Here is a 143347-nt window from a genome sequence, read left to right on the forward strand (position 1 = left end):
ATGGGGTTAAGTGGCTTGCCCAAGGCCACACAGCTAGGTAATTATTAAGTGTCTGAGACTGGATTGGAACCCAGGTACTCCTGACTCCAGGGCTGGTGCTTTATCCACTGCACCACCTAGCCACCCCCACATGCATATTTTTAAGTTACATAATTTTCATCCACCCTCCCTTCCCACCCCCCCCTTCCCTCAGCATCACACAGTTTAGTAAACATTGTACATATACATTTGTGTTTAACATATTTATATATTAGTCATTTTGTGTATGAATAATTAGGGAACTAATAATTAGGGACTAATTAAATAACTAAATAATTAGGGATAAGGGAAAAGAAAGCAAACCATGGGATAGGAAGGAAAACCATAAGAGAAATTTTTGTAAAAAGTAAACATAGGGACAGTTAGGTGGCACAGTGGATAGACTACTGACCCTGGAGTCAGGAGGACCTAAGTTCAATTTCATCCTCAGACACTTAATAATTGCCTAGCTATGTGACCTTGGGGAAGTCAATTAACCTCATTGCCTTAAATTAAAAAAAAGTGATCACAGTGTTCATTCAGACTCTGTGGGTTCTCTCTCTCTCTCTCTCTCTCTCTCTCTCTCTGGATATGGATAGATAATAGTTTTATTCTCTTCCTTGACCAAGTCCCTAATTGGTCAGGATGTTAAATTTTAGCTCCCATTCCTAACCTAGGGAAACATTGAATACTCAGGAAATGACAGGTAGCAGAAGGAAGGAGGAAAAGCCTTTGGCCTGGACGCTGCTAGTTGTCTTTCATTCTCAAAGAAGGCTGTGACATCAGGGCTGTGAGACCAGGGCAAACACATGAACTGAATTTGAGTGAGGGGGGCTACGCTAAGTCACCAGCCTTATTTTCTCCTCCAGAGTAATCTGGGTACATTAGCCAGATATGAATCAGGATGCCTGGACATCCCCTGGAGGAGAGGCAATCAGGGTTAAATGACTTGGCCAAGGTCACACAGTTAGTAAGTATTAATTGTCTGAGGCCAGATTCAAACTCCTGTCCTGATGCCAAGGTCAGTGCTCTAGCCCCCGGGTCACCTAGCTGCCCTACAAGGCATGGATAATACATAGCTGAATAATTGAACAATGAAGAATAGGGAGTGAGCTGAACAATTCATTTAAAAAATTTTATTTTTAGTTACAGATTCTTTCCCTCTCTCTGCCTTTTCCCCTATCAATTGAAAAGGCAAGAAATATTATACATAGGAAGTCAGGCAAATAGATTTCCATATTAGTCATGTTCTGAAAGGAAAACAGGAAAAAAAGTAGAAAAGCCACTTTGCTTCTATTTGCACTGAGAGATCATTGATACTCTCTTTTTTCATCATGGCTCCTCTGGGGTTGTTTGGGTTGGAGCACCTAAATCTTTCACAGATGATTATCTTACAGTATTGGTGGGCACAGTTCATTTGAATAGGAATTAATGAGTGCCCACTTTGAGTGAGGTACAAAAGGTGCTTCTGGTATCTGGCATGGTCCTCCCCTCCTCAAACCTTGCCAAACACTGTTGATAAAATAAAAGTTTTCAGATTTCCTTCTTTATCAGTTAATAAGAGTGTTTTCTAGCTGTGTTCCTGGTCGGGCGTCCTTTGGTGGGAGGCTGAGGCTCAGCAATCATGAGTTCTGTCTCTCCTGCATGACTTCAGGAAGGCCTTGGAGCAGAGGACCATGGAAAGCTGGCAACCTTTGACTTTTTCTTGAGTCTTGAGCTTCCCCCCCGCTTTGCACTTCCAAGCAGACTGCTTTGGTTCCTCCTTGGGAAAGTCCAGGGCTCCCTGCCAAGGCCTAGTAAGACTTAAACGGCCTGTTGGCCCAGAAGCCATAAAGTGGGGCCCCTCCCCGTCCTCCTGGCTGGGGTCTGATAGTGGAGAAAAGATAAGGTTCCCAAGGTTCCTTCTCAGCAGTTCTGTGGCCACACCACTGTCTTTTGCCAGCTAAATAAAGGGCACTTATCTGTGAGCCCCAAGGTGTTTTGACTTGGGCCCAGCCCCGCCTGCCAGAGCCCAGGCCTCTGGTTGCCAGGCTGGCTCCTCCAGTGCCCGGCTGGGGTTGGCTTCTCTTCTCTGTTGCCTGAGCAGCAGGTCCTCAGCTCTCTGCACCGGGCTTCCTCCATTCATGCAGGTTGTAGCTGGGGTCAGAGCTGAACCCAGGTCCTCCTGGCTGCAGGTCCAGAGCCCTGCCCCCTGGGCTAGTTGGACACCTGTAGTGTAGGCAGGTAAACATTTTGGTTTGTAGGCAGTGCTGGCTGTGGGGGTGAAGGGTGGGGATCAGTGGGAAGCTGCCCTTTGGAGGGGAAAGAAGTGATCTGGCAAGGAGGTGAAGGGAGCATTCTGGGAGAGCAGGGGGGTTTGGATTGGATTCTCCTAGTCTCAGCTACCTGGGTCCAGGTGGCTCAGCGGCCAGCTCCACATGGTTTCTGTTGGCCCACCCAGTTTTGTCTTTCTCCCTTTGAGGTGAGGCATCTCTCTTATGCTGGGAGGGCCTGCAGAGGAAGGGCCTGGTCTTCCCTCTTTCCCTTGTCTTGGTGGCAGAGCTCAGTGGGAGGGTCTCCCAAAGTCAGAAGCCCCAATAACAGGAGAACTGGGGGGCAAATGTGTGCATCCCCATCGCATCTCTCGGACAGCATCTCTGATAGCGTGCCCCCAGGAATGGAGTGAGGTCACTGAATGGCATTACCACGGTGCCTTTCACATTCACAACTCCCCGGTGACCACCGCAATGATCCTGGCATTCCAATCCAGCAGTCTCCCCCTCCGGTCCCGATTCACCCCGGGATTTGGCTTCCCTCTGAGCCTGGAACTGGGGGGCCTGTGGCGGTGTGGACAGAGCATGGGCCGGGGCAGGAGGGCCCGAGGTCAGGCCTTGGCCAGGTCCCTGCCCCTCACTGCCTTGCCAAAAGGAGGGGTTGTGTTGGCATGGACGGGGCAGTCAGAGCTGGCGGGGCTGGAGGGCCTTCAGGGTGTCGGGTGAAGCCAAAGTGGGGTGCGTCCAAGCTGCCATCTCATCCCACGTCCTGCTGCCAGGCGGAGCAGGGCTGGCTCCGGGGACACCCCCAGTCCGAGCCCCCCCAGTCCGGGCCCCCCCAGTCCGGGCCCCCCACCCCACCCCCAGTCCGAGCCCCCCCAGTCCGGGCCCCCCACCCCACCCCCAGTCCGAGCCCCCCCAGTCAGGGCCCCCCACCCCACCCCCAGTCCGAGCCCCCCCAGTCAGGGCCCCGCCAGTCCGAGCCCCCCCAGTCCGGGCCCCCCACCCCACCCCCAGTCCGAGCCCCCCCAGTCCGAGCCCCCCCAGTCCGAGCCCCCCCAGTCCGGGCTCCCCACCCCCACCCCCAGTCGTGGCCCGCGGACAGGCCCTGCCCAGGCCGGGCTCGGGGCTGCCCCGGGCGCCTTCGGAGCGGGCCGGGCTGGGGGCTTTGTCCGGGGGGCGGCCCCGCGGGGGGCTCAAGGCGGGGCCCACGGGCTGCGCCTGCCCCCTGTGTCCGGGGCCCGGGGGGGACAGGCCGCTCCCCGCAAGTGTTGGGGCCCCGGGGGCCTCCTGGCGGCGGGGGTCCGGCTCCGCGGGCCTCAGGTTCCTCAGCTGTCAAACGGGGAGCGGAAGAGCTTCTGCCCCGAGGCCAGGCGGGGGCGGGGCCTGCAGCGAGGGGCGGGGCCTGCGGAGAGGGGGCGGGGCTGCGCCCTGAGGCGCCCCGAGGCCCCCGGAAGCGCTGGGGACCCGGGGGGGGGGGGGGGACGGGCCCGGGGCGGGGCGGGGCTTCCTGAAACAGGATGCTAGGACCCAGAGGCGGCCGCGGCCCCGGAGGCGGGGCGGGACGCGACCAATGGGCGGCGAGGGCGTGCATCGGAGGCAGGGTTTCAGCCAATGGGAGGCGAGGGCGTGCATCGGAGGCGGGGTCGAGGCCAATGGGCGGCGAGGCTTGCGCCGGGGGCGGGGCCGCGGCCAATGGGAGGCGAGGGCGTGCATCGGAGGCGGGGCCGCGGCCAATGGGCGGCGAGGCTTGCGCCGGGGGCGGGGCCGGCGGCGCTATAGGGCGGCCGTGACGTGGCCGCGGCCGCTGTGTCGTCGCCGCCGCCGGGCTCGCTCTCGTGTCCGCTCCGCCTCCGCCGCCGCCGCCGCCCGGTAGGTCCCGCGGCCCTGCTGCGCCCTCCGTCGGGCCGCCCGGGCCCCCTGGGCCTCGCGGAGAGGGGCGCCCGGCCCGGCCCCGCACTCGCAGCCGCCCCAGGCCGGGCCGCCGAGGCCCAGAGTCGGGCCCGGGCCGGGCTCCTCCCCGCGGGCCCGGGGGCGCCTTCCAGAAGCTCCGAGCTGGTCCGGGCCCAGGCCGCCCCGGGGGCAGGGGCCGCCCCCTCCGTGCCCGGCGCCGCGGCCGCAGCCCCCCGCGCCCCCCAGACCCGCCTCTGACCCGGCGCCCCGGGCCAGCCGGGCCCGGAGACTCTCGGGGCCGGGCCGGGCCCCGCGGAGGCCCCGGGGGCCTGGAGGGATGCCGGGCCCGGAGGGAGGCGCCCCGCAGGGCCAGGGGCGGGCACAGCTCAGCTTGGCACGCGGGGGGCCGCGGGGGGTCCCGGGGCACGGAAGGGCCTGGAGCCCGTCCGGAGCCGAAGCCCGAGGGCCTGGCAGCGGGGGCCTCAGTTGTTGGGCACAAGCCTGGCAGCGCCATCACCACGAGACAGGGGCGGGTGGCGTGCTTCTGGGCAGAGAACGGACCCCCAGCCCAGAGACGGGGCCGAGCCCTCCCCAGGAAAGCTTTCTGCTTCGGCCTGTTAGGCAAAGGCAGAAGAAATTAGCCTGGCATTTTTTTTACCTCTGACGATGTTTGTAAGGGTGCCAGGGGTGACTCTGCTTTAATGAACAAAGTATTGTGTTGGGGCAGGAGCCCGAGAGCTCGGCAAAGGAGGAGACCCGGGAGGGCAGGGTGCCAACCTTCAAGACTGGTTATACCAGGCCCATCTGAGAGCACAGCCCTTGGTTGGGTACACGGCATATCTCCCCCATCCTGGGTCAGGGCTCTCAGAGTTGATCCACTGAGGCCTGGAGGAAGGTCAGAATGAACCCAGTGAACTTGCAAAATAACCAGGAGAAGGGATTAGAATCAGAGCCGGCCTTTCTGCCCCTCCTTTGGGAATGTGAGCTGTTTGAAACCCTGACTCTTCTCTCCTGGCTTTTTGCTACCAGGACCAGAGAAGGCTGCCTGCTAATTCCTCACTGGGCCGTTCTCATGCTTTTAATCCACTAGTATAAATAACTTTGACCTAAGGGCCTGCCTGTAAGCCTATTAAGAGAGTTGATGCAAGGATAGCTCTTGTTTGTGGGTATGGCTTTCCAGGGTACCCAGCAGCCCCGTGGGGCAGGAGGTGAAGGTGAGGTCATTTAGAGCCAGAAAAGATCTTTGAAAAGGTCTGGTTCTACTCCCTGCTTTTAACAGAAGGAATCAGAGGCCCAGAAAGCCACAGAGTGGGAACTTGGACCCAGTTCCCTGATTCATCCAGGTAATTTGCATTTATTAAGAATTGTGACGAGGCACGGACTGGGTGAACCAAGAAAGGCAAAAACTCCTCTTCCCTGCCCCCAAGGAGCTGCCATTCCAACAGCAACTTTGCACTTCTGGGTTTGTTGAACTTTCATAGCTTCTCATAGAGCGGCTTCCTTCATTGCCCTCTGAAGGTCCCAAGGACCCCAAGGACCTCCTCAGCTGCACAGCAGTAATTAGACTTCTGTAACAAACTCCTCCTTATATGGCGGTAGGCCAGTGGTCATTCGTGTCTTCTTTTCTCCAGGTTCTGATTCTCCTGATTACAAAATGTTTTCCAAACTTGCAAAGTTGCCATCCTTTGCTCTGTTTGGTCGGGGCATTCACTCTTCGGTGACTTTGGCTACATCGATCGCTGCCAAAAAAACCATCCAGGGCCCTCCGACCTCGGAGCAGATCTATGAACGAGAAGCTAAGTATGGTGCCCACAACTACCATCCTTTACCTGTAGCCCTGGAAAGAGGAAAAGGTACCTTTCAGATTAACCCTGGTCTCAGCTCTATGGCCTCCCTTGGGGTGGGACAGCTTTTGGAGTGAGAATGGAGTGGGGGGGGGGGGTTGGAGGGAGAGATGCTGAAAATCAGCGAGTAGGTGCTGCTGGTGTGGGGGAAGATGACCTAGGTCACTTTGCTCTCTGGACTCTTGGCCGCAGGGTAAAACCCAGGTTTTGTTCACCCTATAATCTAGGCGATCCTTCTGACTTTCTACGTCAAAGTAGGCTGTTAGCTAGGAGCTTGGTTACATGGGCATTGCTAGTGAATAAACAATTGACCTGTTGTGTTGTATTTATCAAATGGCTTCAGCTAGTTCTGGGGTTCAGGTTAGTGCTTTCTCTGGAATCCTTCATGGCCATGAAGCCCTGGGGGCCTGCCAGACAGCCTCCAGCTCCCTGTTTGGCCTTGGGGTGGACCTTCTGCACCTCCCTGGAGAGAGCCAGAGGGCATCATTATTAGGCCATGCCTCAGCACATTTACTTTTTCAGATAAAGATACCAGCATTCTTTTCTGGAATATGTCTGTGGTATGAAAAGAGATGTGTTTTTGTTTGCAGAGTAGTGTGTGTGTATGGGCTAGTAACACTGTTCTGTCCATGATCTTGGTGCCTTGTCATCTTAGTAACACTAGATCTGAAGGTGTCTTAGTCATTAATGAGCCACCTGGCTCTAGATCTTCCTTGTTGGTTTGTGTGGCTGAGTTTGACAGATTCCTCCCATGTGTTTTAGGCTCCAGGCTACCTAAAACTGAAGGCATTGTCTCCTGTGACCAGTGGTGGTGGGGCCACTTTCTGGTAGCCTTGTAAAGTCATCTTCCTCTTCCAGGTATCTATGTATGGGATGTGGAAGGCAGAAAATATTTTGACTTCCTGAGTGCCTACAGTGCTGTGAACCAAGGACATTGCCACCCCAAAATTGTGGATGCCCTGAAAACTCAAGCGGACAAATTGACCTTGACTTCTAGAGCTTTCTATAACAACGTCCTGGGTGAATATGAAGAGTATATTACAAAGCTGTTCAACTACAACAAAGTTCTGCCCATGAATACAGGTAAAATGTTTGACTGGGCAGGATCTGCTTTGTAAAATACTCAAGGACATGGAGCACAGTTTTATGAAGAGAGTTAGTTTTCATTTTGGGCCGGATTGATGGGAACTTAATGGAAATTTTTTTTTTTAAACCTGTGGAAAGGTGTGGAAGCTGGAGAAACTGCCTGTAAATTAGCTCGGAAATGGGCCTACACTGTGAAAGGCGTTCCAAAATACAAAGCCAAGATTGTTTTTGCAGGTATGTAAAGCTTGGGCTTTGTTTCTTTGGTTGGAAACAGTGATTTTCAAAACTCTGAAGCATCTTCCTCAAAAATGACATGTTTGGTAAATTCTCTGACTCTGGTGAGTTATGGCCCTTCCTCAATGCTGTCTGAGCATCTCATTTACAACCATAAAAGAGATCCCAACTATATTTTTATAAATTCTTTCATTTCAAGAGAGAAAATTTCCTAAACTGTCTACTTGAAATGGGTGACTGAATAATTTGTATTAGAAGCTCATTCTAATTTTATTTGAGCCATAACTTTGCAAGAAATCATTTATTGGCTATATTGTTGCCTAGCCTTCATCAATTTTCAAATGACCCTGGCTTTCCAGTAGCAGCAAGAAGCCAGTGGATTGAGTCGATAGGTGAGTGAGGCCCTTTCCATCATCTTGAGCTTAGGGTGAAAGGGGTTCAGTGGAAGTCTGTCCTGTTATCTCCAGGATAGTAGTGTGTGTCTAACAACCCTTTGGTTTGGGGTTTCCCCATGTGTTTATTCAGGTTTTTGAAAGGCTCAGAGTCTTCCTAGAGAGATGACTTTCCTTGTTTTGGTGGCAAGTATTAGATGCTGCCATCCACAAGAGCAGATTTTGTTTTTGTTTGGAAAGGTCAGTGATTAATTATAAGACTTGACTTTTGAGATAACTTATCAATGATTTATCAGTGTTCAAATATCAGGTGGTTGTTTTTTCAAACTCTCTTACTATGAAGCCAAAATCGATTCTGATGGTAAATTCTCTTGTGATTATTTTAGGGTTTGTAGACTTAGTTGTCTATATAAAAGTTCAGAGTGGGCCTGTCCTCCCAGTCAGTATCACTTTTTGAATAGCATTTTTTTTTTTTGGTTTTTGCAAGGCGATGGGGTTAAATCACTTACCCAAGGTCACACAACTAGGTAATTGTTAATGCTAATGGCTAAATTTGAACTGGAGTCCTCCTGACTCCTATGCCACCTAGCTGAAAATGGAATCGCATTTTCAATCAAGGAAAATTCTCTTACTGGAGCTTGAATTTATCTGTTTTTTAACTTGATTTAATTGTAATGATTTTTGATTTAAAGAAAAGACCCCAAATGACCCTGTGCTGATTTTTTTTATTCCTCCAGACTCCATCTAGCCTTTTCAATACCAATAAAAGGAGCAAAGCTGTTTTTCCTGATGAGTCAGTTGGCCTGAGGCAAGAGGATGTTTTGCCAGCTGCTGGCCTTTGTTGGCTCAGTAGGAGCATTGCTGTGGAATGAAGAGTAGTGAAGGCCAGGCCATAGAGGGGCAGGCTTGCAGTCTAATTGAGTACAAGGCTTCTCAAATTCATTTTTAAAGTAGATTTTTTGAAATGAAAACAAAAATCAAGATTTGTGAATTTGAGGGAACATTGTGAACTTCTGGATCTGAGAAATGTGGTTTTTGAGAGATTTAAAAAATCAAGCATAATAACCTGATCCAGAGCCTCGGGGGCCTTAGTCTGGGCATCTTGGATGAGCTTCTCTTAGAGCCAAGGTGGCTTGTCTGGTAAAAAGGCTTTTTGTTACAGCTGACAAGAACGTGCGGAAAGTCGAAGCCGAAGGCGTTTTGGAGTTGAGTCAGTCCTGATCTGTGGTTAGCTTGACTGGCTTAAAAAAGATGTAGAAACAGGAGGAATCATCGAATCCTTTAGTCCTCTTTCCAGCCTAGACAGAAGATGGAGGGGTGGCGGGCTGCCTTCTCAAAAATAGCAGACTAGGTTTTGAGTAAATGAAAGCTTTCTGAAGAGTGATTTTTTCCCCTGATCACCTGCCCCCATGATCAGATGCTTTATTATAAGGACTGGGGATATCCAGAGGCCTCAGACTTTGGAGAAACCCATAGTGTTTTGGTAGAGAGAGAAGGATAACATGGACAAAAAGGAACGATGATCTAGCAGAATGGGTTCAACACTAACCCTTAGCAGTAAGTCATGCCCAGGAGGCCTGTGGCGAACTAGAACTGTCATTATTTGATTTAGAATCTAATGGTCTTTTGCTCCTAAGTTCCTTAGTCATTAGGATTTAATTTTGGATTTATTTTTCCCTGAATCTTTTAGGATTTGGGGGGGAGGGGAAAACTATCTTGTTAAATGTTTGAATTTGGTTGCAGAGATCAGGTTTGTTTTTCTTCTTTGCAGCTGGGAACTTCTGGGGTCGAACAATATCGGCTATTTCTAGTTCCACTGATCCAACGAGTTATGATGGCTTTGGGCCATTTGTGCCGGGCTTTGAGATCATTCCATACAATGACCTGCCTGCCCTTGAGGTACTTGTGTAGGTGCTGCTCCTCCCGGGTCCCCAGCCTTTATAATCTGAGGTGCTCAGGTCTTTGGTGGGAGAAACAGGGACGGGGCTTTTAGGTTGGGCCAGTTCCTCAGCCTTTTTTGGATGAGGCCAGAGTTTGGGCTTTGAGTTCCCGCATTCTAGGTTCTACAGTTAACCTTTTTTACCAAGCTCCTTGTAGGAGCTTGTGGGCCGGGAGCTTTAGGATGGGGTGAATTATGTGAATCATGGACAGCCCTTGTACCCCAGAATCTGATTCCTTCATTCCTTCACAGCCAAGTTTTCTGAGGTGCCCAGAACTTGGAGCATTAGGGAGCCCTTTTGACCAGATCTCAGAGAGGAAGAGGAAAGTTTCTCTGAAATCCTTAGGGAAACTGGGAGAGCATTGGATCTACAAACTGTTTCTCAGGAAGACAGACCTGGCACCATTTATGTTAGTGTTTAGTGGAGAGAGACAGGGCAGTGATCTCTTGTTCTCTCCCTGCCTTGGGCTAGCGAGCCCTCCAGGATCCCAACGTGGCTGCTTTCATGGTGGAGCCCATTCAGGGGGAAGCTGGTGTCATCGTCCCTCATCCAGGCTACCTCACTGGAGTCAGAGATCTCTGCACCAAGTTCCAGGTGAGGACTAGGAACTGACTGCGGACTACAAGCAGTGGGCTGGGGGGGCCCCTTTGACTGGGCCAGACTATCATCTGGCTGGGCCTTTAGGTTTGGGACCAAACCACTGAGGAAGGAGGTTGACTCCAGGAGTCCTTAGGAAGAAGGCCCCTGGGGATGCTCCGAAGGCATCCTCCTGTCCTCTGATTCTTCAGTGGGCTCTGGAGTAACCAGCCAGTGCTGCAGTGAGTGGAGGCTGCTGGGATCTCATGGCTGCTCCAGGGTCTGGTTTAAAACGAAGCATGGGCTCCAACCAGAGTCTCCTTTGATGGTTCATTCCCTTATCTCTTTCCTTGACTTCTTTTACGGACTCCTCAGAAGGAGAAATGATTTATCCCAGAACCATTCAAATGCTAGTGCTCTGTTGACCAAAGGGACTTTATTTGAGATGTAAAAAGCAGAGCCCTTCCCATCCCAACCCACCACCCAGCAAATTAATTCTGCGTTTTGAACTCTTGTCATGAAGTTGGGATCCAGGTTTAGGAGGTCATGGTTGGTCTTCTGATTGCTTTCAGGTAAAACATAATTTGACTTTTCATGGAAGAACAACTGGGAGGAGGGCATGGCCCATGATTGGTTAGACAAGAATCTGAGTCGTCCTTGTGTTCTGGTGGCCAGAATAGCTCACTAGGTCTTGGGCTGCCCTAAGAGGAGAGACCTGGATTCTGGGAAGAAATGGGGGCCCAACTCTGTGGCCTTTGACCCTGGTCAAGCACGTGGTTGTGGTGGGTTGCGTTTGGCTTGAGGCACCAAGGAAATTCATTTCAGAAAGTTCATTGATAGTGCTGGCAGAAAATAGGGAATCTTGGGGCAGCTAAGTGGTGTAGTGGGTGGAATGCCAGCCCTGGAGTTAATCTGACCTCAGACACTTACAGTAATTACCTAGCTGTGTGACCTTGGGCAAGTCACTTAACCCTGTTAAATGAATTTTTAAAAAGTTATGAAGAAAAGAAAATAGGGAATCTTTTAACTACTATAGCCATTTGATCAAAGCTATCAAGTAATCAACAGAATTCTCTTTGCAGATACTTTTAAAGCTTTGTTTAATGAGGAATTCCTCTTGGCTCCTTCTTCTGCAGCTGTGGCTCCTTAGGATCACAAGATTCTTGGCATCTAGATATTTGATACCAGGGCACTGACCATGTGCCGGTGGGCTGAGGGCCTGAATGGTCTTCAGAAGCTGCATTGTAGACTTGCTTCTGGTTGCTAAGAGGGCTCAGGTTTCAGTGGGCAAAGGGACTAGCAGAGCAGCCTGGTGGGTGGGGTCAGGTGTGCTTTACTGGGGTATGGGCTGCATTCCTTGGGGCAAGGTGAGATCACCCATTAATTGGGGAATGACTCTCAAACCCTAGTGTATTAGGACAAGCCAAGTCAACAAACATTTAAGCATGTATTAAATGCCAAATGTAGAACAGCTGCAAAGTGGGTGACTTTCTGGGCCTTCCATCTCCTCAACCCCCAGGTCTTTCCCTGATGTCTGACCTCACCTTCTCCCTAATTTTGTACTTTGGAAGTTGGCTTTTTGGACCTAAAAGTAAGACCTGCCATTGACCCTTCTTATAGCCACCTTCCCCATTTGACTCCACTGGTCTAGACTGGTAAGGTGTGATTGAAAACCGTCTCTGCATTTGTTAGCTACCCCACTTCTGTCTGGGGTCCAGGCCATGGCCAGGCATGCTAGGGAGCACTGGTGGCTGGCCCATCTGCAGCTCTCCCAGGGAAACCTCATTCTATAACCCTTGCTAAACTGGACGTGGTTGGGGACCTCAGGCTCCATATTGAACTCAGTTTGTTTTCCTTTTAGGTTCTCTTCATAGCTGATGAAATACAGACGGGATTAGCCAGGACTGGAAGGTGGCTGGCCGTTGATTATGAAAACGTCAGGCCTGACATCATCCTCCTCGGAAAGGCCCTCTCTGGAGGCTTGTACCCTGTAAGCTTCATCCTCCCTGCCACTCTCATTAAAATTGCACAAACTGATGAACCAAGGACAGAGTTCTTGGTTCAGCCAGTGTCTGGTGCAGCTGCATCCGGGACAGGCTGGCAGTGGTGTCCTTTGGAGTTGGGTTTAGACATTGTGCTTGGAAAATTCCTGGGAGCTTTGCTTTCATGGAGGCTCAGTAGTGTGCGGAAGATGACACCAATGAGTTGCAGCAGTTCTTCTGTGGGCTTCAGTGTCTTGGAAGGTGATTCCCAGGCTCTGAAACATGGCAGACAGACTCTTCCTCCTCCTCCGTCTCCTCTGCAATTAGAAGAATTCCAAAGATGCTGGAAGGCAGCTCCTTGAGCCCCTCTTGTGATGTCTGTCTGCCAGTTACTGTCCAAAGGACCTAGAGTGTTCTAGACTATTTGGTCCCCTTCATCTTTGAGCTGTCTGTACCTGGAACGCGGTGTTTGAAGACACTTGGATCATTTGCCCTCTCTCCTTCTAGGTCTCGGCTGTATTATGTGATGATGAAGTTATGTTGACCATTAAGCCAGGAGAGCATGGGTCAACATATGGAGGCAATCCTCTGGCCTGCCGAGTGGCCATAGCATCCCTGGAGGTATGAGTCTTCCTCTCCCCCAGGGGTTTCTTTTCCTCCTCGGACTTAAAAGACCAGGGAGGTTTTCTGAAGTTGGAGCAGCTCCCACTTAATATCAGAATGTTTGTAAAGAAGTTGAGGTTATCAGAAGTAGAGCATGTGCAAAGGCCAAGAGACTTACATTTGTAAGTGATGAGACAGAAAAGGTCCCCACGCTTGGCTTGGAAGAGGGCCTCAGCCCAGGTCTAGAGCTTGGTTCTTGGGGCAGTGCCCTTGGTGTTCTTTAAGGCCATAAGAGGGTTTAGCTGGGCAACTCACGTCCAAGACTGCCACGCCAATACCAGGCTTTTTCAAGCCAGAGGCTCTGCTTTGTTCTTTATGGGACCACAGCGTTCTGGACCATAGGAGGGGGCTGTTGTAGCTGGGTAGGTGGGGGTATGTGAGAAAAGTGCTCATTTGGGAATAAACCCGAGGTACCAGGCCAGGCAGTAATGAGACAGCACTGCCCCTTAACACTCATAGTTTAGCAGCAAAAAGATGTTTTGTTGTGGTTGTTCAGTCCCTTCCATCGTGTCCTACTCTTTTTTACCCCTTTTGGGGTTTTTCTTGGCAAAGACACTGGAATGGTTTACCATTTCCTCCTCCAGTTCATTTTACAGATGAAGAAACTGAGGGAAGCAAGGTTAAATGACTTGCCCAGGTTCACACAGCTAATAAGTAAGTGTCTGAGGCTGGATTTGAAGCCGATTTGAACTCAGGAAGATGAGTCTTCCTGACTGCAGACCAGGTGCTCTATCCACTGCACATCTAGTTGCCGCCCCCCAATAAATCAATCACTAGATGCACAAGAGCTACAAACAGAGGGTGTGGAAGGAGAGAGCATCATGGCCTTCGGTGGAGGGAGCTCTCAAGAACCTCTTGGGTCTTTAGGCTGTCGGGGGTGGGGGGCTAAGGAAAGCATTTAAGGAAGAGGTAGAAAGATACAGATTTGGGGAAAGCATGGTGTGGTGGGAGGTCCAAGAATCTGGAAGAAGAGGTGGTGAAGTGAAAGGCTGGTGATTGTGAGGCATCTCAGGAAAGATGGCAGAGTTCAGCATGGCTAGAGGTGGAGGTGAGGCCAATGAGTAGCAGAGGTGAGATCCTTGGAGGCAGGGAGCTCCCCTTTCCTTCCTCTCTGCCCATCTTCCCAGTCCCTCTTTTTATCTCAGCCTCTTTTTTTCTGTCTTGTCTTCTTCCACATTTCTGCTTTAAAAAAGGACTAGCCCTAATTTATGAATGTGTTTTAAAGGTTTTGGAAGAGGAGGACCTGGCTAACAATGCAGAGGTAATGGGAAACATCCTAAGGAGAGAACTGATGAAGTTGCCTTCTGACATTGTAACAGCTGTAAGAGGAAAAGGATTATTGAACGCTATTGTGATCAGAGAAACAAAAGGTATGGAGGACATTTGTTATGGAAGCGTTTGTGATTTTCTTTTTTCAGGAAGAACTAAGATTTAGAGACTATTTACATGATTATTTAACAAATTATTTCTTAAGTTCAGCTGTATTTGAAATGATCATATCTTAGCTAATCCATCCACTGACCTTGGAAGAGTGTTAGCTCTTATTTTAAAATTTTTACATAAAAATCTTTAGATTTTTTTTTTCTCATTGAAGGTTGATGAGTTAGTAAGAGGAAGCTTTTGTTTCTAATTTCTAATTATGTTTGCTTATCTTGTTTTGTTCATTTTTGTGACACAACTTGAGAGAGCCTAGGGCTTTATGTATTTAATAATTTGGGGTGAGTTCTAATAATTGGCATTTTCAGGAAAAACTTCTACTGTTGCCTTTTTTTTTTTTGGCAGGGCTGTAGGGTTAAGTGGCTTGCCCAAGGTCACACAGCTAGGTAATTATTAAGTATCTGAGGTCAAATTTGAACTCAGGTACTCCTGACTCCAGGACTGGTGCGCCACCTAGCTAGCTGCCCCACTGCTGCCTTTTTCAAAAGCTGCTGCCATCTTGTTTTTGATAGCTCTCTTAAAATCAATTAGACCTTTGTCCTTCTTTCTTATTGGACAAGTTTTTAAAGAAGTTTTCAACAGTAAGAAACATCTCAACCATGTGAAAGAGAATGTTTAATGCTAGAACTTGCTCTGAGGTGTGGTCCCCTAAAGAATGCAAGTTTGGCGTCTCAGCCACCTGAGCCTGGCAAACCCAGTTTTCCAATATTGTTCAATCAATCCTGGCTCTTGTGGCTGGTTTCCTGTGGCCTTTTGGGTGCATCTGTCATACCTCATAGGGTGGATTCTGCCAGGCTCTGAGGTGCCAGCGAACTGCCCCAGTTATATATTGTAGGTCAGGTTGGGCTTCACCCTGGAGATGGAGCAGGATTGAGGTCAGATCTTGATCTTGGAGAGGAATTGGATGGGGGGGGGACTTTGCTCACAGATGCCATAAACTTGCTCTGATAGCAGTGTTTGAGTTTCTATTTTATCTTTAGATTATGATGCTTGGAAAGTGTGTCTGAGACTTCGGGACAATGGACTTCTGGCCAAACCCACCCACGGGGATATCATTCGGCTGGCACCACCCCTCGTGATCAAGGAAGACGAAGTCCGAGAGTCCGTGGAAATCATCAACAAGACCATTTTGTCTTTCTGAGGGTTTTGTTTTCCATTGTATCGGGTAGCTGGCTCAAGGTGGATGGTCTCTTTCTACTCTTTCTGCTCTTAGGGCAAATATGATCCACTCCTGCATGTCTTAAAGGACTTATTTTATTTTTTAGAATAGAGCAAAAATTGAATCATCTACAGTTTGCCTGGTAAACTGAGAGATTCTGTTCGCTTCACTGTATTGTCTTCTTTCTCGGCTGAGTGGCTGACTTGTATCTATCTATCTGTGTGTTGTCATTTTTTAAATTCTTGGAAGTATTGGCCACTGAGGCTGAAACATACCTAGAGTGTGGTTGGGTTTTTGTAACTGGGCCTTTTTATGAAAAGGCATCAAAAACTTTTGTATTTGAAACATTTAACTCGGGGGGGGGGGGATTACGTGGAAGATTTGCTTAACTTTGAGGAGAATCAGGGAAGGCCAGTAGCACGCCTCTGGGAAGCGGTGGAATATCGGGTCATGAGGATGTCAGAAACTGGCTCTCGAATGCTGGAGTGTGTGTTCTTGGGATGCCTGCCGTTCCTGTTTCTTTGTTTTTGAGTTAAACTCTTTTTAAAGCAGGGTTGAGGAGGGCCTGCTCTAATCCACCATTTGAAAACTGTCACCTTTTCTGTAGCTTCAACATTTTGTTTATACTAAAAATAAAGTATTTAAGCTGTCTATGCCTTTTTATGCCTGGGCATTGCTGTCACCTGATGGCCTGGGGGGCAGAGGGAAGGCAGTGGGGGGAAGATTGTCTTTGTCCAGTCCTCTGGACAAGATCCTGTGCCCAGGGGATTGAGTATTTTGGAATAGACAGGAAGGAGGGTGTGAGAGTGTGTGCTTGTGTTTGCCCAATATGACCACAAAGCGATGTATGCACCACAGACTGTGGGAACTTTGGGGCAATCCTGGTTTGTTAGGACCACAAGTTCTTTGGGGAATAGAAGACCACCCTCCAGGGCAGGCATGGTTCTAGAGGAGGCCTTTGTCTGGGCCAGATGAGAGGGCTTGTCCCACCATCAGGCTGTGGACAGTTAACTGTCCTCCTTCCCTTCTGGCTTGCTCCAGGACTCCCTGGGCTCGGTGTCATCTCCTTAAGACTGGGGGTCATAGTTTTATCCTCCCAGTGCCCGTCACAGTGTGGGGAGCTTGGGAGCAGTGATAAACGCTTAGTTTCTTTTCCTTTCTTCTAACCTAGGCCTGGTCAGTAACTTTTCACTCCTCTTTTGAGAGTGCTTAGAGATCCTGGGAGGGAGGAGCTGGGCCTCAACCAAGCAGAGGGAGAGAAAGGAAGGCGGAAAAGGCAAATTAATGGGGTGACTCATGTTCTTGGGATTAATGACAAACTGTCTCTACCTCAGACCAAAGCCACCATTGTGTATGGAACCCTTGAAGGTGGGCCAAGTGCTTGATGTATTCTAGTATTTGTTCCTTGCACAGCCCTGTGAGCTTGGTGCTACTTTTACCAAATTCAGAGGAACAAATGAGCTCAGATCGAGGGACTTGCTGGGGGTGGGGGCAGTTCAGAAATAACTGCTACAGGAATTGAACCTGGATCTTTTTTGGCTTCTCCACCCAGGGAACTTCCTAAGGGACAGTGTGTTCTTTACTCAAATAAAATAAGTTTGAGGTGTTTGGGGAGAAAAGAGATTTCTGCATCACAGAGGCCTAGTAGTAAAGGTGTAAAAATGATGAAGGAAGGGCCCTTATCTGGAGGCAAGCCGTCCGCAGGTGAGAGACAAGCTTTGGGCATCCGATCTGCTATGGAAAGATGAGGGGACAAGGACAATTGCATGCCAGCTTGGGTTAGCTGGCACATGGTTGAGGTAGCTGTGCTTTTGGGGGGGGGCTCACTTCCAGGTAGACTGTTGGGGAGGCTGGGTGGTTGGTCCTCAGATGCCTTCAGACTGGGCTTTATGAATTAAAGACCTTCCCTGTGTGGCACAGTTCACCACCTTCCAAAGCCAGGGCCCTTCCATCAGAGAGGCCTTTAGGGGGTGCAGCTCTGGAGTGGGAAGTCCTTTTAAGAAGTGAATATTCTGATACCTCCCTGGGACACCCTTTCCCTCCATGGGCAAAGGGGAACTGACATGTCCATGTAAAACAGCCTTTCTAGGGGAAGGTTGGGGGGTGTCTCCCTCTGCAGGACTCTTCTCCTTAAGCCCCATCCCCTTGAAAGAGGAGGACCCTGCCTGGTTATTAAGGAGATGGGGTCCCATCAAATTCGACATCTCCCATTATCTCTGTTCTAGTCTCTGAGGAACAAGGTGGTCTTGTTAAGACCAATGGGTTGGGCTCCTAAGTGGTGCGGTGAATAGAGCACCAGCCCTGGAGTCAGGAGGGCCTGAGTTCAAATCTGGCCTCAGACACTTAATAATGACCTAGCTGTGTGGCCTTGGGCAAGTCACTTAACCCCATTACCTTGCAAAAACCTAATAAAATCAATGGGTAGCTTGTGCCCCGATCCCATCTCTTCCTTTCTTCCCTACAGCCTTGACTCATTCTCTTTCCTCCTGCCCCCTCCACTTTAGATCTTCATTCTCTTAAGTTCTTTTTCTTTTTAGGTTCTAAGTGACTTGCCCAAGGCCACACAGCTAGGTCATTTAATAATGTCTGAGGCCGGATTTGAGCTCAGGTCCTCCTGACTCCAGGGCCGGTGCTCTCTTCACTGCGGCACCTAGCTGCCCCCTTAGATCTTTGTTTTCTCAACATCTGGCTCCTTTCTGACTTCTGACAAGGATACTAAAGTCTTCCCCACCCTTTAAAACCCCCCAACAGCTCCCCCCACCATCTGGTCACGCTTTGGTTGCCTCCATTTTGCAGTTTTCTAAAGTCATTGCCTCCATCTTAGCTCCCTCTCAACCACTTGCAATCTGAAGCAACTTCACCATTTTACTGCAGCTGCTCTTGAAAGTTCTGGACGTTCTCAAGCACCCTTGGCCAATTATTCTTTCTCTGTGAGTCTCATCATCTCCTCCTGGATGCTTTGGCTTTTTTCTCTTGGCTTCTATGATCATTGGGTCATCCCCTCTGTTTCCCCAGTTTCCTTTGCCAGATCATTAAATGACTCCAATGCCCATTGAGTGAGTGTCTCCCAAGGCTCTGTTTCGGGCCATCATCCCCTCCCCCTCTCCTCCTCTTCTCTCCTGATCTCATTTGCTCCCAGGAATTCATTTATTTTCTCTGAGCAGATGACTCCCAAATCTACATTTCCCAGGTGACTGCCCTTTGGTACTTTATGATCTTCAGAAGCTCACCACCCTATCCTTCTAGTACCCCACACTGCAGGGCCCCTTCCCTCCCTCTGATAGGAGAGGGTGGAGGATGGACGTCCCATATTTTCCTTTACCCTCCCCTGCTTTTCAGTTTTTTTAGGTATTAGAATGATAAAATAAGCTCCCTGAGGGCAGGCACTGTCTTTAGTTTCTCCAGTGCTTCTCTCTCCACTGACTGAAATCCCTTCTGAAGTCCAGACCCTCACAATGTCCATCAGACTCCAGTCCCCCTTGTCCAAAGCAGAACTGCATTGCCTAGAGCCAAAGCTGAAGGCGCCATCATCCCTTTGGTTCTAGTTGACGACCTTGAGGTCTCTTGGGCTCTTTCTTCACCTTCTAGATTCAGTCAGTTCTGGAGTTTTTCTCACACCTGTCCCTTCTTTTACCTTCACACTGGCACTGCCCTAGTCATGCCCACAGCCTCACCACTTGCCTGGATCATTTCCTGAGCCTTCTAATCTGTCTTCTGCATTCCAGATTCATCCCCCCTCCCCCGTTGTCCATACAGCTGCCAATGGATATTCCTGAAGCCCAGATGTGGTCAGGTGACTATTAAATGCCTGTCAATGGTTTAGGATAAGACAGTTTTTAATAAGATAATAGACATAGGGCAGCTAGGTGGCACAGTGGATAGATCACTGGCCCAGGAGTCAGGAGTACCTGAGTTCAAATCCAGTCTCAGACACTTAATAATGACCTAGCTGTGTGGCCTTGGGCAAGCCACTTAACCCCATTGCCTTGCAAAAAGAAAAAGACAATAGACAGCTTCTTTCATGTAGGGGGTCATCGTAACCTCTCTGTTAACTACATTGGCTCTAGACATCTCCCCCTGCCCTGCACCTGTACCATACCCTCTGCTGCCCTTCTTCCCTTTCTAGTTTGGTAAATAGAATCAAAGTTATATTGCTATCTCGTGTTCTACCAAACCTTCCCAGGCCTCAGTTTCCTCATTTGTCAGATGAATGTGACTGTGCCTCTAGGAGCTCCCTCCCCAGCGTGAGTTGGGAGTTCCGATGGGCTCTTGCAGCAAGGTCTTCTGCAAGATCTAAAGCCCTTTGGGAATGCTGATTAGCCCCGGACCCTTCAGCTCTGCTGCAGGCCCAGGGCTCCTCAGCCTGAAGGCTGGACTAAAGCATCCCTCAGATCATTGATGCCCATTGAGCCACCTGGGCAGCATGGGGTTGACTCTGATTGCCCCTGAAATCCCTGCTCTGCTGCCCTCTGCTGCTCACCCCGGGATTCTTGGCCTAGCTGCTGTGCCAAAGCAGCCAAAGCAGGACTTCTTCTAAGTCCCTTTCCTAGCTGGTGAATCTGCTAGGATCCTTTTCCTCATAAGGCGTTTAAGTGTATAAAATAAAATATATAAGATTTCATAGGAAACCAAGGGTTAGTGAAATAAAGATGGTTTGGGGGCAGCTAGGTGGTGCAGTGAATACAGCACTGGCCCTGGAGTCAGGAGGACTTGAGTTCAAATCTGTCATCAGTCACATTGCCTAGCTGTGTGACCTTGGGCAAGCCACTTTACCCCATTGCCTTAAATAAATAAAATAAAAAGAAAAAAAAAGAAAGATGGTTCTTGTCCTTCATTATCAAAGAAGACCAAAAGGACATCACTATGTTAGAGTCAAGTTACAGTGTGTCCAGCGGTGGCCAAATCAGACCAATATGAGCTTAGAACCCTCTACCACAAGTCGGCACACATGTGAACACCTAGGGTGGGCACTCTGAACTTATGGATGTCACTGCCCTTCTCATAAAGTGCAGCCCCCTCTCTGATGAGGGCACCCATGCTGGGCGGTCCTGTGCCAGTGTCTCCTTTACTGTACAATCAATTCTAAAACTCTTAAGAGAGACCTTCAGGGTGTCCCAGTACCACTTCTTCTGACCCCCTTCTGAGCACTTGCCCTGGGTGGGTTCCCCATAGATAGTCTTTTTGGCAAGTGTACATCTGGCATTCCAACAATGTGCCCAGCCTATCATAGTTGCCCTCTCTGTAGTAATGGTGGGATGTTAGGCAATTTAGCTGGAGAAAGGACCTCAGTGTCTGGGATCTCCTCCTGCCAGGGGATCTTCAGAATCCTCCTAAGCCAATTTAAAGGGAAGTGACTCAGTTTCCTGATATGATGCTGGTAGACTGTCTGTCCAGGTTTCACAGGTGGGTAGCAATGAGGCCAGCACGGTGTGGCCAGTGAGCAGCAGCTAGCTTGTAAGTGGACAAAGCTGGACACAAATAGCTATTCCTGACTCGAGGTCTGACATTCAGCCCACAGCCCCACTCTGCCTCTTGAGAAGAACCTTCTTTTCTTCTTTGACTAGGTTCTCTAGTAACTTGGAATCAAGAAGAGCTGAGTTCAAATCCTCTGCCAGAAGCTTATAAGCTCCTTTAGCCTCAGTTTCCTCATTTGGAAAAAGGGTTTAATAACACCTATTTTGAGAGTCAAATGAACTCCTGTCCCAAGGTTTTAGAATGCCAGCTTGCCACCACTGTTGCTATGGGACCCTGGCTAGCCAGCTCCTTCATGGAGAAGATGGACACAGGACCCTGACACCTGAAAGAGGGTTTGAGAATTGTGGGGCCAGGTCATGAAATAAATAGGAAAGTTGGCTACCCCAAAACATGCTCCAACATGGCTTCCATGGACTTGATGCTAAGAAGGCTGAAGCCAGCTTCCCAGAAGTACTTGCTAGGAAGCAGCTCATGGTCAAAGAGAAACAATAGATCCACATGGGCTATAGGAACTTTGAGGATTATTTCCAGGGTCAGGATTGCCAGGTGAATTTCCATTCACCATTTATTTTTTAGGTTTTTGCAGGGCAATGAGGTTAAGTGACTTGCCCAGGGCCACACAGCTAGGTCATTATTAAGTGTCTGAGGTCAGATTTGAACCCAGGTACTCCTGGCTCCAGGGCCAGTGCTCTATCCACTGTGCCACTTAGCCTCCCCCACCATTCACCTTTTTTATAAGGTGTGAAAATCAATCTCTGGAATGTGAAAAATTGAAGTCCAGACTACAAGAATGAGCAGATGACGAGGGACACACAAGGTCTCCCTCCTTGCAGGACTGGCGACTGCCGAGGTTCTTGGGCAAGTTGAATGAAGGTGAATCATGGACCAGGAAGTGCTATGAGAAGACCCTGGCATCCTGCTCCATCACTCCACCACTCCACTCTGCCCCTCTCCTTCCTCTCCCAAGGCAGAGGGAGATGGGTGCTTGGGAACCATCAGCAATAGTGCCACTTCTATGCGCATTGGGGGGAACAAACCCCAACCTGAAGGACAGTAGGCCAGGACTGCTTGCAAAGACAAAGGGGGGGGGTGATTGGAATCCATTGGACGAATCCCAGAAGTCTAAGAACACTCAGTTGGGGTGAAGAGGGCAACTAGGTAGCTCAGTGGATAGAGTACCAGCCCTGGAGTTGGGAGGACCTGAGTTCAAATTCAGTCTGTGTGACCTTGGGCAAGTCACTTAACCCCACTGTCTTGTAAAAACTAAAACATAAACAAAAAATACTAACAATTGGGGTGAAGAACTGGGGCCTAGAAGGACCAGAGAGATCCGAACCCAATGTTTCATTCTGGTGCTCTTTGAGCCTTTGCTCAAATCTTGGTTTACCTGCCTCTGTCCACAGTTTCTTGTATGATCTGATGTATTTTATATTACGCATTTATGCATCTTATTCAGAACAGATGCCCATCAGCTTCATTAAAGTGCCCAAGAGGTCTAGGGATACAGAAAGTCAAGACAGGCCTTATCCTTGGCTGTTCCCTCTGTTATGATTAGGATGAAGTAGGTGGGACTGGCCTTCCTCCAGCCACGTCCACCCTTCCTTCTCTGTTTTCTTCATGTCAGTCTTTCTTCTCTCATGACATCTCCTTTGCTCTCCATGTTTCCTTATATAGCCCATTCCAAATGGGGTGACTGGGAGCCCCCTTACTCTGGGTCCTACATCCCCCTATGTGTGTCCCTGCTCCTGAGTGAAAGCAGGTCAAGCTGGTGGTGAGGGTTCAGACACATTTTAGGACCCCTCTGGTCAGACAGTTTGGAGTCTATCCCATTCGGGGCAATAGATAAAACCACTTGCGGTCCTTGAACAAAATTGAGCCCAGCTCAGAAGACTCCGAGCTGGGAGAGTCTTCCTTGGGGAAGTCACTTACCCTGGGCTCAGACTCCACATTTTAAAAGTGGTAATTTTGCCCAAGATGACTGTGAAGTCCCTGCCGGTCCCTCCTTTATTGATCCCACTTTACCAATAAGATGACTGAAGTTCAGAGAGGGAGAAAGTGAATCACCTAGGGTCACAGATGAATGATTACAGCTGGGGTCCACGCTCAAACTTGCTGAATCTGCTCCCCACCAAACATGGGGTCTTCTCTCTAGGACCTTGCTGGGGCAAAAAATAAAAGAAAGCATGCCAAACCAAAAGTCAAAAGAGACGTTCTATCTTGGGGGTGGGGGGAAGGAAGGACTGTTATAAATAAAGCTTCCTGCTTTGTGTCCGTGTCTCTCCAAAGATGTTTGAGAGGACAGCTAGTTCTCTGTATCACTTGCCCCTGACTACCATCATGGCAGGAAGTCCTTGAAGTGGCTCAGGGTCAGTGGTGGGCATCTGGGCCCTAGATCATCCCTCAGGTCTCTTCTGTCTCTATATCCTGAACCCCACCCCATTCCAAGCTACCCAATGGTAGTGAAGACTCTCCCAAGAGGCATGCCGGCTCAGCTCAAGGACACTGGCCAATCTTGGTCCAAGGTGTTGAAACCAATGGAGAAGGGGTGGGCTGAGGGAGATAGGATGGGGGTGGACCTTCATGAACTTCTTTTTCTTACAAGGGAGGCAGTGATGTGGCTGAAATGACTAGGGCAAAAAGCAGGAGGGATCCAGAAAACTGGTTGTTTTTTAAATTATGTTTTTTTCTAATCAATGAAGCTAGAGGGCGATGTTGGACCTCAGGATGCTGACCTTCAGTCTCTGGGTATGAGAGCAGAAACCCAAGGCCTTGAAGGCTAGACATGCCAGGCTGGGGTGCCAGGCCTGTACTTCCACCTTTTGTTTGAACATCACAGTCATTTCTGGGTCTAATCTCACCCATGAGCCCCATTTGAAGCCTTCCTTGTGACAAAGAAAGACCAGTGGAGCAAAAGAAGTCAATTAAGTGACTTCTGATAGAGTAATGTAATATCCCTTCTTGTCTCCCACCTGTTTAAACACCTATACCCAGGGAAAGACATTTTTAATTATGCCTCTGCTTAGTTCAAGTACTGATGGGGTTAAATGAGAGGAAGAAGCCAATTAGGTAAAGGCCCACTCCCCTGTTTCTGATTCTTTTCATCTCCTTTTTCAGTCAACTTTCTTCTTTGTGTTTTTCTTTATTTTCATTTTTCTCTTTCTCCTCTCCCTCCATTTCCTTTTCTCCTTTTTGCTTTACTTCCTTCTCTTTTTCCTTCTCCTTCCCTTTTGGATCAGACTTGTGATTTCCTTGGTACAGAGGGTACTTTTTTGACTCTCAAAGACCATCTCCCATGTCACTGAGGGATTGTGAGGGACTTTAGTTTGGAGAATACCCATAATGAGGTAAAGTGGGATTCGTCCATAATGAGGAAATCACAGGCTCCTGAATTGTTACCCAGTGATGGTTGCTTAGGGGACGACCTGCCTGTGTTGTTTCCTCCTCTTAATGAAGTTTTCCTCTGAAGAATTGGGAACTATGTGCTCGAAGCCGGGGAGTTGGTTTCACTATAATGGATGTCTGATTGTCTCAGGTTCCTGGATGGGGGTTGGAAATCAAAAGAGTGAAAGAATCCTCCACATTGAACCCAGAAGGCCTTCTGGGAATCTCGTGTGTCATGAGAACAAGGCTGCCCTTTTGTCTCTTCCTTTACTCACTTTCTTCTTTCTCTCCTTTCCCTTTGTCTCCCTTTCCTTTACCTTTCTCTGCTCCCTTCTCTTCTTAAAAAAATTTTTTTTTATCCAAATAACTTTCTTTATATTAGCCAGTCCACAGTCATTTATTCAGCACTTCCTATTGCCAGGCCCTGGGTTAAGTGTTGTGGCTACAAAGAAAGCTAAAAAGAAAATGAAAGAAGAAAAGGAAAGAAAGGAGGAAGGAAGGAAAAAGGTAAGAATGGAAGGAGGGAGGAAGGACAGTAAGACTATGGTTAGGACTCATTTCCCATGGAGATGAGAGAGAGATGGGGGAGCTAGAATTAAGAATTAGATCATTCCTTCTTCCAAGATGGGGATACCTTGGGAAACGACTGGTGCCCAAGCTGTTTCTGCTTATTTCTGGCATCACTCTGGGTTTTTTTTTTTTTTTTTTTTTTTTTAGGTTTTTGCAAGGCAATGAGGCTAAGTGACCTGCCTAAGGCTACACAGGTAGGTCATTATTAAGTGTCTGAGGTCACATTTGAACTCAGGTCCTCCTGACTCCAGGGTGGGGGCTTTATCTACTGCACCACCTAGCGGCCCCCCTTGTCCTTCCTGGAGCTGCTGTGGAGGGTTAGAGCACCAGAATAGAATCAGGGGAGACCAGAGTACAAAACCCTTCTGGAGACTCAGTATTTCCCAGATAGTTCTATACACTCTCCTCATCTGTAAAATGGGGATAATACCTGTAGAACTCACCTCAAAAGGCTGTTGAGGCTCCAATGAGACAACAAAGCATTACATAAATGACAACTATTATTGCTATTCTTGGGAGGTGACATGGTTGGAAAAGGTGTATAAGAAGCTGCTTAGATTTCTGGCTCCACATATGCTAGCCATCAGATTAGTTCATGGGTTGCCAAAACATTTATCTTCTGTAACTGGGAGGGGTGACTGGGACTTTGTCCATTTTGGAAAGGACACGCTTCTTTCCAGAAAGTTCTCCACTTTGCCAGCCCTTTGCCACCCACTCTGCTCCGGGGTCCTGCCTTCCTCTACTCTGTCCTCCAATGTTCACCTGCTCCTCTCCTTGGCTAAGAGTCTCTCTCCCAACCCAAGTCCAAGTTCCTGGCTGTGACTGCCAAGTGGAGATCTTAACTTCTAGCTTTTAGAAAGGCAGAGCTGGACTTTATCTTACCTGAATCTCTGAACACCTCAGAGGTATTTTACAGATAAGGGAACTCAGGTCACAGCTAAGGAGTGCCAGAAGCAAGATTTGAACTCAGGTCTTCTTCTAGGGCAGCCTTTCCCTCTGCTGCCCTTTGGTGTGATGGAATACAGGAAATTTTGATCGCAGGACCCATGCAACAGTCAAGCCTTGTCCCACTGGGGTCTCAGGGGCACATCAGTCTGGGGTCATTTGGACCCAGGATGTCATTGCTGGGGGCAGAGGCAGGTGCAGGCACCAGTCTGGGGTCATTTGGACCCAGGATTTCATTGCTGGGGGCAGAGGCAGGTGCAGGCACCGGTCTGGGGTCATTTGGACCCAGGATGTCATTGCTGGGGGCAGAGGCAGGTGCAGGCACCGGTCTGGGGTCATTTGGACCCAGGATGTCATTGCTGGGGGCGGAGGCAGGTGCAGGCATTCTGCTCCTCTGGAGACCTGACTTGCAGCCGTGACTTTCCTAGTTGGGGCCTAAGGCCAAGGCCTCCAGATAGGATTTAGGGTCTTCCTCAAGTGACCTGTCGCAAAGGGCCGGCCAAGCGGCCACACGCAGAGACGCCGCGCCTTTGGCCCCCGCCTCAAGGTCGGCTCTGCTGCCGCTGCTCTGCCATTTTAGGAGCCCAGGGAGTAGCACCCCGGCTTCGGAGGATGACAGAAAGGGAAAGCAATGGGGTCGGAGGGGCTGGGGAAGACCGGGGCACTGATGCCCACTCGGGAGGCTATCACGGCCCCAAAGGGCACTGGACCTGGGCCACCGAGCGGATCCCCCCTTTGGCCGCCGATACCAGTTCCAGGCCCATGTCCGGAAGAAAGGACGCCCCCCGGGGAGTCCCCCTCGGCCCGGACCCTTCACGGCGGCTCCCCTGCGGCCACGGCCTGGAAGCCGGGGGGCTGCCCTGGGGGCCGGCGAAGCTCGCTCCGGGGAGGGAATGTGGGGAGACCGGGGTCCTGAAGGAGCCCGGCACGGCCCGGCGCTGGGGGGCTGATGCTGAGCGCCGGGCCAGAACCGGGCCGGAACCGGGCCAGAACCGGGAGAGCGCCGGGCCAGAACCGGGAGAGCGCCGGGCCAGAACCGGGAGAGCGCCGGGCCAGAACCGGGAGAGCGCCGGGCCAGAACCGGGCCGGAACCGGGAGAGCGCCGGGCCAGAACCGGGGCAGAACCGGGAGAGCGCCGGGCCAGAACCGGGCCGGAACCGGGAGAGCGCCGGGGCAAAGGGGGCCGCGCACAGCCGGGAGCTCCTGTAAAAGCACGAGGGGCTTCGGGCCCGAGGACCCCCGCCCGTCCGTGCTCGGCGTCCGGGGCTCGCTCCTGCAAGGCCAGGCTCCCAGCGCTGTCCCGCGCGCTCAGCCCCCGATCCCGCGCGCGCCCCGTCCCAGGCCCCCCCGTGGGGGCCCCCAGCCCCGCCCCGGGCTGACGGAGCACGCCGGGGCGGCCCCTCCCCGGCGCCGGCGCTCCCGATTGGCGGCCGCGGGGCCCCCGCGGGGTCCCCGGGGCCGGGGCCGCCTCCGGGTCCCTCCCTCCCGGTGGCTCGCGGGCCCGACCCCCGCAGCCCGGCCACTCGTCCCGGGCGCGCTGCAGGTGAGTGGGCCGGCGGGGGCGCCCCGGGATCTCGGGGTTCAGAGCTCGGGCCGGCGGGGGCGCCCCGGGATCTCGGGGTTCAGAGCTCGGGCCGGCGGGGGCGCCCCGGGATCTCGGGGTTCAGAGCTCGGGCCGGCGGGACCGCCGTGAAGGCAGGCGGCTGCGCTCTCCGGGGCCGGGGCCGAGGCGTCCCCGCGGGGCGGCGTGTGTGTGTGTGTGTGTGTGTGTGTGTGTGTGTGTGTGTGTGTGTGTGTGTGTGTGTGTGTGTGTGTGTGCGTGTGTCTGTGTGTCTGTGTGTGTGTCTGTGTGCGTGTCTGTGTGTCTGTGTGCGCGTGTCTCTGTGTCTGTGCGCGTGTCTCTGTGTCTGTGCGCGTGTGCGCGTGTCTGTGTGTGCGTGCGTGTCTGTGCGTGTGTCCGGCGCTGTCCCCCCGCGTGCGGACGTGGGCCGGGGCCAGGGCCGCCCCTCGGGCTTTCTCCTCGGCCTCGGCCCCGCTTTCCCTTCTTCCAGGACTCGAAGCTTGCCCAGCGCGCAGAAGCCCGGGCCCGGACTGCAGCGGGCTCTCCGCAGCCCATGTGCCAGGCCTGGGCCGGGCCCCGGAGCCCTGTGGGGGGCTTCCCCGGGGCCAGCGAGAAGGTCGGGGTGGGGGAGGGGAGGAGGAAGGGAGCCCGCTCTGGGCAGGGGCCAGGGCAGGGCCAGGCCCAGTCTGCTGCCCCTCGGGGCCCAGGTAGCCCCAGGGCCTGGTCCAGTTTGAGCGGCCACGGCCGGGCCCGGCAGTCCACGAGCCTTGCTTCAACCTGAACAAGCCAAAGCCCAGGCCCTGCTAGCGAGGAGGGTTTACCCGTAGGAAAGAGCCGCAATCCGGGCAGCTGTTGGAGAAATGCTTGGTCACTGGTGGAGAGAGAGGGGGTGACCCCGGAATGTCTTCCGGTTCCATTGCTGCAGCCCCTGAGATGCGGGAGCTATGGTGGTTACAATGGGAAGAGAAGCCAAGGAGTCAGCCGGGGCCTGGGTTCAGATCCTCCATCTGCCTGTTTCCCAGCCTCCCCAAACTTCCACTTCTTCATCTATAAAATAAAGGGGGTCGGGCCCCTCTGATCCACCCCTGGGCTCTTCCTGTGCCACTGTCTCTCAATGAGGATGATGACCCAGAAGGGAATTTAGCATCAAACGGGGAAACTGAGGCCCCGAGAAATGGTAATTCACTGAAGGTCAAGGTCACCCAGATGAGAGGGAGGTGGCAAAGGCAAGATTTGAAAGTAGTTGTGTCTTCAAAACTTCGCAGCAACCCCAGAGGTGTCAGCTTTAATGTTGAGCCATTGAAAGCCATCATCATTTGGAGTTAGGGGAGGGGGGAGGTCAAGAGGCTGGAGACCCCCGCTCACTCTTCCTCCCCATTCCCTTACCTGCACAGCCAGTGTGGCATTGCACTTTTTGTGGGGGGAAAACCCAGGGGATCAGAGGGGAATGGACGGTGGAGCAAAGGCAAGTGGGGAAGAGAAGGTTCAAATCTGAGAGAGAGAGACAGAGAGAAAGGAGAAGACAGACTGAGAGATAGAGAGAGACAGAGACAGAGAAGGAAGGTTGAAGGAGGAAGGAAAGAAAGACAGGAAGGAGGAGAGACAGATAGGAGGAGGGAGGGGCAGGAGGAAGGGGAAGAGAGAGAGAGAAACAGATACAGAGATAGAAGGAAGGAGGGTTGAAGGGAGAGAAAGAAAAAGATAGGAAGGAGGAGAGAGGCGGGCCTAAAGAGGGAGGAATGAAGGAGAAGAGAGAGGGAGGAGGAAAGAGACAGAGACAGAAGAAGGGAGAGATGAAAGGGAAGAGAAAGAGAGGAGAGAGAGAGAGACAGAAGGAAGGAGGGATGAAGAGGGAAAAAGAGAAAGATCAGGAGCAAGAGCAAGCAAGAGAGAGAGAGAGAGAGAGCCAGAAACTAAAAGACCCAGAGTAGAGCACCTTAGGGAGAGATAGACGGACCTTTGGGGGAATAGGTTAACCCCAATTGTTCTTAAATTTCCCTCTTCGGTGATTGTTGACAAAGGCTTCACTGGAGGGAAGTGAAACCAGGGCAAAGGCTGTGGGAGATGGGGGTGGTGGAAGGTTGGGTCACTTGATGAAATATTAGTTGGCCTGGGAAAGGTTCCTTCCCTCTTCCCTCTTCCCTCTTCCCTCTTCCCTCTTCCCTCTTCTTCATCTCAGGCAATTTTTTTTTCATTTTTTTTGCTTAGCCATAAGCACAGAATAAATTTTTCTTTTGAATCAACTGCCATAAAAATGACTTTTGGCATTTTTTTAAACAAGAGAATCATAATCCAATTGAAACCAGCAGGCAGTTATTAAACTCCTGCTGTATGCAGGGAGTACAATACCAGGAGCTGAGGGGGAAGACATAGGCCTTGCTCATCTGGAGCTCAGTCTTGTCGCAGGGGCCATCTTAAGCAAAATAAGTCAATAGATCTGCAGAATCTGAGAGTATCTGGTGCTTCCCACTCCCAGTCCTCCATCTCTGCATTTACAAGCGAGAGACATTTTCTCAACTCTCCTCTAGATAGGGTTGATCTTTGTGATGACAATGTTCCCTTGTTAACCGACAGATAATTATTCTGTGCAGAATGCGGAAGTGGCTCTTTGGTGTGGTGGCCTCTGTGGTCCTTGGTTTGGTGAATTCAGAGGAGACGAAATATGTGAACCCCGAAGCATACATGAATATTGTGAGTTTGGTTCCTTGAAGAAGACGTGGGAGACCCTTGGGAGAAAAGTCTGTGGTGGCCTTCTCTGGTCTGTTCATGTCTCCTTGAGAAGTTGCCTCATACTTGCTTCTTCTGCCTCTCAATCTTTCTTTTGCCCCAACTGTTAAGATGCTGTTTCTATCCCAATCTGCTTCATTTTTATTTTGTCTCCCCTTTTTCTCCCTTCTTTCCTTCCTTTCTCTCCTCTCTCTTCCCTCTTCTTTTCTCTCCTCTCTCTCCTTCAGCTCTCTATCCTGTCTTCTTTCTCCTCTCCTCCTTCCTCTCTTCTTCATTTCTTCTTTCTCTCTCTCTCTCCTTTCTTTCTTCATCCTCTTTCTTTTCTCTCTTCATTTCTCTTCCTCTTCTCTTCCCTCTGCTCCCTCTCCTTCTCTTCTCCTTCTTTCTCCTTCCCTCTCCCTCTCGGGTGTCTTGCTCTTTTTTCAACCCTTTCTTTCCTTTTTCCCCATCTCCCTTCTCTTTTCTTGTTTTCTCCCTGAATTCTGCAGGAATAATCAGATAAATTCATTCAGGGTGAAATGATTCCTTTCCTCATCCCTACCTCCTTGGTCAGAAAATATATCTGTGTCTGCAACCCCCAGGTCATTCTCAACCTCACTGAATACAGGAATGGAGAGGTTTTCTTCCAAGTCAATTTAAAATTTTTTTTTTTAATTTAAGGCAATGGGGTAAGTGACTTGCCCAAGTTCACGCAGTCAGGCAATTATTAAATGTCTGAGGTCAAATTTGAATTCAGGTCCTCTTGACTCCAGGACCAGGGCTCTATCCACTGCACCGCCTAGCTGCCCCCCTTCTAAATCAGTTTTGACTTTGCCTAGTTCATGATCACCATCAGGCTAAGCTTGGCCCAATCACCCACGTTATTCAGCTCTAGGATGAGTAAAAGTGGCATGCCCAATATTTTTGGCCAAACACCTGAGATCTTATCTGTCACATTCACAGATTATAAGGCCCCAGGGCTAGAGATAGAAGAAACCAAGGCCATCTAGTTTGACCTCATTTTATAGCTGAGGAAACTGAGCCTCAGGGAGAGTCCTCTGGCCAAATTCACAAAGGTCTTGAACCCAGGGAGACAGAATCTAGAGTAGATTCTCTTCCCAATGGACTACACTGCCTCCTCTTTTTCAGTATTCTAAATGGCATTTGCAAACCATTCTAGTAAAGAGAGTGAGCAATCTCCTTGGGGGAATCTTATTTTATGAGGCAGGTTCATAAGGTCATTAGACTGATAATCCAGTGTCATTTATGGGGGAATCTCAAAAGGAGGAACTCTGGAATAAGTATCTATCCTTCCCAGGTGACAACTTGGAAGTAGGCAGCACATGTAGAGTTGAATGAATTCTATGACTTTCGGATCTCGTCAATGTGGATACTCCTTTTGCTGGTAACAGACTTTGCCATCTAGGTCTTGCTAAAAATACTAACTTTTTAAAATACTAATTTTTAACAAAGGGATTGAAAGGCCTTCTTTTCATTTTGAGTAGGATGCTCCATGCTCCGAGTACTTGGACCGTATCACTTTATTGTCCCATTATGAGTTTTATTTGGGATTTGGCCCATCCTTTGGAAAGAAAATGCATCCGAACCTTTCCCCCTGCCCCTCCCCCTCCAGCCAACTTTTATAGACTCATTTCCCATTGTTTTTCTTGGCGCCCTCCAAGTTCCAGCCAGATGGCCTTGTCCATTGCTTCTGGCCATTGTTTCCCTCATCAGCCTTCCATCTCCCACTTTTGGGCCTTTGTCCTGGCACACTCAGAGCAGGAAGACCACTTCCTCCTCACCTCCACTTCTTGGAACCATTTCAGGTCAGGTGTTGTCTGTCTTGCTCATGTTAGTTTCCCCTCTCAATTTATCAAGGTTTTCATTTTCTTTCATTCCTGTATGGTATCCCACCAGGGGAATGCAAGCCCCTCGAAGGCAGGGCCTACTTTTCATTTTTGACTTTAATTCCTCACCGCCTGCACACAGTAAGTGCTTAACAAATGCTCTTTTGATTGAATTTGAGTGAAAGATCATGATAAGTGACAGAAGCTTGTCATTTTGACATTGGGATTGGGTCAGCTGCTGCCTGATGGGCCATTTTTATGAGTCAGATCTACCATTCTTGGCCGCTGGTTTTGGTTTCTCTTCTTCAGTTCTACTTTTCATCTTCTGTCCTACTCCCTGCTCTTTCTCGAGACTTTTGTATAGAATAGTTTGGGTTGAATTTTGTTCTTCCTGTTCCCCTTTTTAAAATTTCTAATTGAAGAAACCATGGGTTATGAAAAGCAGAAATAATCCATGGGGTTGTTGGGGTGGTGGTGATGTGGGTGGGGGGATAGGGGTGCTATAAGTCACATGAGTAATTGGGGAGATTCTCCTCCTCAGTGCCGGCAAATAATTCACAATATAGTTGTAAGGAAACTGGAGCAGAGGTCACTCAAAGAGGGAAAAAGGAGTAGGTCTCTGGTCTCTTTCTCCTTGACTTCAGTCCCTTTCCTACCCTCAGCTTTTGAGTAAATCCATGGGATTAAGTTAACAACCTAATGGAGTCCTGAGAGGAGGAGGAGGAGGTTCTGGACCTCAGAAGGACATTAGATTTGGCAATTTTGAATCAGGAGGATTTGCCTGTAGAAGAGGAGAAAGAAGTCCTGGGATGTTCAGCTCCATAGGAGTCAGTCAATCCATAAACATTTATTGAACCCTTACTATGGGTCAGACTTATACTTAGCAGTGAAGATAGAAAGAAAGGCAAAAAAAAAAATGTCTGGACCAGGAAGCTCCCATTCTAATGGAGGAGCCTGCGTATACTAAAGAGGTTGACACATGATATTTCCAGAGTAGATGGAAGGTAGCAGAGATGGTGCTAGCGGTGGGCAGGACCAAGAAAGGCTGCCATGATGAAAGCTGGGGAAGCTAAGACAAGAAGGTGAGGAGGGAGACCATGGGGACGAGTAGGGCTCCAAAGTCCTTGTTGATAAGGAGAGACAATTTTCTGCTCCTTGGCTGGGAAGATAAAGACCCAAGGGATGAGAAAGGCTCCAAGTTGGGGATCACTTGAAAAAATTCTTTTTAATTATGAACCCATCTGTTGCCAGCACAAACAAACATTCCAGCATGCAAAACCAAAACAAAACAATGAGTTATGAGACTGAAGGTCAATGTCTATTCCATAGCAAACTGCCTGTATTCAGTGTGACAAAGTTGGATCCAAATGGCTCTTGATTTTTCAATGCTCCTTTCTGAACTTTTTTCCCTTTTCTTCTGTGTTTTTTTCCATATTTAGTCCTACCCATCAACCCCCCGCCCCGAGCCCTCCTTTATGACAGATAGAGTCAAACAAATCAAATCAACATATTGGCCATATCGGAAGGTGAATGGAGAACCCACCTTTCTTTTAAAATCTTTTTTTTTTAAATTTATTTTAAGGCAGTGGAGTTAAGTGACTTGCCCAAGGTCACACAGTTACGTAATTATTAAGAGTCAGGTCCTCCTGACTCCAGGGCTGGTGCCCTATCCACTGTACCACCTAACTGCCCCTGGGAACCCACCTTTAAGGCAGATGGAGAGTTGGTTTAAGTCTCTGGGCACTAGACTCTGGTCTTTGCGATTGGAAGAAGCCTTTTTTGGATGTCCTTTGGTCTGCTCCCTGTGAAGAATACCCAGAAGACTGAACCTCCTTTAATAATTTGAAAAATATTGCCACCTGCCAAGTCTGATGAAGGTTATTGATTTTTCCCCTCTTCTCCCCCCCATCTCACTAATCCCTTGACTGTCTTTCCTCAAGATCTCTCTCTGAATTACCATTTGATTTTTCTTTTTACAGAGTGAAATTATCTCCTTCTGGGGCTTTCCCAGTGAGGAACACAATGTAGTGACGGATGATGGCTACATCCTAAGTCTTAACCGGATTCCACATGGCAGGAAGAGCCAGTGGTTCAGAGGTACAGAGATTTCTATGGGAAGTTGCCTTGTAATGACTGTGTGGATATTATGCCTAGCACTTGGGAACTTTGCAATGTTTATTTGGGGGGATGATGGCTAAGTTCCTAAGGATATATAATCTTGTATGTGCATCTTGGATGGGGTGTATTGTAAAGCTCTCCTCTCTCCGGTAAGATAGAATCTGTACCACAGCAGATGATTTCATTTGCCTGGTATCTCAATGAGAATGGTGCTTCAGTAGGTGATTAATAAATAAATCAGCAAGTCAAGACCTCGTGATGTCATTGGTCTTTTTTGAAAACATAGGACAAGCATAATGATAATAATAATAATGTTTATCCATTTTTGAAGAAGACCATGACTTAGTGTGGGGGATGCTGTGCTAAGTCACCGACCTCACTTTCTCCTCCGGAGTCATCTGGATCCAGTGGCTAGATATGACTAGAGACAGCCCTGAATGTGGGGCAGTCAGGGTGAAGTGACTTGCCCAGGGTCACTCATCTAATAAGTGGCAAATATCTGAAGCTGGATTTGAACTTCTGTCCTCCTGAATCCAAGGCCAGTCAGTGCTCTACCACTGCACCACCTAGCTGCCTTAGCACTTGTATGTAAACATATCTTGGCTCTTTGATTCTCACAACATCCCTGTGAAGCAGGTACTGTTGTTGTTACCATTTGGCTGATCAGGACACGGAGACTTGGGTCCTTCAGGTGCCTCTGGATCTTGATTTAGGGGATAGGCTTTAGCTAGTGTTTGCTAGACAACCAGCCCACTGAGATTGCAAGATGGACTGTTTCTGCTTCAGGTGCTGCTCAGTGGCTGGGCCTGGGAAGGGGATATCTTGTCTACCCAGGGCCTCCTGGGCTAGGACTGAGGCCAGTTCTCTGCCTGGGAATCAGATGTGAATCTGGGTTAGGAGTGAAATGAGAGGTTGCTGATGGTTCAAAGACCAGCCTAGGCCCCATCTGACTGGTTCCAGATAAGGCACTGGAATCTGTGGGGAGAAAAACAGATATTCCAAGGTGGAAGGTTCTCAGGGACTCTATCTGGCCCATTTTGTACCTGTGTGAGCAACCCTCTGCTCCCTTCCCCAGCCAGTAGTCATCTAGAATTTGCTTGGAGACCTTATGGGAGCCGGGAACTTCCAAGGTAGCTCATTATGTTTTGGGAAAGCTAGGGGAAGCGACTTGTCCAAACTGCCAGTAAGAGGACTGGGATTCAAACACCAGTCCTCTGGAGATGGAGTTAGTGTCATTTTTGCTAATCTAGGCTTCTTCTCTAGCTATGGAATCTCGATCATTCAGCCTCCTGGAAAATTCATGCATTCATTCTTCAGAATACGTGTCACTCGTCTCTCCAGTGTTATTTCCAGTAGTGTTTCATGAATCTTTAACCACGACAGAATGTGGGTTATTCCTAACCCCGCCTCATTGTTCATTGTTCTTCCCAATCTTCTGGGGCCAAGCCTGCCTCTCAAATCCTCTCTGAGCCTTCTCTGCCCCAGGCTCAATGGACTCAGCTTCTGGAGAGGCCTTAGAAGTCTTCTAAGATAAATCCTCCTCTTTCACAAAAGAAGTAAGGAAGGGCCAGAGAGATTTAATGATTTATCAGATCTCTGCAGGCAAGAAATGAAGTGTTATTTGTCTTGATTGGGGGGGGGGGGGTTTCCCATTCTATCACACTGCTTTATTTTTGTATTTTTTTGGCGGGGAGGTCAAGAATGAAATTACCTAGAGGGAAACATCATTTAATTTATTTTCAAATCTAGAATAGGGCAGCGTGGAACCAGGAGTACCCGAGTTCAAACTCTTGTTTTTAATTGATAGTTTGTTTTTCTAGGTACAGGTTATGAAAGTTTTTCAACATTCATCCATGTGCATGTGCATGTTTTGAAGTAACAAGTTCCTTCCCCCTTTTCCTCAGTGGCAAGCAGTCAGGTTAATATTGTGCATACACATCTGTGTTAAATGTGTTTACAGATTAGTCATTTTGGGTATGAGGAGTTAGGATTAAGGGAAAGAAGCACATGAGAAGTTTTTTTAAAAAGAATGTAGCAGTCGTCAGATTCTGAAGGTTTTTTGTTTTGTTTTGTGTTGTTTTTCCTCCTCTCCATGGGGCTAGCCTTGTCCACAGCCCGTCTAATAGGATTGTCCTAGCTCTCTGAACTGCATCCATCAACTTGAGTTCCAATTCTTTCTAACTCGCTGTGTGACCCTGGGCAAATCACTTAACTCTTTTTGCTTCAGTTTTCTCATGTATAAAATGAGCTAGAGAAGGAAATGGCAAAACACTGAGAAAACACCAAAGGGGTCACAAAGAGGCAGACAGGATTGAAAATGGCTGAACTACAACAACAATTAAGTCAGGAATAGCAAATCCACCTTTATTAGATTTTGTTTCCTTTTCAAATCAGCCCAGGATATATTTTGGTCCCTGTTTTTTTCATATAAATGGCATAGTGGAAGAAAGAGCCGTCTTTGGAGTGGCTGAGCTATGACTCTAACTACATAGGTAACATTATGAATGCTTTTCTCCTTTCTGGGTCTCAGTTTCTTTATCTGTAAAATGTATGAATTGAACTTCTTGGCTTCTGAGTTTCTTTTCCTCAACTCTAGAGCAATGATTCTACTGATAAACCCAAAGTAATTTTTATTGGTATTACCTTAAATATATCAGCTTGCTTGGGAAGTATTGTCATTTTACTACCTTAGCTCCATTTGAAACATTACTTCCCTCCCTGTTATTTAGGTCTTTGTTATTTTCCAAATATTTGATGATTTTCGTTATCAGCACGGTTCATTTTTAAGGGGGTGTTTTCTTGATTTTGTTGTTTATGTTGCTAAAAGCTTTTGATAAGCTCATTCTATAGTCCCAAACTCATTTGAACTCACTCAGTCTCAGTTAAGTTTTTGTTCAGACTAATCTTCTAAATAAACAATTTCATTCAGTAAATACTCTGATTTCTGTAAATAATGATAATCTTGCTTTCTTCCTTTGTTAATGTTAATCCCTCTCATTTTTTTTCCTGAACCAGCATTTTTAGTATTACTTGAGTAGATGGCCAGTCTTTTGAGGAACAATGCAAAGTTCTCATAATTTTTATCACGTTGAGGAGAAGTCCATTTGTTCTCATTCTTTTTAAATCACCAAGTATTTTATCAAAAGCTTTTTCTGTATCTATTGTTATGATCTTGTGATTTTTTTTTTTTAGGTTTTTGCAAGGCAATGAGGTTAAGTGGCTTGCCCAAGGCCACACAGGTAATTATTAAGTGTCTGAAGCCAGGTTTGAACTCAGGTACTCCTGACTCCAGGGCCGGTGCTCTATCCACTGGGCCACCTAGCTGTCCCTGATCTTGTGATTTTTAATGTGCTTTTAATTAGTATGATATCCTATTTTTTTGGATATTGAATGATACTGTTCCCTTACTGAAGTGAATTATAGATAATTATGATGAATTATTTTTTAAAATGTTCCATTACAGATAGTTATTTTTACTATTTTTTACAGCTATGTCCATTAAGGAAACTGACCTAAAATTTTGTTTTTTAGTGTTGCCATCAGGATTTAGAATAGAAACCCTATTCTAAAAAGAGCTGGAAAACACTTAACGATTGCTCAAAGACTTTGGGAAAATTCCCAGGGCAGACGGATTTTTACAAAAGTAGAAGTTTGTTTGCTAGTCTGTCCTCATGAGTGGAAGAAGAGATTGAAATCTCTTAAACCTAGGATTTCAGAGAGAAGCACAGACAGGAACTGATACTCATTCACAGTGGAGATCATCCCCTTGGGATAGTGGAATTGATTTTTAACTAGCTTTTCTCTGGATTACGCAAGCTTAGTCCTTAGATGTACCTTTTCCCCTTTTTTAAACTATTATTTCCATTCCTTCATAGTTCAATACACTGAAGCTTCACTGTGATTTCTTTGTTGAAAGCATCATCTCTCTTCACACACAGGGTTGGATTGTGGCACTTTTGTGCTTTTGAATCCTCAAAGGCCCGTAATGTCTCCTGACCCACCTTTTATTTTATTTTATTTTTATTTTTATTTTTTGCAGGGCAATGGGTTAAGTGGCTTGCCCAAGGCCGCACAGCTAGGTCATTATTAAGTGTCTGAGGCCGGATTTGAACTCAGGTCCTTCGGACTCCAGGGCTGGTGCTCTATCCACTGTACCACCTTTTAAAAAGATGGACTTGTGCACCTAGCTAAGCAAGCCTTTCAATCACCATCAAAGCCATTGATCATTTAATAGTCTCCTAAGAGCATGTCCTAGGGAAGACAAGGAAAATGAAAATCCAACCCTGAGTCTTATGAAGGAGTTTGCTGCTGAGGATGTAGATTTCACAAGAGAAATGACTTTGCCATGTAGACTCTGCCAATTAAATGACCCAAACCAACGTTTTCTAATTTGGGGGCTTTGCTTCTTTTAGACAGAGGTTCAGTTTGACCTCTGGCTCCTAAGGGGGGCTTTTTCCCTATTCCTCCAACCTGCTAGGGCTTCCCACACCCAATTACCTTGTATTGCCTTGATATAGTATTTGTACAAAATAATATCTATTTCTCTATGTTCACATTATCATTCTCCTGTCTTCCTCTCCCACTTCCTCTCACCCTTATTCCCTTGGTAGAAGGTAGACTCCTTGAAAGGAGGGAATTTTTATTTTTGGTCTTTTCAGTATCAGTGCCTTTTACTAACAAACATTAATACATGTTTGTTGAATGAATGAAATAATGAATGAATGGATGGATGGATGAATGAGGAGACATGACTATGTGATAACCTTTCAGTTTCCCAATCTGCAAAATGAGAATAATAATGCTTGTACTGTGGATCTCATAGGGAATGCAATGTGGAAACCTTAAAGCATGATAAGATTGTGTGTAATTGTTATCATTGTGATTGTTATACTTGTGTGACCTTCTGTGGCAAGCACTCCCCTCCTCTTATTCTCAGTTTCTTCATCAGTAAATTGAAAGCTTGGATCTTTTTAGGTTAGATCTTTTTCACCCTTTTTGGCTAAAAAAATATTTCCTTGACTTCTTTTGGTTGATATCTTGCTTTTTTTTTCTGTTGTGTTTCTTTTTTTTACACTTAAATAGTATTTTTTTTTCCTCCAATTACATATAAAGTTAATTTTCATTGTTTTTTCATTTTTTTTGGTGGGGTAATGGGGTTAAGTGTAAGCATTTATTTTTGCAAGACTTTGAGTTCCAGATTTTTCTCCTTTCCTTCCTCTTCCCCAAGACAGTAAGCATTCTTTCCTGGTTATACTTTTACAAATATGTTAAATATATTTCCACCTTAGTCATGTTGTAAAAGAAACTTGTTTGTTTTTAATGGACTAATTTATGATCTATTAATTTCCTCCAGTTTTATCCCCCAAGGCCTTAGGAATGTCAGTAGGCTTGATTTCTGGGCTGACTCATTTAGTTTACTCAGTTTTGGTTTGTTTTAGGTTTTTGCAAGGCAAATGGGGTTAAGTGGCTTGCCCAAGGCCACACAGCTAGGTCATTATGAAGTGTCTGAGATCGGATTTGAATCCGCTGGGCCACCTAGCCGCCCCAGTTCACTCAGTTTCAGTCAATTTGCCCCAGCCCCAACTAGTTGATAAATGCATCAACTAGTTGGTCAACTAATGTTGAGCAAGCTTCAGATCAAATTTGCAGCAGACAGCAAACTCAGCAATGGGACTTGGGTCTCCCAGGCTGACTTAGGGACATCCCTCCTCCTTTGGTTCCCTTGGCCATGTCTTAAGTTCTGTCTCCTCATTTGTGGGGCTACCAAAGGTTGCAAGGAGAGCTATACCGAGGAGGCAGAGGGAGACAGTGGAAAGAAGTCAAATTTGGAAGCTCTGCTACTCACTATATGTGTGACCTTTAGTCTCAGTTTTCCCTTGTGCAAATTGAAGGAGTTGAACTGGATGATCTCTGGGCCCTTCTAGCTTAAGTCATCTGAGTGTGGGGGAAGGAATAAGTAACTGCCTACTCTATGCCAAACACCATGTCAGGTATAGCTAATGATCCTTACAACAAGCGTGTCAGGTAGGTGCTATTATTATCATCATCATTTTAAAGGGGAGGTAATTGAGGCAGACAGAGGTGGAATGGCATGCCCAGGATCACAGAACTAGTAGGTAACTAGTAAGTAGTCAGGTCTTCCTGACTCCAGGTTCAGCACTCTTTATCTAGCTGCATTGTGGTAAATCAACTTTATGTCTCACAACTGTGCTGCTAGTAAAATCTTGGGCAAGGGTAAGACAATTTTTGGGCAGATGGGCAGAATTACCAAGAAGGCAGAATCTCAGTCTTCAGAGTTGGCTTCAGCTGGACTTGAACTCAAATCCTCTCTGCACCAACCCCAAGAAAGCATCATCTCATCTAGGCTCTGTCCAAGGTCCTACCCATTGCACCTTGAGATCTCACCAGCAGGTTTTCCATATCTGAAGCCAAAGTTGGGCTCTCAGACCTGGATTCACTTCTCCTATCTCTGCCTTCTGGGGTCCTCTGAATAAGATTGGCCCCTCTTTGCTTTTGAAGGCTGCTACTTCAAATTGAACTCCTTCGAACTCTGTTTTATAAGTCCTAGATTGCATTTGAGAGATTGAATATTTAAAGCCAGATATAAATTTTACCCAGTTCTCTAGCCTGTGAAGACATTTTTGGATTGTATCATCTGGTCCCCAGACTCTCCTTGTGGTCCTGGGTCATCTGCACATTTGATAAGGATGGGCCTCTGTGCTTTTATCTAATTCTAAGTCATGCTATGTAGTATAGGGTCAAAGCAGAAGTCCTGGGCACCATAATGAGATTCCTTTATGAGATTTTTTACAATCTGTTTTGTGATTTCACTGCCATGAGGAGAATCTGCTGAGGAAATCCATTCTACCACTGCAGATCATCACCTGCTCTGAATTGAAAATGTGAGGGAAGGGCTGGGCTGGAGGATCACACAGACAATTTCTGTGTGATCCTTGAACCCAGGCTTGTTCCTTGTCTCCCAGTCTCCTGTCTCTTCAAGGTGATCCTGATCACTTAATGGTTATTCTTGGCATCCGATCATTTAACCAGTTTCAAATTTACCTAATTGTGTGATCCATGTTACTCTGTGTTTTCTGCAAGAATATCATGAAATACTTCATCAAAAATTTTTACTGGAATCTATCTATATATATATATATATATTATATATATATATATATATACATATATATTATTTATGCAGCAGTCTCCTGATTCATCTGTCTAGAAGCTCAGTCAAAAATAGATATGAGGTAGGGCTGGCATAACTGATCAGAACTGTGATCACTGCTTCCTTTTCTAAATGTAAATCAACCATCCCTATACTAATAATACACTTTAAGATTTTGCCAACCTTTAAATTACATTTTATTTCCTTTTTGAAAACTAGGATGTTTCCCTTTTTCCAAACCCTGGGCTCCTCTCCTTTTTTTAGCTTGATCTTTCTGCGACTGTTGACAGTGGCTCAATATTTTGTTCTTGCAGTTCTCAAGAAATTGTTCATCTCAGTCATGGGACAGTTGGGTGCTCTCTTCCTTTTCTCTTATTTTGGATGTCAGCTCCCTATTGGTCATTTATTTTGTTCTGTTCATCCTAGTTCAAAGATCATTTTCCTTGGCAAAGAAAATAGAAGCCAAAGGAGAACTGAAAAGTTCTGCTTCTCTTTTTAGCTTTTGATGACTCCTCCCTCGCCTTCCTCTCAGCAGTGACTTTTTTTTAATTAAGAAGTTATTTCAAACATTCCTTAAAATTTTTTTTTCAAATATTTTTTTCCTCTCTTCTCATACCAATTGAGAAGGCAGGCAATATCATGTTGATTTATGATATTTGCTATAAATTTCCACACAAGCCATCTTGCAAAATAAAACACACAAAAAATAAAGTGGAAAGGTATCCTCAATCTGCACTTAGATTCATCAATTTATCAGTTCTTTCTTTGGATAACATTTCTCATCATGGGTCTTTTGAGTTGTCTTGGATCACTGCCCTGATCAGAGTTAGTAAATCTTTCACAGTTTGTCACTGTTACAATATTTCTGTTATTGTTTACAATTCTACTTGTTGGCTCACTTCCTTTTGCATCAGTTGTATAAGACTTCCTAGGTTTTTCTGAAATCCTACTGGTCATTTCTTATGGCACAGTAGTATTCCATTACAATCATATGCCACAACTTGATCAGCCATCAGGGTATCTCCTTATTTTCCAGTTCTTTCCTATCACAAAAATATTTTTGTTTAAGTAGGCTGTTTTACACTTTCTTTGATCTCTTTGGGGTACAGACCTAGTAGTGAGTATGCACAGTTGTAATCCTTTGGGTTTAGCTCCAAATTGTTCTCCAGAATGGCTGGATCAGTTCACATCTTCATCAATAGTACATTAGTGTTTCTTTATCATTTCGCCCACCCCCCAGCATTTGTTATTTTACTTTTCTGTCATGGTAGCCAATTTGATAGGTATGAGTTGGAATCTCAGAGTTTTAATTTTCATTTCTGTAATCAATAGGGATTTAGAGCATTTTTTCCGTGTGATTATTGTTACATGTTTTTCTGAAAACTGCCTACTCTTATCCTTTGACCATTTGTCAATTGAGGAATGACTTGTATTCTTATAAATTTGGTTCAGTTCCCTGTCTTTTTGAGAAATGAGACCTTTATCAGAGAAAATGACTGTCATATATTTTCCTTAGTTTCTTGTTTTTCTTCTAATTTTGGCTATTTGTTTTTGAAAAACCTTTTTAAATTTAATATAATAAAAATTATCCATTTTACTTCCCATGATTCTCTTTATCTTTTGCTTTGTGAGGGGTAAAGTGATGACTTTTCAGAAACATGGTGCTAAATTAGTCATAGGCCTCAGTTTCTATTTCTCAAGAATCAGGTGAGAACCTGGATCTCTGGCTAGAAAAATTATGTCACCCTAATCATATAAGATGTAAACAAAGACAGACTCTCCTGGGAAAACTTAGGTACATTCCCTTTCTCTTCAGGCCATCAAGTTTGACCAATTGTTGTAAGGGTCAGCAGAAGAGAAGAGGGGGAATGGGTTGTGGGTTTTGTGGATTTTTAACCCTGCTTCAGCTTCTGTAATTGGGCTTTTCCTGCCCTCTCTCTCATAGAGAGTTAGGAACTGCCCTGCTTCTTCCAAGAACCGAATTAAATGTTAACTCTTTGCTGCCACTTTGAGAGGCCTTTGAGGAGTCATTTTGGGTGAGGGTCTCAATACCCCTTACATTTATGGGGGCTCCAGGGATAGTGGTCTTAGGGAGAGACGACCCCTGACTCAGGCCAAGGGCAGGCTCTTGTTGAGAGTTTTACTGCAACAGTCTTTGGTGCTGGTCGTGGAGTCTCCCTCTCCCTGAGACAAACTACCCGAAGCAGAGTACCTCAGTGGAAGCCAAGACCAGGAACGGATCCGAGAAATTTCCCTGAAGGAAGCCTGGCCCGCCGGTGCAGTTGCAGTCAGGCAACTTATCTGGTGAGTCATAAGGGTAGTTGGCTCATGGGAGCACCAAGCGCTCTGGGGTGACTGCTGGTGGGCAGGCGACCCCCACTGTGAGCCCAGTAGAGGCTAGGACGATTCGTTGAAGGCACAGACTGGGAGGTGCCAGCAAGGGACCTGATGCTAAATTAGGGGGAAAAAGAGCAATCTGAAGTGAAAGCTGCAGCAGGAGATTAGGAAATACCAAAGGACAGTCCATTAGGCAGCGGGCTGTGAGATTGGGACCAGTCACCAAAATATCAAAGTAAGGATAAAAGAAAAGCTAATTAAATATTGTTGTTTCATATGAGTTGATAAAATTTGGGTAGTAGAGGAATTTGGCCCAAATATGGCTCCGCCAAGGTTGGGTGTATCAGAGGTTGACCTGGGGAGAGCTCATGCATATTATGAATATGTTATTCTAGAATAGGACCCTCACCACCCCCAAGGATTATGAGTGGGAGGGTCACCCCCTGGGGAAGACAAGTTTCCTATGTGGGATCCCCATTGGGACAATAAGAGCCCTATATGCTGGATTTAAGGGAATTAATAATAATTGGAATTAAGAATGCGGCCCCAAAGACCCAAAATTTAAAGAAAGCCTTTGAGATCAAACAAACTAAAGATGAGTCCCCATCAGCATTTTTAGAGAGACTAAAGGCAGGGATCCAGAAATATTCAGGGATAGATCCCTATAGTCCAGAAGGGGAAAATATGCTGAAAATTCATTTTGTAACCAATGCCTGGCCAGACATAACTAGGAAGTTACAGAAGATAGATTTATGAAATGAAGAGTCCCTTGGAACCCTCTTGAAGGAAGCTACTCAAGTTTTTATTAGAAGGGATGATGAACAACAGAAATGGACTCTCGTATATTAAAATATGAAACATTTCCCTTAGAAAGTGATGATTTGATACTAACTCAGGATCATAACCAGAGTCCAGCCAAGCTTCTGTCTGCTTCCTGGAGGATTCTCAGCAATTAGTACACAGTTGTTTGGAAGCTGTGAGTTTTCAGACTAAAGTGAGAGAGGACTTACAGGAATCACCCATTCCAGGTGGGGAAAGATTGATTTGTAGATGGATCTTCGAGGGTGGTGGAAGGAAAAAGGATGAATGGATATGCTATAATAGATGGGAATAAAAATACAGTTGTTCAAGCCGGAGACCTTCCAAAAGGCTGGTCTGCTCAGACTTGTGAACTCTATACACTGAACCAGGCATTAAAAGGATTGGAAAACAAAGGAGGGACTTTCTATACTGATTCCAAATATGCTTGGGGAGTGGTACACATATTTGGGAAAATATGGGAGGAGAGAGGAATGATAAATAGTAAATGGAAAGATTTGGCCCACAATGCCCTAATAAGAAAAGTTTTAAATAATTTGCTTAAACCCCTGTTATTGCAGTAGTACATGTCAAAGGACATCAATCAGGGAACTCATTTGAAGCTAGGGGTAACCACCTTGCTGATGAGATGGCTCAGAGAGCTGGGGAAGGAAAGCTCGGAGGACTAAAAGGTATGTTATCACTAATACCACAGATTCCTTCATGCACCTCTCCACCATCCTTTACCGATAAGAAAAAGCAGAAAATGTTGGACTTGGGGGCTAAGGAGTCCAATGAGGGACACTGGCATTTGCCCAATGGACAGTAAGTGCCGAACAAAGCAAGTATGAGGCAAGTCTTGCTGAAGACCAAGCCCAAATGCTGATGCTAAGGAGAGAAGTTTGGACTCCTGTGAGCCGAGATAGTGGAGATGAAGAAATTGAACAGCATTGTGAGGAGTTATTACCAATATTCAAGCAGAACAGGGGATAGAATGGGTGAAAAGTCAGCAGAGAATATAATAAATAAGAGGAGGGATTGTGAGGAGTAAAGTGCTGACTTTCCAGAAACATGGTGCTAAATTAGTCTCAGCCACAGGCCTCAGTTTCTATTTCTCAAGAATCAGGTGACTGTGAGAACCCCGATCTCTGGCTATTAAAAAATTATGTCACCCTAACCATATAAGATGTAAACAAAGACAGACCTTCCTGGGAAAGCTTAGGTACACTCCCCTTCTCTTCGGACCATCAAGTTTGACCAGTTGTTGTAAGGGTCAGCAGAAAAGAGGAGGGGGAATGGGTTGTGGGTTTTGTGGTTTTTTTTTAACCCTGCTTCAGCTTCTGTAATTGGGCTTTTCCTGCTCTCTCTCTCATAGAGAGTTTGGAACTGCCCTGCTTCTTGAAAGAGCCAAATTAAATGTTAACTCTTTGCTGCCACTTTGAGAGGCCTCCTAGTAGTCATTTTGGGTGAGGGTCTCAATACCCTCAACAGTTTGGTCATAAACTCTTCTCTTTTCTATAGGTCTGATAGGTATATTCTTCCTTGTCCCCTAATTTTATTATGATAATGTTGGTTATGTCTAAATAATCTATTCATTTTGAGCCTTAACTTGGTTTTTGTTGTGACATGTTAGTACATGCTTTGTTTTGCCAAACTGCTTTTCAGTTTTCTCAGGAGTTTTTGGCAAATAGTGAGTTCTTGCTCCCCCAAACTGTATTACCATGATCATTTACTGTTGTATATGGTAAACCTAATTTATTCCATTGATTCGCCTCTCTATTTCTTAGCTAGTCCTAAATTTTTTCATGATTACTGCTTTGTAACAGAGTCTGAAATCTGGGGCATTTGGGGAATATGGAATGTTTAGGCTTGAGTAGCACCTCTAATATGAAGGCTTGTTGAGCCCTTTTCAGGGCTATTTCTCCATCGTTGGTGACCATCTCATTGACTCAACTCTCACCTTTGGCTCCAAAATCTGTAGCATGATCGATGACCACACCCTGGTAAAACCATCTCGACAGACTGGCTAAACCAGGTTAAAAGTAATTGATAGACATCAAACCCTTTAGTGAGATGGGGGGTGGTGTTGACCCCAAGTATGTGAAGACTTTCTTTGGTGGAATGAATGGAGAACAATTTACTCCAGTTGTCATGAAGGCAGCTGTGGTGTTCTTAGATTTTGGCCAGACGTTGAAGACATCAACATCATCCACTGATTTTCGAGTCATTCTCAATAGTTCTGACTTTTGTCCTGTCACTGAACTTTGGTTTTGAAAGAAAGAGTGAGGCTGAAGACTTTGTACAACATTGCCTCGCTTAAATCTCATTCATTTATAAGCCGAGATGAAAATAAGAACTTTTTGAAATCTGGAATTGCTAGACTGCCTTATTTTCCCCCTCCCCCCTCCATTGATTCACTTTATATTCTTGCCCACTTGTTCTTCCAGATGAATTTTATTAGTTTTTCCTAATTTTATGAAATAATAGGTGGTACAATGGAGACAGCACAGATCTTGGAGTCAGGAGTACGGGAGTTTGAATCTGACCCCAGACACTTGACACTTCCTAGCTGTGAGACCTGGAGCAATTCATTTAACCCTGATTGCCTCACATTCAGGACCATCTCCAGTCATCCTGATTCTTGTCTGGATTGAGATAATTCTGGAGGAGAAAATGAGATTGGTGACTTCTTAGCATAGCTCCCCTCACTCAAATCCAATTTACATGCTTATCTTGGCATCACCTTCCTGGTCTTCTACAAGAACAAAGGAAAAAACATCACCGTCACTGAATAAATAAATTAACTTAGGCAGAATTGTCATTTTTAGTAAAGTGGCTTGACATGAGCAATTAATATTTCTTGGTTGCTTATATCTGTCTTTATTTGTGTGCAAAGCATTTTGTAATTGTGTTCATGTTGTACCTGTGTTCGTTTTGGCAGATAGACTCCCAGGTATTTTATATTGCCAACAGTTATTTTATATAGAATTCCTCTTTCTAACTCCTTCTGCTGGGCTTTGTTACTAATATGGAGAAATGCTGATGATTTATTTGGGTTTGTTATATAATCTGCGACTTTGCTAAAGTTGTTCATTATTTCAGCTAGTTTTTTTTAATTGATTCTCTAGGGTTCTCTAAGCAGAGTATATCATATACAAAGAGTTACATTTTTCTTTTCTCAATGCCTATTTTTAATCTTCTAATTTCTTGTTCTTATTGCTAGAGCTACCATTTCTAGTACAGTTTTGAAAAATAGTGATGATAATGGACATCCTTGCTTCACCCCTGATCTTATTGGGAAGGTTTCTATATGATGCCCATTATAGATAAAGTTTGCTCTTGGTTTTAGATACATCCCACTCATCATGTTTGGGAAAACTCCCTTTTATACATATTTGTTAGGGTTTTTTTTTTTACACTAATGGATATGGTATTTTGCCAAGAGCTTTTCTGCATCTATGTAATCATGAGATTTTTTTGTTGTGGGTTATTTGTTCCCAATAAAGTCAATTATGCCAGTAGCTTTCCTAATATTGAACTAGTCCTGCATTTCTGGTATAAATCCTACCTGGTAATAGCATATGGTCTTCATGATATTTTGCTGTAATCTCCTCACTTGTATTTTATTTAAAAATTTTGCATTGATATTCATTAGGACAATTGGGCTTTAGGTTATTTCTCTGCTTTTAGTCTCCCTGAATGTTGCTTTTTGCCTTGATTCTCTTTTTTTGAACTTTGTAAAGCTGCAGTCTTGTTACCAAAAAAATAAAGAATGCTGTGGGCTTGTCATTGTCATTTGAGGATCAGACTAGCTAAGTCTGGAGGGGTGCATCAGAGGTCAGTGGCAGGAACCAAGAGCAAAATCACCATACCTAATGTACAGAGTGCTGGCCTTGGCATCTTAAGAGACCTGGGTTTGAATCTTATCTTAGACATTGAGGAGCTGTGTGACCCTGTGCAAGTTATGTCTTTTCTCTGAGCCTCAGTTTCCCTATCCGTAGGACCATAGACTTAGAGGTAGAAGAGATCTGAGAATCTACCAAGTCACCCTTATAGGGTTGTGGGGAGGAAGATCCTTTGTGATTCATCAAATGTTTTAGTAATGTGAAGAACAATAGTTAGGTGGAGGGAATGCCCGACCAGTAAACCCTGGATCTTTGCCATTTTAAATTAAGAAGGGCCTTCCTACAGCCTGGCCCCGAGGGGCCTCTGTGCTTCTGTGTTCTTCAGTCCCGCTTTGTAGACAGATCTGCTGCCCCAGTAACCCATGAGTAGCATAAGGTTTCTCTGAGGGACTTGAAAGATCATTGGAAATCCAAAACAATTCTGAAGGACTCATCTTTGAAAATTCTATCCTCCTCCAGAAAAACTACTGGTGGAGGGTCCTCCACTGGCCAATCATGCCCCAGAGGGGCAGCATCCCTCCTCTTCATGACTCTTCCCAAGCTCAACTCTGTGTAACCCCAGGCATTCTGTCCTCCAGGTCCCCGGCCAGTGGTTTTTCTACAGCATGGTCTGCTCGCAGATGCCAGTGATTGGGTCACGAATCCGGATAACAGCAGCCTGGGCTTCATCCTGGCCGATGCCGGTTATGACGTGTGGATGGGGAACAGCCGAGGAAACACCTGGTCTCGCAAACACATGACCCTTTCTGTTTCCCAGGAGGAGTTCTGGGCTTTCAGGTAGGTAAGGGGGAACCAGGGAGGGCCAATTCTGTGGGCTGGCCATGGAGGGTTCCTCCCCGAAGGAATTCTCTAGGAATGCACATCTTTTACTTCACGCAGACTGATGGCAATAGCTGAGGGTTCTCTGTTGAGGCAGTCTAGGAGATAGCATGTGTGAATTGCATAGGGTAGCTATGGGTTTGAATCCTGCTAAAACATTACCAGCTGTGTGACCTTGGGCATATGATGCCACCTCTGGGCCTTGATTTCCCCAGCTGTAAAGTAAGGATGTTAATACCTGTTGAACCTACCCTATAAGTTCAACATATACCATATAGGTTCAGTGGGGGGGTCTCCACTGAAAGAATGCTTACAAAGCATATGTGTCCAGTAGACATTTAATAGGTGTGTGACCTTGGGGAAGTCACTTGATGGTTGCCACATTTCCTCATTTGTAAAATGGGAACATTCCCTTCTCAGGGTTGTTGTGAGAATCCAATGAGAAAACAATGTAAAATGCTTAGCACAATATTAGATATTATTATTATTATTATTAAATTGTTTTGTAAGCTTCCAAGTTACTGTCACTATCATTATCTTTATTAGTATTTGTAATAGTGGTGGTGATGATGGTGATAGCCCTAGGGAATGATTAATAAATGAATAATGTGAATTGACTGCTTCCCATAAGTGAAAGAGCCTGGGCTTCACCTCTGGCTTCTCTGAGCCAGGTGATCCTACTTCCATGTCCCTTTCCCTCTCTGGGCTTCAGTTTTCTTCTCTGAACAATGTGGGAGTTGGACTCGATGACTGTCGGGATCCTTCCAGCTCTGGCTCCCACTCTCTCCTCCTTGAGGGGCAGGGACTGGCTGGAATTCCCTTGGGGTTGTTTTTGCTTTACTTTGTAGCTTTGACGAAATGGCAAAACACGACCTGCCTGCCGTGATCGACTATATCCTGAACAAGACTGGGCAAGAGCAATTGTACTATGTTGGCCATTCCCAAGGCACCACCATAGGTAGGTCCTGAAGAGTGATGCTTCTGAGTTCTCCATGGTGATCTCTGTGTTGAGTGATCCTGCCTGACAACAGCCTTCTCTGATTGTGCTGTGTATGTGTGTGTTCAGGTGTGCAGATGAGCGTGTTGTGTAAAGAAAAGTTTATGCTAGACTGTTTTTTTTTGTTTATGCAAGGTAATAGGGTTAAATGACTCACCCAAGGTCACACAGCTAGGTAATTATTAAATATCTGGGGCAATATTTGAACTCAGGTCCTCCTGACTCCAGGGCTGGGGCTCTATCCACTGTGCCACCTAGCTGCTCCACTAGACAGTGTTAATGGTCAAGACAAGGGCGGTCGGGTCTTGGGGCATTCATGTCCAATTATGAGATCCTTTCATCTCATAGAAGGGTTGAAGAATGGATTAGATAATTCCTTGGTGCTCTTCCAAGTGCCCCATTCAGATTTTTCTCTTTGAGTATAATGATCAATGTTTAAAATTAGTGCTCTTTAATGTATATTTGCTTGTTTGATTTTCATAACACTCCCATTTTACAGATGAGGAAAGTGATGAGGATAAATTCTTTGCCCAGTAACTTGACCTTAGAGAGATAATAAAGCTCTGGGCAGGGCTATTTCTCTCTCCAGGATGGGGTGGGAAAAGGGTGCTTTCCTTGGAGTCTGGCCAGACTTGGGCAGGGGGCATGGTTGTATCCTAGGCTTAGAGTCCTTGAACATTGACTTATGGGCAGATTTCCCCAAGCCCTGTGGCAGAATCTCTGTCCTGGGAAGGAAGGTCTGAGTGGGTGCCAGTAGACCCCATCCATGTTTGGGCTGCCTTTCTCTAAACTCAGTCAGGGGAAGATTGAACAGCCTCGACTCAGGCTTTGGGGCTGGAGTGGCCCAGAGAGTCCTGGGTTCCTTCCAGCTGATCTTGAGGCAACTTTGAGAACATGCACTTGACATGTCCTTCAGTGTCTGTTGAGTAGGAATCCACCCCTTGGGTCAATAGCAGGCATGGGGCCCGGCTTCGAGAGCTCTGCCCGACCTGGGATCTGGAAGTGCTCTTGTAGGACGACCATACTGAAGGGGGTCAGTGCAGCCTGTTCTCTGGGGAGGGTCACTGGGCAGAGACCTGAAATTCTGTTTTGTGTCCTCCTCTCCCCCAGCCTTCATCGCCTTCTCCACCTTGCCCCAGCTGGCCAAGAAGATCAAGATGTTTTTTGCCTTGGCTCCCGTGGCAACCATCAAGTTCAGTAGCAGCCCCATGACCAAACTGGCGAATTTGCCAGATGTGTTCTTTCAGGTAGGGAGCCTGGATAGAAAGAAAACTCGCGATGGGGACCTCCCGGGTCAGGAGGCCCAGCCCCCCCCCCCCCCAATTATACAGAGAAACAAACAGGCTCAGAGAGGGGAAATGCCTTAGGATCATAGGGACCTCAGAATACAAAGTTTTGTTTTGTTATTATATTGTGGTATGTCCTTTCTCAAGTGACAGGGTAGCTTCAGGGCCCTGATCTCCACGTTAGAGTTAAGAAATGGTCTGTGTTCTCTTGCCCCTAGTTCTGAGGGTAATGGGGGCTGATGTTCCTATCTGTATTCTGTGGAGCTATAAGAGAGACCTCTAGTCCAATGATGATGTTCAACTGTGTCTAATTCTTTGTGGCCCCTTTGGGGTTTTCTAGGCTATTTGTCATTTCCTTCTCCAGCTCATTTGACAGATGAGCAAACTGAGGTAAACAAGGTGAAGTGATTGCACAGCTAGAAAGCATCCGAGGCTGGATTTGAACCCAGGTCTTCCTGACTCCAGATTTGGTACCCTATCCACTGCCCCACCTGGCTGCCCTATTCTAATCGAACTCAGAGGCACTGTGGCTGATCTGAGCTCTGGGCCTCTCTTGGCTCTCCAGGTCCCTGGGCACCTCTGAGGTTTCTCCTTTCCACTGGGCAGCCACAAACTGTCTCCAGTCCAAGTTTTTAGTCTGCCCTTGCCCGGTCTGCTGAGGCCTACTAATCCTTTTTCAGGAGGTGTTGGCAATGACATTAAATCAGATTCAGGTGATAACTGGGCAGCCCAAAGCGGGGGATAGATGGAATACAAGCCCCAGAATGACAATAGGCAGGGCTTATGGGGCAGAATCCCCTTCTCTATGGTATCCCCCCCCAAAAGACCATTCAACCTCTGCCTAAAGGACCCCTCCAGGGAAGGGAGCTCTGAGGCCACCCCACCTCCCTCACTTTTGCAAAGCCCTAATCATTAACCTGAATCATGGTATCTCCCAGGCCTGGCTCCAGACTCCATTCTCTGAGGCCAATTCCTCTCATTCATGAGAGTCCATCACATCTGGCAGAAGGTTTCAGGTCTTCCTACCACTCCTTGGCCTCGTCTCAGATGGAAAAATCAATAAATATAGTTGATCTTGCATAATCCTGGGAACAACTCTTTGAGGAGGGACCTAAGATCGTCCTTATTTTTCAGGAAGCACAAAGCTACTATTTGTCTAAGGTGAAATTCAAACCCAGGTCATGCAGCAAGGACTCTGTCTCTACATATGGGCCCTTGTCATGCTGTGTCCCTCTGATTGTCCTCTTTGAAGATGGCCCAAACATAGTCAAAATCTTTATTTTCCTTGGGTGTTGTTTATTCTCTTTTTTTTCATCGAGTTAATGGTGGCTGCTTAGTATGATGAAGGGAAGACCAAAACAAAAAGAATTGATAGGAAAAGATATGTTTTCTAGAAGGTAAAGTCAACTTAGCCTGCTTCTCAGGGCAGAAGGAGGACCCAGGAGTGGACATTAGAGAGACAGGCTTGGGCTTATTCCATGAAAGAACTTTCTAAGAACCAGCAAGTGCAACCAGCATGGGACACATGGGGTTTTGTCCCAAGGTGCTAATATTCAGAGTGGAAACAGCATGACTTGAAAAGCCAAGGTCACTAACCAGCTGTGGAATCCTGGGGAACCTTGATTATTTCTTTCCAGCTGAAAATCTCTGACCCTTTCTTCAGGGGTCAGCAAGCCACACCTTTGGGGGCTTTGTGTGATAAATAGCTCTACGTCAACCCAATCCAATTGGCTTTGCCCCTTCCTAGTTATGGCTCTGATTTTTCTATGGGTGGTGGCGATGTCTGTCCGTCGGTCTCTAAGAAGACCTTGGCATCAGGGAGGTGTTGCCATGACAAACAAGTGAACTGGATTTGAGTGATGGGGGGGGGGGGCTGGGCTAAATCACCAATCCTACTTTCTCTTCTGGAGACATCTGGGTCCAGGGGCTGGATATGAAGCAGGATGACGAGATGTCCCTGGATATGAGGTTGGTGCAGTGGATAGAGTGGCAGCTCTGAGGACAGGAGGATCTGAGTTCGAACCTGGCCTCAGACACATCATACTTTCTAGCTGAATGAGCTTGAGCAAGTCCCTCATCTCTGGGGAAGATTCCCTCACCGCCATCAAAATGCCCTTTGCCATCAAAAAATGGCAGGGTGGTACTTGAAGGCCTCTGGGAGTCCTTGCCTGCTGCAGGTCTGTGAAGACTGCCCTGCGGACCCCTTGAAATGGGCCACCTGGATTTTTGTTTCTGTGCAGGACCTGTTTGGAATGAAGGAATTTCTCCCCCAAAATAGTATTTTGAAGTGGCTGGGGACCCACGTATGCAGTCATGTGATTCTGAAGGAACTCTGTGGGAACCTCCTCTTTGTCCTCTGTGGCTTCAATGAACGGAACCTGAATATGGTATTGACTGAGTGTTTTCCAGCTCCTTCCCGTCCTCCTCTCTTTGGGTCTCTTCCTTCCTTCTTCCTCTCCTCTTTCCCCTTCCTCCTTCTCTTTCTGCTTCTCCTCCTCTCTTTTCCCTTCCTTTCCTTTTCTCCTTTCCTTCCCTCCTTCCCCTCTGCTCTTCATTCCTCACTGTATACCTCCTTTTTTTTGGGGGGGGGGGACAAAACTGGCCTCAGTCCTTGAATTCTGAAGTCCTTGGTTCCCCTCAGAAGTAAAACAACTGATAATTAGGTTGAAGGCAAATCAGTAATTACCCTTGCCCTGTTCTCTCAGCTCTTCCCATTGCTGTCAGCCTGGGAGTAGGGGAAAGGGAAGGGCGTGGGTCCATTTAACTGGATGATTCTTGGGTGCTGCCTTGGGGATGGTTCTTTCAGCCTTTCACATGATGGCAAGTCTGGCATGTTAGCACAGAGTAAATGTGGCTGGAGGAGTGGGGTGGCCTGAAGACAGGAGAACCAGTCATGGAACCTGGCCCCCAACCTCAGATCTGCCCCTTAGGATTCTATGCCAGGCCTGGAAGGAATCTCAGATATCATCAAGTTCATCCTCATTTTACAGATGAGGAGACAGGCCCAGCAAGGACCAACATGCCCAAGATGATTCAGAGTGGAGCAAACAGTTTACCTCCTGTCTCCTTTGCTCCCCATTATCACATCCTCCTCTTTGGGCAGGTCCCTTTCTTGGAGGGCCTGTTTCCTCATTACAAAATGAAAGATTTTTGGGGTCAGGAGATTCTGGGAAGTGCTGATGTACCCAAGTCTGAGAGTTTTCTTCGGTGACTGCCACCCTTTCCAAGCAGGGCCCCCGTGGCTTGGGGAGTCGGCCCTCCCCTAGGACTCTGGTCTCATTCTTTCCTTTCCTTGTATTGCAGTCTCGAGTGGACATATACAGCACCCACAATCCTGCTGGAACGTCTGTGCAGGACATGTTACACTGGAGTCAGGTAGGGGCAGGTTGGGGGGGTGGCTCGTTGCCTCGAAGGTGGGGGAGGTGGCACGTTCCATGGACACAGTCTTGGGACTGGAGTCAGAAAATAACTTCAGTGGCCGAGTCACTTCCTGTCTCTGTGCCTCAGTTTCCTCCTCTGTAGGGTGAAGGGCTTGGAGGAGGACCTGACTGGCACTAGACTCTCTACCCTCCCATCCTGGATTCCCAGGAACTGTCGCTTCCCACTGTCTTTTCCTGTTTCTAGTAACTTCAGCATCATTCTTCTTGTGAAGTGGTGAGCCACCTGTCTCCTCTTGGCTCCACGCTGCTCATAAATAATAGAGGTGATTCCAGGTCAGCCAGCAAGGAGCCTCTGCTGATTCTACATTGAAGATCAAACAGTAGCTCTTGGGGAGAGAGGGGGCTGAGAGTTGGGGGCCTGGGTCTGCATTTTACCTCTGCTTTCTTGATTCCTTATATGTGACTTGGACAAGGGGATGAAACTCTCAGGGCCTCTAGACTCAGGCATCTCCTGGGCCCCCTTCCTCTTGTCCTGTGATTCATTGGTAATCCTTTGGTCTGTAGGTAGTATGGTATCTTCAGAATGGGCTTTTAATAAATGTTTGGGAGATGAAGGACGGGAAATATGGATCTGAACTCAGATTCAGATCATGTTTCTGCTATTTGTGCAATCTTGGACCTCAGTTTCCCCATTTATAAAGAAGAAATTGGACTAGAAGGGGCCTCTCCCACCAGCTCTGGAGCTATGAGCATGGTGGGAGTAATTGAATGGACCCAGTAGTAGTGCCTGGTGTTCTTCAAAGAATCACATATGTAATTTCTTATGTACTCACCGTAGTCCTGGGGAAGGTGAATTCCTTGAGCATAGGGACTGGTTTTGCTTCTTTTTATTTGCATTCCTCATATCTTGGTCTGTGCCTTCACACTGTAGGTGGTCGATAAGTGCCTGTTGGATTGGATTGGAGGGGCAGTGAAGTCTAGTGGTAAGAGTGGTGGACTTGCCTTTGGAAAACTCGGGTTGAATCCCAGCTCTACAGCTTCCTCCTATGTGGGTGACCATGGCCAGGCCCCTCTTGAAAAGTAGGAATGAGAATAATAATCATAATAATAAAATGGGCCCTTGCTACTTCCTCCCTTGCCATATCATGTGGGGAAGGAGCTTTGCCAAGGTTAGTCTGTATGGTACCCTCTGTCACTGAGCTAACAGTGAAACCAAGGAAGTGCCCTGGTCATTGGGGGTTCCAGTCTTTATCCAGTGTTTCTAGGAGTAACTGCTGGGTTCAATAACTTGTTTCTAGTAGATGGGATCTAGGGATGGGACCAATCCTCAGTTCTACTACACACACAGTCCCTATGTTCCTGATTTTCCAGAACCCTCTAACATTGAACATTTTGGGCTTCAGTGGAGTATAGATTTTCCCGATGACTGGATTCTCCCAGAATTCTCTTTTTTATGGATTCTGGCATCAGATTGAGGGTGAGTCTGAAGCTGGCATCATGAGAAATGTTTGGCGAGGAGTTACATTTAAAAAAAATTTTGGCAAATAGTATTTTTTCCCCCAATTACATGGAAAGATAATTTTCAAATATTCATTCTTTTTAATTTTTAAAAATATCTTTTTATTTTATTTTTTCCAATTACATGCAAAGATTGTTTTCACCATTCATCTTTTTGTAAGCTTTTAAGTTCCATGTTTTTCCTATCACCCTCCCTTCTCTCTCTCTTCCCATGGCAGGAAGTAATCTGATATAGGTTGTAAAAATACAGTGATGTTTAACATATTTCCATATTAGTCATTTTGTGAAAGACAAATCAGAACTAAAGGGGGGGGGACCATAAAACACATTTTAAAAAGTGAAAATAGTATTCTTTGCTCTGCATTCAGACTGCTCAGTTTTTTCTCTGGATGTGGAAGACATTTTCCATCAGTATCAGTCTTTTAGAATTGTCCTTGATCTCTGAACTCCTGAGAGGAGCAAAGTCTGTCAATAGTTGATCATCTCACAATGTTGCTTTAACATATACAGTGTTTTGGTTCTGCTCACTTCACTCAGCATCAGTTCATGCAAGTCTTTTCATGCTTCTCTAAAGTTTGCCTGTTCATGATTTCTTACAGAACAATAGTAATCCATCATCTTCACAGAACATAATTTGTTCAGCCATTCCCCAATGGATGGGCATCCCCTCAATTTCCAATTCTTTGCCACTACAAAAATAGTTGCTATAAATATTTTTGTACATATGGATCTCTCCCTCTTTTATGATCTCTTTGGGATTCAGACCTAATAGTGGTATTTCTGAATCAGAGGATACGCACAGTTTTATTGCCCTTTGGGTATGGTTCCAAATTGCACTCCCACAACAGTGCATTAATTCCCAATTTTCCCATATCCCCATCAATATGGACCATTTCCCTTTTATGTCATTTTAGTCAATCTGATAGTTGTGAAGTGGTACCTCAGAGTTGTTTTAATTTTCAGCATTCATTCTTTTTTTTTTTTGACAAGACAATGGAGTTAAGTGACTTGCCCAAAGTCACATAGGTAATTATTAAGTGTCTGAGGCCGGATTTGAACTCAGGTCCTCCTGACTTCAGTGCTGGTGCTCTATCCACTGCACCACCTAAGTGCCCCACATTCATTCTTTATAAGATTTTGTTTCAAATTTTTTCTTTCCTTCCTTCCCTCCCTCCCTCCCATTCCTCCTTCTCCCCAAGACAGCAAGTAATGTGATATAGGTGATACATCTGCCATCACGCTCCTGTTCATCATTTCTTAGAGCTCAGTAGTACTCCATAGCATTCATATACCGTAGCTTGTTCAGCCAGTCCTCGATTGGTGGGCATTCCCTCAATTTCCAATCCTTTGTCACCACAAAAAGAGCTGCTGTAAATATTTTTGTACATGTGAGTCTTTCCCTCTTTTAAAGTGATTTCTTTGGTATACAGACCTAGTAGTGTTATTGTTGAATCAAAGGGTATGCACAGTTTGATTGCCCTTTGGATATAGCTGCCCTTCTCTCCAGAACAGTTGGATCAGTTCAAAACTCTACCAACAATGCATTAATGTCCCAATTTTTCCCTATCCCCTCCAGTATTAATCATTTTCCTTTTCTGTCATATTATTCAATCTGATAGTTGGAATGGAGTTGTTTTAATTTGCATTTCTCTATTCAATAGTAATTTGAAGCATTTTTTCATATGACCATAAATAGCTTTAATTTCTTCATCTGAAAACTGCCTGTTTATATCCCTTGATCATTTAGTAATTGGGGAATGACTTGTATTCTTATTAATTTGACTCAGTTCTCTATATATTTTAGAAATGAAGCCTTTATTAGAAACATTGGCCATAAAATTTGTTGTTTTGTTGGTTTTGTTTGTGCAAAATCTTTTCAATTTAATGTAATCAGAATTATCCATTTTGCATTTCATAATATTCTCTACTTCATGGTTGGTAATACATGCTTCCTTTCTAGGAGTTAAATTTCAGCTAGTCCCTGTCCCACATCTGCTGCCCATAGCATAAACTAGAAGGAATGAGAATGAGAGCCAGATAGCTTGGGTCACTGGAAACCCCACCCTTGGGTGGACCCAGGCAGTCAAGAACAGCTCTATTCATGAGTTATTGAGACTCTTCTGTGATTGATTTTCCTGTGTCTGTTTGGGAATGTGACCACAGTCTTGTCTGTGTCCAGTCATGGACATGGCCAGTTTGTTTGGACTCTGCCAGTCCCCTTAGGGGGTTTAATTTCTGCAGAGTTGAGTGGGGTGATCACTTTTGTTTTTCCTAAGTATATCAGTGAAAAGCTCCTATCCATCCAGCACCCAGACCGCTGGGTATGGTATTGTCATTTGACTTACTGAGGGCCTTGCCATCTCTCCCATGTCTCAGCCTGATGACTTCCAGGCCTCTGTGACCATTTTCCTATTGACTTTTCTTTTCTTTTTTTTTTTTTTTTTTTGTTGTTGTTGCAAGGCAATGGGGTTAAGAGACTTAAAGTCACACAGCTAGGTAATTATTAAGTGTCTGAGGCTGAATTTGAACTCAGGTCCTCCTGACTTCAGGACCAGTGCTCTATCCACTGTGCCACCCAGCTGCCCTTACTGACTTTTATTAAATATATTATGTGGCCTTGGGGATCTGGGCCTGTCTGCTGTTAAATTTTATATCCCTATCCTTGGCACCTAGGGAGCAGCCTAGTTTGCAGAGCACTGGGCTTGGGGTAAAGAAGAAATGAGTTCAGATCCAGCCTCAGAAACTTCCTATGTAACCCTGGCTAAATTTCTTAAGTGCTTTGCTACATTTTCCTCAACTGTAAAACGAGAATAATAACAGCCTCCTTGTAGGGTTCTTGGCAATATCAAGCGAGATAATGTTTGTAATGTGCTTAATAGTGACTGGTTTACAAAAGGTGTTAAATAAATGCTTATTTTTGTAAAGTGTTTTCCAGCAGCTGGCATACAGTAGGCACTAAGTAAATGCATAGTTTCATACCCTTTAAATTAATGCATTTTCTTTATGCCACTTACAAGCATTTATCAGGTGTTTACATAACAAGCACTGTGCTAAACCCTCCAGGAGCTTACAGTCTAATGAAGGAGATAATATGGAAAAACAGAGGTTTGTACCAAATGCAGACAGAGGCTAAGGAGTGTTGCCCTCTCCATTCAGCTCTTTAGGATTTCTGGGAAATTGTGCATTTGCTCAGTCAGCAAGCATTTAGGAGGCCAGGTTTGTGCCAAACACTAATGGGGGCCCTGCCCTCAGGGAGCTTCCATTCTGTTCACAGAGAAGGAAAACCAAGATGTGGAAGGTAAATCCTTCTAGAATATTTGGGCCAGGGAGGACTCTTAAGTCTAAGGGGACTAGGAGAGGCTTCTTGGAGGAGCCACTGATTGAACTGAGCCCTCCATTGGATGGAGGGATGGGAAGAGGTGGTCTGGAAGGGAAAGGAATGGGGATGGGAGAGGGGAGGCTGTGCCTGAGCAAGTGAGAAGTCCAGCTTGGTTATACTGGAGAGTTCATGCAAAAGAACAGTGACCCAGGAAACCCAACTGGGAAGGGCGGCTTGCTCTCCCTGAGGAGGGCAGTGATGGTGGCAGACCTTCACCTGAAGGAAATGATCATTGTGGCAGCTTGGGGGAGAGTGGATTGAATAGGGTTCGAGAAACTTGGAGCCAGGGGAGCCCATTCATTATGCAGCTGTTAACATAGCTCAAGTAAGAGGCACATGGACCAACATGAAAGAACCTAGAAGATGGTGACCAGAAGCCAGTCTAGCTATCATGGGCAGTTTCTGGAAATTTGTTCTTGTGGTTGTTGAATTCTTTCCTTCTACATTGTGGCTGAGATCAGGGAATTTCCTGGATTACAGGTTGCCCTGCTGGAGGGCACCTTCTGAGGGATGACCGGTGGTCATGGTCTTTCGTCATCAGTGATATGTTGCAACCTGACCTTGGATAGAAGTGGCATCTGGGGAATGCTGAAGAGTCACATTCAACTTTGCTGGTTTTTTCTCAAATTATAGTGACTTACAGTATTAGTGAGCTAGCCAGTGCAAATACAGCCTCTGACAGGGCAATAGAGGTGGATTCCCAGAAGCTGGACCCCAAAGCGATCCCTGGGGCCTCCAGCGTGATTTTGGGCTGACACTACCCAGGGTTAAGGTTAGATGGTGTCCCTGATGCAGTCTTTGCTGAGCTCCTGGGGCTTAGGGTGTTCTAGACTACTGCTCATTTGGAAAACACAAATGGATGTGGGTCATAGTGAGTTATGATAATATACTGTTTGACTAGAGAAAAATACACAGGCCTCATTGCAAATAGGAAAAGAAGTGGGATTTTTAATTCTGAAGAGAACCATTAAAAAGTAACAATAAATGCTGACTTTAGGTCCCTAGAGAACAGATAATGAAGTACATTTTCTTTTGCTTGGTGGAAAGGTGGGGGACCAGGGGTACAGAATGTTGCCTGTACTGGTGATATGTTGCTGTTACTCATTGTTACAAAGGAAGGTTTTCTATGGGGAGTGAATGAGGAAATGGAAGAAGAGAAAGAAATGTTGTAGTGAGGTCAATGAGAATTAATTAAATGGCTACTTATGCCAGAGGCCGGGCTCGGCAATGTGAGCAAACAAGACAATCAGCTCCTGCCCTCAAGCAGCTTACATTCTAAGGGGAGAAGACAAACACCTAAAGGAGAGATGCACATCAGGAAGGAGAGAAGGAAGTATCCAACAGAGGAGACGATGGGGAGGAAAATCTGGAGGGAAGCGCAGTGAGGAACAGAGGCACGGCAGCAGCTGACCTGGCTATTCCTGAAAATGGAGGCTCCAGGAGGAACTGGCCAACTGGCGAAAGCCGGACAGGTCTTTCTTGGGAAGAAGGCCGCTGGGGAATGGTGGGGACAGTTCATTGGATCAGACATCTAGAAGTGGGAGGAACCTCAGAGGCCAGCAGGTTCAGCTCCTTGAGGACAGACCTTCTTTTACATTTGCCTTTACTTCTAGGACCTGGTCTTTATTAAATACTTGGTTTTTTAAAATTTTTTTTGGTTTTTGTTTTTGCAAGGCAGTGGGGTTAAGTGACTTGCCCAAGGCCACACAGCTAGGTCATTATTAAGTGTCTGAGGTCATATTTGAACTCAGATCCTCCTGACTCCAGGGCTGGTGCTCTATTCACTGCACCACCTAGCTGCCCTTATTAAATACTTGTTGATGGATTGTTGAAATGTATTCTGTTGCTGTATTAGCTTCTAATGCATCAGTGACTTCTTTCTAACCTTTTATCTTAAATTCTGATTGTTTAGGTTTTCAGATCTGGAATGCTTGAAGCCTATGACTGGGGAAGCCGAGATAAGAATTTCTTTCACTATAATCAGGTAAGGGTCCTGGAGCTGATATGATCCTGGGGGTTTCTTGGTGGGTGTGGAGAATGGGTTGTAATCTGGTACACTAGTAGGAAGTGATGGGATGCAGTTGGCAGCTTTTTTGCTTTGCTCATCACATCGAAGGTTAGAGGTGCCCGTTGAGGCTCCCCTTCCTTTCTGTCCTCCCCACTCCAACAGACCATGGTGAGCATCTTTGAATTTCAATGCCATCTGTCCATGGTGGGCTTGCATTCTTCCAGCTCCTCCATCAGTTTTGACCAAACTAAATTGAAAACATGTGATTCTTGGTTTAATGTAACTTGAAAAAAATTGATGACTTAAAAATGGTTTTTCCTTCTCTACCCTTCCCCATCCCTCCCTAGACTAAGCCTCCTCTCTATCAAATTAAGGACATGCTGGTCCCAACAGCCCTTTGGAGTGGGAGCCACGACTGGCTGGCAGACACCAAGGATGTAGGCCTCTTACTAACTCAGATCACCAATCTCGTGTACCATAAAAATATTCCAGAGTGGGAACATTTGGATTTCATCTGGGGTCTCGATGCCCCAGAGAAACTCTATAATGAGATCCTGGACTTGATGAAGAAGTATGACTGAAGCCTCGCAGAGGAGTCGCAGCTCAGACCATTGGTGGTGGGCCATGGCAATCATTGTATTGTTTTTATCTTATCGATTTACACTTTCCCAAAGCTTTTTCTACATTGAGGTCAGAGGCTCCATTATCTGGTTCATTCTGACTCTACTCTCCCACACACTCATGGTCTTGTCTACATGGCTTTTCAATTGGCCTGGAGATAGCAAGTCAGTGTCTCAGGAAAGATAGCCCTGCTCAGAAGCCTTCTAGAATTTGAGATCTAGAAGGGGTATTGGAGCTCATGAGGAAGCTGAGGCTCAGAGGTGAAGCCATTAACCTAGATAGAGTTCTTTTGGCAATTTTAACACTTCACAAATTGGGGTGAAGGTTCCCTCCCCAGTTCCCCAGTCCCAGGCTTCTATGTTGTTTATTGGAAAAGTTTACAGATGGGTTTCAGGGCACACGCTGCTAGAGTTTAGAGCCTTTACACTCTCATATTTCTGGATGAGGACCCCTCTGACATTGTCAACAAGGCCCCTAAGGCACTGGAGAAACTTAGGGGTCCAAAAGCTACATTTGATTTTCCCTTACATTGGTGGTTGTGCCACTGGGACATGACATTCCTCTTGGAAACCCTTTGATCTCGATTCTGCCCTCTAAGCCAAATCTAAGTCAAGCCTTCCAGAACTTAGAGACAGCTACCATCTTCTCACCACCCTCCTAATCCCCAAGTCCCCCACTCCCAAGTCTTCTCTTAATCAAGCTAAAAATCCCCAACTCTTTCAAGAGAGAGTCAGTGCAGCCTATTGGGCAGAGTGCTTTACTTCAAGACCTTACCACCTGGGGCTGAATCCCAGTTTTTATTCTTATTAGTTGTGTGACCCTGGGCAGATCATTTAACCTCTCTCTCCATAAGTCAGTAGACTTCTGACCTTCATTGGCTTTGTGACCCTAGGCAAGTCACTTAACAGCAGAATCTCAGTTTACTTACCTATAAAATTTTCACTCTAAATCTGTGGTCCTGTTTGGTCACCAACTTTCGCCACCTTTTAAACAAGAAAATGGATGAAATGGCAGTTACCTTCCCCCCAAAGTGAGTGCCCCTCGTGGTTACAGACATTTCTGATATCATGGTTGGCAGATGTCAGTTATACTTCCTAGACTTGGACAAGTGTCTCATTCACCTCAAATGGCCTTGGACTAACTTAAAAGTTATTTTTTTGAGTAGCTTGAAGACTAAAATAACTGGATTGCTTGTGCCTAATACCCTAGAAGTGTGAGGCTTGGGACTCTGCTGGTTTAGGGGCCCCGCATGCTGTGAAGAAGGTGCCTACTTTTCAATACTTTGTTGAAATCCTGAGCAACATTCATCCCCTCTTTGTTCCTCTTCCCTTTCTCCCCAAGAAAGGATTTCCCCTCCCCCCATGACCCCCCTCCCCACCTTGTCCTGGAACTCAGTACAGCTTGGAAGCAGCCACTGCTGGCTTTCGCTTTCTTTGTCCTTTCAAAATGACCATGGGAATTGCCAACTTAAACTCAGGGAGTCCTAGCCTTTGAATCTTTTCATTTTAGCTGTATCAATGATTTTTATTACTTTTGATTTACCCACATTTGTGTGTATGTATGATATGAATAACCAGAACATGGGGACTTTGATACTTCTAATAATTTCCTCCTTGAATTAAAGACTTGACTACAATTTAGAATACTAGGTTATAATGCAAATTGGGAGGACCCCCACATGTGTAAAGGTTATTTTGATAATGGCAGGTTTAAAGTTGGAAAAAAATGTATCCAATAAAATCGAATGACTTACAAAGTAGTACAGAAGTTGTCTTTTTTTGGGGGGGGGGAGCGTTGGATATTTATAAAACTGTCTTCTCTATTGCTTCTGTACTCTATTAAGAAAAAAGGGATAGTGTTCATGTCCAGCATTGGGGGTACCCACATGTGGGAAGCAGATGTTCTCGTAAAGAAAGAGCTAGAGGTTTCAGTGGACTGCAAGCTCAGCATGAATGACCTGGGTGAGAGAGTCAGAATCTTAGACCACATTAAATATCTGATTTGGAGTCAGGAAGATACCTTTAAATATCCCATATTAACTAAGTGACCTTGGGAAAATCCCTCAAACTTTTTGGGTATCAAAACTGATAGTTTTTGCAAGGCAGTGGGGTTAAGTGGCTTGCCCAAGGCCACACAGCTAGGTCATTATGAAGTGTCTGAGGTCGAGGTTTCAGTTTCTTCATCTATAACTGAAGGGTGTTAGATTACAGGCCATTGGAGATCCCTTCTGGATCCATGAAAACGATAATAGTATACATTAGGTGCCTACTCTTTGTGAGGTTCTGGACTAAGCACTTTAGAAAGATCTTGGTTGACCTTCATAGTCACTTTTATTATTGTTCTCTTAGCTCTAGACTTTAGAGAAGGAAGAGTTGAGAGGCCAGATTTGGCCTAACCTGGGGTCCTAGGACCAGCTTCCTGGGGTGACCCTGGAGGGCGGGAGCCTGGGGAGAGGAGACCTGGGGAAAGGCCCCGTGTCCTCTCATCCATCATCTGCATGTGTGACTGCCTTGTAACTCTCTCCCCTCTAGGCTTGAGTTCCAAAGGGGGGACCCAGTACTGGAAGAAGGGCTTGAAGGTCGGGGTTTGAGGTGCACTAGTTGTCGCAACTCAACCTGACCCCATGTTCGAATGGTGACAGAAGATGGTGACCCCTCAAGGGTTTTTTTAGTTTTTATTCTAAACTTTCCATTTCTATACACATAGCAGAAAACCCTAAGAGGATTGAATCTGAAAATGAATTTCCTATTACTGACCTAAAAAAAAAAACCTATATGATAATTCCATGATTTCTAAACTGACCCACTCACCTGTGCTTTCTCCTGATCACATCTGTGTGGACTTAAAAAAACCGTTCTTTTCACTAAAATATTTTTTAAGTTAAAATTTCAAAGGCCTTTTCTTTTGGGGGACATTTCTATTGCTAGGCTCCCTCCCACAAATGAGAGAAAAAAGAAACCTTGCAACAAATTAGGATAGTCAAGGAAAATGAATGCTCCAATGGATATTTCTCTCTCCCTTTGTGTTCATCCCTCATTGGTCTTCTGGCTATTACTTTGATCAGAATTCTAAAGTCTTTCAAAGCTTTCCAGTGTTGCCATCCTTTAATACATTGTTGTGTTTCTGTTAACTTTGGTCTGCATCAGTACATGCTTCCCAGGATTCTCTAGCATTGGCTCTAGCCATTTCTTATGGTACAATGACGTTTCATTATATTCCTCATCTGCTCCCCAGGTGACAGGCAAGAAGCCCTGGGTAGTCCGGTCTTTGTTTCCCCTTTTAATTTCCTGCCTCGGGATCAGGAAGTTGATTTTGTTGGTAGTTCTTCACATCCCATCATTCTCCTGTTTCTTAACTCTAATCCTCCCTCCCCATTCATTCGTGCTTGATTTTGGGTTGAATCTGACACATTTCTTTGTTTTTGTGCCCAGCTCTCTTTCCTCTATTCCAGAGAAGTGGGATTCTTCAAATTTCTTTGCCCTCAAGTAGTTCCATCATAGTTGTTTCCTCTTTTCATTTACCCCATTTGTGAGAAAGAACACATCATCCCTCCTTCCTACCTTACTGCATCCCTTTTTAAAAAATCCGTTCTCTTTTGCCCTTCCTTAAACCCTCAGAACCATCCACCCTCCCCCCTATTTCTACTTTCTCAACTCACCTGACGACATTATATATTTTTTAGGTTTTTGCAAGGCAACGGGGTTAAGTGGCTTGCCCAAGGCCACACAGCTAGGTCATTATGAAGTGTCTGAGACCAGATTTGAACCCAGGTCCTCCTGAGTCCAGGGCCGGTGCTCTAAGGAACACTTGTTTCTTTTTCCCTGTTAGAATGTTAATTCCTTCCAATTGCTCCAATGAATGGACTCTAGTTGTTCTGAGTTTATATTTCAAATTTTCTACTTAGCTCTGATCTTGTAATCAAAAAGGCCATTTAAGGCGTTCATTTAACAGACTGAGGGGCTGAGGGTATAGGGGCCGCAGAGGCAGTGAACATCAGAGGCTGTCTAGGCCCAGATTTCAGCAAGAGGACCTGTCCTCCGCCTCCCTCCCCATCACACTGCTTCATTGACCTGTTTGGGAGAGCTTGGTTGACCTTCATGGTCACTTTTATTACTGTTCTCTTAGCTCTAGAGGTCAACCGAGGGAGCTTGGTCATAATGGGATCTGGATCAGGAACTAAAATTGGGCAAAATGATTTTTGGCGTTCCTTTGGGCTATTTGAGGTAAAAGAATTCATTTTAAAATTGTGCACCTCTCCCAGACACTTGGAATATACAGGCTACCCTGGATAATTAGGGCCCTGAAATACAAAAGGTGCCAGTTGCTTTTCCCCCCAGTGGTCCTCATGTGCGTGTCTCTCCATTTCTATGCTCCCTGTGTGTCTACTCTCCCCAATAGCACTATATGTATTTGTGAAAGCGTGCCCCAGGGTCATTGAGGGAGGAATGCTTTATACTTGTGTTCATGCCATATTATTTCAATAAGTGCCTTTCTTTTGAACTTATTATTCTTTTTGGGAGTGCTAAAGCAAATGGGAACATAACAGTGAGGACTCATGAGCTATAGTTTAGGATTTCGAATCCATGGAATACCTGAATCCCAAGTATATTGTTCTTCCAGAGGGGTCAATCTGCTCATCTGAATATTTTACTTCTGCCAGACATTGCCTAGGGATGGTGGATTTTTTTTTTTTAGGTTTTTGCAAGGCAATGGGGTTATGTGGCTTGCCCATGGCCACACAGCTAGGTCATTATTAAGTGTCTGAGACCGAATTTGAACCCAGGTACTCCTGACTCCAGGGCCAGCGCACTATCCACTGCACCACCTAGCCACCCCTAGGATGGTGAATTTTTTTTAGATTTTTATTTTTTGGTAGTTTCTTTCAGAGATCTGTTTATTTCCTCATACATTCTTGGCTCCTGAGGCTGTACCTGGTCCTTGATGCAAATGAGAAGGTATATAGTCAGACTTATCTAAGTGCAAAAATAAAATGAAGCCATCAAATCAGTATTAGAGAAACAAAAGTCTTGCTCCTTACTATGGCCCTCTGTTTTTCTTTTGCTCCAATTGAATTAAATTCAATTTCGTTTGACAAGCATTAATTAAAACCCTCACGCAGATAGGCTTCTTCATTCTATCATAGATGTCTTCACTTTTCATTATAGAGGGTGACTCCCATCCAAGTCTATAAATCACAGGGCAAGTGTGGACCTGCCTTGGGAGAGGGAGTGTCCTCATTCCAATGAAATCAGAGGTCTGGCCTCCACTGTCAAAGGAGTGTAGAGACTCAGCAGAAAGAACTCCTAGCACATCTGAGCTAGTGCAAAACTGAACAATGATCTCTGTGATACAACATTAATTAGAAAGGGCAATCCTACCTTTGCTCAAAGACCTCTAGGGATGGGGGAGCTCACTGCCTCCCAAGGCAGCTACTTCTAGAAAGCCTGAATTGGTAGAGAGTTGGTCTGGGTACTTAGCCCCAAGCTTAAATCTAAACCTCTTGCAGTATCTACTCATTGCTTGGAGGCTGAGACAAAGAACCTTACTCCTTTTCCAGGTGTCAGCCCTTCAGATTTTTGAAGACGGTTTTTATGTTAACACGCCGTCTCCTCCATCTTCAGTCTTTTCTTTGGGCAAAGTCTTCCCAGTTCCTTCCACCAGTCCTCCTATGGTGTGGGAAAGTGAAGAAGTGGTTCTCCTGTGCTGCCTCTATGTTAGCCACTTTATAATTATTACCTCATTGGATTCTTATAATCTTTTCAGGTTGAATCTCCATTTGAAAATTGGGGAAAATGAGGCAAACAGTTTTTAAATGACTTGCTCAGGATCATATAATGAAGAAATTGCCAAATTTGAACTTAGGTCTTTCGGATTTCAGGTGCACGAGCTTGAGAGCTTTCCCCAAACTGGTTGTCTTCCTCAGGTCATGTGTTGGTTAGTCAATGCCCTATTGGTGTGGTCTGTCTAGGCCAGAGGACAGTTACTTTCTTTTTCATTTGTGAAGAAAGTGGGCACCAGGGAGATTCTGATTAAAGTTAGAGATCATAAGTGGCTGAGTTGGGTGTGGACCTTGACCCTCTGACTTCCAGTCCATTTGCCTTTATTGTCCATTGAAGGGGGGGGGAGGGAACTAGCCAAGTCCACACCCTTTCTGGGATCACACTATTGGGGCTCAGGAGGTAACATCACTGGAGCCACTGAAAAGAAACCCCTTATGGAGACTGTCAGACTGAGGATTCCCTCCACCCCACTCTCTCCCTACCCCAAAGCATGTCCAGAGCCTCTATTTTGTCTCCTAGACCTTTGGAAGTCTTTGAGCTCCCTGGGCTGACTTGCTGAAAAAACAGAGATGATGAGAGGGAGTGATCAGAAGCTTGAAGTTGGTCAGAACACTTTGTCATCTAGTGACTTTGGGCAAGTCTTTTCCTTCTCTTGCCTCAGTTTTCTCATCTTTAGATGGGGGTGGACTGAACAGTTTTAAGGTCTCTTTTATCTCTGAATTTTGGATCCTGAAATACTAGAAGTTCCCAGCCCTCCAAACCATCCTTTGGATAGACATAATTCCTGCTGTCCATGGCCACAGGGTTAAGAACTGGGCAACTGCAGGCCCTTCTCTGGTGGTGTCTGTGATCCCACTAAGCCCTGGCTCTCATTCTGGGGTAGAAGGAAGAAGCCATGATCACAGGGATCCTCACACAGCGGGGTAGATGCCTTATTTCTGACACCGATTCTGCGTGAAGTCAGCCAGCCCTGTAAAAGGGGATTCCTAGTAGTCCCTCTTCCTATCCCCCTTGCCCCCAGCCTCATTCCCTCAAGTCCCAGGCTTGCAGCTCTGTGGGGGCTATGATGGACAGAAAGGCAGGTCCATGGGAGTTGGGAAGAATGGGAGCCAGGCTGTGGTTTGTCCACACGATGGCAGTGTGGGCCTGGTTTTCCAAGGTTCCTGAACTGGCCATAGAAGATGGAGATAGGCTTTCATCCCCTGCTGGGGGGCCGGGAAAAAACCTGAGCTGGGGGAGGGGGCATTCAGGCCCCTTCCACATGCTGACTGAGCACGTGTGTTAAAGGGAAGAAGGGGGCCCAAACGAGCAATAAGTCACGAGATCAACCACAACTCATTTCTATCGGTCTCAGAGGCCATCCAATGTACCCTATATCTGAACAGGATTTTCCTCCATCACACTGTCATCCTACCTTTGCTTGCATTCCCCCATTGATGAAAAATTCCCTATTAGGGCAGATCAATTCACTTGGGAATACTTTGGCATAGGTTGAAGTCATTTGTGGCTTCCTACTTTAGCTTTGAGGGTAATCACCCATGTTAGCAGAATCATGAAGAATTATCCTTAACCCTAGAAGGCAAAATAAAAAATGGAGATAAAACATTTCTTGCCATTTCCTATACTGTAATGCTTTAAGATACCTAGAACCACAGATTTAGGGCTAGGAGGGCCCTTGTTCAATTGTTTAGGTCTCTCCATGTCCCCATTTGGGGTTTTCTTGGCAATGATACTGAAGCGGTTTGCCATTACTTCTCCAGCTCATGTTATAGATGAGGAAACTGAGGCAGTGTTAAGTGACTTGCTAAAGATTACCCAGCTAGTAAGTGTTTGAGATGAGATTTGCACCAGTTTTTCTGATTCTAAGTTACCCATTGCACTATCCAACCTTCTTCCTCCCAAAAGTATGGAATAAATATTCCCACTTTCTAGACAAGGCAACTTAATCTCAGAAAGGAAAAATAGCTTGCCCCAAACCACACAGTATATGGAGGGAAGAGTCAGGATTCAGAGTTTACCTCAGTCCAACCCTTTCCCCCATGACACCATGAAAGCTTTTACATTCAACCATGTTACAACAAAGTTCCAAGATACAGGAACCACGTTTCCATTTCAGTTACCTCCCGGGGACCTGTTGGAAAAGGTGAAAACAGCATTACCACTGTCACCATTACCAACACCACGTCTCTCCTCAGGGGGAACTAACCAGGAATGTGCACAAAGTTTCCTTTTTGGTACTGGTCTTCTACTCTTCAACCCGGTGTCACTGACCGAAAACCTTGTTTTCACTCCACAAACCCAGAACTCATTCTTATTCTCCATCATTGGCCAATGAATTGGGCCAAAGACCACCAGCAGGCACACCAAGTCCAGCTATCCAGCTGAAGGCTGGTCTCCTGTGTGACTTGCAGATGAAGAGTAGTGTTGAGAAGCCTAGTGGTCTCTGAGACAAGGCAGAACAGCCCATGAGGACGGTCAGTTGTCCTCAGCAGAGAGTTTCAACTCTGTAAAACTGAAGGGTCTAGGAAGAGGCGGTGCTGTTTCTTCCTTTGGCTTTTGGTGACCTCTTGTCCTGGGCAGAATGAGCAGTCAATGGGTTACTAGTCGTATCACTGAGGGACCTGGGGAAACACACATCGATATGATCACAGATCTTTTTGTATAGGAGTGTTATCTCAGGGAAAAGAATTCAGGGCCTCATGTAAAGACGAGGCAGGTTCCAGTTCTGGCTGCATCATTTGCTAACTATATAATGCCGGTCAATCATTTCACCTCTAGATGAGAACTCTCCTAGCACCAGTCTCACAACGTTGTTGTGAGGTTTAAATGAGATAATGTCTATAAAGGGTTTTGTCCTCCTCAATGGGCTGCTCCTTCATGATTTATCTTGCAGTCAATGTCAACCTCTGAAGGCCAAGGCTGCAAGTACCTGGCACAGTGCCTTGGTCATAGGGTGCATTTAATAACTGCCTGTTGAATGGAGTTCAATTTGATTTACAGTTGAAGGAGACCTGCACAATCACCTAGTATGGGGCTTCTTAATCTAAGGCCTAGGAATTTGTTTTTTTTTTATGCTTTTTCAAGGCAATGGGGTTAATTGGCTTGCCCAAGGCCACACAGCTAAGTAATTATGAAGTGTCTGAGATCAGATTTGAACTCAGGTCCTCCTGACTCCAGGACTGGTGCTCTATCCACTGTGCCAACTAGCCACTCCCCTAGAGTTGTTTTGAAAATATGATTTAATGACTAAATTTGAATATACTTAGCTTTCTTTGTCATTCTGTATATTTTATTTGATGCATAAAGCTCTGCCTCACTCCCCTCACCTCATTTTACCAGGCAAGAAAGCATAGAGTAAAGAGATTGGGGGGAATGCTGTTGATAACATTTTCCTAACTCTCAGCACAACATTTGGCTGAGTCCCCACTGGTCACTCTTCTTCAGGGAAAGATGGAGAAAGCACACTTGGATGGATTCAGAACTAGTCAAAGGGCTAAATCATTGAGTCATTATCTAATGGTTTAATGGTTTATGCCAACCTAGAAGGAGGTCTTTCATGGGCCCCTAGAGATCTGTCCTTGGTCTCATGTCATTGACCATTTTTATCTTGAGTTGGATAAGGACTCATCTGGGGTCCACTTATCACATTTGCTGGGAGTTTAGCCTAATTAAATGAGTGGACAGGGTAAAGTTTCAAATGATGCATTGTGGGTCAGATGCTTGGCCATACAATAACAGAGACTTAACTCAGTGTTTGGATTGATTGAAATAAAATTCCAAAGGTTGATATTTAGTCCAGAGAAGTGGAAAGTCTTATACTTGGGTTCAGCCAACCAATTTCACAAATACAAAGTGGGGGAATAGACTGGAGGTTGGGTGGGTTATAGATTAAATGGAAGGCAGTAATATGACATGACCTCTTGGTTGTTCTATGAACAAGACAACGACATTTCTTGGTTCTAGTCATTTTTCTCTGGCTGTTCCCCCATTCTGGGAATGTTCCTCTTCTTCCTCTCTGCTTCTTGACTTCCTGATATTGTCCAAGGCCCAGCTGAGATCCCACTTGCTATAAAAGTGTTTTTCCAATTCATCTTCATTCTTGTGTTTTCCCTCTCTTAATGATTTGCTATTTATCTTGTAGATAATTTGTTTGTAATACTTACTTGCTTGTTGTCTATCCTATTAGATTTGGAACAGGCACTGTCTTTGACCCCTTTTTGTATCCCCAGGCCCTGGGACATAGTGGGTTCTTAGCGTTTATGACTGACTTTCATCCTGGGAGTCCGTCCTTGGGTTTTAGGTGAGGCTCTCGGGAAAGTTGGGTCTGCTTGGGCAATCCAACTGGATAGTTACTCTTGTAGGCACCACTGAGTGGTAGCCTTGAGCCTTGGGAAAAAACTTGTCCTGTGTCCAAGCTAGGGAAAAAATAGTCTGCTCCCGAGCATCAAGTTCTCTAGCCAATCCCTGACTTTCACTTTCCTCATTACTAACAGGATTGCTATAAACCCAACCTAGTCTGTGACCCTATCTCAGGCTCGCACTCACAAGGGCTCAAATGATAGCTAGGAAATCACTTTGATTCTAGAATGTTCTAGACTGTGGCCCCAGGGACTGCATTGGACCCTTAAAGTCCATTCACGCAGCATTATTACTACATTTTATTATTATACTCATGGGTAATGTGGGTGACATTGTAATCATAAAGAAATACTCAATTCCACATGTGGCCCTTGACAAGTTTTTATTGGGCAAAGCAGCCCAGAAGAGCTAAAAGGTTGGACCTTAAATTCTAGACACTGGGAATGGATTCTATTGCCGATCCCTATTAAAAGAACAAGAACGTACAATAAAACATGCTTTGATGGCCTTTCTTGTGCCAAATCGGTTTTTCTGTTTCAAATTAAATGAATTGGTTGCCTTTGGTTTTTGTGCTATGGTCATTGACCATGGTCATTCCCATGCTCTCAAAATGAAGCCCTCCCTTGAGGGGGAAAACAGTGAAATGAAAATAGGCAATACAGTGACTATCTGATGATATTACCACCCTCCTGCCCTATAGTCCATCACTTCCCTACTAGAGGAGAGAGCTTTCTTTTTAATTATCTATTTTCTAATATCATAATTGATTTCTCAGTCTAATTATTTATATTATTGTATACATTGTTTTCTGATCCAGTTTACTTTATCCTGCATCAGTTCATTCAAATCTCATACTTCTCTGAGCTCCTCAGGCACCATTTCTTATAACAGTAATATTCCTTTGCTGCTGTATTTAACAGTTTATTCAGTCTTTCTCCAGCCTTTGGGCATCCACTTTGTTTCTTGTTCTTGGGATATTTCGCTATATGCTGGGCTTTGTTTCTATCCTAGATGCCTTTGAAATTCAGGCCTCCCAGTGGAATAGCATGGATCAAAGATAATAAACAGCTTAAATGCCTTTTTCCGACATGATTCCAAATTGGCATCCAGGACTTTTGCTCCACAAAGCCCAACAATTTCCATCAGTCTTAGCTTTACTAACAGTGTGTTGGTGTATGGCTTACATGATTCAGTTCTTTTCTACCATTTATGTCCATTTTGCCTCCCCTTGAGAAAGGCAGTGGCATGTGGTGGAAGGAACACAGAACATAGAGGCTGAACATCTTGGTTTGAGTCCTGATACTGTCTTTTATTAGCTGTATGACCTTGAGAAAGTCACCTCCCCATTCTGGAATTTAGTTTCTTCCTTTGTAAATTGGGGTGTGGGGGGGCAGGTTGGACTAGATGTTCTCCAGGGTCCTTTTTAGTCCAACATTTCTGTGATCATGATTCTGTGAAATGGTACCCATAAATGTAAGTAATTGAGGAGTGAAGAAAGGAGTGACATATAGAGAGGGACTGGATGTCTCCCAATGTCCTAGCAAGATCATAACCAAGCCCAAAGTCTTCTCATTATCTAAGGTCTAGTCAGCACTGAATGAGTAGGCTCAGAGTGAGGTGTGTGCGTGTGTGTGTGTGTGTGTGTGTGTGTGTGTGTGTGTGTGTGTGTGTGTGCAGTTTTGGAGGCTAGGAGAGCTGATGGTCAGGTCTAAGATGAACAAGATTTGAGTTAATATGAACAATTCACGTTTTGGCTATGCTTTGAAATTTGGGAAATGTTTGGTGGTACGCTCTACAGATACTTGCCCAGTGGACCCTGAGAGCTGAAGGCTTTGGCCAATTTATGTCAGAGATAAGACTTAAACCCAAGAATTTTTGATTTGGAGGATAGCCTCACTGTTTTGTTGCTATTGTTCAGTCATTTTTCCACTTGTATCTGACTCTTTGTGACCCCCAACTGGGGTTTTCTTAGCAAAGATACTGGTATGACTCGACATTTCCTTTTCCAGCTCATTTTACAGAATGAGGAAACTGAGGCAAGCAAGGTAAAGTACCTTACCCAAGATCATATCATTAGTAAGTGTCTAACTCCGGAAAAGGACTCTTCCTGACATCAGACCAATCACTTTATCCACTATACCACCTAGCTACCATTTTCTCTACTCACTACACCATATTATCTCTTTAGATTTGGGCTGTGATTTCTATTTTCCATAGGGGGAAACTGAGGTCCAGAGACATGAAATCTCTAGCTTCCTTCAAGGAATGTGGTATCTCCTACCAGAAACCTTGGTGGTCAGATTATTATATCAACATCAATCTGTTTTCTTCTTGTTCTGTCTCCCTCCCCTTGTCCCCCCCCCACCCCAGTAAGCATCTTTAAAGAAGGAACGGTTTCCATTTTTTGTTTTTACCTGGCACTTATTGGATATTTAAGCAATCCTTGTTGGCTTGGCTCATTTCTTTGGGCAGTGGAATCCTTTAGAGTGGGCTGAGAAAGATTCTAAATAGAAAAAAGAAAAAAATAACAAAAAAAATCCCATAGAAAAGGGGCACATGCTTGCCAAACAAGCTGGCCATCATTTCTCTGCAGTAAGGGATCCAAGAGCCCCCTACTCTCCTGCGGAAGCAGTGCATCTCTTTGAGATTGGCTCCAACCAACATTTTGGACCATTCATTTGGTAGTGAAACCGGAGAGTTGCCTCCAGGGAAGGCTGAATTGAGAGGGGCTGCCTCCTGGGAAGGCTGAGCTGGGGAGGGACTGCTTCTGGGGAAGGCTGAATTGAGAGGGGCTGCTCTGAGTGAAGGCTGAGCTGGGGAGGGACTGCTTCTGGGGAAGGCTGAGCTGGGGAGGGACTGCTTCTGGGGAAGGCTGAGCTGGGGAGGGACTGCTTCTGGGGAAGGCTGAGCTGGGGAGGGACTGCTCCTGGGGAAGGCTGAATTGAGAGGGGCTGCCTCCAGGGAAGGCTGAGCTGGGGAGGGGCTGCTCTGAGTGAAGGCTGAGCTGGGGAGGGACTGCTTCTGGGGAAGGCTGAGCTGGGGAGGGACTGCTCCTGGGGAAGGCTGAATTGAGAGGGGCTGCTCTGAGTGAAGGCTGAGCTGGGGAGGGACTGCTTCTGGGGAAGGCTGAGCTGGGGAGGGACTGCTCCTGGGGAAGGCTGAATTGAGAGGGGCTGCTCTGAGTGAAGGCTGAGCTGGGGAGGGACTGCTTCTGGGGAAGGCTGAGCTGGGGAGGGACTGCTTCTGGGGAAGGCTGAGCTGGGGAGGGACTGCTTCTGGGGAAGGCTGAGCTGGGGAGGGACTGGGGAAGGCTGAATTGAGAGGGGCTGCTCTGAGTGAAGGCTGAGCTGGGGAGGGACTGCTTCTGGGGAAGGCTGAGCTGGGGAGGGACTGCTCCTGGGGAAGGCTGAATTGAGAGGGGCTGCTCTGAGTGAAGGCTGAGCTGGGGAGGGACTGCTTCTGGGGAAGGCTGAGCTGGGGAGGGACTGCTTCTGGGGAAGGCTGAGCTGGGGAGGGACTGCTCCTGGGGAAGGCTGAATTGAGAGGGGCTGCCTCCAGGGAAGGCTGAGCTGGGGAGGGACTGCTTCTGGTGAAGGCTGAATTGAGAGGGGCTGCCTCCAGGGAAGGCTGAGCTGGGGAGGGGCTGCCTCCAGGTAAGGCTGAATTGAGAGGGGCTGCTCTGAGTGTGGACTTGATGAGAGGGGGCATTCCGGGAGGCTGGGCCAGCACGGCTATGGGAGCAGCCAGTGTGCCTGCTTCTCCTCACTGTCCAGTGTTCCTGGATCCTCCTAGGAGGAGGTGGCCAGAAGGCTTGGTGGGCAGCGGGCTCCGGGGCTGGCCCCGAGCTTCCGCGGTTGGCTGGAGGCTGGGCTCCTGGGGGCCGATGCCATCCCAGGGGCAGCCAGCTTGTGCCAAGGTTCACTCCGTCTGCCTTCCCTCCCCCCCGCCCCATGTCAGCTGGAAACACACGGCTGCGATTTGCCTTCCTTCCCTGTGCTCAGCAGTCCCGTTTCCCGTTTCTCCTCCTCAGGCATCTCTCCAAGCCTGGAGGGAGCCCTCGGAGCTGGGAGAGGATGTGCTAAGCAGGAGGCCTGTTGCTTTTGGAGAAATGAAGAGGGAAAAAAGAGTCCTCCCCCTCCTCCCTCCTCCTGGCCTCCCCCTCCTCCCCCAGTGAGGTAGGAAAAGTGAGAAAAAGTGACATCATGGATGGGAGGGACCAGGAGCTCTTCTTAAGGGAGAGAGCCAGTTCCCAGGCAGCCCAGACAGGCTGAGCAGCCCAGCCCAGCCCAGCCCAGCCCGGCCCAGCCTGGACCAGCTGTTTCCTCCTCAGCCATGGGCAGCCTGAGCGTGGCCAACAGCAGCTCCGAACTGCCGGGGCTCCTGGCCTTGGATGCTTCTGCTGTGTGTCTGCTGCAGCCCCTGTGGGACATGATCAAGGCCAGAGAGGGGCTGCTGCAGTCCCCCTTCTTCCCAGCCCTCTTCTCTGGCGCCACCTACATAGCCTTCTGCCTCCCCTTCGTCATCCTCGACTTTGGGGGCCACAGCGTCCCAGCTCTGAGGAAGTACAAGATCCATCCCAATTTCTACCCTTCCGCCTGGCAGCTCCTGCTCTGCCTGCTGCACACCATCTACCAGCATGTGGTCTTCATCTTCCCCGTGACTGTCCTCCAGTGGCACTGGGGGCCCCAGAGCTGGCCAGCCGTGGCCCCTGGCCTCCTGGAGCTCCTCTACCACGTGACTGTGTGTCTGCTGCTCTTCGACGCCGAGTTCTTCGGCTGGCACATCTTGCATCACAAGGTCCCCTGGCTCTATCGGACCTTCCACAAGGTCCACCACAAGAACACGTCCCCCTTCGCCTTGGCCACGCAGTACCTGAGCGTCTGGGAGCTCTCCTCCCTGGGCTTCTTCAACTGTCTGAACCCCATGCTGCTGGGCTGCCACCCACTGACCACCATGACCTTCAACGTGGTCAACATCTGGCTGTCCGTGGAGGACCACTGTGGCTATGACTTTCCCTGGTCCACGCACCGGCTCGTGCCTTACGGCTGGTATGGAGGAGTGTCCCACCACGACATGCACCACAGGAAGATCAATTGCAACTATGCCCCTTACTTCACCCACTGGGACAGGCTCCTGGGGACTCTGAGCTCGGGCAACTCGGCAGGGAACCCCCCGACCCCAGCGCCTTGGAACTGAGCCCTCCCCAGGGGCGCAAGGTGACAAAAAGGAGAGATCTATTTTAAGGGAAAGATTCTTGTCTATTTAGGAGCTGGGAGAGATGAGATTTCCTGTATTTTTGCAGTTGGAGCCTATTTATTTTGTCCAAGAAGAATGCCAAGTTATATAGATATATAATAGTATGTATAAAATACATAGAGATCTATTTGTAAATATCAGTGTTTACCCAAGCCAAGATAATGGCGTGGACTTGACCTTGAATGCCAGGCCTCGGAGGATGGGACTTCAGTGCGCGGCACCTCCTTGCTGTGCCAGGCTGGGCTGCTGTCTCTTCTGGGGGCTGATTCCTGACACCAGCTTGGGGACTGAATTTGCTTGTGAGAAAGCTGAACTGTGTCCCTGAGCCAGACTGGCACGCCCCCCCCAGGCTAGATTTTGCACATCGTCTGTCTGACTCCCCTATTTATAATCTGTGGAGCTAATTCCTGCTGGACAGTGAAAAAGCCAAGAGGATTTTTCTATTTTTCCTTCCTTTGTACTGTAATCTGTATTTATACTGCACTTCCCAATGTGATGTTGATGGTTCTGATTTTTTTAAAAAAACAAAAACAAAACAGACAAAAAAAGTCCTGTGTCGTGTGTTTGGCATCTTGAGTTGGAGTCACTGATTTTTTTCCCCAGAGTTGGTCTGTTACTTATGTCCTGGTGGATGTGGGCAAGTATCTTCTGTTCTCTGTGCCTCGGTTTCTTTTTCTGTATAAGGAGGGGGCATTGGACTACAAGATCTCCGAGAACCCTTACAGCTGAGGCATTCAATGTTCTGGTAATGTCAGCCCCTAGAAGGGAGGACAGGGGGGGCAGTACGGAGAGAGGATGGGGCTCGGGGGGCTGCTAAGCAGCTGGGCAGCCGGGACTGAGCTGGTGTCCACAAGCCAGGATGGGGCAAAAAGGTCTGAGGGAAGTGGGGGGGGGGAGGAGGAAGGTTTTCTTGGGGTGGGGGGAGAACTGGAGGTTTCTGCAGAGCAGAAAGGAGTGATGGAGCAGATGTATCTACACAGGTGACCATCACCTTGATACCTCCTGATGGCTGCTCAGGTGACTTCAGCATGAAAGGCAAATAATTGGGGGGGGGGGATAATGCAACCTCAGAGTTCCAGGTTCCAGGAACCTTGCCATTAGCCAAGCCTTGAAAGAATGCTCTGGTATAAAATGGGGCTGCAGGAAAGAAAAGGCTTGCCTTGTTCTCCAGGACAGGTGCATTTCTGAAAGCTCTTAATCATGAACTAAAAAAATATCCACTGAGTCACATTTTAAATGAAACAGAGGGGCTGTGTTTTTAAGAATTCAGAGAGGTACTGGGAAACGAGGACTGACTTTGAATGCAGAGGAGATGGGCTTATCTTGGGAGGAGGGGAGATGTCAGAGGATCAGAGGATTCTGGTCTCAGAGGATCCTCTGACCACCCCTTTCATTATACAGATAGACTGAGGCCAGACTCTGACTTACCCAAGGTCACTCAGATGGGGAGAAGCAGAGTTGGGATATAGTCTCTGACCTCAATTCTCTGACAATTCCTTATATTTTTTCCAATTGTGGAAATAAGAACAAACAATCCACGGAGTCAAGTTGCAGGTCTGCCAACAAAGAGAGCTGTGGACTGCAGAGTTTGAGAAGTATCACTCACCTGTCTTTTTAGCTCCTTCTAGTAATTCAGCCATTTGCGCTAGAGGACAGGCTCCCAGAAGTCAATTTATGAAATGGGGAATTACATTTCTGGTTTATTAGTATTATTGTTTTGCTTTTTGCAAGGCAATTGGGTTGTGACTTGCTCAAGGTCACACAGCTAGATAATTATTGCCTGAGGTCAGATTGGAACTCAGGTCCTCCTGACTCCTGGGCCAGTGCTCTATCCACTGAGCCTCCTAGCTGCCCCTGAGAAGACATTTCTAATGCAAATGCTCACTTCCTATTTTGACAGTTCTATCACTTGGGCTTTATATAAATATGTATTTATAGTTATATAGCTAGCATTCTTTCAAGCAGCTACCTATTCTCTAGCTAGTTATCATTCTATATGTCTCCATATATATATATATATATATATATTTATCTGGGTAGAAGTCTTTCTATCCATCTATCCATCTATCTATAGCCTCTCTTATTTCTTTGTTTCTTTTTATCTTACCTATCTATCCCATCCATCTATTCATCCATTCACCCACCCCCACTCTCCTATCTGTCTCTCTATCTTTCTCTTTTCCTTCTTTCTATCTATCTCTCTTTCCTTCTTTCTTTCTATTTAGCTTTCTATCTGTCTATCATTTATCCATCTGTAGGTCTATCTGTCTTATCTATCTATCTATCTATCTATCTATCTATCTATCTATCTATCTATCTCTGTATCATCTATCACCTATCTTTCTTTCTATCACTTCTCTTCTTTGGGACTCAATTTCTTCATCTACAAAAGAGAGGAATTGAACTTGACAGCCTCCTACCTCTGATGCTTTCATCTTCATTGGATAGCAAATGTTTGCAGGGCCACTAAAGACTGCTGGGATGATTTCTGTGAGGCACCCCCCCCCCCCCAAGTGGCTGTAGCTGCTTACCTAAGAGACTTCCATTTTAAAGTTCAAAGCCAAGACAGTTCAGCCTCAAAGCTCAGAGCAAGTTTTCAGCCATGAGATCCTTACCCTGGTCCTTGTGAGGCCAGAATATCTCGACTGAGAAGTGGTCAGTTCAGCTGAACTCTTGCCTTGTTGGTCTCTGGGCTAACCCATTCGAGAGGCTGAGGAATTTCCTGAGCACCCCCTGAAACATGAGCCCCAAAGACTGCAGGGCTGCCTGCAATGGTCACTCCTCTCCCACTTTCCAGGGGGCTGACTCAGGGTACTTGGATCCTTGTTTGGAATCTCAGGGGCAGGACCTTAGGGGATGGTGTCAGTTGGGAGGAAGACCAGGCAATCTAAGGAAGAATTGCAGTGAGATGGGATGGGGAGGATGTGGGATGTCTTGCAAGTGTTGAATGGCATGAGGATTTGGAGAGGAAATGAGATGAGGAGGCAGGGAAAGGAGCAACGCTTTGTGGGGGAGTGTGATGTGAGTGAATAAAGAGATGATGGATGTTTGGAGCTCAGCAACTTCAAAGGGCAGCCTGCAGAGACCTGGCGCTCTGTGGGGGGAGAGAACTGGCGCTTTGGGACTGGGGGTAGGGAGGATGAGAGCCAGTTCTAATGAAATGCTGCCATGGGAACAAGGAACTACATTTGTTCTACATGGCCCTAGAAGGCAGAACCAGGGCAATGGAAGGCATCAGAAGATACACAGAGGGAGATTTCCATTAGGCTGGAAGTATGAAGATTTCCTAATACTTAGAGTTATGTTAGTTGGAAACTACTAAGTGGCTCAATAGATAGCATACTGAAGACATCCAGGTGGCACAGTGCTTAGAGCACTGACCTTGGAGTCAGGAGGATGGGAGTTCAAATCCATTCTCAGACATTTGAAACTTACTTAGCTGTGTGACCTTGGGCAAGTCATTTTACTCTGCCTCAAATCCAGGACCATCTCCAGTCATCTTGATTCATATCTGGTCACTGGACCCAGATGGCTCTGCAGGAGAAAGTGAGGCTGGTGACTTAGCACAAGCCCCACTCACTCAATTTGTGTGCTTGTCGTGGTATCACCTCCTTGAGACCATGGTCTTCTTGGAGAATGAAGAACAAACATCATCATTCTGACTCTGCAATCAGGAAGTCCTGAGTTAAAATCCAGTCTCAGACCCTTCTCAATTGTGTGACCTTTATCAAGTCATGTTACTTCTGCCTGCCTCAATTTCCCGGGAAATTGGGATTAATAACACTTCCTCATTGTATTGGTAAAGTGTTTAGCACAGTGCCTGGAATCAGTAGATACATAATAGATGCATATTTCTATCTGTTGTAAAAGTGGAGTGATGTGGACTGTCTTGAAGGAAGTGAGTTCCCTTCCACCAGAGTTCTGGGTGCAAGGGATAGATGAGCAGCTGTTGGTGTTTTGTAGAGACGATTCTTGCTCAGGCACAGGTTCGATGTCGGAAAAACTCTCGAGAAAGTGGTCAGAGCTGCCAAATGAGGGGATGGATTCTCCTGTATCATAAGTCTTCAAGCATAGGCTAGAAGACTATTCAATGCAATGGAAGCTCTTTGAGTGCAGGGATGGTCTTTAGAGTCTCAGAGTGTAGCACTGTATCTAACTGCAGTCTGTCTGTCTATCTATCATCTTTCTTTCTTTCACTTCTTTCTATCACTAATAAATGATTATTGATTGATAAGGTTTCTTGCCCAGAATTTCACTGGACTAAATGGGCTCTGAGGTTCCTTCCAATGGAGAGTCTGTGAATGAACTGGAAATGCCCAGGAAATACTCTGTTAATTTGGGGATGTCACCAACCAGTCTCTGGAAATCCCATGAACTAAGTGTTCATAGATATCATTTCCCTTTGCACAGTGCCTTTATTTCTCAATGCCCTCCATCATTACTTTGTCTTAATAGGATCAAATACTAGGCTGTTCTCTACCCATCTTCATGTATTCCAAAGGTACTCTGTCTTCTTCTTCTCCTTCTTTTTTTTTTAGATTTTTTCAAGGCAATGAATGGGGTTAAGTGGCTTGCCCAAGGCCACAGGGCTAGGTAATTACTGAAGTGTCTGAGGTCAGATTTGAACTCAGGTACTCCTGACTCCAAGGCCAGTGCTCTATCCACTGTGCCACCTAGCCACCCTTTCTCCTTCTTACCTTTCCTCCTCTTCTTGGGGAATAGTAATCAAATCAAGGATACCATCCCTCAAAATGACCCAGGTCATATATATGTGTGTGTGTATATATATATTTATATATATATAAAATATTCCATTAAAAGGTAAGCTTCTCAAGGGCAGGGACTATCTGTCTTTGAGAGTGATATACCCCAAAGCCTGGCACATGGTGAAAATTTAATAATGATTCCCCCCCCTCCATAAATTCATGAAGTTTTCTAGAGGATAGAATACATATTTCCATACATATGTTTCTACAACATGAAGTCAGATCAGCTATCTGAAATAAAGTATGCTAATTACTGATTTTCCCTTGGCTATTCTAAGTGAAGATGCATAATGGGGCAACCAGTAATTCAAGAGAGATTAATAGCAGATTCACAACTGGAATGCAGATGAGGCTACAGATCCATATGTGCTGAGTTAGAGTTCAGAAAAACAGACTCTCAAAAGCCAGTGTTTGCCCTGATCCTCCAAGCAAAAGATCTTCTGGGAAAATGGGGAAGGGTCTCATTTATTGACTGTCCAAGTCACTCATGGGAATCCATGAGTTTAGGAGATCCCCATTTCTGGATTTGTTCTGCTTTCCCTTTTTCTTTGCCTTTCTTACATTTGTCCTCTCCTCACCCTTTCACCCCTCCAAATTCTGAAGGGAGAATGTCATTGGTTGGAGTCTCTGCCTCAATAATCTCTTTGGGGGAAAGGTGAGAAAGGTCAAAGGGAGACCCAGAAAGAAGTGAAGGCTAAGCCAGGCAACTTCAAGGATTTTAAGGGTGTCCAAATGCTGGGGAAAGATTAGATTGTTTTGTTTGAACCCAGATGTCATGACCAAGTATAAAGGGGGCAAGTTATGGGGGGCCAAATCCTACCAAAAGGAAAGGGCACACCTTGGGAGGTTGGGGCTCCCCTGTCCTCTGAGATCTTTAATAGAAGGTTGGAGAGCAGGAGTTGGGATGCCATAGAGGGAAGTTTTGTTTGCACTTTGGCCTAGTGCTTCGAGGCTTGCATAGTGGTCATCTCACTTGATCTTTAAAACCTTTGGGAGTTATTACCGTCAACATCATCATCAGTGTCATTATTATTGTTCCCATTTTACAGATGAGAATTCTGTGGCTGAAAGGGTTTGACTGACTAATCTAGGGATTTGCAGCTAAAAAATATGAGTTCAGATTCAAACTCAGCTCTTCCTAACTCCAAGGTTAGCATTCTACTTACTTCAGGTCTTGACTAATGGCTTAGGTCCCTTCCAACTCTGAAATCCTGTGAAACTAGAGGCAGTCTGCTTTTGTGACCTTCCTATTTACTTAGGAATATTTCTTCCATTCCTAGGTTCTCATGGAGAGGGCTTTTAGGGCTTTTAGTCTCCCTACTAACACATTTAGGTCTTCTTTGTCTTTAACAAAAACAAACCAAGTAACCTCTTCATTCTGATTGAGTTCCTGGTCTAGTGTCCCTTTTCTCTTCATTCCTGCCAGACTTCCTAAAGATACCCCATTTAGAACTGGAAGCTCCTTCAGGGACCCTCCTTTTACAGATGAAGAAACTGAGATCAGAAAGCAGTGAAGGGATTTGCCCAACATCACATGAATCATCAGTCAGAGGTGAGATTTGAACCCAGGTCCTCTGACAACCTCAAGCCCTCATGACCTCATAACCTGCTCATCACCCCCCCCCCATCATCCTGGGGGATGTTTTTGATCTCATTCCTCACTGGTCTCCAGCTAGCCCGAGATCTCCAAGTGGCCAAATTCAGTGGCCTTTTTTCTTATTACCTGGTTTCTGGTGTTTGCTGCAGTTGCCTCCCTTCCTCTTCTGGGAACTTTCCTCATCTTTGAGAATGTCTCTCATATCTTGACTCTCATGAGTGCATTTCATCCCTTGGCTCTTAGGAACATCTCTCATCTCTAGGTTCTTGGAAATGTCTCTCATCTCTTGACTCTTGGGAATGTCTCTCATCCCTTGGCTCTTGGGAACATTTCTAATTTCTTGGCTCTTGGAAATGTCTCTCATCTCTTGACTCTTGAGAATATCTCTTGGGATCATCTCTCATCTTTTAGTATTGTTTTGCTTCTTCTTCCTCTTTGGATATTTGCACTCTGTCCCTTTGACTGGTTCTGTTAATTCCTCTCACCCCCTAAATCTGGGTATGCAAAAAGGCCCAGGTGTTGGCCCTCTGATTTTATTCTCTTCTCTTTCCCTCTTACCCACTCCCATTTCCTTGACTGGTTTCCAAATTCTTGTCTCTCCTGAGCCCCCATCCCTGCATCTGCACTGGCCTGTTGGGCAGCTCTGTGGAATCTCCCACTGACTCTTTAAGTACTGCAAAAACTGGATTCATTATTGCCATGCTGGCTTCTCCTCTAGGCTTCTCCATTCCTCTAATGCCAACATCATGGCTGCTCAGGTTCAGAACCCAGGAGCCATCTCTGCCTTCTCTTCCTGCCTATTGCTCTACACTAGAGCAGCCACTAAGTCCCACTGAGATCCTTCTGAACATCTTTTGGTCCTGGGTGGCATGGAGAGGGCATGAACTGGGGGGGGGGTGAAGGTCCTGCAATCCACATCTATCTCTGCTACTTCCTACTTGTATTTGGTTTTAAGTGGGTCTCTTCCAAACTCTCCACCTGAAAAAGTATCTCTCATTTTCCTGGTGATTTCACTTTCTGTCATTCTATGGGCATTCTTAACAATACACTAAAATGCATTTATTAAATATCTGGGAAGTGGAGAAACAAGGATAAGAAATGTAATAATGCCTGGTTTTAAGGGACTTCTATTCTCATTGTGGGGAGGGGGTGGTGATGGTGGTGGTGGTGTAGCCAGCTGGTGCAGTGGATGGAGTGCCAGACCTGGAGTTCTGGAAGACTCATTTTCTTGAGTTCAAATCCAGTGTCAAACAGTTATAAGTTGTGTGACCCTGGGTAAGTCACCTTGTCTTGTTTGGCTCAGTTCCTCCATTGTAAAATGATCTGGAGAAGGAAATGGTAAACCACTCTAGTTTCTTTGCCAAGAAAACCCCCAAAGGGGTCTCAAAGAATGAAACATGATTGAAATGACTAAAAAGCATTCTGATGGGGAGGGGGTGGACCACCATGGCACTCTCTGTGGTTACTGAATAAATCTACAGCAAATATAAGATAGGGAGGGAGGCAGGGTGGCATTAACAATTTCAGATGGGAGGCATTCTTCCAGACTCTGCAAGCCCCATAGCCATCTCCTCTTATTTGGGACATTACAACAGAAGTTTTAAATTTTTTTTAAAAAAAGTATATATATATATATATATATGTATATATATATACACACACACACATATATATACATATATATATATATATAAAATCAGATAGTTATATTTTATTTTTATATCACCTTCATTCCCAAATAGATTTTTCTGCCTTTCTCTACTTAGGTAGTCTTCCCTTTATAACACAGGATACAGAAGAAGGATAAGGAGGAAAACATACTCTAGTAAAACAAACAAACAAAACAAAACCCAACAAGGTAAATAGAGTCTAGGTAGTATTCCATACCCATAGTACCTCACCTTGGAAAAGAGGTAAGGTTATGCATGTTCTCATTTCTTCTCTGGGACCAACATTCTTTCTTTCTTCCTTTTTCAAACAAAATCATTTTCCAATTAATAAACAGTTAAAGGATTGAACAGTTTTCACAAGAAGAAATCAAAGCTTTCATTGGTCATATGAAAAATGCTCTAAATTGCTATTAACTAGAAAAATGCAAGTTAAAACAACTCTGAGGTAAAAACCTCACTCCTATCAGATTGTCTAATATGACAGAAAAGGAACATGACAAATGCAGCAGGGGATGTGGAAAAAATAGGTCCACTAATACACTCCTAGTGGAGTTGTGAACTAATCTAACCCTTGTGGAGAACAATTTGGACCATGTCCAGAGGGCAATAAAACTCTGCGTACCCTTTGCTCTAGCAATACCACTACTAAGTTGGCATCCCAAAGAGATAAAGGAAAAAGGGGAAAGAACTTATTTGTACAAAAATACTTATAACAAAGAATTGGAAATTGAGGGAATTCCCAGCAATTGGGGAATAGCTGGACATATCCTGGAATATGTTTATGATGGAATGATCGTTTGTTGGTTGTTTCAGTCTTGTCTGACTTCTTGACACTCCATTTGTAGTTTCTTTTAAAAATCCTGGAGCGGTTTGCCATTTCCTTCTCCAGTTCATTTTACAGATGAAGAAATGAGGCAAACAGGGTGAAGTGACTCACACACAGCTAGTAGTCTGAGGTTGGATTTGACCTCACGGAGATCAGTGTTCCTAACTTCAGGTCTGCCACTCTATCCACCTGACTACCCCTGTGAGGAAATATATTGTGTTATTAGAAATGAGAAGGAGATGGGTTTCAGAAAACCTGAAAAGACTGATATGAACTGATGCAGAGTGAAGTGAATATTGCACACAGGTAAATACTGAACACTAACAACAATATTGCAAGGATGCTTAACGATGAAAGACTTAGCGATTTTGACCGTACGGTGATCAGTGGCAGTTGTAAAGGGCTAGCTGATGAAATATTCAGTCTACAGAGAGAAAGGATTAATGCATTCTGAGTATAGATTGAAGCATATTGTTTTTCACATTCTTTATTTTTCTGTTTTTCCCCCCAAAACTGATAATGCTTGCTTTTGGTTTAAGATAGATACCACTTATCATTTTAAGAAAAGCCCCATTGATTACTATGCTTTCTAATTATTAGGAATGCCTGTTGTATTAAAAATAACTTTTTTCTGTATCTCTTGAGATAATCATATGATTTTTATTGTCTTTTTTGGTTATTGAAATGATCAATTATACTTACATATTATTTGTATAATATGAACCCACCCTACATTCCTGGTATAAATTTCATCTGGTCCTAGTGTGATAGTTGTGATATATTGCTGCAATTGCCTTGAGAATATTTTATTTAAAATTTCTGCATTAATATTCATAATTTTCTTACTTTGTTATTGCTCTTCTTGGTTTAAGTATCATATTTGTGTCATAGAAAGATTTTGGTAGAACTCTTTATTTTTAAAAATAATTTATGTAGTATTAGAATTAATTGTTTTTTAAATGTCTGGTAGAATTCAATGATAAATCTATCTGGTCCTGAAAAGTTTTCTTAGGAAATTCATTTATGACTTGTTAACTTCTTTTTCTAAGCTAGAGTTAAAAATTCTATTTCTTCTTTTAATCTGGGCAATTTATATTTGTATAAATATCCATCCATTTGCTTTAGATTGTCAGATTTACTGGCATATAACTGGGCAAAATAGCTTCTAATAAATGCTTTAATTTCATGTCTATTAGTGGTGAAAACACCTTTTTCATTTTTGATACTGGTAATTTGGTTTTCCTCTTGGTTTTCTTTACTTTTTGAAAATAAAATTAATCAATGGTTTTTCTATTTTATGTTCTCCCCCATTAAACCAACCCTTAGTTTTATTATTTTAATAGGCTTTTTAAAACTTTCTAATTTATTATTTTTTCCTTTGATTTTCCATTGTTTCTACTTTGAGGTTTAATTAAGCATTTACATTTTTTTTTCATTTTTTTAGTTGCATGCCCAATTCATTGATCTGCTATTTCTCTATTTTATTGATATAAGCATTTGGAGATGTAAAGTTTCCCCCTAGGCATTATTTTGGCTGCATCTCACAAATTCTGGCATGTTGTCTCATTGCTGTCATTATTTTTAATGATTTTTTTTATTATTTCTAAGACTAATTCTAAGAATCATTCTTTCATTCACTCATTCTTTTTGTGTTTTGCAAGGCAATGGGGTTAAGTGACTTGCCCAAAGTCACACAGCTAGGTAATTAATAAGTGTCTGAGCCGGATTTGAACTCAGGTCCTCCTGACTCCAGGGCTAGTGCTCTATCCACTGCACCATCTATCAACCCCTCACTCATTCTTTAGGGTTAGGTTATCTAGTTTCCAATTAATTTTTATTCTATACTTCCCAGGCCCTTTAATAAATATAATTTTTATTGTATCTGATCCTAAGAGGGTGCATTTAATTATTCTGCTTTTTTTGCATTTGTTAGTGAGATTTTTGTGCCCAAATTCATGGACTAATTTTATGAAGGTGCTGTACAGTTGAGAAAAAGATATATTCTTCTCTATTTCCATTCAGTTTTTCCATAGATCTGTCATATCTAACTTTTGTAAAAATCTATTCATTTTCTTAACTTCTTTCTTATTTGTTTTATGGTTAGCTTTTTCTAGTTCTGAGAGAGGTAAATTGATGCCCTTTATTAGTTTAGTCTTACTGTCCATTTCTTTTTGTTACTATTTTAAATTTTCCTTTAAGAATTTGGTTGCTATGGGGGCAGCCAGGTTGCACAATGGATAGAGCACCGGCCCTGGAGTCAGGAGGACCTGAGTTCAAATCCAGGCTCAGACACTTAATAGCTGTGTGGCCTTGGGCAAGCTACTTAACCCCATTGCTTTGCAAAAAAAACCTAAAAAAAAAAGAATTTGGTTGCTATGCCACTTGATGCATATATATCTGTTATTGATGTTACATTATTATCTATAGGAACTTGTAGCTTCCCTGATCATGTCTTCTAATTGGATCTAGTTTTGCTTTTTCTTTGCGATATATTGCTGCAATCTCCTTGAGAATACTTTATTTAAAATTCCTGCATTAATATTCAATCCTGCTTTTGTTTTTAAAGTTTAATTGAATCATTTTAGATTCTGCTCCAACTCCTAATTATGCCTCTATGTTTTCCTATTTCAAGTGTGTTTCTTATAAACTGTTGGACTCTAGTATCTAATACAACCTATTATCCATTTCCTTCTATTGCTGATTTCATCTGATTCATATTTACAGATTTGACTACTAACTGGGTATTTCCCCTTATCTTATTTTTTCTGTTTGTCTTTCTTTTTAATTCCATTTCTCCTCATAAGCTTGTTTTTCTTCTGACCACTACCTCCTTTAATCCATTCTCCTCTTATCTTACCCTCCCCTTTCTCTTTGCTCATTTTTCTTTTTGACAAAATAGATTTCTATACCCAACAGAATCTGTTCGTATATATATGTATGTGTGTGTATGTATGTATATGTGTGTCTCTGTATGTATAAAACATATAATTTGTATATATAAAATATGTGTATTAAATACATATTTAATATATAGATATAGTCTTCCCTCCTTGAACCAGTTAAAAAATCCACAAAGCTCAGTAAATGAGTTATGCCTGAATCAAGTAGATACTTAAATATTCACTGAATTAACTTTGGTTGATTTTGATGTGATTATTACTAACTGCCCCCAATCCAAGGTGCCTACTCCCAATGCTTATAGTTTAATGGGGTGGGGGGAGGAGAATAATAAGAATAATGACCAAAACTACAATAGTATTAATTAGATTGTGTGATAGAACATAGAACTAGGAACAATGAATAACATAATATTAAATAACATATGATATATAATAATAAATAAAAAGATTAATTGCAAGGAAGTAGATAAGAGTGCCAGATCTGGAACCAGGTAATCCCATTTCTGATACCTGTTTGTGTAACCTCAGGCAAATCACGTAAACTTCTTAAGGCTTCAGGAAATGTGTTACAACATTAAATTTCAGGGTAGGCCTCAATGGGTCTGGGCAGAGGGAATTCATGGCAACAACAGAATCACAGATCTAATCGCAATCCCTAAGAAGATAAAAAAAATGAATAGGCTTTTTGGTTATGCCATTTGTTTTTTTTCTCATCCTTTTCTTGCTAAAAATGTGAATCTGTCTTGATTTACGTCTTTTCTTTTTCCTTCTTTATTACTAGTCATTTTCACAGACTGGACCAGGATCACCTTAAGTAGCAGAGCTGAGATTCGAACCCAGAACCCTTGACTCCAAGACTGATTCTCTGACCAATCCAGTGGAAAACTAAGGGTTTCTTGCCCCACATACAAAGAGAGCTAGCCTACAGTCTTCTCATCTTTAATTCTTCCACAAATCCACTTTAGGTCTTGTTTCCCTAATTCCCCACCAGCCTTCTAACCTGGATGAGGATGCTAAAGATTCCTGAGATGTGAACCCAAACCTCACCTGGTGGGAGAAGAAGAGACCGAGGCTGGCAAAGAGGGATGGATCCAGAATAAGGAAAGCCATCGCTGACACTCCCTAGCCATGAGACCACAGACAAGGACAAGTCTCATTACTGCTGTGAGAGCCTCGGCTCCAACTTTTCCAATGGAGATAATAAAGCCTTTCAATGACTGGCTCCACTCCCAGGATTGACTCAGTAAAAGCCCATACGATGTAGTGACCCTCTCAGCGCCCCACATACTTAATAAAATCAATGAAAATGTGATGAAGCTTAGGTAATGTTAATATGTGACTTTCTCAATCGATGGAGGCCCACAGGCGTCCTTAGTATATTTCTATTTGGGTCTGACACCATTAGTATAGTGGATAGGTCCCCAGACTTGGAATGAGGAAGACCTGGGTTCAAATTGTGCTTCAGGTACTTTCTAGCTGTGGGTCATAAAAGGAGAAGCCACTTATAATCCCTGGGCCTCAGTTTCCTTATTTGTATAATGAGGGTACTAGATTCTATGTTCTTTAAAGGGCCTTCCAGATTGAAATCTATTCTCCTACACAGGGAATGCTTAGCCAAAATGACAGTTTTATTTTTTATTTTTATTTTTAGGATTTTTCAAGGCAAATGGGGTTAAGTGGCTTGCCCCAGGCCACACAGCTAGGTAATTACTAAGTGTCTGAGGCCGGATTTGAACTCAGGTCCTCCTGACTCCAGGGCCGGGGCTCTATCCACTGCACCACCTAGCCTCCCCTTGAGTAAAAGTTGATGGTTTTATTGATGACAACTTTTACTCTCCCCCATCGTCCTCTCTGCCAATAACTCCCTGGGGGCAAGCTCTGCTCATTTTTGTATCCCATCTCCTAGGACAATGTTTGACAAGAGTTGGAAGTGCTTCCTAAATGACCAGTGGATGAATGAATGAGCTGAGAAGAGGCTGGAGTTGGAGCGCCTGCTGGGGACAAGCTCACTCTTTTTTCCATATGGCCAGGAGAGGGGCAGAGAGACCCTGCTGGGGGCTGAGTTGCACCGGGACCATTTTGGCTTTTGTTGAGAACTAGGAGGAGAGTGGGCAAAGGAAGGGCTATGAAGGTGCTGCCACCCAGAGCTGTCTTCTGCCAGAAGTCAAGCCACTGTGAGATGAGAAATGGCCTGGCCCTCTCCCAGTGGACCCTGGTCCCTCCTTGTGGACCCTGACCACTTACCCTGGGCCTGGCTCCTTATCGTGGATGCTGATCCCTCCTTATAGGCCTGACCCCTCATCATGAGCCTGACCCCTCCTTGTAGGCCTGCTACAACAGAGCAGATTCAATTACTCTCCCACTGATTTTATATTAGGGCCATAATATACCTAATGGGGTCTTTGAGATACAGTTAATTCAAACTCCATCTCTTTGAAGCTCAAGCCCCCAGAAAGACTTACTTCACTAATTGAGGAGCTGGTCTGGGCATTGATCCAGGTCTCCAGACTCCAGAATCCAGGGCTTTTTTCAAAGCTTCCTGGCATCTGATCTCCCCTCACACAGTCAGGTATCATCCCTTGACTCGTTCATAATAAAAATCATCAGAAGGGCCATGTGAATAGGCCATTCATCAGCTGGACCACATATCTGCCTTTAGTTATGGCAGCAGTAGCAGCAGCAGTAATATTTTGACCAATGGAAAACCTCCCCCATGTCCCCAGGAGAACCCAGGAAGGACTTCATTGTCCTTCAGCCTCAAGGGGTCCTTAGATACCAGCTCCCACCACTAATTACCCTCCCCCCCCTGAGTAATGGGCTATTCTCCAGGACATTGCTGGTCCCCACCCCAGGCAAGGTCTGAGCTATCATCTGGTCTTGTAGTATCAGGGAGGGACTTTTCAGAATTATTTCTGCTCACACGCATTTCTAAATTCCAGCATCTCAGAGGCTGGGTGAAGGCCAAGCCTGGGCTAATGCACGTGGATTACATAAGCAGCCAGCCCTAAGCCTTTTCTTTCAAAATAGCCCAGGACGTGGCCTCAGAAAGGGCTTGGGAGGTCATCTATTCCTGCCCATCATTTTACAGAGTAGCTTAGAGGGGATAAGGGACTTGTTCAAGGTCACTCAGGTACCAGGAAAGCAACAAGACTGGGATTTGAACCCAAATCCTGCGACTGTAACTTGAGGGCATTTTGTGTTATAATCCATTGCCTCCCACAAAGTAGGATCATTTCCCACTAAATTTCCCAATAATAAGAAAATAGTAACAGCCCCCAAAGAAATCAAAATAATGCATTTAGTCTCATTAGTCATCCTTTCCAATTAACATGGGAAGTAAAACCCTTTAAAGGGTAGAGACAGGAGAGGAGACCAAAGCCCTGCGGCCACAGGAAGAGGTCCTTGACCTCTCTTAAGCACTGTGCACCACAGAAATGTATCGATGATGCTTGATGCTTTCAGGGAATCTGCAGGGAAGTGCAGATGAAATTAATTTTTACAGTAGCAGATGGGTCTGTTTCTATTAGAATTCTTTTGAAAGATAATACTAGCCAATATCGAGGTATTCAGACAGCACTTACGTGTTTCAAACATTGTACTAAATTCTTTGAACATATCTTATTTGATCCTTACAACATCCTTGGGAGGGGAGGGCTAGTATTATCCCATGACACAGAAGAGGAAACCGAGGCAAAACAGAGATTAAGGCTGGTATGAGGATAAAATGAGAACATTTGTCGAGTGTCTTGCAAACCTTAATGTACAATAGAAAAGCTAGCTTTTCTGACAGAAAAGGGTCTACTGTTGTGGACAGGAGCAAAGAGAGGAAGCCGAGTCACATAAAGGGTTGGAAATTCTGGAGAAGTGACTGTTCCTTTCTGCCCATCTGTGCTGTGACTTGCCAGAGTGATGCAAGTACAGGACATGGCAAAGGACAGGCCAGGGCTGATGCCAAGTCTTTAAAGACTGGGATGGACACATCTTTGATTCCATTTTCTTGGCCCTTCCCTGTGTCAGTAGTCAAGGAGTTTTGGCAGCCAGCGACTCCAGGACCCTGACATCATCACTCCAAGACTGGGGCTGATGCTAATGGATTACTTATGCATCCTCTCTGTTTTCCAATTTCTGTTTCCATGATGGTCTTCATTATCCTTAGATAGTGAAGGCTAGACCACATATAGATCACTCCCATAAGAGGAGGCCTTATTGAAAGTGATGAAACATGTAAACTGAAAAAATAATGGTTCTATCCCACCCTCTCTCGTATTTTAAGACATAGAACTCTAATTCTAGGTTTTGGTAGTCGTTTTGCCACTCAGCAGAAGGCTATCACAGATAGGCCACTTTCACTTGTTCTCACTTCCCCACCCTCTCAAAACACTGTTGCTGTTACACTTTGTCCTTTATTTTTCTTTCTCAAAGAAGACCATGACATCAGGGAGGTGATGCTACATCATGCATGTGAATCGTATTTGAGTGAGGGGCTGTGGTGGGACGTCACCAGCCACAAAGTGAGGAAAAACACTACTGCTCTTTTGGATCTGCAACTGAGGTGCCTCCTTCCTTTACCTCCCTCTGTCTGTGATTGACCAACGCTGGGTCTCAGGCTAAGCCCACTTGGTCATTGTTTGGGCCCTGATTGGTTCAGAGTGAATGTAAATAGCAATTGTTTCTGTTTTTACAGAAGCCCTTTCCCTCTCAGATTAATTTTTTTTGACTGTGCGAAAGAGACTTCTTGATTCCTGAGAAACCCTAAGGATTTTATCCTTCTGGGTTAAATTTTTTTGCAAGTAGTCATTCTTGGCCTCTTCTTCTCATCTCTCTCTTTCCTAACCATAATGACTGATGGATGTTGCTTCAGTCCACTTGGGAAAGATCACGTTTTTAAAAAACCAAGATCTCCCATTGCATCCAGGGTCATCTCCACTCACTCACATGGCTCCAGAGGAAAAAGTGAAACTGGTGGCTTTAGGACAACCCTCCCTCAATGAAATCCAATTCATTTGTGTGTCATGGTATCACCTCCTTGATGTTATGGTCTTCAAGAATGAACGGCAAACTCCAAGCACTCTATCAATCCCCATTTCCCTAATAATTTTGTGAAGATAAACGACATCTCGAAGACTTGTGCAAGGTCAATGAAGGAAGCCCCCCAGCAGCTAGCAAAGTGCTCTGAACATATGGGTTTTTTTTTTTTTTTTTACATTGCTTGAGATGGGAGTAAGCCTGGACTCAAAAGGAAGGCAAATTAGGAATTTTTGCACTCTCCCATTGACAGGCTACGAATCAATCTTGTCTCGATTTCCCACAACGAATTCACCTAGTCAAGAGGGCAGTTACAGATGAGAATGAGGTCCTCAGAGAATGTGGCTAACCAGAATTACTGGCAAGAGGAAGTGGCAGAGAGCAGACTTCAGCAGATTTCTTCACTCCTTGACTCATGAATTACTTCATATCTGCCTGGTTTCCTCCCCTTCCATATTTTGCTTAGGGGACTCTTCCCTCAATCAATCAATTATTTAGTCAGCCCACAAGCATTGCTATGTACTAGGAGATAGGGGTCAGGCATGAAAAGAGAGAAATGAGTCCCTTCCTTCAAGGAGCTTCTATTCCTCTCTCCAGCTTGCCATCTGCCCTGCTGCGGTGCCCTTAGGATTTCCAGAACTCTCCAAGTATCTATTCATCTGAATTTTCTTATAGATATTGTTCCCCCCACCCCAATTAGAATGTGGGTTCCTGAGAGGAGATACTGTCTTGTTTTTTGTTTGTATCCCCAGAACTCAGCCTAGTACTCGGGATACAGCAAGCATTGAATAAACTCTTTAAAAAGTCATTCATGCATTTATTATTTATTTATTGTTTATGCACATTCAGTGTCCCAGGAAGAGTGAGGTCATGAGGTCCTAGGAACACTTGGGCCACATTCCAGGGTAGTGGCAAGGTAGGCAATATGCCCCTTGCCAAAAACTCAGAGCTGACAGAGACCTCAGTAGCATTTCTCCCATTCATACCTGAGCAAGAGTCCCTGTATCCACACTCCTGACTGGAGGCTGCTATTGAAGACTCCTTGAAGACCTCCAGTGAGGATTAGCCCTGACCACTTTGGGAGAGCTATTCTTGGTAGGAAGTTTTCACAGATTTCCAGTAGAAATCTGCCTCTCTGTAACTCTCCCCACCCCCCTTGCCTCTGCCTTCCGCTGTTGGGGCAATCTGTCTCCCACATGAGAACCTTCCCAACACTCAAAAGCTAGTTATCATGTCACCAGTGACTTCATTCTCCAGTCTAAACGTTCTCAGTTCCTTCAACCGTCCCCTCTTATGGTGTGAACCCTAAAGGATCACACCCTTGTAGCTAATGATTATCCTTTTTGGAGCTCTACAACTTCTGCTTCCCTCCTCCCAAACTGCTTCTTAGAACCAGGACTCAACTAGTCCAATTCACTTGGCAATGCATCTCTGGTGCCCCAGGAGCCCTATCCCATAAAAATTCACTTCCCCTTAAATTGTTCTCTCTAATGTTCCTTTTCATTTTTCAAATCAAGAGAAAAAAGGTGTTCCCTTAAAGATACCATCTCCTCTTGTAGGCTTCTGGGGATCAGCTTGAAGGCTGAGTAATGAGGGAGAGGCTAGACTGAAAAAGCTGTCTCTTTCATACCCTAGTCCCCAAAATGTTTATGCGACATAGCTCCTTTTGCCTGGGGACTTAGGGAAGGAGGTGAGACCAGGTGCTTAAGGTATCTAAGACCAGGAGAGCAGGAGACATCCAAGAAGGCAGAGAGGAAGAGGTTTAAATCAGAAACTCTTCTATGGTCTGCCTAGATGGAGAGCAAGAAGACTTTGCGGTCCTGGCTTCAAACCTCAAGTCTGCCTCTGACTAGGTGGTTGGGTGGCTTTAGGGCAGTCACTTTCCCTTTCTTGGAAAGTCTCTTCCTCTGTAAGACTGGGGGAAGGGGGTGGGGTGCAGAGGACCTTGGACTTTCATTCCAGCATGAAATCCAGGATTAAAGGGATTTGGGAGTGAGGTGAGGCTGGAAAGTTGTTCAGAATTAGGGAGACACTGTCAGAACTGTCTCAAAGCTAAGGCTGAGACTGGGATCTGTCCTGGCTGGATGGTGGGTGATTCCAGTTGGGGGATTGAAAGTTCAAGGCCCTCATTTATGATTTAGGGCCAGTCATGTCCCCGCATCTGTACAAGGAGGGGGAGGTTAGACCAGCTGGCCCCTGAGATACCTTCCAACTCTTGGTCTCTCTGATCCTATCTGTAGTTAAGAAAATTCGAGTGGCTTGTCACTGAATTCTTTCCCCCTCTTCTTAACACAGGAAACTGGGGAAGTTGCATTCCTCAAAGCAAATCTATGAGGGAGAGCAGGACTACACCCCCATCCCTTAGCATAGAGTTTTACTCTGTACATCCCTACTAGCAAGCTTACCCTGGGCCTTACACCCAGAGGGTGTTTAATAGTTGTTGGTAGAATGGAGTTGACCAGAGAGAACCTAAATCTTTCACTGCAGGTGGCAGCCAAGGCAGGGGGGTGATATCTAGGCAGAACTGGAGACTTCTTTGGTCTTGTGTATTTAGATGAGAGTTTGACTCCAGGCTACCTTGGACTTCTTCCCCGTGCCAACCTCCTTGGCAGATGTCTCCAGTGTTACTTAGATTGATTCTTTCCAACCACTGCCCAATAAAAAATGTTTCCCAACATTGAGTCAGCCCTACTCTCTTCCATACCATGATTTTTCCAGACTCCAGAGCATCCCCATATAAGAGGGCAACTCTGGACCACCACCATATTGGTGCTGACCAGTTGTGGGCAGTCTTTCCTCATTATCCTGCTCCTGGCTTATTCTTTTCTTCATCTTTTACTCTAACTCCTGAAATCTTTTCCCCCTTCTTTCCTCCCCATCTGTACATACAACTGGTGAATTCTTGATTCCATATGGCTGAATTCTTTCCTCTATGCTTATTCTCCCTCAAAATATCCCAGTCTAAATCTGTTTTCCCATCCTTCCCTGCAGTTTCTGGGAAGAGGGCCTCTCCTTTGTAAAACCAGATCCATGACTTGCACTGTTGATCCCCTCTGGCTTCCCGAGGGGCCAAAAAAACCTTTTTTGGATCCTGTATCTGCTCTCCAGGGTACTTTATATTTCTGCTAGCTTTGTGTTATTTGCAAAGCTGATAATAAATACCAACAGTGCCTTTATCAAAGTCATTGATATTGTCTAAGGGTCAAGAAAAGATCCCTGTGGCACTCCACTAAAGACTTCTTTTGAAGTTGACTTTGGACCATTAATAATTAGTTTCTTTTTTTAAATTTTTTAAAAATTTTTTTAGGTTTTTGCAAGGCAAACATGGTTAAGTGGCTTGCCCAAGGCCACACAGCTAGGTAATTATTTTATTATTTTATTTTATTTCATTTCATTTTATTATTTTATTTCATTTTATTTCATTTTATTTTATTTTAATTTTAGGTTTTTGCAAGGCAATGGGGTTAAGTGGCTTGCCCAAGGCCACACAGCTAGGCAATTATTAAGTGTCTGAGACTGGATTTGAACCCAGGTACTCCTGACTCCAAGGTCGGTGCTTTATCCACTACACCACCTAGCTGCCCCCAATAATTAGTTCCTTTTAAAAAATATTTATTTTATTCTGAATTGAAGAAATAAAACATTAATTTCCATAACATAGTAGAATGTAAACAAAGGATGATTGTGCATGAAATGGCAAATCTATTATGTACAACTTTCTAATCCTTTCAAATATATAATAGTTATCCCATAACTCTCTTTTTTCCCCTTTATTTCTTCCCTTCTCTTTCTCTATCCTAGAGATGGTTACCATTAGTCACAAAGATTATATTCATATAAAATTACTTCATGCAAACTTCTCTTTATCACTTCCAATTTTTTACTGTATTAGATAAAGCAAAACAAAATTCATTTAGAAAAACAAAAAGTCAAGAATAATAATAAATGTCTAATAATAAATAATGTAAAGGAAGAAGGTCCAGCATTTGAATTATAAGGTTAAAATGATTACTTTTTGAGTAACCATTCAAATGATTCTCAAACCACGGAACCCTACTAATCCCCACTTTCTCCCATGCTCCATGAGAACTAGTGATGCTGATTAGAACTCTGGGCCAAATCTAATCTGACTAAGATGGCATTTAATAGGAACAAGTAGAAAGTCTTACTGCTGAGTTCAAGGAATAAACTTTCATATTCAGGATGCGAGAAGCATGGTGCAATGGAAATCTGTTTGTCTGAAAAGATCTGAGGACTTTTCAATGGACCTCAAACTCATTAGGAGTTAGAGTGACATGAAAGCCAAGAAAACAAGTTCATTGTCAGGCAATGCTAAGAGACGCACAGTGGCCATGATTAATTGGGGGGTGTTGGTTTGTCAGTTATTTGGTATGCTGTGTTCATTTCTGGTGCCACATTTTCGTCATGGCCATGATAGCTGGAGAGGAGGAGGCTGAGGATGGTATTGGTCTTCAAGATGGTATCATGGGGGATGCTTAGCATGGAGAAGAGGAGAACCCAGGTGCCATGGCAGCTGCCTATAAATATTAGAAGAGCATCATATAGGAGAGTGCCAGAGCTGTTATGTTGGGTCTCAGAGGGCACAAGCTGCAGAGGGGTAGACTGAGACTGGAGGAAGAACTTCAGAGATGCTGCATTTTCTACTTGGCTAGGAAAGGGGAGGGGAGGAAAACCTATTTAAAGAAAACGTCCATCAAAAGGTCTAGAATTTGTACTTTCTTTGGTGCTGGTTATCCTTCCAAGATGCTGTGTGAGGTAGGACAAGTTACAAATTCTTTGGGCCTCAGTTTCCTCATCTGTAAAATAGAATAGTTGACCTAGATGATCTCTGAGATAGTTTCCTGCTTCGGACTTAAGAGTCTATGGTCCAGTGTTCTGAGAAATGGTTCATGGGGATCTACTATGTGCTAGGAGCTGTACCAGCATGCCCCAATGAAAGAGTGCCTGCTCTCAGAGCTGAGTTTAAATCCAGCCTCAGACACTTAATAATGGCCTAGCTGTGTGACCTTGAGCAAGTCACTTAACCCCATTGCCTTAAACAAATAAAAAAAAATGAAAAAAAGAGTGCCTGCTCTCAAGGAGCTTATATTTTAGAGGAGCGAAATAACATGTCAGCATATTTAAGTAAAGGCAAAAAAAAAAGTACAGATTATTTTGGGTGGGGGGAAGAGGAAGCTAGTACCTGGGGAGGGGAGCAGCAAAATAAGGTGCATGAAGAAGGACCTAGGCATTCTGAACACTCAGTTCTCAGTGTTTTTCAAGCATGGGGGAACAGTGTGAACAAAGGTGTGGGGCTGAGATCTTGTAGACTAGGAAGACTAGGCAGTTCAGTTGGGCTAAGCCGCAGGCCTGTAGTTGTATAAAGGTGACCTGCAGGCAGCCTGGAAATGACTTGGATTGTCACACAGGCATTGGTACTTTGTTCTAGTAGTAATAGGAAAGTATGGAGGTTCCTTGTTAGATTTCCCAAACTAGGCTAGCCCGTAGATAGCTTCAAGTCTGTGTGTCCAAAACTGAGTTCATTCTCTTCTCCCTGAAGTCTGGCATCAGCTTTACTGCCTGTGATGTTGCCCTGATGATGCTGATGGAACTTGGGGTCCACTGGAAATGGCAAGACCTCTTTCCTTTCTGTAGCCCTGCTTCCTTTAATCCTCCTCTCTTTCTATGAAGTTGATCCCTGTCTGATATGATTGACTATACTTTTTTTTTCTGAGGAGGACACTGACCCTCTGGCCCCCTGGAAGATACATGCTCCCCCAGAAGGAAGCCAAATTCAAAGGCTTTACTCTTTTCTCTCTCCTCCAATCACTGGGCTCCCCCAGACCATGGACTTCTTCCTCAGCTTTCCTTTCTGTGCCCCTGGGCCCAGGTGGCAAGTTCTTGGGTCTAGAATTGGGAAGGTTCTCAGGGACCTCCTCCAAGCCCTACATACTTTACAACTGCTGTAAAGGGATATTAAATGCCTTGCTCAGGGAACAAATGTCATGGGTAGGATTTGAATTCAAGTCTTCTGATTTCTGGGTCAACCTTCTTCCCGCCTCACCACACCCTTCCTCTGAGTGATGAAGATCATGTCAGGAAGGTGATGCCATGACAACTACATGAATTGGATTTGAGTGAGGGGGAGTTGTGCTAGGTCACCAGCCTCACTTTCCTCCTCCAGAGCCATGTGGGCCCAGTGGCCAGATGGGAATCAGGATGACAGGAGATGGCCCTGGATGCGAGGCAATCAGAATTAAGTGACCTGTCCAAAGTCACACAACTAGCAAGTGTCAAATGTCTGAGTCTGAACTTCCATCCTGACTCCGAGGCCAGTGCTTTATCCACTGTCACCTAGCTGAGGGGGAGAATCCCTCAAGAAGCAACTGAGAGACATGAGGTAGGGGCCAAGGGACTACAGCATGTAAGTGAGGAATAACCAGGAGATGTGAGTGGCACCCAAGAATGGTGGGACTGACCAAGAAACCTGAAAGTGAGGAAGCTTTGATGGACTTGATGGGTGACGGTTTCATTGTGCTACTCAGTACATTTAGTGGATACTGACCCTCCCTCTCATCCCCCTCCGGTTCCTCTCTCTCCCAAATGCAAATGCATGGGAGACCCTAGAGGACATCAATCACTAACTTTTCTAGTGTTTCCATATATTATCTTATTCGATCCTCACAGTAACTTTAGGAGGCATGGATTCTCATCCGTATTTCACAAATGAGGAAACTGAGGCACAGAGCTATTATGTGATCTCCCCAGGGTCATGGTTAGGACAGGATTTGAATCCAAATCTTCTTGAATAAAAGGCTAGGGTCCACCTTTCACAGAATCATAGTAGTTTGAGTTGACATAAAGAAACTAAGGTTCTGGCAGGAAGTTGCTTGGCCCAACGCTACACCGCTAGAGGTGGCAAGAGGTGTACTCTAGAGTGCCCCAGAATGTTGGCTGTACTTCCTGGACCCCAGGCCCCTAGGACTCCAGAGTTCTGTGTCTGTGTCCTTGGAGGGACGGACGTACTCTGAACACTTCCAAGAAGCACCTGGCAGGGGGGCCCTCCTCCCACTCCTGCTTCTTGGAGTGCTTCCACCCAGGCAGCTGCTCCCTGTTGGGGGCAAGTCTTTGCAGAGCACGAGGGACATGCTGGTGTGTGAGAGAAAGACTGCCCCCCTCCACCCACGTATACAGCTAGGGAATACCACTGTCAGGCATCACCTGCCAGGGCCAAGAGATAGGCAAAAAGTTCATCACAAGGCCATGGACTTGAGGCCCTAAGTGTCTTCTAACTTGAGTATCAGGGGGTCTGGAGAAGACAGGACACAAGAAGACCTCCCAACCCCCCCCCCAATGAATTAGTGATGGTGTGCACAGGAGAAAGTGTAGCCCTACCTACCTCTAAGAATCAGCTTATGTAGACTGAGTCAAATAATACCCTGAGAGGAGGAGGTCTCTCCCCTCATCACAGTTATTTGCTTTTCTGTTTCTGGAAGATGAATCATCTTTGAGGGGTTCCAAGAAGTGATCCACTGACTGGATAGCTTGGTTCCCTGGGACCAAGTTGGTGGATGCATTGATATCTGAATGGATTTAGAGGTTCCCCCTAACTGCCCCAAGGGGGCAGTGAATAGAGCACTGGCACTGGAATCAGGAGGATCTGAGTTCAAATCAGACACTAGCTGTATGACCTTGGACAAATCACTTAACCTTGACTGCTTCACATCCAGGGCCATCTCTAGTCATTCTGATCCTTATCTGGCCACTGGACCCAGATGTCTCTGGAGGAGAAAGTGAGGTTGGTGACTTAGCACAGCCTCCCCGTCACTTACATCCAATTCATGTGTTAGTTATGGTCTTCCCTGATGCTATGGTCTTCTTTGAAAACTAAGGACAACAACAGAGGTTCCCCTAACCTCATGCCTTTCTTTGATACATGATAAAATTGAAGTCCAGAAAATGGCATTCCTGGAGTGGGAAGAGGGTAGGGCTGGGAGGGATGTCAAAATTGATAGATTCTGGCTTCCTCACTTTTCAGAGGAAGAAATCAGACATCAGAGGATCGTTGTTTGAGGTTGGTAAGGATGGTGCCCTTCTTGGCACCATTGGGCAGAGCTGGAAGCAAAGGGGTAACACTGGGCTCATAGGTAGAATTTCTGAACCTTTCTAGAGCAGACTGGATTGTCTCAGAAGATAATGAGCTTCCCATCCCTGGAGATCTTGGCACAGGGACTGGATGGTCATTGATGGAAGTGTTGTAGAGATGTTTGATGGAGGAGAGTGGGTCCTTGATCAGGGATGGATTGTTTTCTGAGATTTTTAAGGTCTGTTCCAAATTCAGATTATGTCTTAATTTGTATTCTCAAGCCTGACACAATGACTGGCTCATAGTAAATGTTTATTAGCTAACTGATTTTGTTATCAAACCAGTCTGAAAAAAGCTTTTCTTAGATATCGAAAGTCTGTTGACAAAGGTGTAAAGATGTCTAGGTCGACATTGGAACCCAACCAAAGATGAGCTCTCTGGGTGGCTGGCAGGCATTCCCTGGCAAGATCTGCCATCTTGGTCAGCGCAGATTTAATGGTGGAAAAAGCTCCAGATCTCAGGAAAGCTGACTTCTAATGTTGGTCTTGCTGCCAACCAGGAGGTGTGTGCCTTTGGGTAAGACTCTGGTGATAGCTTGTCATGGGTGGCATAGTAGTGTAACCTCCTCCAGTTTCATTCACCATCATATGAGTAAGAGGAGAAAATGTCAAAAATGAAGCACTCCCTTCCCTCAGGGGGTTTACCATGTATCAGTACTGGGGTAGTGGGAAGAGACAACTTCCATTTATATAAGTATAAAATACTTATATAAATACTTTAGTATAAATACTAAAGACCAAGGGGTGTGTGTGTGTGTGTGTGTGTGTGTTACTACCAATACTACCAACTGGGAAAGGGTGATCAGAAAGTCTTTCTGTAGATAATGATATATGAATTGAGATTTGAAGGAAATGATATTCTACAAGGTGGAAGTGGGGCAGATATTAGGTTCTAGACAAAGGTGTGGAGATGGGAGATAGAATATTTATTCTGTGTGTGAACATCAAGACTGCCAATTTGGCGGAATTGTAGGGTAGAAAGAGGTTGGAAAAGTATAGGGGAGCCAGATTATAATGGACTTTAAAAGCCAAGTAGAGTTGATCTAAGAGACAATCAGAAGCCATTGAAGTTTATTAGTTAGGACAGTGGTATGTTGACATCTAGGTTTTGGAAAAATCAAGCTGTTTGGCCAAAAGAAGGTGAGTAAAATGACAGTAGAATATAAGCTCCTCCATGGTGAGGATCTTCTTGTTTTTGTCGGTATATGCTCCAAACCCAGCACTATGCCTGCCACATAGTTGATACGTTGTTCAGTCCTTCTGAATGTCTGGGACCCTTTTGGCATTTACTTGGTAAAGACACTGGACTGTTTTGCTATTTCCTTCTCCAGTTTTTTTTTTTTTTGCAAGGCAAATAGGGTTAAGTGACTTGCCCAAGGCCACACAGCTAGGTCATTATTAAGTGTCTGCGGCCGGACTTGAACTCAGGTACTCCTGACTCCAGGGCCAGTGCTCTATCCACTGCACCACCTAGCCGCCCCTATCCAGTTTGTTTTACAGATGAGTAAACAGAGGCAAGCAGGATTAAGTGACTTGTCCAGGGTCCCACACAGTTGGTAAGTGTCCAAGGTCACAGTTGAACTCAGGTCTTTCTGATTCCTGGTCCAGTGCTCTATCCATTGCACCATCTGGCTGCCCACTGCATTGGTAGTTGAGTTCTTGTTATCTGGGAGAAGAGTAAATGCTATACTGGTTAGTGATGACCAATAGTCAAAAGCACTAATGGAATCTGGGCTAGACCTAAGTCTCACTTTAAATGTTTACTAGCCTCCCTAATCCTGAAGTTTTTCTGAACCTCAGTTTCCTGATCTCCAAAATGGGGATAAGAAAACCTAAACTACTTATGTCAGAATCAAAGGAAAACCCATAAGTAAATTTTGATATCTCCCTCTCTATTCCAGCTGTTGTAGGGTAGAAGTCATCTCTGTTTGAAGGAGAGAAGAGTCCTAAGGCTGATTTTGGACTGAAACCTATCCCACACAGGTCTTATATTGATTACACATGAAAAGGGGAAGCAAGGTGGGGCGATTTTCTCTCTCTGCTGGCACCACCCTCTCTTTCTATTGAGGCATGGCTGATCTGCAGAGACCAGTGCTGCCTGGCAGGTGTGGCCTAATGTCAATCTATCCACCACCCTCCCTGCTTCCTGGGAAAGAATATTACCTGGGGTCATGCAATACACAGGACTGAGAGGACTAGGCAAGGTGAGGACAATGCTACTTTGGCAGATCTGCTTTAGGCAATTTTTCTTTTTCTTTTGAAAAAGCAACTTTTATTAGACTAAAAATTGGTTTGGTTTGCAGGAAGCATTTAATAAATGCTTATCAAGTAGCTGAAATACTACTGCTCACTAGTTTCCACTTATAAAAACATACCCAATTAAATCAGATTTAAATAACTGGGCAAATATCAACTGCTCATGGATAGGTCGAGCTAATATAATAAAAATGACAATTCTACCAAAACTAAACTATCTGTTTAGTGCCCTACCAATCAAAATTCCAAAAAATTACTTTAACGAGTTAGAAAAAATTGTAAGTAAATTCATATGGAGGAAAAAAAACACGTAATTTACAGTGTAGTTTAAGGAACACTGAAGTAAAAGTTAAGTATTCTGGTCCCTAAACTTCAATGGCTAGCAGTCATTGCCTAATGTCATTTTCACTTTCCTCTGTATAACTTGCCATTCTTTAAGATAGAATTAATTTTCTTTTCTTTTTTTTAAATTCTTTTTTGGAAAGATTTTTATTTATTTTGAGTTTTATAATTTTTCCCCCATTCTTGCTTCCCTCCCCCCCCCCCCCCCAGAAAGCAGTCTGTTAGTCTTTACATTGTTTTTATGGTATACATTGATCTCAGTTGAATGTGATGAGAGAGAAATCATATCCTTTTTTTAGGGCTTTTTTTTGCAAGGCAAATGGGGTTAAGTGGCTTGCCCAAGGCCACACAGCTAGGGAATTATTAAGTGTCTGAGGCTGGATTTGAACACAGGTACTCCTGACTCCAGGACCTCTGCTCTCTCCACCTCGCCACCTAGCCACCCCGAGAAATCATATCCTTAAGGGGAAAAATAACGTATAAGAGACAGAAAAATTACATAATAAGATAATTTTTTAAAAATTAAAGGTAATAGTAATTGGTCTTTGTTCAAACTCCACAGTTCTTTCTCTGGATACAGATGGTAGTCTCCATCACAGATAGCCCAAAATTGTGCCTGATTGTTGCACTGAGGGAATGAGCAACTTCATTAAAGTTGATCATCACCCCCACACTGCTGTTAGGGTGTAGAACAATAGTGTTCCATGACATATATATATATATATACACATATACCACAGTTTGTCAAGCCATCCTCCAATTGAAGGACCACAAACAGGGCTGCTATGAATATTTTTGTACAAGTGATATTTTTTACCATTTTCCATCATCTCTTCAGGGTATAGACCTAGTAGTGGTATTGCTGGATCAAAGGGTATGCACATTTTTGTGCCCTTTGGAATAATTCCAAATTGTTCTCAAGAAAGGTTGGATGAGTTCACAATTCCACCAACAATGTATTAATGTCCCAGATTTCCCACATCCCTTCCAACATTGATCTTTCTGGTCATAATGACCAGTGGTACCTCAGAGATGCTTTAATTTTCGAGAATTAATATTTCTTGAGCACTATATTTCTGATCAGAAGTTAGTCTCTCATCCTTTAATGAAGGGTTATAAAATTCTGCCTGCTATATAAGGCCTGCCTCCTACAATGGTGACTACACCTGTGACAATACTATCTGGTTATGTCAATGTCAGTACCTGATCAACAAACTTTAAGATAAGAAACATCCTGGAGTAGAGAGAAAATTCTATTGTTTGTAAACAATTATTCTTCAGTATAAGTGGAATTCTTGTCAATAGGAATTTAAGTAAATATTATAAGATTTGGGAGAAGAATATTGTAAAACCATGTCATCTATGTGAAATTTCATTTGTTGGCCACCGAAAGTCTTATTATTCTTTGTTCAAATTGTATAAAAATTCCCCCAAACTGTTGGGTCAATGTTGGCATTTGCAAGAATGCCATCCACCCATGGGTTTTGGTAAGATCCAATCAATGCCCTCACATGAACCTTTTAAAGAGACTTTGAAGTCTTTCAAATTTGTGCTCCAACTTGAGCTCTCAGATGCCATTTTGACTTCAAAAAGGATCTTCTGGGTCATGAACCTTCAGCAAGCCAGGCTTGCATGTACCAGGGGCTGGGGAAACAGAAACAGATGTGAAAGACGTCCTGCCCTTGAGAGGCTTACACTCTTATCTGCAAATAGACTGCATTCCCCAATAGAAAGGAAGGTCCTACACAAAGAGACATTTGTGTCTGTGTCTTCTCATAGTACTTCTTTAATGACAACATTCTTTAAGTAATGGTACACATCTGTGGGCTGTGGGATACCTCAGTGTCTGAAGAGTTGGGAATGGTGGGGATTATCCAAGGGACAACAGAGAGATATGGGATGGGGACCAGTGCACTGTAGCAGTCATTGAGAAATTAGGTGGGGTATGTGATGTGAAGGGTGGTATCTAAGAAAAATAGAACTGACCAAGAAGATGGAGAAGGAGGAAGTACTGATGAGAAGGTGAGTGAATTCAAGACAAAGGGAGCAAGATCTGAGGGATGCCCTTGCCCCAAGACCTCCCCCTAACAACCACAAATTTGTAGGTGGCCATAAATAGCAGTAATCACTGGCATTAATATGGTTTTCAAAACAATTTGCATATGTTACTCCATTTAGGGGCACAATTAGGGCTCTCCTACAGGAGACCTTTTCTTATAATTAATTGCTGATGTTGGCAAAATTTTCAGGTTATGTACGTGCCTTTAGGGTGGGTTAACCATAATTTTCCTTAGGCTAAAATGAAACAACAAAGTTAGTTTATAAATAAAGTTTAATTCTCTAAGATCTTACCAAAACCCAGGGGTGGATGGCATTCTAGTGAACACCAACCTTGACCCAACATCTTGGGGGGAATTTTTAGCAGCCAACCAATGAGATTTCACATCGATGGCATGGTGTTACAATATTCTTCTCTCAAATCTTATAATATTTATTTAAATTCTTGTTGACAAGAATTCCACTTATGCTGAAGAGTAAATGTTTACAAACAATAAGGTTTTCTCTCTGCTCATCCAGGATGTCTCTTATCTTAAAGTTTGTTGATCAGATCCTATCACTGAGATAACCAGATAGTATTGTCACAGGTGTAGTCAACATTGTAGGAGGCAGGCCTTATATAGCAGGCAGAATTTTATAACCCTTCATTAAAGGATAAGAGACTAACTTGTGATCAGAAATATAGTGCTCAAAACTATTAATTCCATCTTCATATTAGGTTATACATCCCCATTTTGATGTAATTGACATTGTCATTCATAGATCAATCATATAAAGTTTAGGAAGTTAAGAAGTACATTGGGAAATCACATATCAGTGGGATTTAGATTTTCTGAGAACCATGGGCAAGTAAGAACAGGAATGAGGAGAGAGAGAGAGAGAGAGAGAGAGAGAGAGAGAGAGAGAGAGAGAGAGAGAGAGAGAAAGATAGATAGATAAAAGCACACATCAACAAGGAAAGATTCAAGTCCATTTCTTCTGAAGTCACCTTCTGAAGTTCTATGGTTTAAGATGTAGTTTCAGTGATTCCTTCAATGTGGGTTGCTTGTACAGATTTTCTCTTTTTCTGTTGAAACTTCTTACTAGAAAATGAAATTCTGAAATCCCTTTGCAATTTGATTTGGTATTCACAGAAAATTCAATTACATATAGAGATTATAACGATTATTTTTGTTATTCCCCCATTTGGAGGATACCTTTCCACTTAAAATAAACCTTCATAACAGCTATGCCAAAGTATACATTAATCTAGCTATTTCAAATTTAGATAAATGTAGGCTAAAATGACTTAAAATTTCTATACCTGGTTTTAATATTAATTGCCAAACATGATTATCGTAATTTACCATAAAATTCAGACATAAAACAAAGGACAATGGTCGCTTATGTATTTTAGATGTCTGTTCCTGGTGGAGGTTATATATAGGTAGCCAAATGCCTCAATCCAGATTCTCTTTCTTCCAGGTGAGAGATTTTTATTTGAAATGTTACATTTGTGGGAAACTGAGTCAGGAAGAAGTCCAGTCTCCTCTCAGCTTGAAAAATCACTTCTTCCACTCTCTTACCCTGAATAAACCTTTTTCCGTGTCAAATTTCAACAAACCTCTCTTGGTTTCTAGCTTATATGGACTATGACTCACCCAGTCTTCTCCTTTGATATCTGGATTTCAGACTTAAGCTAGGAAGCCAATTTCAGTCCCATGACATTTTTAGCGCAATTTTCTATTATCAGACAGAGATTCATCTCTAAACTTTATAAACCAAAGAATCAGAAATAATGTCATATTTTGATTATGATCATATAGTGGTGACAATCACATTAATCATGTTGCACAGGTGATTTTACAACAAAAGGTCTGAAACAAAAACTTTTTTTTAAATTTTCCATTAATATGCTTCAACACATGCATCCATAAAGGCACCCAGATGTTCTGAATTAACAATGTAAACAACTAATATACATTGCAGGAAAATTAGAGGAAGAAATAAAGAAAAATGAATAGTTAGTAACCCCAACTGATAAGTATATATCTATATCTAGATATCAAATTGAGATCATTATTCATATAATTTTGATTATTAAAGAATATCTACCACCCTATTTTAAATGTAAAACTACTGTTGCAAAATTATACTATAAATCACACCAAATCTCATATCACTATCACTTCTTTACGCCCCCCTTTTAGTCAAAGGGGCACATAATGCCACCTGCAGACCAAAAGAGAGAAAAATAACCTTTTCACCATTACATTTCCTCAGAGGATATGAGGGGAAGTTCTTTTAAACATTCCTCATGTGACCATGGGGCATCCATCCCTTCCATCTCATGTGATATAACTACAGGTGTCATTATCTTATTCACCAAAGTAGTAGTAATGTCATAAGTTTATTCACTTCTACCCAGATATATTTCTATCAATCTCAAAAAGAAAATGAGATTTTCTAGGAACTCCATCTCACACATGGTAATCTGAAAACATAGCAAGAGCTTATTTACTGGCAAACACTCTCAGTAGTTACTCGACAGATAATTATTTCACAAATAGCAAACTTAAAAAATATATCAACATTTTTATGACAGCTATAAACAAATATCATGACATTATAGTAAGGTTACAGATTTGAAAATATAGTAGACCTTATAAAATATATAAAAAATTAAAAAAAAGTTTACAAAAGTCTTTTTCTGAGTTCTCTTTTTAAAAATTTATTTATTTATATTGAATTTTACATTTTTTTCCCCAATCTCACTTCCCTCCCCCTACTCCACACAGAAGGCATTCTGTTAGTCTTTACATTGTTTTCATGGTATGCATTGATCTAAGTTGAATGTGATGAGAGAGAAATCATATCCTTAAGGAAGAAAAATAAAATATAAGAGCTAGCAAAATTACATAATAAGATATTGTTTTTTCTAAATTAAAGGTAATAGTTTTTGGTCTTTGTTCAAACTCCACAATTCTTTCTCTGAATACAGATAGTATTCTCCATCACAGATACTCCAAAATTGTGCCTGATTGTTTCACTGATGGAATGAGCAAGTCCCTTAAGGTTGATCATCACCCCCATGTTGCTGTTAGGGTGTCCAATGTTCTTCTGGTTCTGCTCATCTCACTCAGCATCAGTTCATGCAAATCCCTCCAGGCTTCTCTGAATTCCCATCTCTTCTGATTTTTAATAGAATAATAGTGTTCCATCACATACATATACCACATTTTGTTAAGCCATTCCCCAATTGATGAACATTCACTTGATTTCCAATTCTTTGCCACAATGAATATTTTTGTACAAGTGATGTTTTTACCATTTTTCATCATCTCTTCAGGGTATAGACCCAGTAGTGGTATTACTGGATCAAAGGGTATGTACATTTTTGTTGCCCTTTGAGCATAGTTCCAAACTGCTCTCCAGAAAGGTTGGATGAGTTCACAATTCCACCAACCATGTATTAATGTCCCAGATTTCCCACAGCCCTTCCAACACTGATCATTGTCCTTTCTGATCATATTGGTCAGTCTGAGAGGTGTGAGGTGGTACCTCAGAGATACTTTAATTTGCATTTCTCTAATAAGTAGTCATTTAGAGCAATTTTCATAAGACTTTGAATTGCTTTGATTTCCTCATCTGTAAATTGCCTTTGCATATCCTTTGACCATTTATCAATTGGGGAATGGCTTGCTTTATTAAAAAGTTTACTCAGTTCTCTGTATATTTTAGAAATGAGTCCTTTCTTAGAAATACTAGTTTTAAAAATTGTTTCTCAATTTACTACATTTCTTTTGATCTTGGTTACATTGGTTTTGTTTGTGCAAAAGCCTTTTAATTTAATGTAATCAAAACTGCCTAGTTTGTTTTCAGTGATGTTCTCCATCTCTTCCTTGGTCATAAATTGCTTCCCTTTCCATAGATCTGGCAGGTAAACTAGTCCTTGATCTCCTAGTTTGCTTATAATATTGTTTTTTTATGTCAAAATTCTGTATCCATTTAGGTGTTGGTCTAATCCAAGTTTCTTCCATACTAACTTCCAATTTTCCCAGAAGTTTTCATCAAAGAGTTTTTATTCCAATAGCTGGACTCTTGGTTTATCAAACAGCAGATTGCTATAATTGTTTCCTGCTATTGCACCTAGTCTATTCCACTGGTCCACCACTCTTTCCTTTCTTTCTTCCTTTTTTTCTTTTTAGTTTTTTTTTTTTGCAAGGCAAATGGGGTTAAGTGGTTTGCCCAAGGCCACACAGCTAGGTAATTATTAAGTGTCTGAGACCGGATTTGAACCCAGGTACTCCTGACTCCAAGGCTGGTGCTTTATCCATTATGCCACCTAGCCGCCCCTCTATTTCCTTTCTTTCTTCTTTTTTTTTTTCTGGCAAGGCAATGGGGTTAAGTGGCTTGCCCAAGGCCACACAGTTAGGTCATTATTAAGTGTCTGAGGTCGGATTTGAAGTCAGGTCCTCCTGACTCCAGGGCCTGTGCTCTATCCACTGCTCCACCTAGCCACCCCCGGAGAGAAGGATTTTGAAAAAACCTTTTCCCTCTAGCTCAGATTGAAGCCTTCTCAGACTTCCTTTCTCTTTCTAACATTTCTCTATCCCAATTATAGAAGCATTGCCATTCTTTTGTAGAAGTTTTACTAGTTTTTAATTTTGTATTAAGATAATTAACCTTAGTCCTGCCAAATGATCACCACCTTGGCTAGCCCAGCTGAGGATTGTCACTAGTTCATTTTTGCCACTTTTGGCAAAATATGTTATCACTGGAATTATAATTTTTGGTCATATAAAAAACGAGTTCACTCTACTCCATCTCTGATTTTAGAATTTGGTTGTCCCATATTTTCAACATTAATCAACCAAAACTATACACAAAACAATACACCAAAAAGGCACTAAACAAATAACATATAACAGCCACTAAACACAAGATGCCAGGCAAATATTCCTTTGCATTTTTATCAAAATGTCAAAATGCCAGAGAACTAACCACTGAGATTTTTTTTTAGGTTTTTGCAAGGCAAATGGGGTTAAGTGGCTTGCCCAAGGCCACACAGCTAGGTCATTATTAAGTGTCTGAGACTGGATTTGAACCCAGGTACTCCTGACTCCAAGGCTGGTGCTTTATCCGCTACGCCACCTAGCTGCCCCTGAGATTTTTTACCAACTAAGTTACCTCCCTTAGACTCTAGAAATAAGCCCTGACACCTGCTTTAGTCGGAAACCAAAAATCAGGCAAAATCTCACCAAAATGAAAAATTTCCGCAAACACTCAGTACCAATCCCGGAGAATTTTACTCCATAAAAGAATGTGGTTCATAACTAGGGAAATTTGAATCTGTAAAATAGTAATCTCACCTTCAGGCAAGTCACTTGTTTCAGGCTTAAAACGTGTCTTGGTTTTTCCCTTAGGGATCCCTTTGATGAGTGGTGCAGAGGAAGAGTTTATCCTTTCTTTTCCAATTCAAACCTATATCCTATGTCACATGCACCATTTCTTGTTAGCCAGAATTTTCCTTAGGCTAAAATGTAACAAAAAAGTTTACAAATGAAGTTTGCTTCTCTAGGATCTTACCAAAACCCATGAGCAGATGGCATTCTAGTGAACACCACCTTGACCCAACATTTTGGGGGAACTTTTGTACAATTTGGACAAGGAGCAATAAAACTTTGGGTGACCAACCAATGAGATTTCCCATAGATGATATGGTTTTACAATATTATTCTCTCACATCTTATAAGATTTACTTAAATTCCTATGGACAAGAATTCCACTTATGCTGAAGAGTAAATGTTTACCAACAACAATGAGATTTTCTCTCTATTCATCCAGGATGTCTCTTATCTTAAAAGTTTGTGGATCAGATACTATCATTGAGATAGCCAGATAGTATTGTCACGGGTGTAGTTAACATTGTAGGAGGCAGGCCTTAGATAGCAGACAGAATTTTATAACCCTTTGTTAAAGGATGAAAGACTAACTTCTGATCAGAAATATAATGCTCAAGAAATAATAATTCTATCTTAAAGAACATCAGGTTCTACAGGTGATAGGGGAGAATCAGCCATTATTATCAGTCAGTCATCAAACTGGGGACTCAGAGCAAATCTAAGATTATTCCTGCACAGCTGCCTGGTGAGTGAGTCTGCTTCTCTGAGGAACCACACCCTTCATCTTGAAGATGGCTCGCACTTACTTCAGGGCTTTGGGCTGGCAAAGCATTTTTCCAAAGGCTTATCTCCAGATAATGCACAGCTGTGCCCTGACTGCCTTAGGACACCAGGCAAGACAGAAGAGAAATCTCCATGGGAGGGAGATTCCCAGGACGCCCAGACAGACAAGCATCTGTCTGGGGATGACTGGTTCTGAGCTGCTCTATTGCCAGCCAAAGCTGCCCAAAGGCAACAGGGCAATGGCCACCAGTCTCGAATACCCCTGGGGCAGTAACTTGCCTTTTCCCTCTTCAAACAGGGCTTGCTCTTCCCTTGGAAGATCCCTACTGACATCCCTCCTAGGCAGTATAGGACAGTAGGAAGTGCATGGGTCCTAGGAGAGAGCACCTTCTCCCTCCTCAAATTTTAGTATAGTTACTTAGTTTATTTAGTCAACACATATTTATGAAGCACCAATGGCGCACCAGGTAACTGTGTTAGGGCTGGGGATACAGATACAGAAGTGAAAGAGAACTACCCTCAGAAAGCTGATATTCTTTTTTCTATTTTTCAACAGTAAGCACCAATATATCTGTAGGTATGCCATACATAGAGTGCAACTGCATGCCATTAACATGAGGTATCATGCAATTCTAATCTCTCTCATCATAACAGCATCCCTTCAGCTGTAAGAACAGAGATCCTCAAAGCATTTTGGACAAGTTCACCTTTAAGGTAAATAGAACAGTTTTGGAAAAGTTGATAGCAGCTGCCGAGCCTCCCAACTCAGTTCAAAGTAAGTTGAAAGGACACGTGTCCTTTCTCAAGAGAACAATTTGGAGATGATATCAAAAAAGAGGTATTAGACACATTGAAAAGCAAAAGTAGACAGATATGATTTTCTTAATGGTTAATCTCCCTAGAGAACAAATACAATAAAGTGCTCAGTTTGTAGTTTAGCTAAATTTGTGGTAGTGATAGAAGAAGCTTCCGTCCGTGTCTGCAAACAGACTGGATCCCACAGAGGAATGGAAGCTTCTGGACCCAGGAACATTTCTGTCTGTGTCTTTTAGGCACTTCAAAGATTTCTTTTGATTGATTAATTGAATGGGAATCCAATTAGGTATCTTTCCTGACTTCCTTAATTATGAGTTCTCTGCACCAAAGTCCTGTGTATTTTTTTTTCTTTTTACTTAGCTAGTGGATCAGGTAACTCAGAGATCCTAGAAGGTCCTCAGATCCTAGAAGATCCTCAGAAACTACCTAGTCCAGGGCAAGAAAGAAGGAAATTCACTTTAGTGGTTGCCAGATACTGTGTTAAGCACTTTACAAAAATTATTTTATTTTGTCTTCCCAACAACCCTAGGAGATAGGTGATATTAATATCCCCATTTTACAGTTGAGGAAACTGAGGCAGACAGGAGCAAAGTGACATGGCCAGGGTCAAATAGCAAGAGAGAGAAGAGAGCATACACAACTGATGGTGACCAGGAGGGAGGACAAATCCAAGAGAGAAACATCCTTATTTGGCCTGGCCTGCAGAGTCCTCTGGAGCTGAAATGATCAGTTAATTTCCTGTTAATTTAAGGGGAAAAAACAAACCCAAACATCTGAAGTATTCTGTGGTGATTTGCCAAAAAACAGGACTTTACTGGTGTACTCTCAGACTGGGCTCTGGGTGTTAAGCGGGAGGTTTTTAGAAGTTCATTTCCCTAAGGACTTTATAGATTTCTGTGAACAAGAGGAGCCAGCTTGGGTACCAGCCCCAGGCTGTTTGGAAACAATTGAATGTAATAGTTTTTAAATAGGATCTAAATGAAAAGGAAGTGACATTAGAGAAACATGAAAAGACATATAAAGTGATGCACAATGAAAGAAGCAGCCAAGAGGACAAATGGAGAGAAGAATGGAGATAAATTTATTCAACCAGTAATGATTACAGTGGGTCAGGCATAATGCTGGGTGGTAGGAATAGAAAGGCAGAAATCAGATAACCATTGTCTTCAAGGAGGTTTCATTCTAGAGGAGAAAATAAAATGGACACAGATAAGAAAATACCCGATAGACAATAGATTTCAGAAATAGATATTCACACGGATATATATGTAACAGTATGTCACACACATGTCTATAGAATCTGTATGCCATAGCATTGCAACAGCAACTCACAAACACACGTGGGACATATATAAAACTCTAAGATGCTCCCAGTCCCCATACTCTGCATTCCTCAACTGGGTACTCTGGGGTGGATGCCTGAGACTGTTTGAACTAATCTTCTCTCCCATGAGCACTCACCCAGATCTGCTAGGTGCACTACCTTGGGTTGCTCTGTTTGGGACACGAGGGATCAACCAGCAGAGAGGGAGTGATCCTTCAGAGTCCAGAAGCCAGTTTTAGAGAATCCTTTCTCTAACTGGGGGTGTTATGAATATTAGAAACATATACCCATCATGTATTTCTTTAAACAGATGTCTAATAGAGTGAAAAGTGAGACCTGGCTATCTATCTGTCCATCTCTCTCTCTCTCTCTCTCTCTCTCTCTCTCTCTCTCTCTCTCTCTCCTTCTTTTCCTTCCTTGCTTGGCTGAAGTTGGCTGAAGCTTTCTGAAGTGTAACTTCATATGTGTTTTGCATATGTCACATGTTTATGAAGCATGGTTACATACATGATTATCCATTTCAGGTTTATTTTAGGGAATAGTGTTGCACTTGTTTGTGTTTTGGAGTGCACTGAATGTTTTATACACATCACACACATGTTATATGAGGCACTGGGGTACATGTTATGGAGTACAGTAGCATGTGTACATCTTTTTGGGATGTTACATTCTATTTTATACAGGTTACATATCTGTTTTTGAAACTATGTTATAGTATGTTCATACACATCACAGGTGTGTTTTTAATGGCATGTTGTATTTTGTGAAAGGCTGCTGTAAATGTGTTTTGTAGATATCACATGCATGGTATATGAGATGCTTGTTATGGAGTGCAATTACATTTAAGTGTTGTATTGTCATGATAGGTTTGTGAGGCACTGTAGCATGTCTTATACATGTTACATGTCCATAAAGTGATGCTACATGTGTTTATTCATGCTAAATATCTATTTGTTATATTGTTATACATCTTCTATGTATCTAAATATCTAGATAAATATATCTAACCTATATTAGATTATATATAATACATATAGATTTATTTAATCTATAACTATTGATAGCTCTGTGTATTCATCCATCCATCATCTACTTACTTAATATCTATCTATCTATCTACCTATCATCTATCTATCTTTCCATCCACCTGTCTGTCCATCTATCTCTCTGTCTCTCTCTTCTCTCTCTCTGTCTCTGTCTCTCCCCCCATTTCTTCCTGACTCCTGGTCTAACCTTCTGTCCTCTACTCCTTGATACCTGTAAGCTCTCAGACACTGAGTGAATTGTCCATGTCTATATTAACTTGTGCCAGGACCAGAATCTGAACCCAGGTTTTCTGGACTGCAAGGATGCTGCTGCTGCAACTCTTCCTGACTGCCATTAGTGCCTTCTCTGAATCATTAGTAACCTCTAAGACAGAAAGTGACATACTCTCAGTCACAATCATAATATTGTGCAATTTTGTTGATCTATTTTCTGGAAATGTGCAATGTTGGGAAGCAGGGCCTTATTTGGTGCTCTATGGGCTGTGACTTTTGGGTCAACTAAAACGTGCAAATAAATTTTTTAAGGCAATGAAAAACAGCAAGGCAAAGCTTGCCAGTATTCTTTCTCCACTTCTTCAATTCCTTAATCTTGGAGTTGAATGGAGTCCTCTAAGGCAGCCAATTTTTGTCTTAGCTTGGCCTTGTGATTCTGGCTCTGGCCCAAACCTGACATGCTCTCCTTTCTCCATTCTGCATAGCAGTGGCTCAAGGACCAATTTCTCCAGGAAGTCTTTCTTGACCCTTCCAGGGTTCCCCTCTGAAATCCTCCTGTACCCATTTGGTGTGTTATGTATCTTGTCTCTGATTCTCTCTGCCAGAAGCAGGTAGCTCATGCCTACCCATCCTTAGGGATCTAGGGGATCCTGGGAGGCTGACAGGGGTGGCTGTGCTTTACCTGGTTGGGGCAATGGTGTCAAATTCAAACAAAAATAGGGATTATTACCTGTGGGTACCTGTAGGGCTGTATATTAATCCAGGAAAGCTCTTATTAATGTTATCTATATTCTAGCGTATTTTTATTTATTTTGTTAAGTTTTCCCCAATTACATGTTGGGAATGTTGTTGGTAGGTACCTGGCTCTCAGTAGCCTGCTTGGCTTTGTGTCCTTCAGTATGAGCCTTGCACATTTTTAGATGCCAGTAACTAGCATCTTTTTATTTTCATTTAACCTTTTATGGTGATTACTTTTTACTAAGGGATATTAAGAAAGTCAAAGATAGCAAGAACAAAGGTCTCAGGGCCCCTTCTCCTCTCCTTTCTCTGCTGGAGAAGGTTTATCTCAACTCGGTTCCCACCAAATTCATGTCCACATGTGACATTGACTGCCCCTCATGTCTCAGGTTCAGTCTGAGGTCCTGGAGGTCCCTCTTTGTTCCTGGACTGCCCTGGATCTGAAACCTTTCAAATAAATAAATGTTTATTAAGCATTGCTTTCATGGCAAGCACTGGATTAGACATGGGGGAAAATGCAAAGTTTGGATGAGACTGGGGTCCTTGTCTTCTGGGAGCTTATAGTCTAAGTGGGAGAATTAAAGAATAATATAAAAAACAGCCTCAATTTCCTCATCTGTAAGATGTAAAACAAAGTAAGAAAATCTGGAAAATGACAGCACCAATTTCATACGGTTGTTGTGAGGATCAAATAAATAATATATGAAAAATATTTTGCAACTCTCAAAAGGGCTATATAAACATGGTTAGGTGGTGCGGTGGACAGAGCACTGGGCTGGAGTCAGGAAGACCTGAGTTCAAATCTAGCCTCAGACAATTACTATCTGGATGTCTCAGTTTGTCTCACTTTCCTCACCTGTGAAATGAGGATTCTAACAGCATTTACCTCCCAGAGTTGTAAGGACTAAATAAGAAGACTATTGTAAAGAGTTTAGTTAGTTTTTTAATCATTCCTAACATGAATCTTAAATACTTACACATGAAGATACATTTTTTGAAAAATATTTTTGAGAGGTCCCAAATCAAAGTTAGGGGAGATTCCAGGAGAAAGGTCATAGGAGGAGAAGGGGAGTACCAGAAGATCAAAAACAAAATTACAATGCAGATTCCAGTGTGATCTTGGGCAAATTCCTGGCCTTCACTTTCCCCATCTGTAAAATGGACTGGGGATAAAGGTACTTCAAGGTTTTTTCTCCCATAGATGCTATGATTATGAGCTCAGACATTCTCTTTCACCAGGCCCCTGGATCATAGATCCAGGGCTGGAGGAGGCCCCAGAGGTCATTGGGTCAAACCATTTCTCTTATGTGGAGGGAAGGCTGTGTGGTCTTAGTTACTGATTTGAAGGCTGGAGTGGGAGCTCCACTTCCATATTTCCCCTCCTCCCCAGACACCCTCCCAGAAAAGAAAAAAAAATGGGTTCCTTGCTGTGTTCTAGAGAGGTTTTCTGCAATTGTGGTCACTCCATGAGAAGACCATTCAAGGTGTGCCTCTGGTACCATGGACAGAGCCAAGTTGGTGCAACTGCCACTCAGGACCTAGGTGAGCTGGGCAAGCTGCTTAGAGATGTCCAGACAAAAGGGACCATGAAGCATCATATTCCTGACAAGCTCAGAAAGCTCTGCAGCAGAAGTTCTTGCCTTTTTGGTGTGATGGGCTTTCTGCCTGTCTCTGGGTAAAAGCCCTTGGACCCTTCTCAGCATCCAGTCTTTCAATACACAAAATAAAACACATGGATTGCCAAGGAGTCCGAGGATACTGAAATCCAGTTATGAAGGCAGGTTTAAGATAGCTCATATTTTCCTTGGTTCAGAGCCCTTGTTCCAGTTTGGATATAGCCGGCCTATGTCACAGAGGAGGAATGTGAAGCCCCAATGTCACATAGACCTGGACTAATTTCCCAGTTCCTCTTACTTTGAGTTAGCTTTCTATTCATTGCATCACCCTGTTTTCCTCCCTCTTCCCTTCCAAGGGCCTCATCTTACCCTTTGGGGAAATGAGTGGATTAGACCAACTGACCTGTAAAGTGCCTTCAAACCTCAGCTTAGTTAATTAATTTTCCTGGGCCTCAGCTTCCTTTTCTTTGGGGTCAGAGGATTGTAGTGGGTGACATCCAATGTCCCCTGCCTCTATGATCTGAGATGTGGAAACAGATGATGGTAAAAACAGGGTGATTTGAAGTGGGCACTTCATCTGGCTGTCCCTCTCCATGGGCTGGGGTACCCACTCAACATTTTTCTGGTATAGGCACTTGTAATCAAGTTGGGTTACAGGATAATCAAGTTGGGTGGGTGAATGGCAGTGTTGTCCAGTGGTTAGAGCACAGAAGTAAGGTGGGACCAGAGTCTCAGTCCAGCTCTGCTATGACCAAGCTATGTAAGGGGGATCAGTCACTTCTTTTTTCTAGGCCTCAGTTTCTTCATCTGTCAAAGGAAGGTTTGCACTAAAGAGCTTCAAGATTGGAATCAGATGATAAGCAGTTTAGCCTTGTTGCTCTCCATTGCTATGATCTTGGGCAAATTGCTTTCTTTTTCTTTGAAGACCTGGATTCAAATTCTGCCAGATCCTTATTAGCTATATATATCTATATCTATATCTATATATCTATATCTATCTATCTATATATATATATCTATATGAGCATGAGGTAAGCATTTTACTCTTGTGGGTCTGGGAAAATCTGTCAAATAGTCATAAATGAACTTGCTGGAGTCCACCTCACAGAAATGGACCCTCCATTTCTCAGGGCCTGAACTGGGGCAGTTCCCTTATTTGCTTGAGCCTAAATCCCAGTGATCTTGCCAAGAGATCAACTTTATGGAACCTCTCAATCTGGACATTCTTTGATTCAAGGATCAACGTGGTTGAAGAGAAATACTTCAGAGCCCATATCCTGCTAGTCACTTACTCTTTCTCTCATTCCTTCCAAGGAAGCATGCTAGGATACATTTGGGGTCACAGGATTGAGGGGAACTTGCATTTCTAGGCCTTCTGGAGAGTTGCTTTTGGAAGATGATGTAAGCTCTGATGCAGGATTTGTTCTGGAATTTCCTTCATGGTCTTTGTTTGGGGGGAAATGATGATAATTGTTATTCATTCTCATTTGACTTATGACCTGCTGCTCTCTGAAACCACTTGGGGACTTTGACCTGGAATTCAGTATTACCCACAAAGACATTCTCAAATGTCAAGAGAAAACACAGGGAAGACAAGGGTCTCATCTTTAGCAAGTTGTGGTCCAACTCTGAGGCCGGGGGATGGATTAGATGATCTATGAAGCTCTCAAGGCCATCATCTTGGTCTGAGACCACACTCTGGGGACCCAAAGGAGAGGATTTTGGGAGGGGAATTTTTATAAACCAGGGACTTAAATTGTTTGGCCAAGGGAGGAGGACATAACTTTTGGATTTATACCCTCAGCAAGGGAAGCTCCCAATGCCAGTGTGTCCTTCACTCACCCAGGGCCTCATGCACAGGAGATATTGGGGATGGGCTTGTCCAATTCAATATCATTTAGCTATTCAATGCCATAATCACCTATTCTGCGCATACTATGAACATGTTACTGAGCTGGGTGTGGGGAACAATGATAAAATGTCACAAAGTCCTTGCCTTCATGAAGCTTTCATGTAATATTTATGTAGATAACTAAGTATGAAGCGCACATAAAGTTATGCAAATAGTAATTGCTAATATTATACAATGTTATTCTTTTTTTAATTTTTAGTTTTTTATTTTGCAAGGCAATGGGGTTAAGTGGCTTGCCCAAGGTCACACAGCTAGGTAATTATTAAATGTCTGAGGATGGATGTAAACTCAGGTAATCCTGACTCCGAGGTCAGTGCCCTATCCACTGTGCCACCCAGCTGCCCCCGATGGTATTCTTTAACAGCAACAACAACAATTTCAAGAGAGACCCAACTCTGACAATCTGAAAGGTAATGGGCCTTCTAAGAGGCAGGGGCGATGAGAGCCATCTGGTGGCACAGGGAGCACCATTTTCTCCTTCAGTTCTCAAGAAGGCCTTACATTTCTGGGGGAGGGAGTATTTAGTTAAAAGGAAGCAGGAAGTGTCAATCTGTTAAAAGGGACTGGTCTGAGAAGGCACGATGAATGGGAGACCAGTGACAGTAAACCCCTTTAGGGTTCACAAAACAGATTATCAGAGCTGGGGCTCCCCAGGACACTAAAGTCAACACAGCGACATGGAGTGGAAAACAAGCTGACCTAGGATTTGAACTCATGCCTGGTGAGACAGAAATTTTCTTTCTCCTCCTGTTGACTTTTCTTGAAGCCAAAGACAAGTCTTCCTCCTGGGCTATAATGAACTGGAAGACTCTCCTTTGCCAGGAAGGCAATGAAGCCATTAATTTCCCTGATCAAACCCAATCATGAAAACATCTCTGGGTCTAGTGATGACTATGAATGTTATTCTGGGCTGTTTTTAGTGACTCTGAGACCTCTGGCACTGGGTCTGGTGGAGTTTTAATATCTATTCTTAACCTGCTTGCCCACCCTGCACTGGTCAGACTGAGGACAAGTCCATGGAGCCCAGGTATAGGCCTATAAAGGTCATCCTTAGGACCTGATTGACCCCACCTCTGGTCTCATCTCTTGAGCCTGTAGTGCCTACTTAACTCATACAATTGGGAGGATCCTAGAAAGAAAGGCTGAATCTAATTCCCTCATTTTAGAGGAGAGGAAACTGATGTTGAGAAAGACTTTGACTTGCCTAAGGTAATCAGGCATTAAGTGGTAGAGACAGGATTTGAACCCATATCATAGGATAAAACTTAAAACTTAATCAGTTAGACAGCAAGAATTTATTCAGTACCCTTTGTATAACAGGCACCAAAATCCCAGTCCCTGCCCTTGAGTAGCTCCCAGTCAAAGAGGAGAGACAACATGTAAATTTGGGCACCTACAAGATGCCTATTATAGAGAGTGGAAGAAATCTAGACTCCACTAAGAGCAAAAGGAGATACATTATCTCATTTGATTGGGTCGTGTTGGACCTGGAGTCAAGTAGACCTGAATATGACCTTGGGCAAGTCTCTTCCATACTGTCTGCCTCAGTTTCCTCAGCTATAAAAGGGGAGTAATGATAGCTCCTGTCTCCCAGATGATTGTGAAGATCCCATGAACTGACTTATATAATGTGCTTAGCATAGTTGGGATTCTCCTCCAACCTCCAAATCACCCAGGATCTAACCTCAGGTCCTCTGACATGTCCAGCCACAATCGGTGCTCATCATTTGGGGTCATTATTATTTGTGAGTATTCCTTTATCATTCCTTTAGTTCTCTAAAGGATTAGTTTGATTAGTTTGTTATTCTCTCAGATGGACAATTCTAGCAGAATTCATGAGGTCAGGGACTGGCTTGTTTTTTGGTCTTTCCATCCAAAATGGTGGAAGGACCCCCAGGTGGTTGGACCAAGGACGGAGCATGTTTTAGAATGGTGAAGAACTTTAGCTAGTGAACTGCTATTATTACAAGGGATAAAACCCCCACTCTGGAAAAGTGTCTTACATAAGCCTGACAGCTCAGAATAGCTGAGTGAAATTTAGAAGGGATGAAGCTTAAAGCCCAGGAAGTTGAATTAGGCTGCGGTCGAGACATTGTTATGAAATCGTCTTTGGTCTCTTGGTGCTTATTTGAACAGTCAAGTCTTATGGCTTTTTCCTCTAGATCATTTCCCAAATTTGTCCCCTTCTGTCTACTTCCACCCTGGTTCAGGACCTTACAGAGTCTTTACTAGGATAGGATCTTTGGTTTTAACCTCAGGGTCCTGACATATGCAAGGGTGAACTTCCTTTCCCAAGTTCTTTGGATCCCATGATGGGTTTCAGGAAAGGACAGTGGGAAGGACAAAGACTAGAACTAGTGGTCCTGGATTCAAATCCCACCTTGGATTTTTACCACTCCTGTAATTTTGAGTAAGGGATGTTCCCTCTTGGGGACTCAGTGTTCTCATCTGTGAAGTCAACCTCCAATCCAGGATGACCTGGGTTCTGAGTTGTGTTGGCTATGTAACCCTGGGTAAGTAGTTACCTTAGGTCACTCTCTTAGTTACCTTGGTGGGGGTCAGTTTGCTCACCTGTGACATCACAGGTCTGGTCAGTATGGCTGTCCTGAAGATGAGGAAGTAGATTGGTGGAGGATCTCTCACATCCTTTCCAACTCTTGACCTAGGATCCCATACAGCTGTCTTCCCAGTACTTGACCTCTGAGCACAGCAGGATATCAGCCTGTTGCTCTCTTCCCTGACCCCACTTAAAGGACTGACCTGCCTTATCCCTAATTTTGTTGTGGGCCCTGACTATCCTCTGAACTCTTCACTAGCCGCGATACCCCTTTCCCTGACCTACTCTTGGCCTCTAGCTAAAGAAATTCCTCAATCATTATCATGTCTTTCTTGACCTTCTGCAATAACCTTATTATTAAAAGTCAAATAGGGTCAACTAGGTGGCAAAGTGGATAGAGCACTGGACCTGGAGTCAAGAAGACCGAGTTTAAATCTGGTCTCAGACACATAATAATGACCTAGCTGTGTGACCTTAGGCAAGTCACTTAACCCCATTGCCTTACCAAAAAAAAAGAAAGTTAATCTGATCCCATAATCCTGTTCCCAGCCCCATTTGTCAATCAGGGTTATGAGGACATCACCCACTCTGCACCTTTTGTGTTTCCTGCTATTTGTTGTGTCTCCCTACCTCTTCAACATCTGCCACCTTTGGGAGGCACCCAGATGCGATGGTCCATCCCCTTTTGCTGATGAAGACTTGTAAGAATTCTTTTTACTTCATGAAATTTATCAATTAAAACTGACCTCCTACTCAACCTCCAGTGGTCAGCCCATCAAAATGTTACTACCTTGATATATTTGAATAAACTCCTTTTAATTCTCTTTGTTCCCAGTTTTACCTTGTTAATCAATGCGGCAAAGAATTTCCCTTTTAACATCATGAATCTCCCTGATTTCGATTCTTCTTCTCCTCAGTTGCCAAAATCACTTTTCTAATGTGAAGATTTTGCCAATTCCTTCCCTTCTGAAGAATCTTCTATGGCTCCTCATTACTTCTAGGCTGAGACATGCTTCTTAACTTTGTGTTTAATGCCCTTCCCAGGCCAGCTCCAGTCTATTTTTCAGACTCTATTTCACTGGACTCTTATCCAACCAGACTGGCCCAGTCATCATTTTCTCAGCTTCGAATCCCAACCCAACTTCTCCACCTGGTGCAGGTTCCCTTCTCCCCTACAAGGAATGCCTTTTCTTGTCATTCCCACCTTTTAAGAGCATCCTCCAAGGCTCAAGTTATGAACATCTCCTATTAGGAAGTCTGCTTTGATCCTGCTGGTGCTTTCCCTCATTAAATAATTTTGTATTTACCTGTTCAAATGGCTTTCTGTCCTTCCAGTAGAATGTAATCTCCCTGAGGCCAGAGACTGTTTTTTTATTTCTTTCTTTGGATTCTCTGAGCTTGGCACAGTATGTGATACTTTCTCAGTATGTTTGCTGAACTGAAATAAATTGTAAAAGAAATAATAGCATCTTTATCCTGTTGTAACTCTTTGCTTGAGGGGGCTCTTGGTTAGGCATGGCCTTGGAGAGCACCTCATGGGGGAGACCCTCATGGGGTCTTTCGTGGAAAGCAGAGTAACACAGGGAAGGAAGTCTGGTTTGGGAATCACATGACCTGGGTTGGATCCCACCTATATTATTTGTGGTTGTGTCTTTGGGCAGCCTCAGTTTCCCCTTCTTTAAAATCAGGGGTCATATTAGATGATTGCCAAGACTTCTCCGCCTTCAAGCCTGTGCTCCAATAAAAATAATAAAGGCAGTTGAACTGGAACAATCCATATGGGACTCACAGTTTCCATCATTAGATGTTTTGTTCTGACATCAAACCTCAGTGAATTTCTTTGGAGCTTCTCACTGCTCCTGGTCCTGCTCTCAGGCGACAAATAGATCAAGGCTGCTCACAGCCTTCCACAACAAACAGTTCTAGATAGATACTAATGCAAACAATAGCAACGACAATACTTTAATTTTTTCATCTTAATCTTTGTGCCAGTAGGATCGCTTTTGATGCTCACTCTCCCTCTCGGAGGAATTTTACAGAGGAGGAAACACGCCAACATAACCAGTGGCTCTGAACCCAGATCTTCTCTCCAAGTTCAACACTCCTTCCACTTCCTAATGCTGCTCCCCATTCCATGCCATTGTGATTAGGAAGGCAGGGAGGTAGAAAACCTTTTTAATGTGGATAGTTCAGACCATAAGTCCCTCTGGTCTTTCCATCTAGCCAGTCCTTTGTGAAAAGCTACTGAGGTTCCAGGGTTCCTTCCCAATGCAAAAGAGTTGGTCCCCCAGAGTGATCTTGGGCAGAGGGAAGGCTTAGTTTAAAGCGTGGGACTAGAGTCTTCAGTGACTTCTGGAAGGATTAGTCACCAGCACTCTAGTCTGGCAGGTCGCCCACAACCCATCTGCTGCTAAATACAGAATGCTGGCTCATGGCTGCTTCAGGGAAGAACAATCAGCAAACTGCTGAATTGTCCTCCCCTTTACAGTTTGGCTTTCTATCTATAGATTGCCTGGATCACAAGGTAACCGATAAAAAGATAAGCTGGACCACCTTCCTGGTGAGAAATAGCACCAGTGACATGCACAGATTTGGGGACATGCCAATAATTCCATTGACCTATTATTGGGCCCCGATGGCTCTGGCTGATGGCATGGCACCCCCTCCCCCAACTGAACAGAAGAAGGATTCTTCATGTGAATGTAATCCTTCAGGCAAAAGCTGTGGACCTTCAGGTATCTTGTTCTAGGGACAGCTTGTTCAGGTTCAAGTTGACCTGAATGGCCAAAGGCTCTTGGTACCCAGACGTTCTGTGAATGATTCATAAGTTAGCCCATTCAACTGCAAGACAGATGAGAGTTGATCAAATGCCAATTAGGCACCTTGGGGTATACAAAATAGAGCATTGGGGGTTTTGGAGCCAGGGTGAGACCCGACTCTAACTTGTTTTGTGATCCTGGTCAAATCCATGCCTCAGTTTCTTTACTTCTAAGAGGACTAAGTTGGAGTCCAAGGTCTCTTTCAGCTCTAAACCTACAAGGCAAAGTTTCTTTACTATGTTATATTTCAGACTAAGTACTGGGGATGCAAAGTCACAGAGAAGATGGTCTCTGCCCTCTCAGAGGTTCCCCAAGAAGCTTAGGAAGCCAACATTCTGCTCACAGAGTCAATATGTAAAGAAATAGGAAAATAATCAGTGGTTGAGGGAGGGAAGGGCAATAACAAACTTGGGCATGAGAAAAGACACATGGTAGAAGGTGGTCCCTGACTTCACTATGTAAGAGGTAAGAGACCATCAGGGGTTCCTGTCACCCATTTCAGGCAAGGCAGACACACTCTGCAAAGGAATGGAGGTGGGAGAGAATGATTCATTCAAGGAGAGCAAGTGGGCATTTTTGCTTGGATTTTAGTGAGTAAAAAATGAAATTTGAAATCAGTCTCCACAGGGAGATCTGGTCCCTCCTGGAAGACTTTATATGTTAGGTTGATGTGGGAGAGGGACATGATCAAATCTGAGTTTTAGAAAAATGAATTAGGCAGCTGTGAGGAGGCTAGATTGGATGGGAAGAAACTGGAAGAAGGGAGATCAGATCAGAGGATGTTGAGATGTTTAGGAGAAACAGAGAGGGGTATACCTGGAAGGACAAAGGGATGGTGACAGATGGGAGAAGTGGATTAGAAGGGGTCTGCATTCCAGGCCTTTTGGCTTTTGGATCTTTAATAAGCCTGGGGAATAGGTCCCCTCTATAGTTGGTTGGGAGACTATATCTGAAAAAGAATGGAATATTTAGACTTGGCTCATTAGCCTGAGATACAAAACAATGAGATTTAAGATTGAATTTTTTCCATTGTCTTCTTTGTCCTCTATAGAGATGCACAAACCTCTTCCAGCCTGGAAATTCTGCCCAGATCTTCAAGGGAGAGACGCAGTGAGGTAGGTTTCCATAGCCAAAGGTCCCACAGCTAATAAGGGTCTGAGACTGAATTTGAATTCAGAAAGATGAGTCATGAAGACTCAACATTCTATCCACTGCTCCACCTAACTGCCCTCTAGGCAGTGGATAGGCCACCAGGGCTGTAGTCAGGAGGACCTGAGTTCAAATTTGACCTCAGACACTTGAAATTTACTAGCTGTGAGATCTGGAGCAAGTCACTTCACCCTGATTGCCTTCCCATCCAGGGCCATCTCCAGTCGTCCTGATTCCTCTCTGGCTATAGGAGCCAGATGGCTCTGGGGGAGAAAGTAAGGCTGGTGACTTAGCCCAGCCCCACGTCACTCAAATCCCATGCATGTGTTTCTCATGGCACCATCTTCCTAATGACATAGTCTTCTTTGAAAATGAAGGACAAATATCATCACTAGTTGTGTGACCTATGGCAAATCATCTAACCCTGATCACCTCATATCCAGGGTAATCTCTAGTCATCCTGATTCATGTCTGTTACCTGGATCTAGATGGTTCTGAACACAGCACCTCCTCACTCAAATGCAATTCATGTGCACATCATGGCATCATCTCTCTGATATCATGGTCTTCTTCAAGAACAAAGGACAAACCATCATTGTGTCCATATTGAATTAATGGAAATTCATTCAGAAGAAAGACCTGGTTTTGAGACCCTATTTTGCCTCCTTCTTTGCTACATTGCCTTGGAGTGGTCACTTCCCTCTCTGAGTTTCAGTTTTCTTTTCCAAAAAATAGGGCTAAGAACATTTTCACTGTTAATGTCACAGGATTCTGGGAGAAAATCCAACTAGTCAGTCAGTCAATAAACCTTGATTAAGCTTGTTGTGTACCACAGGAACTGATGATCTAAGGAGAAAACCTGCAACCAAATATGCATGTGCATATGGATGTAGTCACACAAAGTATAGACAGGATATATAGGAAATAATCAATAGAGGGAGGCACTAGCTTTGAGGGGGGCTTTAAACTGTATGTAAATGGGAGTCATTATTATACCAAAATGGAAGAAATCACTGTGGGAGGTTTTTTGATTGAGTTTTCCCCTCAACAAAAATTCTCAAGTAGAGACTGGATGGTATAGGAGGTGATAGTGGGGCAAAAGGCAGAGGGTATGATCATAAAATACCAGAGGTCACCTCTCTAGGCCTCGGCTTCTCCATCTGTCAAATGCCCTCTAAGACCTCTTCCAGCTCCAGCATTGTGATTCTAGTTCTGCTTTGTGGATCAGACTCCCTTCCTCTAACAAGAAGTGCATGGCAACTGGACTTGTTTCAGAATATCTCTATCCTGATGTTTTGTCTCTTCTGACAGCCCAGGTCATTGGGCTTCACCTTTTGCAGGAAACAGACTCTACGCCTTCTGAAGAGCCAATGGATAGAAGGTGAGGTACAAGCATTTTTAAAAATTAAAAAATATCAATAAAGCAAAAGAAAAGCAAACGAATCTGGAAGCGTACAAAACAAGCAACAAACATTTACAAGCGAGTAGAGCTGGGAGCAGCTGATGTTTCCTGTAGTCCTTTGCCTACATCCTCCACTTACTGAACACTTCTGTGGGTGGTCACTTTGTAGCCCAGACTCTTTGCTAACCACTTTGGAAACATCTTGGAGGAGGGACGGGGCTATTAAATTGATTAACTTCTTAGTTGAAAGTGACCCTTGAACGGAACTTTCCTTAGACCCGGGAAAAGTATGTCTCCAACTTTCCTATATTCTCCCATTTTCTGATCTTTAGCAAGGCAGCATAGATATTTAAGATAATCCAAGGTAATAAATCTTTTGGGACCCATGATTACCTTCAACAATACTTTTATCTTCATTCAAAGTCAGGAATTTTGTACAAATAAAGCACCAGAAATCATTATGGCACATAAGAAAATGTGAGTAACTGAGACTTGGGGCAATTCAGGATCAAGGAACTGGTATGGACAGCTGGAGTCAGGATCATCAGTTCACACAAGTTCAAATTCATGTTTTTTGATGCGTGACCCTAAGCAAATCACTGTGGGGTCTCATTCTTTTTTGAAATCTGTAAAATGGACATTATGATCCCTAAGGTCAAGGGAACAATACTGTTCTTTGTAAATAGGAAGGATAGAAGACTTTTTTGCGTCTTGCTATCCTAGTGCTCAGGAGTGGTCCTTGGTGGTAGGGGTTCCACTAGGTGACCAGGGATTCCAATTGGGACGGGTTCAGGTCTGCCTGATCAACACAGATGATCTCTGCACATTTAAGACATGACTAGCCTGACTCTTACTGTCATTCAGGACCATGGTTAGAGGAGCCTTCAGTATCATAGGGAATGGAACCTTGAGGTCGAAGTGATGGTCTTTAACATGAGAAGGTACAGAAAGAGTCTCTTCTGAATGTAAAATCTGGAATCATCTGACCTCTCCCTGAAAGGCCTGATAGGAGCAGGAGGATGGAAGTAGAGGCAGAGAGGCCCTCCCTGGCATTCATTGGGTGATCCTCTTTGGGTCTTAGTTTCTACTTCTATGAAATAGGGAATTGGAATTGATGCCACTTTGCTCTTTGGAGATTTTACTGGAGTTGCACCATGTGTCTACCTCTATCTGACTGGTCTGAACCTATTGTTTTTTCATTGGTGTAGGGAACTCTTAAAGAGAAAATTTCCTCCATCAATGAAGGTTGGCAACCACTTTGAAACTTCCAGGCTTACTCATCAATTGGGGAATGACTGAGTAAGTTGTAGGACATAATGAGATGGAATATTATTATTCTGTAAGAAATCATTAGCAAACAGATTTCAAAAACACTTGGGATAAACTTACATGAACTGATGCTGAGTGAAGTGAGCAGAACCAGGAGAACATTGTACACAGTATCAGCAATGTTGTCTGATGATCAATTATGATAAACATAGCTCTTCTCAGCAATATAGTGATCCAAGACAGTTCTAAAGGACTCTTGATGGAAGGAATCTGAATGCAGACCAAAGCAGACTGTTTTGATATTTTAAAATTTATTGTACGTTTTTTCCTTTCTCACGGTTTTCCACTTTTGTTTTAATTCTTCTTTTACATTATGAATAATATGGAAATATGTTTACCATGATTGTATGTGTATAACCTAGATTACTATCTGATATATCATGGGAAAGAGTGAGAAAAAATGTGGAAATCAAAATCTTACAAAAATAAGAAAACTTCCAGGCTTCTAAGTTTTCTGGGGAAAATCAGATAAAGTCACTTGCCCAAGGTTACCCAGATATCTGAGCTAGGATTTGAATCCAAAGCTTCCAAATTCTGAAGTTAGCTCTCTGTAAACTAAAGCACACAGTTTAAAAAAAAGACCATTAAGTAATTAAAACAAATTCAATTGAGTCAGGAGGCAGACATAGTTACCAAATTAAGCTATGAACTAATTAAACTGTGAAGATTAGTAAAGAGTCTTAAAGGTAAATTTGCTGTAGCTGTTCACTTGTTTTGAGTTGGGTCCAATACTTTGTGACCCCATTTGAGGTTTTCTTGGAAAAGATACTGGAGTGGTTTGCCATTTTCTTCTCTGAATAATTTTAAAGATGAAGAATCTGAGGTAAATAGGGTTAAGTGAGTTACCCAATGTCACATGGCTAGTGACATAGCAAGTGATATTTGAACTCAAGTCTTCCTGACTCCAGGGCTGGTACTCTATCTCTTGCACCACTCTGTGGTTCAAAGTTAAATATTCAGAAGGAATATGTTCTGGGTTTGGAAACTGACTCTGCAGGAGTACAGAGGTTGGTCATGGAGTGTTGATTTTGGTGGTGGTGGGGCAACTTGTAGCACAGATGGATAAGCATGTGCAGTTCATGAAAGAGGACAATGGGAAACCCAAACTTTAAAATTCAGGCAGAAATGTTCATAGTTTAATTCAGAGAGATAATGGTTAGTCACTGAATACCCCCTTTAACAGGAAAGTGACATGATCACACTGGTACTGTTGGAAAGCTGGAAAGATATTTTGTCCATATTGTTGGAAATGGAATGGAGAAGGGAGACAGAAGAAGACAATCAATTAGCAGGCAGCAGTCTTAGTTCTGGTGAGAGGTGGTGAATTCCTGAACTAAGGAGTGGCAATGGGAGTGGAGAGAAAGCCATGATGGGAAGGGGCGTTGTGAATTGGTAGGTCTTGGGAACAGATTGGGATCAGAATGAGGATGATGTTTAGGTTATAAGCCTGGGAGAATGGTGGCTTTATTTCATAATTGAGCCTCACTCTTCTTATATATCCATTTTGGGTTTTCTTGGCAAAGATAATGGAGGGGTTTACCATTAACTTCTCCAGCTCATTTTACAGATAAGGAACCTGAGGCAAACAGGGTTAAGTGACTTCCCCAAGGACACACATCCAGTAAGTGTCTGAGGTCAAATTTGAACTCAGGAAGATAAGGCTTTTTGATTCCAAGTCCAGTGTTCTATGCATTATGGCATCCCCTAGCTGTCCTGCTAGAAATTAGTCTCAATTTTTTATTTTTTGTTTGTTTGTTTGTGGTAAGATCCTATGGATGACCGGAAAAGAGCCTTGGATTTGCATTTGGGAATTTGAGTTCGAATCTTTTTTTTTAGGTTTTTGCAAAGCAAATGGGGTTAAGTGGCTTGCCCAAGGTCACACAGCTAGGTAATTATTAAGTATCTGAGGTGGGATTTGAACTCAGGTCCTCCTGACTCTAGGGTCAGTGCTCTATCCACTACGCTTGAATTTGAATCTTTACTCTTTACAAACTGTATGACATTCGGTGAGTTATTTGCAAGACAACATGAATCCTAAGAATGCTGAACCTGGGGGCAGGAAGATCTGGGTTCAACCTGAACCCCTGAAAATTAACCAGCTGGGTGAATCCCTTAATTATTCCTCAATGCGCCAGGGGTTCCTGTGAAATGCTAAGTTACAAGACAAGCTAGCATCCTTCAAAACTGAGTTGAAGCAACACCTATAGGAAGCCTCTGTTAATCTCTGCTGCCATCCCAGTTATTAATTCCAGCTTGCTTCCTCTTTTTTTCCCTCCCTAGATACCTTGGGTTCATTTCATGCTTGCCTCCCATAGAATGGAAGCTTCTGGAGGGCAGGGGCCATTTTCGCTTTTATGTTTATTCTTAGCCTTAACATTGCCCAGCATAATGTGTGCTGAGAGTTAAGGGAGTCAAGAGTAAAAACTGGGTTACAATACCAGGGAGGTGCTTGAGACTTGAATTCAGGACATCTGACACCTAGTCTAAGGTTCTTTTTGGCTTGGGTCAAATTAATTTTAGTTCTGATCCTTTGGGGACAGTCTTCTTTTCCATGTCTGATAGAAGACTTCTTGTGATTCCTTCCAGAGCTATGTTTTGATGGATATATAACCCAGGAAGACCAGAAAGGCTAACATTCTGCATCTGAGCAGCCTTGGATGTTAAAAATACCCAGCTCCTTGAACAATATCCTTCTAAAATGGAGACCCCCTAGCAGGAGCTCTTTGGCTCAGCCCTGTTGCTATGGGGATGCTGTTGGGAAGTTGCCCTCATTTGGATCTGTTAGATGGAGGGAAGGGGGGAGGGATGGAAGGAAGATGAAGTTAGTTTGGAAAAAGTGATTAAATTAGTTGTCTTCAAATCTGGAAGGAGACTGCAACTTTTGGTATTCAATACAATAAATACTTAATAAATCTTTTTCTTTCTAGCCTCCCTTCATTCTTTTTTTTTTTAGGTTTTTGCAAGGCAAATGGAGTTAAGTGGCTTGCCCAAGGCCACACAGCTAGGTAATTATTAAGTGTCTGAGGTTGGATTTGAACTCAGGTGCTCCTGACTCCACTGCACCAGCTAGCCACCCCCTCCCTTCATTCTTTCCTCCTTTTTTCTCTTTCTCCTTCTCTCCTTTCTCATTCCCTTCCTTTTTCCTCTCACTGTCTCCCTCCCTCCTTCTTTTCTTCTTTCTTTCCTTTTCTTCTTCCTCCCTCCACCTTTCTTTCTTTCCTTCCTTCCTTCTTTCCCTCCATTGCTCCTTTCCTATGTTCCTCCTTCCTTCCTTCCTTCTTTCCTCACCTACTGTGATTCCAGGCACTGTTTCATGTTTTGGGCTACAGAGACAGAGGAGACAGGGAATAGATAACCAGGGGTATATAATGTGCTTAGAAAAATAGGTACAATGCAAGTAAATTGGAAAGAAGGAGATCATTAATAACCTGGAGACAGTACCTAAGATGAACTTTGAAGATCAGGATCTAGGGAGGAAGTGGCAAGACAGAACGAATTCCATACCTGAGGGATAAAGACTTGGTGGTGGGAGATGGAACACCCAGCCTGGAGAATAGACAACAGACTAATCTGACTAGAATGTAAAGTTTGTGAAGGGGAAACTTCCTGGTTTACCTGACCAGCAAAATGGAGATCTAGACATTTTCTGCAGTCCTCAGAAGCCTCTCAATAATAGAAATTATGCACCACAGATAAAGCTATCTCTATGATCTAGGACACTAAGAGTCCAAACAAGAGGAAATGCTGATGACCTAAGACCAGATAGAATTAATCTCTAGTCTTTAATGTCCCCTCACTAAACATTCCCTGACCCAGCACCCATCATACTCCATGAGCAGATCTGTAAAAGTCAAACCATTGGCTTGAAATAGAACTTAACTCTACACCTGCCCACTACTGCCCTGCTCACAGCACCACAGAAGTCCTAATGGTAGGCATTTTCCCAGGCTATGGCATGGTGATACTCTATGCTCTAACACAGCCTGCCCAGAGAATGGAGCAACAGTGAAAAATACATGGAAGTGGAGGAAGGACAATCTGGAAGAAGATAAGCAACATGAAATAATATTAAACAAAAGCAAGGGGAAATGGAGATAAGATGATGGAGGACAAGCCAGGACCCAACTGAATTCTCCCAACTTTTCCTCCAAACAACTTTAAAACGATGCCTTACACCAAGTTCTGGAGTGGTTGAGCCAACAAAAGGTCAGAGAAAGGAGATTCTTGCAGTCTAAGACTTCTTTTTTTTGCAAGGCAATGGGGTTAAGTGGGTTGCTCAAGGCCACACAACTAGGTAATTATTGAGTGTCTGAGGCCAGATTTGAACTCAGGTACTCCTGACTCCAGGGCTGTTGCTCTATGCACTGTGCCACCTAGTCACCCCCAGTCTAAGACTTTTTAAGAGATTTACAGGTGAGATCTGAAGGGCTAGGGTGACTGGAGCAACAGCAGTGGGCCTTGGAGCTAGCTGTAGAGCAACAACAGTAGCAGCTTTGTAAGGATATAGCCCAGAGACAGTTAAGACAGACAACTAGTCAGAAAACTAGGGGGACCCTTTGCTAGCACTGGGTACAGGTGGCAATGATTGGCAGATCTATGGTTTATAGATAGTTCTGAGTCTCAATTCCAGGACAGAGAGAAGCAAGGGGGGTCTGTTAAAAGGATCAGAGGACCTGGTCATAGTTTCAGGCCAACAACACAAATATTTGTGGGTTACAGGGGAACAGGGTCTTTCCTGGGCAAATACCAGAAAGCAGTGATCATACTTTGGGCAGGATAGCACCACCTTGGAAGAACCAAAATTTTACAGATTCCCAGAGATAACTCAAAACAACAACACAAACAAGGTTGGCGCAGTGCTTCCCCACCCCAAGGGGAACAGAGCCCAAGTTTAACATGAAGTTCAAAGTGAAGAAATAGAATGGAAAACTGATCAAACAAAAGAAAAAGAACTTGACCATAAAACGCTTCCATGGTGGCAGGAAGGCCTAAGACAAGAGAGCAATGTGCGCGTTTCCCATTCTCCTCACTATAATAAACATCATTTGATGACGTGGTCTTCAATTTCAAATGACAACAATAACAAAGTCTCAAATGTGCAAAAACTAGAAACTGAGCATAGACCAATAATTTATACCTTTAACCAAGATATAATAAAATGAATACATCACACACACACACAGAGAGAGAGATGTTACAAGAAAATTGAAAGAACACATTACCGATCAGACTTATGGATAGGCAAATAATTTATGAACAAGCAAGAGATAGAGAAACAGTGTGATGTGTAAAATAGATAATTTGATTACATTAAATTAAAAAATTATAAAAATAAATATAGCCAAGATAAGAAGAAAAGCAGAAAATCTGTAAAAAATTACATAAACAGTTTCTCAGGTAAAGGTCTCTTATCTCAAATGTAAAGAACTTTGTCAAATCTCTAGGAAAATGTCATTCCCCAATTGCTAAATGGTCAAAGGATATGAACAGCAAATTTTCCAATAAAGAAATCAAAATAATGAAAAATGATTGAAGAGAAAATATGTTGGAAGGGATATGGAAAAATTGGGACACAAATTCATTGCTGGTGGAACTGTGAACTGATCCAGTCAATTTGGAGAACAGTCTTGAATTATATCCAAAGAGTTATTAAACCATCTCTGCCCAAGTTGATTAGGGAAAAAGAAAAAGAACCATTATGTTTTAAAATATTTATAACAATTCTTTGTGGTGTCAAAGAACTAGAAATTTCAAGGATTACTGTCAATTGGGGATTAACCAAAAAACAGTTGTGGTATATAATCAGTGTGGAATACTATTGGGCTATTAGAAATGATGAGCCAGCTTATTATAGAAAAGCAAGAACAGACTTGCAAAATATAATGAATAACAAAATGAATAAAACCAAAAGAATGTTGCATAATAGTAATATTCTTATTTTTCTTTTTTCTTAAAATTTTACTTCATTTTTTGCAAGTATTTTTAAAAATAGTATTGTAATCTCCCCATTACATGTCAAGAAAATTTTTAGTATTCATTTTTACAAGATTTTGAGTTCCAAATTTTCTTCCTTTCCTCCATCCCCTCTCCTCTTCCAAAAATAGTAGACAATTTGTTATAGGTTATACATGTACCATAATTTAAAACATATTTCCATCTTAGTCACAGTTGTGAGAAAAGAAACAAAATCAAATGAAAAAAGCATGCAAAGGAATAATAGTTAAAAATAATAGTGAAAAAATATGCTTTAATATGGTTTCAGAGTTCATAAATTCTTTATCTGGATGTGGATAGTATATTCCTTCATGAATACTTTATGTGTATTGTGGATCCTTGTGTTACTGAGAAGAATTGAGTCTTTCATGGTTGGTCAACACAGTGTTGCTCTTCCTGTGTACAATGTTTTTCTGTTTCTGTTCATTTCTCTTTGCATCAGTTTACACAAGTCTTTCCAGATTTTTCCGAAATCTGTCTATCATTTCTTAATATACAATAGTATTCCATTACATTCATATACCATAGCTTATTGAGTCATTTTCTGATAGGCATCCCTTCAATTTCCAATATTTTGCCACCTTGAAAAATACTGCTTTAGATATTTTTGTACATGTAGGTCCTTTCCCCAATTTTATGAAATAGGTATAATAGTAATCTTGCTGGATCAAAGGTTATGCACAGTTTGTCTGCCCTTTGGGCATAGTTCCAAATTGCTCTTCAGAATGTCTGGATTAGTTCACAACTCCAACAGTGTCTTAGTGTCCTAATAGATGTGACAGGTAGAATATTCCTTGCTCTTCTAATTTGCTTATATCTCAATCACTCATATCTAAGTCTTTCATCCATTTTGACCATACCTTGATATTCAGTTTGAGATTTTGTTTTATATCTAGTTTTGTCTATTGTTTTCCAGTTTTCTCAGAAGTTTTTGTCAAATGATGAGTTCTTTCCCCCAGAACCCCATGGGGACTTTGGGTTTGTCAAACACCAGGGTACTCTAGCCATTGAGTACCGTCTCCTATATACCTAGTAATATTGTTTTTAAAACAACTTTTGAGTGACTAAGTTATTCTGATTACCATAAATACTCAAATTAACTACAAGGATTTACAAAGAAAGTCTGCATTCTGTCTTTATTCAGAGAAAACAGATAAATAGAAGCATGTTTAGAATGAGTTAACACACGCATATATTTGAGACTAATGGTATTGATCTCTAGGACAGGAGGGAGAAAGAAAGAAAGGAACAAAAGAAATTCTATGATAACTTTATCATATATGTTGTACATAATAGCATTTATGTATATTATAATGTTATATATTATATCATATAATAAAAAGATGATAATATATTAATTATATAATAACATAATATATAATATAACATATTATAGGTATGTACATAGCATGTTGTACATAATAGATTTGCAGTTGCATCGGCAATCATCTTTATTCTTGTATTATGGAAATGTTTATATTATTTCATAAATTAAAAATAAAAAGAACAAAGCCTCCAAGAAAAATGCTAATTGGGCTGAAGGCAGCAAAATCCCTGGAAGAATTAGAGAAAAAGTTGGAAAAAGAAATGAGAGTGATGCAAGAAAATTATGAAAGATGCCATGGGATTTGAGAACTGAGAGATCATTGTGCATAGTAACAGTGATGATGATTAGCTTGAAGACGTGACTGCTGTGATCAATGATCCAATAGAGTTCTAAAGGACTTGGGGAAAAAAATTGCCATTCACTTTTAGAAAGAGAACAGATGAACTCTGGGTGCAAATTGAAGTAGAATTTACTGGAATCTTTGTTTTTCTGCATGGTATGACTAATATGAAAATATGTTCTACAAAGCTGCATGTGATTTAAATGAGATTCTTTGCCTTCTCAGTGGGTGAAAGAGGGTAAGAGGGAATTTGGAACTCAAAATTAAAAAAGAAAAGAATGTTTAAAATAAATAATAAATATTAATGATTTAAAAATAAAAATAACCCTGATCTCCATGGAAAAAAGAACAGATTAATCTGGAAGATAGAATTACATATAGATAATTTAAATATTAAATATTATCTTCTCTTTAGAAACATATGTCAGAAATCTGAACACCACAATGCAAGAAACAATACAAGAAAACTGTCCAGAAGTCCTGAACATGGAAAACATAGCTGAAAGAGTCCATAGATTACCTCCAGGAAAAACAAACAAACAAACCAAGTTTAAATTCCAGGACACATAATAGTTAAATCGAACAATTCCCAAAAGACCTTCAAATAGAAAGAAAAGGAAATTTGACTAATACAAGCCTGTTCTACATTTACTCTAAACCACAGGAAAGAATGGAATAGTGTATTCTGAAGCTCAAAGATTGAAGATGCAGACTAAGATTGCAAATCTGTGTCTCACCTTAAATAAGAAAGAGATGTTTCTAGAAAGAAAATCTAAAGAAATTGCTTGCTTCTAAAAAATCTTGGACAACAGAAACACAAAAAAGGGAAAAATACAGCAACTAAGGATAACAAGAGCATAAATATAGAGAGATTATTAAGGGATTTCTTCCTAAGGGTGAATGCAGAAGTCAATTAGAAGCGATGATGGAGAAACAGACCTGAAGCATCTTGGACCACACCTTATAATACCCTACCTATAAGAGACTCTATAATTTTTGAAGAAAGGTAAGATGTGAATGGCAGAAGAAAAAGGGATCAACAGATGTCAGAGTACAAGCTAAAGGAGTAAGAGGAGGGGTTTTGGCCTGGAAGAGTGGGGAAGGAAATGTATGTTAGTGTCACAGGGAATAGGAAAGATACATTTCAGAAGTAAGGCAGAGGGATAAATGGAAAGGTATGAGAATATGAGCAGACAAGGGAAATTCCAAGTTCAAAATTACAGAGATGACACAATTTGGGGTATGCTGTTTGGGATTTGTTATAAGCAACCCTGAGGGCATCTAAGAGAGAGTAGAAATGTGTATTGTGAGAGTGGAGGAGGTGAATCATCACATACTCAATTCTCCAGAGCTAATGAAATTTCACAATATTATGAGAAATTCTGGGGGAATAGACTAAATGTAGGATAGTAAATTAAAGGTATATATCATGATGTAGAGTTTCACCTACTAGACCACAGTAGATAAAATCTTTGGGACTTTAAAGTTTGCAGAGCTCATAATCCAGACTATTGCATTTGAGCATCATTACAATCCTGGGAAGTACAGGTTTATAGATGAGGAAATTGAGACTGAGAGCTTAAGTGACTTGTTCAATGTCACACAAGTTCATGAACATATGAAGCAGGTTTTGAGATCAGTTTCTTCTTTTTCTAAGTTGGCATTATACACTATGACGCCAGATGGTTCATAAAATCTTGCATAATAAATGTTGAAATATTTTTTAAGTTTTCTGTAATTTATTTACACATTACTAAAAAATTCTTGTTTAAGACTAAACATAATAACCCCTCCACCACAAAAATATGAAACCTCATGAAAAATAAAGTGAAGGAAAGAGAGGAAAAAATGTGTTTCAGTTTGTGTTCTGATACCATCAGCTCTGTCTTGGGTGGATCACATTCTTTATTACAACTCTATTATATAAGTTACTTCCCTATTTTTCCACAGTTGCTGCTGCTGATTGTAATTCCCTCCATCTATTCCTCCCCACTACCATCCATTATATTTTCTCTCTCATTTCACTTTGTCCTTCTTCAAAAATGTACTGTGGGGGAGCCAAGTGGTGCAGTGGACAGAGCACCCAAGGCTACATCCCACCTCAGAGACCCAGCAACCCTAGCCCCGTGTTCCCAGACAGGCCACCCAATCCCACCACCTTGCAAAAAACTAAAAAAGAAAATGTGTTGTATCTGACTATCCTCTCCTATGATCTACCCTCTTCCCTATCACCCACATTACCCATTCCCTCCCCTTGTCCCCCTTCTCTTCTTTTTCTTCTAGATGTCTATACCATATTGAATATTTGCGCTGTTTTCTACTCTGACCCATTTCTGATGAGAATGAAGGATCCCTTGTTCCCCCTTACCTTCCCCCTTCCATACATTGCAAAAGTTACATGAAATATCTTTTACATGAGATATCTTAGCCTATTCTACCTCTTCTTTCTCTTACTCCCAGTACATTTCCCCTTCACACATTGACTCCATTTTCACAATTTATTATCCCTTCAAATTCAGCTCTCTCCTATGCCTTGTCTACATATGCTCCTTTTAACTGCACTAATAAATGATAAAGTTCATGTGAGTATTATCAGTATCACCTTTTTTTTTTAGTTTTTTTTTTGCAAGGCAATGGGGTTAAGTGGCTTGCCCAAGGCCACACGGCTAGGTAATTATTAAGTGTCTGAGGCCGGATTTGAACTCAGGTACTCCTGACTCCAAGGCCAGTGCTCTATCCACTATGCCACCTAGCCGCCCCAGTATCACCTTTTCATGCAGGAATACATGAAGTTCATCATCATTAAGTCCCTCATAATTTACCCTTCTTGTCCACTCTCTCTACGAGTCCGGTACTTGAAGATCAAACTTTCTGTTCAACTCTGGTCATTTCAACAGTAATGTTTGAAATTCCCATTTCATTGAAAGTCCATCTTCTCCCTTGGAAGAGGATGTTCAGTTTTGGTAGGTTGTTGATTCTCGATTGCATTCCAAGCTCTTTTGCCTTCTGGAATATTATATTCCAAGCCCTACAAGCCCTTAATGTAGTTGCTGCTAAGTCCTGTGTGATCCTGACTGCAGCTCCATGATATTTGAACTGTGTCCTTCTGGCTGCTTGTAAAATTTTCTCTTTGACTTGGGAGTTCTGGAACTTGGCTATACAAGGGGGTTGTTTTTTTGGAATCTCTTTCCAGCAGAGATTGGCGAATTCTCTCAATTTCCATTTTATCCTCTGCTTCTAGGATATCAGGGCAACTTTCCTGTAGAAATTATTTAAAAATGAAGTCAAGGGGGAGGTGGAGCCAAGATGGCAGCATGAAGGCAGCATTTCCTGGGGAACTCCTTCCCCCCAAAACTCCAAAATCCAACAAATTATGTCTAGACAAAATTTAGAGGGGCAGAAACCACAGAAAAGACTGAGTGATACATTTTCCCAGTCCAAGATAACTTGGAAGTTTCTCAGGAAAGTGTATTTTACCAGGACTGGGAGCTGGAAAAATCCCCAGTCGCAGCACAGCCCTGGAACAGCTTGAAAGGGCAGGGAGAGAATTCTGCTACACCAGAATGAGTGTGGAGTGAGTAGCACTGGCCGCAGAATCTGCAGCGAGAATCTGGAGAAACCAGCCTGCACTCCCAGGGCAAAGTGAATAGATGGTAAGGGGTTCATGGAAGACTACAGAGATTTCTCTGCTCTCTCTCTCAGGATAGGACTCTGCTGCTAGCCCACACTCAGATACAGGTTGCAGTTTGGGCTTCTATACTAAGTAGACAAGCAGGACTCCTCCTTATAGCTCCAGGGCAGAGGGAAATGTGTTGTGGGGTCATCTACATATCAAAGCACAGGCAAGAGAGAATAAGACATTGGAGGAGTGAAAGTTCCAGTGGGGTGTTCCCCCCCCCAAAAAAAACCCCAAAGTCTCGGAAATGCTGCAAATTAGTCTTGGGCTGAGGAAATGAGTAAACAACAGAAAAAGAAGGATCTGACTATAGAGAATTACTTTAGTCCCATGGAAGATCAAAACACATATTCAGATGATGACAAAATCAAAGCTTCCGTATCTGAAACTTCCAAGAGAAAGAGAAAATGGACTCAGACTATGGATGAGCTCAAAAAAAGACTGAAAATCAGTTCAGGGAGGTGGAGGAAAAATTGGGAGGATAAATGAGAGCAATGCAGATAAATCATGAAAACCAAATCAATAGCTTGGTTAAAGAAATACAAAAAAAATACTGAAGAAAATAATATGTTAAAAACCAGTTTGGGCCTAATGGGAAAAAAAAGCAAAACAAAAGGTAAATGAGGAGAGGAATGCCTTAAAAAGCAGAATTGGTCAGCTGGAAAAGGAGATGAAAAAGCTCTCTGAAGAAAATGACTCCTTCAAATACAGAATGGAATTAAAGGAAGCTGATGACTTTGCAAGCAACCAGGAAGAAATAAAACTCTTCCAAAAAACCCCCAAATTAGAAAAAAATGTAAAATATCTTATTTGAAAAAAAAACTGACCTCAATAACAGATCCAAAAGAAATAATTTAAAAATTATTGGGCTACCTGAAAGTCATGACCAGGAAAAGAGCATAGACTTCATCTTTCAAGAAATAATACCGCAAAATTGCCCTGAGATCCTAGAAGCTGAGGGTAAAATAGAAATTGAGGGAATTCACCAGTCACCAGTCACCTCCTGAAAGAGATCCCAAAAGAAAAACTTCCAGGAATATAGCCAGATTCCAAAATGCCCAAATCAAAGAGAAAATTCTAAAAGCTGCCAGAAACAAACAATTCAGCTACAGAGGGTCTATAGTCAGGATTACACAGGATCTGGCAGCATATACATTAAGGGCTCGTAGGGATTGGAATATGATATTCTGGAAGACAAAAGATTTTGGTTTACAAGTGAGAATCAACTACCCAGAAAAACTGAACGGAAGGAGTGGAATATAATTGTATAATATAGTAAAAAAGATTGAGTCAATGGGTGATAAAGGAAAGTACTGGGAGGAATGGAAAGGAGAGGAAGAGGAAGCTAAGAAATTTCAAATGAGTCAAGAAAAAAACTTTTTCAATGGAGTGGAAGCAGGGAAGGCAAGGGGTAATGAGTAAACCTTCATTCTCATCAGAAATGTGTCAGAGAGGAAATAACATACACACTTAAGAGGGTGAGGAAAATCTATCTGACCCTAGAGAAAAAAATGAGAGGAAAGAGATGATATAAGGGGGAATGGGGGGAGGGAAGGGGGATGGTATAAGGGGGAATGGGGGGAGGGAAGGGGGGAATAGGTGATAGAAGAGAGGGAAGATTGAGGGAGAGGTATTCAGATACAA

The 143347-nt window shown here is 43.9% G+C and overlaps 3 protein-coding genes and 1 long non-coding RNA gene across 5 annotated transcripts; 3 read left to right on the top strand and 1 right to left on the bottom strand.

Annotated features, from left to right (window-relative positions):
• Positions 1 to 227: 227 nt before the first annotated feature.
• Positions 228 to 3095, bottom strand: LOC141520592 (uncharacterized). The gene is made up of 2 exons (XR_012477674.1): positions 2404 to 3095; positions 228 to 2226 (listed from the first exon to the last, which is right to left on the bottom strand). It is a non-coding gene; the product is annotated as an uncharacterized LOC141520592 (long non-coding RNA).
• Positions 3096 to 4041: 946 nt separating this feature from the next.
• Positions 4042 to 16127, top strand: OAT (ornithine aminotransferase). Its single transcript, XM_074232231.1, has 10 exons — positions 4042 to 4142; positions 5795 to 6016; positions 6866 to 7090; positions 7232 to 7327; positions 9491 to 9618; positions 10131 to 10253; positions 12097 to 12225; positions 12725 to 12838; positions 14106 to 14250; positions 15298 to 16127. Exons 2-10 carry the CDS (start codon positions 5818 to 5820, stop codon positions 15456 to 15458), a joined length of 1320 nt encoding a protein of 439 aa, XP_074088332.1. The 5' UTR covers positions 4042 to 4142; positions 5795 to 5817; the 3' UTR covers positions 15459 to 16127.
• Positions 16128 to 27320: 11193 nt separating this feature from the next.
• On the top strand, positions 27321 to 64072 carry LOC141520594 (lysosomal acid lipase/cholesteryl ester hydrolase-like). 2 transcript variants are annotated; one of them, XM_074232233.1, is made up of 10 exons: positions 27321 to 27390; positions 30000 to 30099; positions 33941 to 34058; positions 48869 to 49067; positions 49958 to 50067; positions 51217 to 51353; positions 53633 to 53779; positions 54696 to 54767; positions 61582 to 61653; positions 62025 to 64072. In XM_074232233.1, the coding sequence occupies exons 2-10, from the start codon at positions 30001 to 30003 to the stop codon at positions 62256 to 62258; spliced, it is 1188 nt and encodes a 395-aa protein (XP_074088334.1). In that variant the 5' UTR covers positions 27321 to 27390; position 30000; the 3' UTR covers positions 62259 to 64072. The 2 variants fall into 2 exon arrangements, with proteins under 2 accessions (XP_074088334.1, XP_074088333.1); XM_074232232.1 differs by having other exon boundaries at positions 27349 to 27390; positions 29983 to 30099.
• Positions 64073 to 76716: 12644 nt separating this feature from the next.
• Positions 76717 to 78228, top strand: CH25H (cholesterol 25-hydroxylase). Its single transcript, XM_074236295.1, has one exon. The coding sequence runs from the start codon at positions 76770 to 76772 to the stop codon at positions 77631 to 77633; it is 864 nt and encodes a 287-aa protein (XP_074092396.1). The 5' UTR covers positions 76717 to 76769; the 3' UTR covers positions 77634 to 78228.
• Positions 78229 to 143347: the final 65119 nt, after the last annotated feature.

The sequence above is a fragment of the Macrotis lagotis genome, chromosome 4, assembly GCF_037893015.1.
Source record: "Macrotis lagotis isolate mMagLag1 chromosome 4, bilby.v1.9.chrom.fasta, whole genome shotgun sequence".
Taxonomy (NCBI): domain Eukaryota; kingdom Metazoa; phylum Chordata; class Mammalia; order Peramelemorphia; family Peramelidae; genus Macrotis; species Macrotis lagotis.

Coding starts and splice junctions, on each gene's coding strand:
- CH25H (XM_074236295.1), top strand. CDS start 76,770: ATGGGCAGCCTGAGCGTGGCCAACAGCAGCTCCGAACTGCCGGGGCTC.
- LOC141520594 (XM_074232233.1), top strand. CDS start 30,001: ATGCGGAAGTGGCTCTTTGGTGTGGTGGCCTCTGTGGTCCTTGGTTTG. Junction 53,780..54,695: donor ATGAACGGAACCTGAATATG/GTATTGACTGAG, acceptor CTTGTATTGCAG/TCTCGAGTGGACATATACAG. Junction 54,768..61,581: donor ACATGTTACACTGGAGTCAG/GTAGGGGCAGGT, acceptor CTGATTGTTTAG/GTTTTCAGATCTGGAATGCT.
- OAT (XM_074232231.1), top strand. CDS start 5,818: ATGTTTTCCAAACTTGCAAAGTTGCCATCCTTTGCTCTGTTTGGTCGG. Junction 6,017..6,865: donor AGCCCTGGAAAGAGGAAAAG/GTACCTTTCAGA, acceptor TTCCTCTTCCAG/GTATCTATGTATGGGATGTG. Junction 12,839..14,105: donor TGGCCATAGCATCCCTGGAG/GTATGAGTCTTC, acceptor TGTGTTTTAAAG/GTTTTGGAAGAGGAGGACCT.